General features: G+C 39.4%; 1 long non-coding RNA gene across 1 annotated transcript; it reads right to left on the bottom strand.

The window, feature by feature from the left end:
- Positions 1-911: 911 nt before the first annotated feature.
- On the bottom strand, positions 912-112,430 carry LOC129046428 (uncharacterized). The gene is made up of 3 exons (XR_008507690.1): positions 112,298-112,430; positions 1,633-1,798; positions 912-1,298 (listed from the first exon to the last, which is right to left on the bottom strand). It is a non-coding gene; the product is annotated as an uncharacterized LOC129046428 (long non-coding RNA).
- Positions 112,431-135,678: the final 23,248 nt, after the last annotated feature.

The raw sequence follows: 135,678 nt of genomic DNA on the forward strand, positions 1-135,678 counted from the left end.
TAGGAGGCTCCTCTCAATAATCAACCAAAAGCACAGTGCTGATAACTCTTCACCCTTCAATCCCAGAATCATCCATAGCTTAGGTATTTAACTCTAGAAATACACTTGCCTTTGTAAGATGCAAAATTGTTTAAATCTAGGGGCACCTGGGTGGCTCAGTCAGTTAAGCATCTGCCTTCAGCTCAGGGTCCTGGGATGTGGTCCCGCATTGGGCTCCCTGCTCAGTGGGGAGTCTGCTTCTCCCTCTCCTTCACCCTCTGCTCTGCTCGTGCTCTCTCTCTCAAACAATAAAATCTTTTTAAAAAATTGTTCAAATCTAGTTAATGTATCCACTGGGAAATGGTATATAATGAAAGTTAGGGGTAATAAAGAGAATGTGTATGGGTTTCCTAGGGCCGCCACCACAAATTACCACAAACTAAGTTGCTTAAAACAAGAGAAATTTATTCTCTCATAGCTCTGGAGACCAGAAGTATGAAATCAAGGCGTCGGCAAGACCATGCTCCCTCTGATGGCTTCTGGTGGCCCCAGGTGTTATTTAGCTTATGACCACATCCTTCCAGTCTCTGCCTCTATCCTTCTGTTCAGTTACATGGCTTTCTGTCCTTTTGTGTCTTCTCCTATTTTGTATCTTATAAGACACTTGTCATTGGAGGTAGGGCCCACCTGAGTGATCTATGGTACTATCATCTCAAGATACTTAATTAATTACATCTGCAAAGGCTATTTTCCTAAATAAGGTCACATTCACAGGTTTCAGGTGGAGAGATCTTTTGAGAGGCCACCACTCAACCCACGACAGTGTGTGTGTGTGTGTGTGTGTGTGTGTGTTCACAATCACTGTGGCAAGGCTTGGCTCAAAATAAGCAAAACAAAGTGTTAAATAAGATTTAGCATACTTTTTTCAAAATTTTATTTTATTATGTTAGTCACCATACAGTACATCATTAGTTTTTGATAGAGTGTTCCATGATTCTTTCTTTGCATATACTTTTACTTGGATCATTAGTCTCATGATAACTTCTGTCTTTTGAATTTATAAATCCATCATGTCTATCTATAAACTATATCTATTATTCACAACAAAGACCAGGTATCGGAAACCCTGATGGCTGGAAAGAACACAAGAAAGAAATTAGCAGGTTTACTTCCAGGTATGTAGCATGTATGATACAATGCAGGGGAGCTTCGGCATAATTTAGAAGGTACACACCTCCACAGTCTTTCCAAATAGCTCTCAAGGGTTTCATTATTTCATCAGGGGAAGGCAAAAAAGATCATGGAGCTCAAACAAGCCTCTAAGAGAAAAAAGAAAGATGTTGAAAGACATTTTGTTAAAATCTCTTTATTTTAGAAATTAGGAAACTGAGATCCCAAAGGCTTTCAACTTTAATTGCGTGCCCTCACATGTCTTGACTGAGGCAAGATTAGAAGCTCAATTGGAAGCTCATCATTCTTGACCAGTGTTCTTCCTCTACATGCTACATGATGTCTAATCTACTTTCCTCCTTCTAAAACATAAAACCATTCTCCTGATCTTCTTTTAGTTGAAAGAGAGAGAGCCTACCATCCATAGGATGCATTCTTCCCTCACATCCTGTATAGTCAGCTCAGGCTACTGTAACAAAATACCTTAGACTTTGTGTCTTAAACACCAGAAATCTGTTTTCTCCCAGTTCTGGAAGCTGGAGGTCTGAGATCAGGACATCAGCAGGGTTGGGTTTTGATGAGAGTACTCTTCCTGGCTTGCAGGTGACTGCCATCTCGCTGTGGCTTCACTTGCCTTCCCTCAGTGTTTCTGACAGAAAAAGAGATAAGGTCACCAAACCTATCAGATTATGACCCCACTTTATGACCTTATTTTGCCCTTAATTACTTCCTAAAAACCCTATCTCCAAATACAGTCACGTTGGGCGTGAGGGCTTCAACATATGAATTTTGAGAGGACATAAGTCAGCCCATAGCACACCCCCTATCACCTTATGTCAATAAAGAGTATTATACTTGCAGAATAATTTTTATGTTTTATGTAATCCCCATAACTTTGTGATTTGCTCCATTTAACAAATTGAGAAACTGAGGCTCAGAGAAGTCAATTGGTTGGCCAAGTTCATACAGTAAGATGCAGTCCAGAGCTCAGCACGTCTTCTATGTGGATTCTAGAGCTCTTTCCCAGTGTCCAAGATGACCTTCTGTATTGGTCACCTGTTAGTTGTCCTTGTAAAGCATCTACAAACACTGTGAAAACAAATGGCTTCTAACAAGGTCCTTAGAGAGACCTATGAAAGTCTAACATTGTAATTCTTACACTTGACCATCTAACACATTAGTGACTTAAACCTCACAGAATGGAAACAGTTTAATATGTCATCTGTTCTCATGTGCTTCGAGACTATAGCTTGAGAGAGGATTCAGCTGTTCCCAAAGTAAGCCATCAATTCCTACCAAAAAAAAAAAAAAATCATAAAGGAATAAATGATTATTCACGGTGCCAAAAGCACATGTATTTTGAACAAGAAAACATTATGTTAAAGAATGTGAGAGAAAAAAATCTGATTCAGATTCATTCAAAGAGCTTTTCAATGAAACTTCTAAGATGAAACACAAGAAATGTTTAGGCCATAATATAGTATCGAGGTCTTACCAAATATCAAAAGCAAAACTATTGTCTGATAGTGATACGCATTTCTAGATGATTCTGGGTATAAACATAAAAACTTAACATGTAAAATATTTTACTGTTACATAAAGTTAAACTTTTATCACTTAGGTTTGTTAGAATTGTTCATTTTTATAGGTGTGATGGCAATAGCGTTATTATGGAAGAAGAATTATTTTAGAGATTCAAATGGAAGTAAACATTGAGGGTTGGAATGTGATAGGTTATAGGTCTGTAATGAATTTTCAAATCAAAAAATGGATCAAATAATGTATTAAATCTCATTTCTGTATATGGTAGTTCATTACACTATTCTCTGTACTTTTATCTCTAATGATTTTATGTTTTTAGATATGTCTAAAAATTTACAATAAGAATAAAAAGACATGAAGTTACCAAAATCTTAGAACCAAAATATTAATATGCATTATTTAATAGAATGTGACTACTCAGTATTGCATGAATGGCCCATATAAGAGGAACGCAAGAGAAAAGATGCATTTATATCTGTTCAGAGAAACACACCACATTTTTCCAATTTCTGCTGCTAGGAGTACACGTTGATCAGCAGATCTGAAGCAACCATAACTATTTTTAGAATTAAAAAAATAAGAATTTCATTTTGAGTAGAATAGGCCTGTTTGATTTTTTTGACATACAAAAAACTATACATAATTAATGAATACAACTTGATGATTTGAGAAATAAGGATACATCCATGAAACCATGACCATCATCTATTCCATAAACCCTATCCACCATCTCCCAAACTTTCCTCCCACCCTCTTATTTATTATTGTTATTTTTTTCTGATAAGAGCCCAACCCTCTTAGTAAATGCTTAAGTACACAATACAATATTGTTAACACCAGGCACAATGCTATACAGTGGACAGTTTGATTTCAATAGCCACCATTATTCACTTTCTGACCCACAATAAATACAAAGATACACCTTCAGGAGACCTTAATCCACATGCAACTAACATTAAAAGCAGAGTTTGTGTGGAAAGCATACAAGAGCACATACACATTCTCTTTAAGCTTCAATTTGAAAGAGTTTCTGAAAGGTTAGAAGCCTTCCCCCCTGAGGGTATTCAAAAAGCCAGAAGTAGCTTTTTGTCACTTGCTCTGAATTTTTTTTTCCCAAGATGAAATACAGGAAGCCAATTCAGAGTAGCTAGTAAATTCAGTCATTTTAAGGGCCCCATGTTTCCCCCCCTCCTTCTCTCCTTCTCAAAATGCAATACTTGCTCCTCCCCAAATGTACAGCAGCCAGATAGCAGACAAAGAGGACCTTGGGTGTAAGTGGAGCCTCCAGTCTACCTGAGGGGCTTTCATTCAAATAAAAGCTTCCCAATTTACCTCCCCCATGAATGGTGTGAGTGTGTTTGAGAGCAGGAGGTAAATATGCCAAGAAAACAAATCTGGTCACACACTCAGATTCTCCTCACTCCTGTCTCTGGAGGACACCATCTTGCCTCTGGAAGCTATTAGTCCCCATCACCTCCCACTTTGCAGATACCACAATAAATTCATTATTTTATTTGACAAGTAATTCTGCAATTGACCCCACAAGATTAGAGAATTTGGAAACACGTCGGGTTAGAAGAGATGCGAAACCTCACCTCATAGGAGGAAGACAAATGAGGTGTGCATAAGTGCAAAAGCACATCTGTGAGTTCTCTCACAAATTATCCCTGGGAGTTTAGAGCAGCAAATGCTACACCTCAAATACCGAGTGGCTGGAGACAAAGAAGCAGTGTGATCAGTTGACTGTCTCACAATTTTAGGAAAAGCTGGAATTGTATATATAATATTTTCCTATTAACAAAGAAATAATTGTTTCTTTAAAAACATATTCACCCTGAACCCCCTCTTTGCGAAATGGTATACTATCAGCACCTTGATCCATAGACTTCCAGACGCTTAAAGAGGTCTTCCCTGACAAATCTAGCCTAAAAAATGGCCCAGTCCATCACTATCAACCCCACTGTGAAAACTTTGGGTGGCAAAGGTCAGAAAATCCAAATCAGACTGGGGTAAGCAGGAAGGGATATTAATCCAAAGGCCCAAATGATGTCTGTCTCAGCTCTGCCATCCTTCACGATGGCTTCATTTGCAGACGCCCCGTGATGGAAAGATGGCCACCAGCAGCAAGAGGCGATCTCTTCCCAGATCTAAATCGCTGAGGTAATAAGCTCTCCTTCCTATTGGTTGCTTTCACAAAAAGACCAAGTACTGGTTCCAGTTGGATTGTGCGGTCATCCATGAACTGACTACTTTGGTCAGGGGAACACAATGAACTCAGGAATGCTAAATGCCCAGGAAGTGGAGAAATGAGGAAGAATGCCCTCTTTGTCTCTATGTGTGACTAATCAAGCAGTGTTGTTTATGCTACAGTGTTGCAGACTATGCGGACTGTTCTTTAAATTTTTACTTACAGCCTTCTAAATATACCAGGCCATACTTAGAATGGTCATCTCATCTTCCCAACTGGTGACCAAAATTTGTTACTGACGAGCATCTTGCCTGGTTCCTTCTTCCCTCAGTCAATGGTTCTTCTGGGTGGCTTCTTGGTCCCTTGGGATATAGACACCCGGCATCTATATTCCAGCTGACTTTCAAAGTAGAATCCCCCACTCTGCCACCAATCTCTCTCTCTCTCTCTCTCACTCTCTCTCTCTATCCCTGGCTCTCTCTTTGTCTTGTTCTCTGCCTCTCTCTGCTTAAAACATCTAAACTTTCTTTCTTTAGCACTGTCTAATGTTGTGTCTATTCAGAGGGCCTTTTGAAAGACAGCATTTGGTTGACTTTCAGATCACTGTTTTACATATAGCAGAGGACAAGAAACTACAGAGAGATTTGGCTCCACTTGGAATATATGTAATTACATATGAGAACACAGAGATGACCGGTTGGATGGTACTGAGAATTGATGGGTAAGACTAGAACTCCACTCTGTCCTCTTGCTGCCTCCTGTGGGCGCTAACTGTGTCTTCATCGGGTAAAGGAGTTCTGTGGTAAATTATGAGTGGACCAGTTTCTAAAACACTGTCTGAAGGCCTACATGTCATAATGGCCACTGGGATGGCAGGGCTACCTCTGTCTCAGTGGAGATAAAGACAGAGTCATCAAGGAAGGCAAGGAAGAGCACAGACTCTAGAGTCAGTTGGCTTGGGTCTGAATCCACAACTCTGCAACTGGCTAGCTATGTAACCTAGAATACACCCTTAAATGAGATAACCTCGAATGAATGGAAACTTTGCCTCTCTGTGCTCCATTTTCCTTGCATATACAAAGGAGATATATTAAAACTACCTACCACATGGGATAATTCTGAGGATGAAATAGAATAACACACATGAAGGGATTGCCACAATGCCTGGTACATAAGCCCTCCATCAATATTCACTGCTATAATTAGCATCACTACCATTACCGCTACTAAAATTTACATGGTGATTTGGGAACACAGATTTTGGAGTGCGACCACGTAAGTTCAAACCCAATTCCAACTCTGACTGTGTTATCCAGGGCAAGTGATTTAGACTCCACAAGACTTAGTTTGCTTCCCATAAAATACGAACCTTAACATTACCCACCTAAGAGGCAGAAGTAAAGATTCAGTTAAATAAATACATCACTTGGCTCTCAGATGTTGTCTATCATTTTATTAAGACGGCATGACATTTGAAGATTTCTTCTGATAAGCCCTCTTCTCAATTCCTCCACAGAGAAAAAAAAATATCCACAACTGCCATTTCTATTCCAGGCATCTGGAATCTTGGAGTTGGAAAAGTACTCTCCCTTAGTTGAAAGGCAGTATTCGCTATTAAATGTAAATGCCCTGAGGTGGTCAGGGAGGAGGGTTATCCAGCCAATAGCTCAGCATTTCTGGTGGTTTGGCAAATGCTTCCCAAGGTGACAATTTGAGAAAGAATGAGTAAAGGTAAGAACACTGGACAGAGGGGCCACAGAGTGATGTCAACAACACCTGGGGGACCCTGGAAGTAGGAGAATGGCCTCCGAAGTGGAGGTGAGTGCTCTCAAAAATGTTATTGACCTTCTCAATTTGGTCAAGGATTCATGTCAGACAGTCCCATTAGGCTCAGGGCCCAGTACAGGCTACAGAGCCCAGATTATTCTCTAGGTTCTGGGCCACAGCACCTCCACAACAGAACAAGCCAACTTCAAGTTTCGCAAATGCTTTCTCTAGATTTTGGAAAAAGTGGAGCTTTCTGAAGAAATGTTGAAGCTACGTGGGGTGGGTGGTGTAAACACCCTCCACGGCCCCAGCCTTCTAGTCTTTCCAAACAGTATTTTGATGATGATACAATTCTCCTCCTCAGATGTGGAGAAAGTGGAGAACTGAATCATTTCATAAGACCACAAAGCACAGAGGAGGCAAGGATTGTCTCAAAATAATGGGATGAGCCTAACTCAAAGAAATCCTCAACGTATTAGCCAAGTTTTCCTCTGTGGCGAGAACTCCCAAAGGAAACTTGGGGCACTCTCTCCCTGAAGCATGTTTTAAAATTCAACCAGACTCAATGAGAGAGACCACAGGAAACAATTCTGTCCTTGCAAGGTGAAAGGGTAGAGGGCTGGATGGGTCTTGTCCGGCTCTCATTTCTGTGGTAAGTGATGCCAGTCACCTGAGTTGCTGTGCCAGGAGTGGAGGCAGAGAGAGCTGGTTGTTCCCATTGACTTTCACTTTTCATAGGAGCAAGTTTAATCGGTTCTTCAGCTCAGCCCTCCTTTCAAGTCTCTGGAAACATCTCAAGGGAGAAAATAACACTAAGAAACACAGAAATCTTTTCTCTTCTCTGCAGGCATTTGTCACAGCGCCAGTTCCTAAGTGCACAAACTTTTGGCAGAGCGGATCCCTTTGATATACTTTTCCCAGGGTTCAAAAAGAAAAGATAAACAAAGAACTTGTGACTTCATGGGGAGCAAAGGTAGCCAGGAGTTTATGAGGTAGCTCATCTTCTTTACATTTCTGGCCAAGGGGAAGGGAGTGTCAGTGAAAAGAAATCACCTTGTTAGTGGTTTCTGAGACTGCAGGTTTGGTGCCTGAGGGCATTTTCTGGACTGGCTCACAGCATTTGCTGCTATTTTCCACACGTAAAGCAGAGGGCAGCTTCTGTCAGCAAAGGTTGACACTCTAAGGTCGTGTTTTGATTGGTGCTTTTTTTTTTTTAAGGCAAGGAAAAGTATTACTCATTTAAAACTGGTTCTCAAAAGGCATATGGACTTCCTTTGACAATTATTTCTCAATGAATTAAGCCAAACAGGAAAGTCAAAAATAGTTGAAATTTTCTTTAGATTTTGAGAACAAACAGGATATGTCTAATTAAGACTCTTTATTATCTGGGCCCCAACAACTTTGGCAGTTGGTTTATTTCTTCTGGTATAAGAATTTTTATAACCACGTTAAGATTCGAAATGTTAAGTAACAAATGGCATGGAGATGGGGAGGAGTTGAAATTTTAGCCATATTTTTATTATAGGCTTTCACTTTCTACAGTTATCAGACTTATTTCCTTAGCAGTCGGTCTTGTATCACCCCACTGAATAAGACAGACTTTAAACAAACACAGTGACTATGTGTTGATAGTGTACGTCTCTGGATATCTGCCAAGAATTTGAGATGTGAGAAATCAAAATTCATCTTCAGCTTTTAATGGAATTGGATTAGAGCCAAGAAAATACAGCACAAATCAAGTGGCTTCTCCAATGACATTGTGCCAATGACATCATAATTAGAGCTGAGCTTAGCAAGCCTCACAGGATCTCAGTTGTTATACTAATTCTTCAGTCCCTAGAATTACTTTTTTTCCACTCTTTGCAAATATATGAAGAATCAGAACATTGCCTAGCCCAGTGGGAGTAGGGTAAATTATGTCTCTATAAATAGAGGGTGCAAGAAAGGAAGGCTTAATTTCCCTGATCTAGTCTCTAGTGGCAAGGGGAGAAATGTCGAAGAGGGATGCAGGTCCCAGCCTGACCCTGCTGCATCTTGAAAAGGTCCAGTGTAGCCCATGCTAGGTCCAGCTGTGCAACGTTATGTGGGGGGTGTGTGTGTGTGTGTGTGTGTGTTTTCCTATTGACTCAGAGTGATGGACTTCTAAAAATTGACATTAACCAAATACCTAGGAGACTGATTCAAAACACCAATGTATTCATTCACAGTGATAAATGTAACTCCCAAAGGCTCATAGTGGTTCTTGAGTGTGATCAGATCATTCTTGCCTCTAGAGGAAGAGTTGCATGGGAATGTAAATTACACTGAAAAGACAGTCTCCTGAGTGCAGTATTAATGTGATGCTAATGGGTACCATCAAGGTGCAATGACCTGTCCCACCCAACTTCATTTCCAGGAATACTTCTCAAAAACGACAGGAGGGACAGTCTTTTGGTCAGTCTGATAAATTAGCCTCCCAATCTTTTCTTCTTTAATTCAGGTAAATCATTATCATCCCTAGATGACAGAGCGATATTCAGATTACGGTAGCATCACCCGGCAACAACAATAATAAAACATCCTGATGACTTTGCCAGGACTCAGGAAGAAGGTCCAAGGCCTTTGACTGAGTTTGTGAGACATCCTGCATCTCCTGTATGGCAATTTGGAAACACACTAACTTCACGGGCAGCGCACAATTAGATTCCAGTCAGAGGACTCACTTTTGCAGATTAGCAGACAACGGGTTCACCCATGATTTTTCTCTTCTTATTTTTGCCTTGAGAAGTGACATTTTCTGAATTTGCTGCCAAATTTGGGGCTGCATTCTGCTGTGCCTGACTGCTGTATGTCATGCTTCCATGATCCCAGCCAAGTGGCAGAGGCAAGATACTCTATGGCCACAAATGCTTTCGGTGCTCATGGAACATCTTTCCCATAACAATAATTTTTGTTCAATAACAAAAGGAAAGGGATGTTAGGGAACCCTCCATGTCCAACAAAGTAAAAGAGGTGTTCTAGCCCAGTATGTATTCAAGGGATTGTATAAAAGGAGTTACACCATTAGCCAACATATTAAGGATTATAAGAGTCTCATTTCAGGAATAATTCATTAAAGTTACATGCATAATGATGGAAATTCTCCCAATCTCCTCAACCTCCTTTTTAGTGTCTAAAAGAGACTGGAAAATGTGAACAAAGGAGGAATTATTTTTATTTTTCTCCCTGAGTGCATAAATTTGTTCATGGGTACTTCTTTCTACTCAATAATAATGATAGCAACCACTAATATTTATTGAGCACTTACTATTTTGCCCAAGATACCAAGAAACCAAGAACTAAAATAAATCTTCACAACTATTTCATGAGTTAAGTATTATTATTAACCTAGTAGGCATTAGGGAGAGAAAATTGGACAAGTTGCTTCACTTCTGTATGTCTCAGGTTCACAAAGCTTGGAAGTGGCCGGGTATTGCTTAAGCCCAGGGAATCTGACCATAAAACCTGCCTCCTTAAATACTAAGCAATGTGCCTTCTTAAAATTTCAAACTATGAATACTTGTGTAATTTGGCCTAACCCATTTTATCCATTGGTATTGACTCTATAAACTTGATTACTATGCAGAAGCTGTTTCTTATTCCTTTTTCCTTCATGAGAAATAAGGCACATGTAAAATTAGAACAACCTCCTCTTCTGTTTCTCAGTGAATGACTTTATTATCATCTCAGCCAATACTGAAATCCACATTTCAAAAAAAAACTCCACCACCCACATTACCTTCATTGTTAATATTTATAACATGTGGGGAAAGGGTTTAGAACTCGACTTCATTGTTCCAACAAAAATTCAAAATCTTCCAAATTGGCTAAGGAGTCCTACATCTAAAAGGTCTATTCCTCAAGCATGGGCCTCTTGCCAATGTGTCTGACAAAGTGAGTCTCAAAATTCGAGACTTATCAGAGCATCTTTGGCAGGTTAAAGAGAGTTCCAAGTGTCAAATGGACTCCTAGAACAGTATCTCTAAAAAATATAATTCTTTCATATTTGTATATAAGAATTTAACCAGATGTTCATTATGAGGAACAATAGCCAACTAAGCAAGGACCTATTTATACTCTACTATGAAAATTACCAAGTTTAATATAACTCAGAGGAACTCAATTTACTTTCAGAAATATTTAGCAATTATTCTCCAACATTAGTGTTTAATTTTTTGAACATGGACACCAAAACTTTATTTTTGGTTTAAAAAAAAGTGTGGAAGTCAGTTCTTTCTTTTTAACTTTTCTAAGATGTTTCATGACACTGAAAATGCATCATTGGCACAAGGGATTAATCATTGTCCAATCATCACATTACTATAGGAAGTACCCAAATCAGTCAGTAGAATCCTTTTGTGATCTGGTTTCTTTTAGTATCTCAAAAGAGAACATCAAAAGAGGTTTCTATTTCAGGCATAAAAGTTCCCCTTTACTTCCCCATTAATCTCTCGATGCCTAGATGCCCAGGAAACATGGACTTTCTCCTTTCCTCCAATTTTCCAAAGCCACATGCAAGAGAATCAAGCTGTCCTACAACATAAACTCAGACACAACTCCGCCTTGATATCCTCTTGCTCAGTGTGTATTCATTCCTCCCTGTTCCTCCATTTTCCTATCTCATTAAATTTGTATTTATCCTCATATTTTCAATTAATCATATACTTCATATATCTTCCATCTGTTTCAACCTCAGTCCTAGAGGGAGACACAGTCCCTTTAGAACAGACAAAAAGAAAGTACATAAAACCATCTCCCAGAAATAATCCCAAAATATTGGTGTGGTAAGTGTGATATCAAACGTTTAACTAATTACTACATTAGAGATTCAAATCTATTCTCCTCTGGGTTTCCACTCATTGTGTCTTACATATTTCCTATTTGTGAGGCTGGGATGTTGTTATGGTTATCAGTAGAGTCCAAAGGGAAAACCTCTCTTCTCCTACTCATATTATTGAAAATAAAAAGCAACTCAAATACTTGAGCTCACCCAAATAAAGCATGCATTCCTGCTGAGGAAAACCTGACTGAGAAGCATCCTCATCCTATTACAGCAATTTGTCTAGTCAGTCTCTCTGAGGCCTAAATGTTACAACTTTAGCAACACTGATACAGGGCTCTTCACTTAGATTATTTGAATCCTCCCCACCAAAAAGTAATAAAAAATCTAAAGAGAATGACTCAACTCTTTATTTTAATTGGACAAACAATTATTAAATACAAGGATATAGCACTTACATCACCAATTACAATAACAAACTGTTTCCTGAAATCCCCATGGGACCTTATGAACCCAAAGTATCAGCCACAGTGGCACCAGTGGCCACATTACTGATGGAGATGGCACCTCGATATGGATCCCAGGGCCTTCACCTTTGGGCATCAACAGGCCCATGGTCATCTTCATTCATTGTGGCCATCAATAGCAATGCTGCTTTTAGGGACACTGGGGCCAGGCTGCTACTCTGTGTCATCAGAGAAAAGAGATGTCACCTGAGAGCAGACAGGTCATCAGAGTAAGAATAAAAAAATATACCCAATGCCACACCGTGGCCAAACGGGCTGGTTGACTGATCGTATGTTCTAGATATCCCTTAGAGAAATTATATGGGAAGAATATGAAGGGGATGGAGTTACCACATGGTAAGTGAAAGTACAGCCAGAAATACTATGTTGAAATTGTAATTTTGATCAAATCTCTTACCTTCAGACAGCTGTGGACTGGAGAATACACTGACCCTTCATTTAGTTATCTATGGCCACATAACAATCTGCCACAATACTTTACGGCATAAGACACCAACTCTCTTGTTAATTCTTGTGATTCTAGGGGTTGACTGGGTTCACCTGTGTGGTACTTCTGCTCTACTCGGTATTGACTGGGCTGCAGTTATCTGGGGCTGGAATTCCCAAGATGCTTGATCAATGCGCATGACTGACCATTGATACTGGTTCTTGGCCAGGAGCTTGGCTAAGACTGTTGAACAAAATGTGTGGATGCACCCTCTCCATGTGATTCAGGCTTCTTCTCAATGGCAGTTGGGTTTGAAGAGAGAGAAACCCAGAGTTAGTTTTGGAAGAGAGGAGAAGTGTAAGCAGCCAGTCTTTTCAAAGGTGTAGACTAAGAACTGAGACCACATTGCTTCTGACATATCCAGTCACACGTTCAGCCCGGCTCATGTCCAGTCACAGGTTCAGCCCTGCTCTAGGAAGTAGAGAAATAGGCTGTCCTTCTCAATGTGTGGCCATCTTACCTCTGTACAAGCTCTGTCCTTTGATTTCAAGAGAGGGTAAAGCAGCCGACAGAGAACTGTGTTGTCACCACCAACACCTGGGACGGTGGTGGAAGGAGGGAACCGATCAGAACCATCCTACTCATGGCTGCTCCCAGGCTCCCTTTACACGCCTGAAACTCCGCTTTTCCCACTGGGTCTAAACCGCTGAATTTATACTATCTTCTCCATTTCTTTACATCATACTTCTGAATGGAAAACACCTCTGTCTGGTCAGGAAACCGCAAATCTTTTTTATCTGTTTCACGTTGCGCTTGATGTTTTCTACTCTCAAGGGGCAAGGCCAGAGGAACTAGGGCATGTGCAAACCTCGGAAGAATCATTGACTTCACATCAGATTCACCTGGGGAAGGGGTTTTCTTGCTTTTTGTTTTTTAATCCCAGGCTATGCTCCAGATCCAGCGAATTAGTGTCTCTGAGGGTACAAACACACACACACACACACACACACACACACACACACACAGGCTCTCCAAGTGATTCAGATAGTGGTTTGGGAAGAACCACTCTTAAAATGGTCATTGTTTAAAAGTTAATTTAATGTTTTTAAATTCTTTGGTGGGGGTGGGGGTGGGGGTGGGGGTGGGGGGTGGGAGGCTCTTCTGTGGAAAATGAATACATAGGCAATTTTCCTTGTAAGAGATCCATTCACACATTGGTCCTACCTACGCCCTTGTGATTAAAACTATCACCCATTCCAAGTGCTTTATCTTTGCCACAGTCTACTGTAAGTACCATTGGACTAATGGTGGTGCAAAATCAAGACACAGACAAATCCACGTGTGCAACTGAGATTGGGCTGCAGATGTCCGTGTGTGTGGTGGCACCGTATGCTCTGCAGAGCCCCAGGCTTGTTAGAGCAGTGACCCAGGACATACTTGCCAGACATTGGGGTCTGTGGCCAAGCATGAAAACTCTGGTAATGGCATCCCGTTGTGCAAACTGTGGAGTCCCCACTCACATGGCTGCTGAGCAGCACCTTTGGAACGGTGAAGCAGCCACAAAGTGGGCATCTAGCCAGCACCGGGCATGACAGAAGAACGGAGACAGAGGCCCAGAAGAGAAGGACAAATCCTCTTTCCCATAAAGAGTGTCTGCCATGTCTGATCTACTGCCTGGCATCAAGAATGTTGAGTTGTCTCCAGAATCATGCCTCCTCTAAGAGCTACTGTGATCATAACCTTTCTGTGCCTCACTTTGCCCAGGAGTAAACTAATATCTGAGTCCTTGATTCCTCCTGGGGATGCTGCGAGGCAGTTAGTGGAACAATGTCTATAAAATCCTGTGAGGACGGTTGCTCAGAGAGCTCTATGAAAATAAGGTGTATCACTGAGACCCATGCAGAGCAGGCCAACTGATGAGTTTCAAAGCCGTGCTCCAACCCACTGGAAGGATGTGAAGAAACACACCTAAGACAGCCTCTCTAATTATACATGCCAAGTGTAAAAGCACGCTCACTCTAGGTGCAGACAAATTGGCTAAAACAAAACAAAACAAAACAAACTCAATCATTTCTGATCATCGGACCTTGCACTTACTGGGCAGACTACATTTTCTTGGATGGAAAGGCAGTAGCCAGCAAGGTTTCCTCCCCAGGCTGACAGCCGTTTCTATAAAGCCATGTGTTTTTTCAGAGCAGCCTATGGTGACATAGCAACCCAGACATATGGTGTCATTATTCAGCCGACACAAATTTGACACTTAAGTGAATTTATTATATTTTGCTTTGCTCCTGGTGCCTGAAAGGCTTTGCCACTGTCTCTTCATAGAGCTTGTCACAGATGTTGATGTATTTTCCTCCTCCATGGCCAGGTTTTACTGTGGAAACTGATACAACTTCATGATAGAATTTCTAGATGAATTATTCACGCATTGCATGCTTTCTGCACACAGGGCCTTGGAAGAAATCCATACTATTCAATAAATGGTCTTTCTAGTCCTCTTTAACAGATCATTCTCTTCTGGTTTAAACTGTTTCTATTATCGTCTTTGTAATCATAATGTTTTGGATAAAGTATTTCATAGATGATAGTTTGGTTAAAACATTCACAATATTTCACATTAATGTGCAAAAAAATTGCGCAGGCACTGAGATGAAACCCATCCATTCTAGCAACAATAAAACATAGGGGCCATGCAACTTTTACTCATTTTAAACACACACACACACACACACACACACCTGAAACTCTTTAGTCAACTCTATTTTCAATGATTTATAGAGCTATTCTTGAAATACCTCAATATTTGTTATTTTAGACAGAATAGGCCTCTTCTAATGCTAATACCATCTGTAGAGATGAGTTTTTAATTGAAAAGAATTTTCAACTTGATGGAAAAGAGTCAGATGAACTCATCACTGGCCTCTGAGAAAAGATTAATGAAACAAAAACATATCAAGCTTCTTTAATACCTGGAGAAGCCATAAGGATACCTCGAGTGACATTATGGGCCATGGTATATGGGAGTGAATAACCTTAATATGACACGGTAAGCCTGTGGAAGAATTAAGAGCTATAATTGCAGTTTTTAAAGTACAGTGACCTGTTGACCTTTAAGATTTAAGACTTTGCCTCAGGGTCATTTCTTGACCTAGTTTTTGTTTTGTTTTATTTTGTTTCATTTTTTTTTAATTCCCAACTAAAAATAATTTTTCAATAACAATTTTTCCAATTTTATTCTGTAAAATTCCAAGTGGTTGCAAAGTTAAATTCTTCCTTATCTTTGTTTTATTTTTAATTTAGTTAAATGCTTGGGAAATACAGATCATAAGAAATCTCTCCTTTCAGAATTTGTTTTCCATTCCAAGAGCAATGACATCCTGAATTTTTCCTAGAACAGATGGCAAAAGAATTGCACAAAAGCACAAAGGAAGATGAAATTCTAGCTAATGATTATTATTATTTGAGCAAATTTAAGCTAAGTGCAGTAGATTTCATTTACTAAGCTTTGAGGTCCATCCATGCAGAACTTCCCCCATTTGTTGTCTATGGCACAACGTTTTCCCAGTCTCTCAAAACCTCAACACTGGAGTCATCTTCGGCTACAACAATGCACATCCCCATGTCCCACCCCCATCCAAGTTCTAACAGCTCTTTCTTTCTTTGAAATATGTCCTCTGTTCAGATCTTAGTTTTTCTCTACCCTGCTCCAAGCCCCCATGGTCTTTATCCAGATATCCATGAAATCAGTCCCATCTCCTCTTCCAGCCTCCAGAAATTTCCCTAACTCTAGTCTATCCTGTATATCATTACCAGGATGAACTTCCTCATACATTATTTTATTATATCATCCCCTGCTTAAAAACCCATAATAGTTTATATTGCCTACTGAATATCTTTTTATTTAATATATGTACTAATGTGCCAGACTTTTCTTTAAGCACTTAAAAATATCAACCCTCTTAATCCTCATAACAACCCTACAAGGTAGAAACTATCACTTAGCCCTTTTTTATAGATGAGGACACTAAGGCAGAGAGAGGACTAATAGTTTTCCCAAGGTCACACAGCCAGGGAGGAACAGTCATGATTCGAACCCAGTCCATGCATTTAACCAATATACTATGCTGCCCCATCTAGAATAACTAGCACACACGTAATGTTCTGTATCTTTTACACAGCTTGCACTTCTCATTTGACCCAACCCTGCAGTCAGATGCTGTTTATTCTTAAATCCATCTAATTTGATCTCTTTCTAGTAAAAGGACCTGCATTTAAGTGGACCACTCTCCTTCTGTGTACATATTTCCACCTCTTACAACTTTGCTGCTGAGAATTTTCTTGCCTGGGCTTCCTTGCCATTTTTCTCTCTTGGTCATGCATATATCCAATAATAGAAATTATAAATATCATTGTAATATATAAACTTCTTGCAAGATGTAGCTCAGTTCTCAAAGGAGTCCTTCTGACCCCACAGGAACCTCTTTTCTTCTTTGCCCTCTCTCAGCGTGTATGCGTACACACCCAACTTGGCTATAGTTTTTTCGAGAACCTCCTCAAACTCCCATTCTTCTCTGAAGCCCCCTCTCAGTTCTCACAGGCAGACTGAGTAGCTGTGTCCACAGCATTCTCATGACAACTCAGATGGTTGGCTCATCCCTCGATTATCACCCTTCCTGCTTACCTGCCCCACACATATACCATCAGATTGTGAGCTCCTCCAAGACATGTGTTACAAAACCTCTGCCTATATCACAACATAGTAGGGAATTGATGGGAATTTTTTAATACATGAACATTCAGTACCATTTTGTACACATACACACACACACACACACACACATAAGCATGTATCAGTTTTATTTTGCAACAGTACTGTAAATCCAATGAAGACAGATCCTGCTTCTACCCTCCTTGCATTTCTCATCAAATCAAGTCAGGGCATTACCATCAATCCCTACTAAATGCTTGCTGTATGACTGGGTAAGTTATTAAAATTACCCCAGGAAATGAAGATCTTTGGCTTGAATTGCCAAGTGTTAAAAATGGCACCACTCAAAAATAGTCAACCACACATTAAAAAGTACTAAGAATAACTCAATATTTCTTGTACAGAACAGTTGCATTTTCTTCTGAGAATCCATATGTTAAAATCTCTCCCTGTATTTCCCATAAGAGCACTTAAATCCAGAACTCACAGTGTACCTGGCTTCAAACCAAGTACATTAGTTATTTTGGAATTGCAGAATTAATAGTCATTCTCCCACTTGCAGATCTGCCTCCAATAAAATTGTATTTCATTTGGATTAAGAGTTATAACTCATAAACTTAGCTACAGCAAGCTGCACCAACACAACTCTTTAGCACTTATCCTATTGCTAAGCTTCCAGAAAATACTAGCAATTATAATGATTAGCTATTATAAATGAAGAAGAAGGGTGCCTGGGTGGCTCAGTTGGTTGAGCGACTGCCTTCGGCTCAGGTCATGATCCTGGAGTCCCTGGATCGAGTCCTGCATCGGGCTCCCTGCTCGGCGGGGAGTCTGCTTCTCCCTCTGACCCTCCCCCTCTCATGCTCTCTCTCTCTCTCATTCTTGCTCTCTCAAATAAATAAATAAATCTTTAAAAAATAATAAATAAATAAATGAAGAAGAAAAATCTCTCCTCTCGATACATAGAATGTGGATATGGAAGCACATATTTGACTCATACTAAGAACCAAAATCATATGGTTATATTGTGTTTTATAGGCCAAAGGTCGGAACCACATACAGATCCAGGAAACCATTCTGGCAATTCAAAGGTAACACCCAGATACTTGAGAATACAGCCATGATAATGTAGTTATCAAATGTCTCATAACTGTTAAAAACAGAATCAAACAATAGATCCATTTGAGGTTACTTCTATAAATCAGTAAATATGCTGTATAGGAAATATTATCTAAATATTTTTGTTTAAAATATTCTATTATTAATATATATTATTAATAGATTTCTATTATCTCAGAAATGAAAAAGGAGAGAATCAATATTTCAAGGACTCAAGGAAGCTCAACCTTAAGCAATGTGTCATGACAATGAATGGAAAACCATAGATGCCGAGGATGCTGGACAGGAGGGAGAAGGAGAAGAAATACATCCTCAAGCAATCTTATCACTTAAGTTAGGTATAAAAATAAAAGCCAAACAGCAGCAGTTCCTTTACATAACAGCTCTAGATGAGATTCAAATAAATAATGTCACATTTATATATCACAGAACTGTTGACTTCTCATTTTTTTCAGTCACTCCCATGCACACAGAATGTGAGGGCCCCCCAATGCCATCTAGAATGGAAGAAGCCAATGGAGATAGGAATATATAATATCCCAGCAGTATGGTCATACTGAGGACTTGGGTTTAATTCCTATGGTTCCCTCTTTAAGAGTTGTCTCACATTGTATTTAAATCAGAGCTAATGGATTTTAGTGACTCCATATTAGTGCAGAGCTGGTTTGGCCATTTAAAAATAAATGTTTCCACGGGGAAATGAGTATATTTCTAGATATAAATGAATTGTCATTTATAAAAGGACTGTGAGGACCAGTCATTCACACTTAAGTTTACTGAGCACCCATTACGTAGCGAGTAGTAGGACTTGGGGAAAGCACTGTGGGTGCAGAGAAAATTGTGATTCTTGCCCTTAAGCTCTCAAGCCCATAGAGAAAACAGGCAAATCAAATCAATTTTAAAATGATGAGATAAATGCCTCAAATTCAGTATGTACAGAACACAAAGAGAATGCATCCAGCCCAAAGTGAGGAGGCTGGAAAGGATTCCTGGAAAAGCTGACATTTGGTCCAAACCTTGCAGGACAAGGGGATAACTTCATTTCCTGCATATGCTCACTTTTGAGGTCAAATAAATGGATGTAGGGGGGTGGTTTTAGAACATATGCCTTATCAGGAATTAAGAATCGGATTCGTTTTAAGTATTTATTTCAATACAAAAACAATTTCACGGTTGTCCACTCTGTTTGCCCTGTACCAAGGCACTATAAAGAGTACAAACAAAGAATAAGTGACAATGTTTACCTTCAGGGAGTCTATAATTTAATTAGACAATAAAATCACACATGTGACAGCTAAATAGCAAGATAGAGCAGTATTTGGTTATGTGCTAGGATCTCTAGCTTTTCCGAAGCCAAGTATGAATCACTTTGTATTCTTACCCAATCTTCTTTCCCATAATTTTTCCTGTTATTGATGTGTTTGCATAAGAGATAATATCCATGTATAATTCTTATAAAATTTTTCCATTTGTTTGTATATAGACAAATATAACAACAACAAGAACAAAGTAATTATCCTAATAGATGGACATAGCAAGAAACCAACTCGGGTTCACATTTCTCCGTTTGTGGTAAATCCCATGTCGTCTTGCTTCATAAAGAAACAGACCTCAATTAGAGGCCATGTTCTTTCTCAGGACTGAAAAGTCATCTTCATAACATTTATACAAAGCTAGATATGAGGATGAGTCAAGAGAATCAACCACAGCTTGAAGATTTGCCAAATCATAGAACTAGATGGATGGTTCAGTCATGTCGCTGTTCCTCCACTGAATCACAGTTGCAGTTTGTTTGACTCCGATGAACCTCAACTTTGCCATCTATCAGATGGGTAAAAGGGCACCTACTGAATCATTCCAAGCAGTTACAGATTAGAGGGAAGAGACAACACATATCCATTCTGAGAATGGGTTAAGTCCCTGATTTGAAAAGTAATTGTAGTAGAAATGAGGTGGCCACACAGAGCGGACATGTATGCACAGAAGGAACACAGCTGCCTGAAATACTATCCATATAGCAGCCTTGATAATCTCAACGATCCCTGCACCACCACCCTTTCAAATTTGGACTCATATCAGCCCTCAGGAAGAAACTATACTAGCAGTCTATGTACTAGCATGGAAGGAAATGTTGATATTCCCTGACACTTACTGGCCATTCAATAAATAGTGATCATTATATTCTTTATTACCAAATAATAAGTTCTTGGTTTTTATTTCTGAAATATAAAATGATTATAATGCAAACATCCACTTCTCCAAAAGCCACAAGAGCTGAAAGTGTACATGTAGGGGTAGAAGTCACAAAACACTTTCTTCTTTAGTTTCATACTCTCTCCCTCAGTTCAGTTTTCCAGCTACGAGTCTGGAGTCCCTGCTGGCTATCTTCAGGGGATGCACACCCAACCCCTCCTCACTCCCACACGGCACCCTACCCGCTACTGCTTCTCCTACTACTGGCATAAGTGACAGCCTCAGACTGTGAGTGAGGCAATTAAGTCTCCAACCACTCCAACGTCTCAAGTTCTCCACACCCCAAGACACGTACTACATCAAAGTTGCATCCTGCCGAAGTTGTGGCATTCTCAAGAGCTCATGACGTCCCCTCCGACACCAGGGGTCTTCCTACCGAAGTGGAGAGAATACTTCCTCTGAGGGCCCTTGCCTCTGAGTCAACACATGATCGGCCCCCATGCCCGAGCTGTGCACTGCACACAACCTGCTCAGGTGCATACAGAGGCCTCACTTCCTCACACACTCTGCTACTGAATCACAAAATGGTGCCACATTACACTCACTAGTATCTCAGACATTTGAGTGAAAAATCTCTCTTGCTGGCTTCACTTTGAATCTTATACATGGGATCTGGCACAATCCCCAGGAAAAATAAGGACACGTGGAAGACAAAGATGAGCAACACACACACAAAACTACCCCCTCATTCATATAGGTCTTTGTTCCTCAACCTTTTCACTGCTTTAGGATGACTTTTCCTTAGGATGACTCATTTCTTCTCAGGAGGCTTCTTGGACTTTTTTCAAAGAGTCCCCAGACAAGCAAATGACAAGCCTATTAGATATGCTGGAATCTCAGAGAGTATATAGTTGGGGTTTTAGCTGAGGCCCTTGCTGTAGCCATAAGCTAAAGATTTATAACTTAGAGTTTCTTGAAATATTACTTTCATATGAAACACAGTGTTTGGAAGTGCAAGAGTATCTATTTTCCTAAAACTCTATTTATTCCTTCTCCTCACATCTAGAAAGAATACACACACCAACTTATACACTTAAATTTAGCCACCTTCTGTTCTCTTTGCCCACACCTAAATTTCATCTCAGAAATTCCAATAGTCTATAAATGTGCTCAAGTTAAATATTTCTAGCCTACAGAATTTTTGCTTACATTTTCTTACGAACGAAGCTTTCTGTTGATCAGTTGATAAAAAATACTGGTTGTATTTGTGAGAATATAGCCCATGAAGAAAAGTTAATTAATACACGCCAGTGTATGTTAATTATTAACTTCGAGAATAATTCTTGACAATACACTAAATTATTCTTCAGATTACTATGTAACTTTCACAGTTCAGAAACCTGTTGGCAAGACATAAGGAATGAAGTCAGAATCTTGCAACAGTGAGTGAATTCCAATTTTTTTAAGTCTAATAAAAAATGTATTTCTAAGTTAAATTTAAAGTAGAAGTAATATTACAATATAATTTCCCTGCATACACAAATTTTAAAAAGAAGTACTCCTAAAAGTACTTAAGAATAATCTTTAACAACCTTAGCTGGTTTCTAGGAGTGGCTTCATTAATCATTACTTCACTCAGGCAATTTATTTTTCATGCTCTTCCAGCAAATTTCCAGTTGTCTTTAATCTTTCCCAGCATCTTCCATGATTGCTCCACCCAGTCCTTATCTCTGAGGCTGTTTTGTTACTCCTCCTGTCAGACACAAAGCAGCACACCAACTGAGTGATCTCAACAGCTGAAAGAACTACCTGTCGAGAGCACATGTGAGACCAAAGTAGAAATAACCCTCAAGAACAATGAAGAAAGTCTCTTTTGAGGGGATTTCACACACTTTCTATGAGCTCAAATATACTTGGAACAGATAAAAATCTATGTATATGGCATGTGTGTGTGTGAAAGATTTCAAATGAATGACCCCTAGAGGCATAACGCACATTTCTGCTATGGCTTCAACAATATTTTCCAATTTGACTACTCCCAGTGAGTTTTGCCATGAATTTTAATTGAATCTTCTCAACTCACATTTTGCAGATTTTCTTTTCACACATAGCTAAGAGCACTGGAATCAGATAGTTAAGTTTTTGCTCAATCTCCAGTCATTTTGAAAGTAATTACATCTTTCAGGTCTACTAGAGTCTATTTTACTGTCAAAAAATAATTTAAGTGAAAACCAACATTGTTTATAAATTTGGTTTTTTTTAATATATCAGTATATATTAAAGAAAAACAACATGACAATGATACTTTTGGCATCACATAATTAGATGCTTTATTGTGAGACAGTGATCCTGAAAAACAAGGAAAAATGATTATCCAAGAGGGGAGGAAGCTATGGAAAGAGCTTACATAATGGTTAAATGGAATTGTCAAGGGAAGTAAAGGGGCTTAAGTTTACTACAGTTACATACAAGTGACCTAAAGTCAACAGCAATTCTTTGTTACAACTCTAGGTGCTCATGTTTCAGAGATGAAATAACACACCCCTCCTTGATATCTGGTCACTGGAATATCAAAAATGCCCAGGATTTCTTGGGCCCTGTTTCAGGCACCTCTCTTCTCAATTCACAAGGATTTTTGCACATCTGACCAAAAGTTCTGTGAAGACCTTATAAACAGGTATGAAGTTTTATAATATTCTTTCGAATGTCTAATTCCAAAGTAGGACGTGTAGTATCTCCTACTTTTAACCCAGAAGCGGAAATTTTCAAGCACAGCTACTCCAGATTGCCTTCCAAAGTATGGGGTACCTGGTATTAAGTCTTGGATTCTTCAATTTCCTCTGACCAGAATAGAAACAAAAGAAACCCTTTGTCTTCTTGTTCTGCATTATTTCCTATAGCCAGTGTCTGGTCTTCCATTCAACCACACAGTGTCAGGGCACCCAAAGAACCCTGAATTGTCCATGAATGAACCCAATTTGGCTGCTTTTCTCCCCAGTTCTAAACTCAATGCTCCACACCACTTAGTCATCCAGATCTCAAGAGTGCTAATGCACAGAGCCTCAACAATATACTTTCTGCTCTAACTGGCTACTCTGAAATAGCTGGAAAAGTTGGGGAGGTAGAGACACTTTATCAAAGTTGCTACCTACTCCAACAAATGGTGCAGTTGAGTGGAGCACTCTCGGAAGAAAGCAATGGCACAAATGCCAGGGCTTTGTACCCAGAGGCCCATTTGTCATATCTCACATCACAGAGGACCTTGGGTTTAGACTCTGACTTGATCCCCAAGTGAAGATATCCATACAGACATTGTACTGTATGTGTAAAATGTGCATTTGTTAAATGTACACATTTAAAACATACTAGAAGCTTCCTGTAACCCTATTTGGATGTTCAGGGTTGAAAAAGTAAAGGGAAGGCCTACTACATGCCAAGCACCATTGTACGCACTTGGTGGGTATTAAATCACTTCATCTTCACAGACATCCAGAGGCAAGGACTATTATTATCCCCATCTTACAGATGAGTAAACTAAAGCATAGACTCGTCCAAGGTCACACAGTTAGTAAGGGGTGGCCCCCAGTTTCTAATCTAAACTATCTAGATCTGGAGTCCATGCTTCAAACCACTATACTTCTTTCTACAGAAGTGGCTCTGAGAGGTCTTGACAACCACCTGTCTTCTGATGCTTTACCCTGGCCCCAAGGCAGGGTATTCTCATGGCTCAGGCATTTCCCCTCGTTGGATGTGGCTGTGAGCCATGTGATGTTAATGATGTGAGCCACATGATGTTAATGACCCTTGATTATTGCTGGCCCTATTTCCGGATTTTAGGGTAAGCTGTCTCAAAGCATCATCTGGACAAGCAGTGGCCAACACACACAGCAGCCACTCCTTGATTCTGTGGCTCCCTTGTCTCTTCCCAAGTTCCCCACTGCCCTTCTCACCCTATGCTATGACATCTGATGTAAGCACTTTTTCCCACTGGCTTATTTTCTCTCAGACCCAAAGAAGTTAGAGCCTAATTAGCATTAGTTCCATTGTTTTATCTTATTTAGGGAGATACATTATAGTAAATGCATGAGAATTTTAAAATGTGCTTGATAGATATTATTGACCGGTACTAAATTTTCTCTGATTTACCATATATTTTAGGCCAAAACACACTATCTAAACCTAACCAGATTCTGTCTTTTACTTCTTCTTTCCCAAGGTGTGAAAGTTATAACTTATTCTTTAGAAAATTACCTAAACATACGCTGACACTTGGTCTCCTTTTTCCTCTTTCCTCAAGGCAAAATAATTACAAACAGAACTTTAAGCAATCTTGTACGCATTGGGAACTTGGTCTTTCTTTTTGGTATCAGCTTATTCAGAGGTTATTCCCTTTGAGAAAAACTAGTGATTCTCTTGATACCAGCAACTCCAAACCTTTTCCTTTATCCAGACTATGACATTGTCATTGAATACAGTTTTGGACCACCATGTCTGCAGGTCATTTTAAACTGTTTTTAACATATCCTGTGACTGATGAGGAGTCAAACTTCATATATCAAGCAGTATTAAAAATACAACTATTTCCAGTTGACACGTATCAAGAGATTTTTCTATGTTCATGCCCTTTGACCGAGTAATTCCACTATGGGGACTCTATCCTAGGGAAATAACCTGAAATAACAGAAAAAAACTTTATGCACAAAGACAGTAACCCAACTACCTAAACATCCTCCAAATATGGGAATGGCTAATAAACTACCCACTTAAAGGAATATTTTATAGCCTTTGAAATGTAGTTATGAAAATTTTATGACATGGAATATTTTTCTCAGGTTAAATGGAAAAGTAAGACAAAAATTATACGTATGAGTTAATCACCCTTATGTAAAAATCAGGAACCCTACAGAGCAAAAAAATAAGGAAACAAAATACTAACTCCCAGAGAAAGTGATTTGGAGCCCAACCTTAAAGACTAGCAGGACTGCATCAAAAAGGCAAGAAATAAATGTGCTAGTCCCAGGCCCAGGGGCTGTGGAAGAGCCTTTGGTCCTTCACTCTCTTATATAAGGTGGGATTCAATAAACAGTTGTTAAATCAAAAAAGAATGAGAGCATATGTGTTCACTATTACCGAATACAATGCACTATATGAACCTGCTGATATCTAAGCATTGTGGCCAAGAAAAACAGCAGTTTCTTATGGTTCAATCAAATACAGCCAATGAGCCTCTACCACCACCTATTGCTTGAGATCAGGATGAAATAATCTATACCTCCCAACAATCTCTCCCTCCCTCTCTCTCTCACCTCACTCTCACTTTCCCTCCCTTCCAGCCCTTAGTAGTCAAATACTCAGCCTGAAGAAAATCCAACTGGATATTTGACACAATATTGCCAAAAAATAAAAATACCCATAGCCAACTTTTTCCTATGTTGTTGTCATCACATAAACATATTTTAGGGCTTCAACCAGAGAAGCTCATGATTCTTAGGCTTTGTTTGTATATCATTATTTGAGATCTAGCAATAATAGTCACTAGATAATAAGTTGCTTCCAACACTCGGCCACCTAAAGAGAAACCTACCAGATGACTTAAAAGCTATAGTGGCTTTTCTATTATAAACAACCTTCCTTTTCAATATCCTGAGATCATTTATTGTGGTCTTCCAATTTATTTGCTTTCATCTACATAATGTGGGAAATATTGAATGGAAGCTCACTATTTTGCAAATAAAACATTTTTATTTCTATCCCCCTTTCTCATCACAATCTCCTTCCCTACTCCCAGGCAATTAACAAACACACACCATGGGTCACCTGGACAGGGATGGGGGGGGGTCGACATCAGGAAGCTTGGAACAAAGCAATTGAGCAGTATTTTCGATATTATAGGCAGCTCTTTGGCAACAATCTACTGACAAACATTTTTTGGCAAATAATCTTTTTCTTTTTTCTTTTTCCTTTTTTAGTCCCTTTACCTCAAAGAATAAATTATAACTGTGTTTAATCACCTTCGTAAAATTCTCACTTCCACCTTGGCCCTCTGCACTATTAGAGTTGTTTAAAATTAGTATCCAGAAAGGGGGTCCTTGCCTCACTCTCTTTTTTTAAATAAGAAGCACGCTAGGAAAATAATTCATGAGAACTATGGGAGTAAAACAATGTAAGTTTCCCTCTGCTTTATGATAAGGTTCTATAACCAAAAAAGAATAATAAATAGAAAAAAATGATTAAAGAAATCAGTTGATTTTAACCCAGGGTGAGGTCTCAGCCCTAAGGTCACAGTATATTCCGTCCTGCTTGCTATAGAGTTGACAAAGGTAACTGGTAAGTTGTTCTGATCTGCTAGCATTTTGTTGAGGGAGCTCAGAAAAAGAAAAAAAAAAAAATCTTTAAAAATAATTCACTTCCAGGGGCACCTTGGTGGCTCAGTCAGTTAAAATCCAACTCTTGATTTTGGCTCAGGTCATGATCTCAGGGTCCTGGACTCAAGCCCTGAGGCAGGCTCCATGCTCAGCGGGGAATCTGCTTGTCTCCCTCTCTCTCTCTGCCCCTCCCCCTGAATGTGGTCATTCTTCTCTCTCTCTCTCGCTCCCAAATAAATAATCTTTAAAAAAACATAATAATTCACTTCCAGAAAAAGGAGTAAATGTATAAACCCTTCACATATAAATACATACTTGCTTTCAGTGCCTATGTAAGCAAGACAGTATCAAATCTTTTTTGTGAAAATAAACAAATCTAATTTTTATTGACTTTAATGTACATCTTTATGCTCCTGTTGTCCAAAGACAGATGTGAGCATTACTATGCTTTGTCCATATAAGGAGTCAAATTGAGCTTCACATCTATCCAGGAACTGACTTCATTCTGTTGTTATTCCAGTGACTTTGTTGGGATTTAGGACTCAAGACAAAATGAAAAAGTATACAAAGGACACTAAGATTATTGCAATCACCTGAAGATCTGTCACTGTAAAGTCACCTTATGTTCCAACACAAAATGTCTTACTTCATAATTCATTTTATAGCAAGAGGACTCACTAAATCTTGCCCAATATTTTCATAGAGACCTTATTCAAACCTAGTGAGAGGCATTTTCTCCATTAGCAGTTAGGTATCTACATTTATCATTAATGTGATGATATCAAATTTATGGTTTTACCACAGTGAATCTCTAGTCCTCCAAATACATAAAATGAAAGCATCTTGTTACATGATTACTAAGTTTGCTTCTGCTTCATCCTGTAGGCATTTGACCTATTTGGACAGTAAAATGAAAATTATAACAAAACTAATGAATTCTAAGTTGACTTCCAGTAATATCTTTGTAACTACATTTTCATTCAGGGGTATTATTGATGCATAGCAATCTACCAGTTCCGAAAGATATGATATAATGTCAGAGGTTAAGAACAGAATCAGAGGATGCCTGGGTGGCTCAGCCAGTTAAGTCACCAACTCCTGATTTCAGCTCATATCATGATCTCAAGGTCATGAGATCGAGCCCCCAGTCAGGCTCCACAGTGGGCATGGAGCCTGCTTAAGATTCTCTCTCCCTCTCCCCTTGTCCCTCCCTGCCACAGTCCCTTAAAAAAAAAAAAAATAAGAATAGAATAGAAAAAGTCACCTTCTGGAACTGACACTAAAAAAAAGACAAAATAGACACAATTCATCATCTATCTAGTATCTCATGTTATCAGGTAGTTTTCGAATGTGGTGTTTCCTGGGTTGTCAGTAACACAACTAATGTAAAGAGAGATGTAATCTCACCTGACAGTTTGACAAAATTGCAGATCACCATAAGGTTGAACTATCTGGTAGCTAGAAAAAATTCAGAATTATTATGTTTACACTACTCTCCAAGGAAGAGGATGCCCCAGTTATGAAAGCCAGTGACAGATATATAGAAAGATAAATTTGGATTCCACTAACATTCATTGAACACCAGTGTGCCATCCATTATGACTGGATCTTTCATATGTTAACTCATTTAGTCCTCACAGAACTCTATGAGATAATATTATCCCAATATTACAGATGAGGTACATAGAAGTCCAGGGACTGTCCCAGATCACCTACCTAGAGTCTGACCCCTCTGACCTCAAAACCCAGTGTTTTTTAATCTATTATGTTTACTCTTCAGTGAACAGAAAAAAGCAAGATTTTTCCAACTATGTTAGATATGAAAAAAAGTGATCAATTTCCCTTTGTTATAAGTTCATGCTTATAAACAACTTAACATGTTCCTCAGTGTTGGGAGCAATTGCAAATGGTAATCCCCAGATACATATCTGTATTTTTCAACTATCTGTCTCTATGGTTTTATATTGTTTTGTCCATATAGGTTACATGATTTGAAAGGTTTTTGATGACCAAACAAGTTACATTAAGTAATGTGTGCTCTGCTTTGAAATCTGGGTTTTACCAAAAGATCAAAAAACGGCAAGTTCTCACAGTAATATTATGAAATCATATAAATTACTAATGTAGCTGTGATGCTAATAAGCAATTTATTTAAATGAGGAGTTAGACACTCAAGCTACTGGGCCCTTAATTTTGGCTACCATACTGTATCTTCTCGAAGTTGGTCAGATAATGGATGGGGTACGTTCAAATCAGAAAGTGATCTGTGGCTCTGCTAATAGTATATGCTATGGCAACTATGCCTCCAAATCCCTAGGACTTCGATATCAGAATGCTTCAGCAACACAGAGTCACTTACAGGCTTGACCAAAAGAAATGAAACTCATTATGCTTGTTAGCACCTGGCCTTAATTCTAGAACACATAAGATAAGTTAGATTTGCAGAAATACTTGACACGGCATATGGGCCCTTTTTAAGTACTTTTTGGATATCTAGACATCAAGTATAAAACCATAAGGCTAGCTGTTTTAAAGTTAAGACATTGGTATTCTGTTCAAAAGTCACTATTCTGGTTTATAAGCCAGTCATGTGTATTTCATTAGCACCTGTTAGTTTTTGTTTTTTTTTAATTTTATTTATTTATTTGACAGAGAGAGATACAGCAAGAGAGGGAACACAAGCAGGGGGAGTGGGAGAGGGAGAAGCAGGCTTCCTGTTGAACAGGGAGCCCGATGCGGGGCTCGATCCCAGGACGCTGGAATGCTGAAGGCAGATGTTTAACGACGGAGCCACCCAGACGCCCCAGGACCTGTTAGTTCTTTAAGGTGCATATTGATGGTTTAACTTTGGCAGGCTCTCTCTAGACAATTCTTTGAGGGTAATAATAGCAGTTGAATATTTTAATATCTCCATATAGAAACCATTTGCAAGATTCTATGACTCAGCAATTCCACTTCCAGGTATTTATTCTGAAAAGTAGAATCACTGAGAATAGTGGAAAACTATCCAGTTGCCCAATAACAAGGAACTGTTTAAAATACAGTATATCGTTCAACAAATAGTTGAGGGCTATTATGTGCTAGATGAAGAAGACTGAGTAGTGAACAAAACATATGGTCATTACATTTATGAAGTTGGAAAGATGTATGTCCCAGCCACTATTGCTACATAACAAACTACTCCAATATTTTGTAGCTTAAAATAGCAACATGTACAGACTCAACCTTCAAAGTAGCCCTAGGAGGTAATATTATCGTTGCTTTCTTACAAATAAAGAATCACCACACAAAGAAATTATATAACTTGCCCAACTTTGCCCTTGTCGTGGGGGAGTCTGGATTTGAACCCAGACAGTCTGGTTCCCTCATTCATAATGGTTACTAACAGCCACAATAATCTTAAGAAATAATATTATAGGTTATTTTTTCTTGCTGTTTCTCTTTGCTTACTGATATTTCTAAATAGCAATTATGCTTACAGATTCAGTGGCTGAGAAATTTGGACAGGGCAGGAAGAAATGCTGTATCTCTTCTCCACAATGTCTGGGACCCCAGCTGGGAAGACTTGAAAGCTAAAGATGACTCCACAACAGAAGGTTGAAACTACCTAGAGCCTCTTTCATTCCCATGCCGGGGCTGGGATGAATCGAAGACTAGGATGGTCAGCCAGAGTGCCTCCATGTAACTTCTCCAAGTGATTTGGTTCCCCCCACTCACCCACCCCCAGCATGGCGGCCTCAGAGTAATCAGAGCCCTCACATGTCATCCCAGGACTCCAAGCATGAATATTCCAGCAAGTGGCCTCACTTCTTATGACCATGCCTTGAAGTCCCACTATAATCTATGAGCCAAAGCAGGTGGCTAACCCATATTCAAGGAAAGAGGAATTAGACTCTCCTCTTGATGTGAGGAGTAGCAAGATCACACTGTGGAAGAATGTGTGAGATGGGAAGTATTGTTATCTTTGGAAAATACAATGTACTACAATGTAGGAGTATGCTACTATTATTAGTTCTGAAATTATTTTTAATGGTGGCTAAGGTTTGCTGAGTACTTCCTATGAGTTCCAGGAACTATTCTAAGACTTTTACCTGTACAGACTCAATCTTCAAAGTAGCCCTAGGAGGTAATATTATCATTGCTTTCTTACAAATAAAGAATCACCACACAAAGAAATTATATAACTTGCCCAAGTTTGCCCTTGTCATGGGGGAGTCTGGATTTGAACCCAGACAGTCTGGTTTCCTCATTCATAATGGTTATTAACAGCCACAATAATCCTAAGAAATAATATTATAGGTTATTTTTTCTTGCTGTTTCTCATTGCTTACTGATATTTCTAAAATGGCAGGGGCGGGGGGGGAATAAAGGAGAGTTTCCTTGAGGCTTTTCTTGTACTCTCATAGGTTTCTATATGCAGTGTTTTCCAAAGTGGCCAGATCAGAAGCACTGTCTGACCCACTTGTTAAAAAGACAGATTTGGATCCCCACCCCAGACCCGCTGACTTAGAATCTCCAGGGAAGGGGCCTAGGTCATTGCATTTTTAGTAAACACTTATAAAAGCCAAGTTAGGAATCACTACTCTATGGTATATTAATAGTTTGAGTTCTCTCAAATCTGTTTGGCTTTTCTTCTTCCTTCTCTTTGCTGCAGCTGTCAGGAATTACTCAAAAGAAACCACTCAACCATATAACTAGTGATTTTATATAATAAGGAAGTACTTGCCTCTTAAAGGCTGGTAAACATTGATAGCGAAAGGATTCCTGGCAGCCCTACAACATAATTTACCATCTTAGAGTTGTAGTAACTTTGGCAGTGTTTTCAGATAAGGCAGGACACATGTGGGATGGGAGGCATTGTCATCTTTGGAAAAGACAACCTAGCAGTGAGAACAAGCTGCAAGAGGCAAACATTAGTGAACTATACAGGTCAAAGGAACCAAATACTTACTATGTATTTACTATTTAAAAAATAACTTTAAACAGGACCTCATAACCAGAGTTGGGATGAAAAAAATCAATTAGAAATGTGAATGGTTGTGTGATTTCTCTTTCCAAACATATACATAAAATCTGTAACATTTTTATTCAGATTGGAAAGAATTGTGAAAGCAATTCAACTGCCACTCATGGATATCATTTATCTTAAAATTGTCTTATTTGGAACAAGCATTTGTCTATCCATCACTAAATATATTCAATTCAATATAATCTAAATAATATACAGGACAATTTTCTCTATGCCAAGTACTGGGCATCGCTTCATTCAGTTCTTATGACACTCATCTGAGCTCTCTTCATCATCTTACAGATGAGGGCACTGAGGCTTAGAACACTACAGTCATTTGCCCAGAGTTTCACAGCCAAGGCATTTCAGAGCTCGAATGTGAACCAAGTACAGTATTAAAAAAACTAAATGAGGGCGCCTGGGTGGCTCAGATGGCTAAGCGTCTGCCTTCGGCTCAGGTCATGATCCCAGGGTCCTGGGATCGAGTCCCACATCGGGCTCCCGGCTCAGCGGGGAGCCTGCTTCTCCCTCTCATGCTGTTTCTCTCTCGCTCGCTCTCTAAAAAATAAATAAAATCTTTAAAAAAAAAAAACTAAACTAAATGATACTACAGTGATCTTCATACTAGTAAAGGCCATGTACTCATTACATTCTGCATATTCATATACATAATATTTAATAGCCATGGAATTTGAGGTCAAAATCTATCTTATTTAAGTAGGTAGATATTTTATATATGCACAAGGGACTTAGAGCCATTAAAAAAAATTACTAAAAATTGCACAACATCATCAAAAAGACAAGAGATAAATGCTAGTGAGAATGTAGAGGAAAGGGAACCCTTGTGCACAGTTGGTGGGGTTGTAAGTTGGTGCAGCCACTATGGAAAACAGTATGGAATTTCCTCAAAAATTGGAAATAGAAATACCATATGTTCCAGCAATTCCACTTCTGGGAATATATCCAAAGGAAATGAAAACATTAACTCAAAAAGATTATCTGTACCACCATGTTCATAGCAGCCTTATTTATAATAGCCAAGACATGGAAACAACCTGTGTCCATCGATGGATGAATGGATAAAGAAGTTGTGATATATATATCATATACATATGATATATATATATACACACAATGGAGTATTATTCAGCCATAAAAAAACACAAGGAAACCCTACCATTTATGACAACATGGATGAACTCTGAAGGTATTATGCTAAGTGAAATAAGTAAAACCAAGAAAGACAAATACTGCATGATCTCACTTATTTTTTTAAAGATTTATTTATTTATTATTTATTTATTTATTTCAGAGAGAGAAAGAGCATGAGCAGGTAGGGGGGCAGAGGGAGAGGGGAAGCAGAATCCCTGCTGATCAGAGAGCTCAGCACAGGGCTCCATCCCATGATCCTGAGTCATGACCTGAGCTGAAGTTGGATGCTTAACTGACTGAGTCACCCAGGCACCCCCTGTATGATCTCACTTATTTGTGAAATCTTAAAAAAAAAAAAAAAAAATCATAGAAAAAGAAATCAGATTTCTGATTACCAGAGCCACAAGGTGGGGGGAGAGGGAATTGGAGGAAGGTGGTCAAAAAAACACAAACTTCCAGATACAAGATAAATAAGCCCTAGAGGTGTAATGTACATGATGACTATAGGCAATACTGCTGTACCATATATAGGCAAGTTGTTAAGAGAGTAAATCCTAAAAGTTATCATCACAAGGAAAAATTTCTTTCCTTTTTCCTCTTTTCTTTTTATTGTATTTATATAAGAAGATCGTTAGCTAAACCTACTGTGGTAATTTCACAATATATGTAAACCAAACCATGTTCTATGCTTTAAACTGATACAGTGATGTATGTCAATTATTTCTCAATAAAAATGGTGAAAAAATTACATGAAAGATCATTTGCCTAGAGACATGGAGTATATAATAAGTATTTATCTGTAAGGCACCCAGCAAATTTTATACAAGTAATTTAATTCAGTGAATATTTATTGTACAACTAATATATAGAGTATTTGGCCCCCATTTTTTAGAATTTATGATTTAGTTTGGAAAGGCAAGATACAAATAACAGGAAGAGAAAGGAAAAAATTTATTCCTCTTTATTTGGCTAACATGATCAAAGAGAAGAAATTGCTATTTTATCAAGAAAGTAGGCAGAGCCTTAATAGCAGGCTATGATTATACCATTTTTCATTAAATTAGGGAACTTAGGACTTCATCCAAAGAGGGTCAAGATTTCACCTATAAGGTCATTCTAAAGCATAAACTTCAAAAACAATGTTATAACAAGGCTTCAATGTATTTAGAATCCAAACTCTTTAAAAAGTTACTTGGGGATCATTAAAATATTTGCTTGAGTTCTCTTTCCTCTACATCTCCACCTATTTACACAAGGGTCAGATGCCTAAATTGCCTCTTTGCCTTTACTGTGCATTCCCATGCTATACTTAAACTACATTTTCAAGTAGACTGGTAATTCTATCATTGAAGTCCCAATTTTGGAAAAATGAACCACCAGCTTAGTCTAAAACCTGAGCAGCCAAATGCTGCAGGTTAAAGATTTCCAAAGCTTCATCTGTTCAGACTTCCTGGAACCACACCATAAGGCTACTATGGTGAAAGTACCAAAATGGACGTTGAACATGAAGACCACTTTCACTACATTTTCAAGCAAATTCTCTTGGGTGCTGGTTTCCTCAACTTTGAATTGAGGGTATTATCCACCCTGCTCAGCAGTCAGGGTAGCTGTGAGGATCGTGAAACACAATGGATATGAGATAATACACACTGTGACCTGGAGAGCACTCTACGGAGGTAAGAGATTATTGCTGTATTCTGGAAACAAAATCCTCTCCTTCCCCAGAAAAGTCTAGGAAATCCAAGCTGGTTTACCCATTTTTCTTCATCAGTCTATCAAGAATGCATCACTACTCAAGATGACACGCATGCAGCCTGTCCTGCCAACATTTTTAAGTCTGCAGAACAAATATAAATGGATACATGGAGGGATTCCTGGCCTCCATCCTATATAAATACAAATGCAATTCTATTCATGATGATTTATATATAACCAAAACATCCCACACATTTCCTTATAAGAAGGGTTAATTGTAGACTATTACAGATACACAAATGATCAAGTCGTCTGCATCAGTCTACTACTATGGGGTTGAAGAGAGCTCCACAAAGTCACATTTGGCAATGTTGATTTAACACCTCGTAAAAAATCCAGCTCTTTAGAAGAGCACTCTGGTCCTCAGGCTCGGGACAGAGTGAGAAGAGTTTAAAAGAGGTCATTTAGCCAACTTTTTTAAAATCTAAAAGCTTGTCTAGAGCATGATACAACAGACTTTTAAATGTTCAAAGAGAACTATGAGTACTTTGTCAGCGCACCAAGATGACTAGTGACTTTTTTCAGCAAAATACATTTTAGTTCCAAATCTTTCATGTATTTTACAGAAGAATAGGGTCATGTTTTCAATTGCTGGGTTTCTTTAACTAAAACTTTTAAAATATGCCTACCCTGAAAGTAGAACAGTAATTTTAGAATGTCTTTGCTCTATTGACAATCTTATGCTTTCAAAATAGTTTTTTATTATTAATTAAGACAACTCAAATATCTATGTCTGGAGAGACTCTAGAACACGGTATTACATTAAAAATTATGCCCTCCACTTTAGATTACACACTTTGACAAGCCAGAAAACTGAGAGTTTCATTATATTAATAAGTACATAAAACTCACATTGAGTGCAATTGGTAATCTGCAAATTTCTTCAAAATTAATTTCCTTGAGTACACTTCCAAAGTTCACGTGAACCAGAAAGTAGCTGAAATGTTTGTTCCATTAAATCTTCTATCTGGCTCATTAGGAATAAGACCAATAGTACATATGTCAAGGCAACTGAATACTTTACATTAGAAACCTGATTTTCTTTAAAGAAGTGTTTTTGTATTTCCCTATCATTGGAACCAAAGAGCAAATTTTATCCTAGCCCCTGGAACGATAAGAACCTGTTCCTCCTGCCACCAAATAGTTCATCTGGTGATCTGGAGACCAGTGGGAAAGCAACAGATCTGGTGGGGAGAATCATGTAAGGAGGTACCCTACAGGATTATGGATTAATGGAAATCTTGAAAGTCACGGTTGCCTGGAGACAAGGTTGATGCTTTAATACTGTCTTAAATCGGGCGCCTGGGTGGCTCAGTTGGTTAAGCGACTGCCTCCGGCTCAGGTCATGATCCTGGAGTCCCAGGATCGAGTCCCGCATCAGGCTCCCTGCTCAGCGGGGAGCCTGCTTCTCCCCCTGACCCTCCCCCCTTTCATGTGCTCTCTGTCTCTCTCATTCTCTCTGGCTCAGATAAATAAATAAAATCTTTTAAAAAAGAAAAAATACTGTCTTAAATCTAATTCTTCGCTCTCTTTCTCTCCCAGCTCTTGAATATATCATTAGTCTCTGCAAACAGAAAGAGCTCTACTCACAGTTCTATCAATCCTTAGTTGCATAGGGTTAGTTATATTAACATCCCTGATTCTTAGATACTTTGTTTTTAAATAGAGAGATCTAGTTCTTCACACCTCTAACCTCCATAGCTATTTCAGGGTGCTCCAAATCCAAGAACTACCTACGCAAGATCTTCTAAACGGCGCTTGGTTTGAGACCATCCCCCCCCCCCGAATATATTCATGTCATAGAGAGTAAAGTACTAAATATTCAAGAATATCTACTGGAATAAGAAAATCAGAGGATCAAATAAGAATAAAGAATGTTGATAATAGAGCCCTAAAGATGACCTCCCCTTGATTACATTAAGAACCATAATACACACGCTCAATTCTACTGATCCCGATAACTAAAAAAAAAAGTTATAGATTTCTTAGGTTAAACCATATAAAATTGCCATTATTTAACTTCTTGATGTATAATATTAATAATTTTAATAATGTAAAACCCCAAACACAAGAATATTCAGATTAAATATGAAATTTTGAGCTAATAAACTATACTTGTACTACTAAGTAAATTAAGTTTCTAAACATTTTTAAATGAAAAATAGTATTAAAAAGACATTTTCAATGTTGTTATACATTTCTTTCATTTCTGGTTCTAGTAAGAGCAAGAGTGACAATTTTGAATGGTTCTTTTTCAATAGAATTTCCTGTATTTTACTGTCAGTGACACGAAATCACAGGGCAACTCTTAAATTTCACATAGGTCACATACCACAGAACAGACAGGCTTTCATAACACTCAAACTTTCACTACCAGAAGGGAGAGGCAGATCCCACTTAGAACAATAAATATCATAGAGAGAAAAAGAAAAACCCTCTCAGCTAGTGTGGTAAGACAGGTTAAGGAAGCATTGCTTATGTAATTGTGTTTATCTGGTGCTTGGGGAGAGGTCGTTTGCTGTGTACAGACAAACCCCGCCAACATGCTTGGCCAATTCCATTCCCTGTCCCAGTAGCACATTGTTCTCCCACTTCAGCATTCCCAGACCACGTTGTACGTCTTTCCTTCCATGATAACACCTGTCACACTAGTGACTTGTTTCCTTCTGTCCCCTCTCTCACGTTGGAGGGCAGCCTTATCTACTTTGCATCCTTTGCCCAATGCCTGACACCTAGTAGGTGCTCAGTAATTTTGGATGACAAGTCTCAATTATTAGCATAGAAGTAGACTTAGAAAACACTGATTTCAAAAAGCATTTAGAAACATAATCAAGAAGATTTGGCAAACCCTTAGAAGCAGGGAATAAGGGACAGGGAAAAGCCAAAGATAACTCAGATTTCCAGTTTGGTAAGGCATAAATTAGAATAGTTTGGAGACAGGGACACAGTTTAGACAAATGAAGTCTGAAATATTGGTAGGCCAACCAGAAGAAAAATAACTAGCAAGGAGATGGAAAAATAGGTCTGGTGCTTGGAAGAGAAGTCAAGACTACACAGATTAGATTTTTGGCATCAGCCATATAGAAGGACTGTTGAGGGCATGGATGGAAATGAGATCACTCAGGGTGAGAACAGAGGGTGAGAAGAGGAGAGGCCTAAGGACAAGAATTTGAGGCAGTGCGTGTGTTTGAGCCAGGCTGAGTCAGCACCCAAACAGGAGAGTTAGGAGAAACTCGGAAGGCATGGAATGACATAGCATAACGAATAGGAAGGCAGGCTTGGCAAGCGAGATCAAACATGGTGAAGAAGGCAGGACACATAAAAGGACCAAGTGAAGATAGAGGTAACTTACAAGAGAGGACTGCTAATGTTTGAAGGTCTTACTGCAATAGAATAGAGCAAGAAGGCACACTGCAGTACATTAAGGAATGAGAATGATTTTCAGAAGTCCAGCTTAAAAGTAAGGCCATTCCGATGTGAGCAGTCTGCTGGAAAGCTAGGGCCAACAGGAGGCTTTCTTCCATGAAGGAGACTTGCATTTGGTTGTGAGGCTGATGAGAAGAAGACAACGGAGGAAGTCCAAGTCTTTCATTTTTATTTTGAATGTCTAGTTCGATTTTCCGCAGTAACTTACATGGTGCTTCACTGAATGGATATTAAAGACAGCTGTTAATTCAGAAGACTTTCTAAAAAACACTCAAGAACATTTGCAAAGGAACCTTCAAGTGCATGTTTTCTTAGTTTTAAGGTGTTAGCAGTGTCAAAAGGATGAAAATTTCCTAATTTTAGCTAATTGATGAAGTTGTTGGTCCGGCAATAGAGTCAAAATAATCAAACAATTCTGTAGGTACCATTCACGAGTGAAATGGGAGTTAGCCCTTTGAGAACTCTTGTCTATTTTAGAGCTGCCTGGCAAGCTAGTGCATTTCCTCTCTAGACAGTGCCTGCATTGAGTGTAGTGGTTAATACAGGAACTCTGGAATCAGCCTGCCTGCGTGACCTTGGGGAAAATTGATTAAGGTCTTTTTGCCTCAATTTCCTTACGAATAAAATAGGGCTACTGAAAGTACCTACTTCATAGGACTCTTATGAAGATTAAATAAGTTAATACATAGCAAAAAGCTTAGAACACTAGCGGATAGGTAGGAAATGCTCAAAAAAATAGCTATTGTTTTCCAGACATTTCATTACACACGCAGAAATTTGATTTTTATGATAATAATCTTGGGTTCCACTCCCTCCCATTTGTCAAGGCCACGTTAACTAAAATGATGTTTGTTGACAGAGGTGATACTACTGAATTAATTCATCACAGTTCATGAACCTTAAATTATTTTTCCAGGAGCAATAAAAAATTTTCCCTGAGCCCCATCCTCTCTCGAGTGGTCTTCCTTTTGAACATGGCTATTGTTGGGAAATCAAGAAGCTAGGCAGTGTTAGCCTTCAAAACAACCTGGGCCATATGGGAATTGAACCTTGGCCTCATTAGTACCATGTTTCCAAGCAGCTCAGCTAACTAAGCCAGGCATGCAGCACCTTGCAGATTTTGAACTCTCTGAAAAATGTCAACTTGTCAAATCACAGTGAAAGGGTGTTAAGAACTACTGAACATAACCATTATTTCCATTAGTCCAGGAATTAGACCAGGGCAGGTACTGTGAAACCTACTCCCGACTTAAAACGTTATCTTAGGTTTACACTGGCACATGGTTGGTATTCAATAAATGCCCTCTGGGTTGACTGATCGCTGAAGCTAAATTCCTAAGCATGTATAATAAAAATAGTAACCTGCCTAAAGATCAAAATAACAGTAAGTAGAAGATATGTTAGTATTTTATATGACTTTGCCTGGCCAGTTAAGAACCAGGTGCTCAAAGGTTTAACTATTACTCTATATACGGTTCAGGACAGATTTTTATGTATGCTTCCCTGAAGGTAAAGCACTTAGCCTTCTGAGTCAACTTTATAGCCCCTTTCTGCTTTCACCTTAATGGATCACATCCGTCCACAGATTTGTAACGTCAGTGAGCTCTAACAATGACTAGTGAGAATTCCACTCCTATAAGAAGGTTAAGACATTTTAAACTTCATTTCAGAGTGTGGCTTAATTTAAAAGTTAATCAACCTCAACCTTAGAGATTTAATGAAAACATAAAAAAAAGCTCTGAGACCAGCTTGTGTTCTTTTAAAGACTCTAAGGGAAAGTGAAGAGGTTGATCTCTTTACTGGATCCAGCACCAAGAGGAAACTCCTCAGCCGATCTGCAGGTGTGAGCCACACCAGGGAGGAAAAGTTTCGCAGGCAGCCTCCTGTATGGCTTGTGAAGGAATAAAGACCAAAATCCTGAATGTTCTGGTCTTCCTAACACCTCTAGATCAGTCCTTTCAGTAAATGCTAGATTTCCTTAGTATTCCCCGTTCAGGCTCTTTTTCCTGCCTTGACTCCTGAACAAAGACGATGGTGAATTATTTCCAAGTATTTCACTAAAATTCTGCAGACCTCAGGTCTCTTAACCAATCAGATTCTTCCTTGTTTGTGCCATGCATTAAATTCTTTATTGACAGCACCTGGAGGTATAGACGAGTAATTAAAAAAAGAAGAAAGAAAAAATGCATTTCTCACTTGGATCTCATGTAGAAAAAAATCATATATATGTGTATGTACACATATATATATTCTCATTTTTACATATATATTCTCATTCTCATTATATATATGTATATGTATATATATATATATCTCAGATCATATATATCTTTTTCTCATTTTTGGAAAGTAGGTGCAGAAAGAAAGCATTGGGTAGCTTTACCAAAATAATTTAGGTATACAACAAATTCGAAATCAACCAGCTACTACTGAGCAGTGAGACAGCCGGTGTGCTGGGTCCCTCCACTCTAGCGGTAGCAGCACTAAGTGGAATGTGGCTGTCAATCACAGATCTGAATGACATTCCACTTTTTCTCTGCCTTTTTGTTCCTGAAGTATTTGGCAGGGCCATTTAACTTTATCTTGGGTTTATGTGGGTATGTTTTGTTTGGAAAACATGATCTGAAACTTAGAAAGATATTTTTCCAAGAAAGTTTTTTAGGACTGACATCTCCTACCTAAATTTCATTCATAAAATGGCTAATTTGTGTCTTTTGCAGGTTTTTTTTTTAACTCAGAAAATCATCTCTTGTCTCCTGTTATTATTGCCTAACAAACACTTTCTCATCCTTGTTCATTTTGGCTGACTTTTATACCTTTTCAGCTCTGCTCAAACACTGATTACCTACTCTGTGCCAAGCCTTGTGCCAAGCCTTGTGTCAAGGCTGGGAAATCAGATATTTCCTGCCATGATCTCTGCCTCCATAAAACTCATTTCCTACTACTCAGACAATGCAGTGTCCCCATTATTTATAACCTGAGTTACTCCACTTACTTTCTTTACACTTCTGGAGGCTCGATAGATTCTCCATTAGGTATCCGTTTTGGATTTTGTTCCTCCCTGCCAAAAATTCTTTGACCCTCATACAATTTTAGGACAGGTATCTAATGTCCATAATACATCACATCTTCCTCTTGGAGAGCCATTTCTCCCCCAAAATGGGCATCATTTGGGCATCAGCTTCTTTTTCCAATCCTTTACATTTCTTGGGAATTTTATAAAGGCCATCTTTATCCCAATATTCTAGAACACTTCAGCTTTCATTTTTGAGTACTCATGCTCTGTCTGGTTTTTTTTCTTTATAAAAACCTTTGCTCTTCTCCCCCACTTCCCATGCTGTCTGTAATTCTTTCTGTTCCTAATTGTCCTTCATTTCTAGATACAAGACACTGACACAAGAAAACTTAAACTTTGATACAGGTACTTTCCATTCCCAACACAAAATATGAGGATCAGAGGGGGAACAAAAAACTATTACAATTCCAATTACTTTGAAAGCAAAGTAAGTTTTTATGAACACTACCAACTTGAGGTTTCTCAAAACTGCGTATTTATTTATTTTTTTATTTTTTTAAGATTTTATTTATTTATTTGAGATAGAGAGAATGAGATACAGAGAGCATGAGAGGGAGGAGGGTTAGAGGGAGAAGCAGACTCCCTGCCGAGCAGGGAGCCCGATGCGGGACTCGATCCCAGGACTCCAGGATCATGACCTGAGCTGAAGGCAGTCACCCAACCAACTGAGCCACCAGGCGCCCCTGAATGCGTATTTAGTTCACACATTTAGTACCATAACCTTGCATCCACCCAACTCAAAACAAACCATGCTGCAGAGAACTTTTGGAAAACTAAATCAAAATCATCCATCATTTGAATGACCAGGCCACATTACCAAGAGGAACTAAAGTTCAGTTCATTGTCAAGTCAAATCACTACCAACTCAAGGCAGATGTACCTGCTCATCCAGGAGGCCTCCCCCTACCCCTTCCTTGGGAGCATCTGGACCAGACCCAAGTTACCCTGAAATCCAAGAGATACACTGGGCAGTCTCTCAATTCCATTAAATAATAGGCACCATTAAAACAAATGGCTTTGAAAATCTGCTCTTACACTTTAAAGATGACCTCTGTGAGTTAAAAGGATAAAAGGTATCACTTGGTGTTTCAGAGCTATCTGCTAAACTAGCAATACCCCCTTAGAGTTGAGATTGCTTTCTGAACGTTCCAGAGCCTGCATTCTGGTTTATTACCTGTTGGTATGAGTGAGAAGTGCTCTTTGTGCTCCTCTTTCTCCATCACTCACTCCATCCCAACTTGCTCTCAATTCCCAAGTTCTCTCAGAGATGGTGAGCTTGACTGATACCAAGTGAATTCAAAGAATTCAAACAAAAACCAGAACAGCTTTGTAAGTGTGATAAATTTTCTATTGTGAGCTGGTTAGCAATTCAAAATGTTAACACCGGAAGACATATTTAGATGTGTTTACCTAAAACGTACACATATATTAATGATCTGCATCACATAATCCCCATTGTTCCTGCATATTTTATGGGAGCCATAAAAGGCATACCTACTCCATACCATTCATTCTTCATGCTCACCATTCCTATTCCCTGGCATCCACCTAAACTGACATGCCAAAATTCCACATAAAACACTTACTAAAAGGCCATATGTAAGGCCACACAAATTACATTGATAGTGAGTTCATTGGATCACTTGCAAGTTCAGTTATTCCAACATAATGCTAAGCCCGGTACATACCTATAACACATAGTTATTAATTAGTTACAAAGCTCTCCCAAAATTGTATATCTAAAAATTAAGAGGCTTCATTAAGTAAAAGTTAGACATTTAGGAGCTTAACAGATATGTGTTTTTTGTTTTGTTTTTCCCTAAGGAAACTGAGACCCGCCAGCATTCCATTAATTATATCCACACCCATCTTTATTTTTCAGGACTTTCCCAGCCAATGGTTGTATGACTAGAAAACAAAGAGCAGGGCGCCTGGGTGGCTCAGGCGTTAAGCGTCTGCTTTCGGCTCAGGTCATGATCCCAGGGTCCTGGGATCGAGCCCTGCATCGGGCTCCCTGCTCAGCGGGGAGTCTGCTTCTCCCTCTCCCTCTCCCCCTGCTTGTGTTCCCTCTTTTGCTGTGTCTCTCTCTGTCAAATAAATAAATAAAAATCTTAAAAAAAAAAAAAAGAAAACAAAGAGCATATGAATGCTAGAGCATTTAATAGATGTTGGATTTCAACCTTCCCCCAAATTCCCTGTTTAATTGTTAATGCCATTATGAAATTTATTACTACTGGTGGAAATGACCTCCATAAATTACTTGAGGCTTGACTAATTGAAATATATGACTGGGGTATCATATCTGTAATGTATTTGATTCAAGAAGGGTAGCTATGTTTTGTATCAAACTGGATTTGGCAGTGCACATAGGGCTTACAAATCTCTGGTGTCAGACTTGTGCTAAAGTGCCATTTGTTTAGGGAAGATTTGAAGAACATGAGTGAGTCGGAAAGAGGAGGTCCAGATGTTCTGCTTAAACCCAGGTGTGGCTCAGTTGGCCTGTTTTGTGATGAGGGATTTTCCAGAGCACAGGAAGCAGCACCTGTATGAGATTACGCACAGATTTAAACTCTTTACCAGGTTGACTGCCTTCCGTCTGATCTCTTCCTAATTGTAGTGACTTAGACAGATCTCAGGTGGGATTGGCCAATCATACAGACTTTGTTTGCATACGTTGAAAAATACATACGTTGAAAAATATAAAAAGAGCTCGGTTGCAGTTTGCTCTCCTTAAATAAAAAGGATCTACTGCCAATGTAATGGAGTCAAAGTTGAGAGCACTGAGAAGATTAAGCTCACCAAGTCAATAATTAACCCAGGCCTTTTTATTATTATTATATCCTTTCCCTCAAAAAAATATAAAATATAAACTATTTCCTATACAAATCCAATCCCAAACCAGGGAAATACTGGGGTAGGTTGGGGGGGAGTGGGGTAGAAATAGATTACTAAGCATCCATGATGCTGTGTCTGTATTCAACAGGTTTTGGCTGTAAATTGGTTTGGTATGTGTAGATGACTTTTGGCTGCCTTATTAAAGGAAAATTCTTCTAGTAAAAATACACAGCACTCTTTTTTATATAGTAAACAGATGTCAGCCTTTCATTGTAAAGTATGTTTGATTCACTAGATGTCAAATATTACTTTAACAGACAGTTCCTGTCTACAACGAATACTTAACATTTGTAAGATAAAATAGTGACTCAAAAGGGTTTTTTAACAGCTGATGAGGCACCATTAAAACAAATGGCTTTGAAAATCTGCTCTTACACTTTAAAGATGACCTCTGTGAGTTAAAATTTCTCTCGTGTATGATTTTGCTGTGATGAAAACCTTGCAGTTAAAGATATTTACCCAATAAAGCTGCCCTCCCTTAAGTCTGTTATGCCTTCATTACCTGCTGATTCCTCTTTTGTTACTACAGTTTTCTCGACGTAGAGTGATTTTCTGAGGTCAAAAGGATGTGCCAAGGACTGCAAAAGAAACTCTTCATTATCTAACCTCTTACCATTAGATGTTCTTTGATAGAGCACATGTCTATATACATTATGAAGAAATCCTCCTAATTCAAAGTTATTTGCTTCATACCAGAAGTGTTTAATTCAAGTGGTATAATACAAACCTGATGGTTTTATGGACTTAGAAGCATCTTGGGGGGCATCCAGGTGGCTCAGTCTGCTAAGTGTCTGCCATTGGCTCAGGTCATGATCCAGGGTCCTGGGGTCGAGCCCCAGGTCAGGCTCCCTATTTGGCAGGCAGTCTGCTTCTCCTTCTCCCTCTGCCCCTCTCCCTGCTCGTGCTCTCTGTCAAATAAATAAATAAGATCTTTAAAAAGAAAAAAAAAGAAGCATCTTGATAGTATGCCCCCCAAAAGTGAACTACTTTGCAAGTCCTCACATCCGTTTAACAGCATCAAACTCCTCTACCTATGTTTGCGAACTACTCTTCAGTCTGCACAGTGAGTCACATGGCATTTTATCCCCTTACCATCCAAAGTGATCAGCTCCTATGACAGAGGAAGGAGCTGAGGCTGGGCCAGAGGACGGACCAGCCTGCAACTGGTAAATAGTGGACCAGGTCTCAAACCAGGGTTTTTTAATGTAGGGAAATGCCAACATTCTTCCTAGCCTCTGACCAGGAATATTCTTAAACCATTCTACATCTTCAAAATTACTAGTGTATTTAAACATTTGCTATATCTTACAGTTGCTAGCATAGTACTTCTTCAAGGTAGCCTATTTAGGGAGAATGATTGTAATGGATTGAATGGTGGCCCCCAAAAAGATAAGTTCATGTCATAACCCCTGAAAACTGTGAATGTGACCTTATTTGGAAAAAGGGTCTTTGCAGACATAATTAAGGACCTTGAGATGAGATCATCCTGGATTATCCAAGTGGGCCTTAAATCCAATGACAAGGGTCCTTATGAGAGATAGAAATACACAGAGAGAGAGAGAGAGAAGCCTATGTGAAGACAAGGCAGAGATCAGAGTCATGCAGCCACAAGCCAGGAATGCCTGGAGCCACCAGAAACTGGAAGAGACAAGGAAGGATTCTTCCTGGAGCTTTTGGAGGGAGAATGGCCCTGGTAATATTTTGATTTCAGACTTCTGGCCTCCAGAACTGTGAGAGAATAAATTTCTGCTGTTACCCAGTTTGTGGCAATTTGATATTACAGTGTGTTAACATTTTAAAAATGTGAACTAAATTAAATGCTTTGTGAGTTACTTCGCCCGAGAAGATATTTAGGCTTCCTTTTGGAAAAGGTCCTAGATGAACCTTGAGGTGAAAAGATGTGTTTCTCATTATGCCTGGAAGATTCACATGGGTTGTGTAGCTAATGGACTCGTGAAAACTCCAGAGTCACAGAATCACCCAGAGCCTAAATTCACAGCAAAGCTCGATGGGCATGAGGGAGAATGGACACATGGGGGTGGGCTGGGGAGAGGAAGAACAGATCTTCAGCCCTAGAAAACAATGCAAAACTCAGTCTGACTCATGGCGGGGTAATCACCTCATATTGACCACACACACGGGCAGCACACTAATAAAGTATGAAACACCAGGAAATTAAAGTCTTTCTCTTAATCATGAGGTAGCTGAGTTTGGAGAGCACATCAGAGTCACTGCATACATGTAGTTGGCTCTGGGGAGTCTTGATCTAGTCCTTCCGAATACACAAGGGGCTCTGACCCTCCTACAACAGGGACATTTAGTGACCTTTCCTGTCACTGCACCAGGAGGAGCGAGTGATGAAACACAAAAGCATTTCTTAGGAAATAAAAGTGGCTGGTATTTTTTAACACGTTGATGCAGCCTGTGGTGATCCAGACATTCTGCTAGCACCTGCCAACTATTTTTGCTGGTTGTCTTTTTTTAGGGCTTGCTTATGATCTACTTCTGCCCAGCAGCGATCCTGAAGGCTTCTTGGGACATGAGGACAAGCTTGGGAACAACTTGTAGAAATTCTGAAGATTCCCTTCTGTCCCCATGGCAATCCTGGTATCTGTCCCACTGTGGGGTTATCTGAGAGCCCCATGCCACACCGTTACGATACCCAGGCTGTCCCAAATACTATCATATCAGCTCACAAGATGGGGAGAGGGGACATGCAACCTGGAAAGTTAAAGGAACCTGATACAGGATCCTCAACAATGTCCTTGAACCTCACTTACACAAGCCATCCACCTCTGCTGCAATGCACTTGCTGTAGCTATGTGGAGACCCCACGCTGGCCCTGACCCCTCCGTTTCATTCATGCTGCTCCCTCCACTCTTCTAGATGCCTGCCTCCACAAATTGAGTGTGTCCTCCTTTTCCTGACTGCATATTCAGTTTCTCCTCATTCTTCAAAGACCAGCTTAAGATCTGCTCCAGACTGCCAAACTTCAACCTTTTATCCTGCCCTAACAGTACACACTTTGCAACAAAGGGCATCTCATACCCTCCCACTTCTATCCTTCTCCCAAAGAAGAGAGTGAGATTGGGTGCAAGCAGAGACTAGAATAAAACTGGTTCGTTGTCATTTTTTTTTTTTAAGTAAGCACAACACCCAATGTGGGGCTTGAACTCATGATCCCAAGATCAAGAATCTCATGCTTCACTGACTGAGCCAGCCAGGCACCCTGGTTCACTGGAGTAAGGCATGGAGCTTCAGTGGCAGGACTATGGTAAGATTGTATTGGGTAAACGTTATCTTTTTCTCCGGTGAAGTTTTTCCATCTCTGTAGGTTTATCTTCTCATCATCAGTCTACACTTAGATAATTCAGTATAGCAGTTAAACACTCAGGTTCTAAATGCTGACTACTTGAGCCCTAACCATGGGTAAGCCACTTAGTTTCTCTGTGTCTCACTTGCTTCACCTGAACCATTTTGGGGGGCGGGGGGACGGGGAATGGTATTTACCTCAAAGCAGAGTTTTGTCAGGACTAAATGAAGGAAACCCATTAAGGGCTTCCTACAATGCATTGCACACCACAAGAACTCAATAACAGTTAGTTGTTGGTATAGGATCTAAAGGGCTGCACTAAGGTAAGAGTTCAATAGGTGATTCAGCCTGTTTTTAGGGTAAACCTTAGGTCACAGATCCAAAAGCAGTGTTTGTGATTCACCCAGGGAGCATCTCAGCCAATGATAGCTGGGATTTCCACAAAACCATTTGGAGCCAAGGCCTTATGACAGAAAACAATGTGCTCTTCCATGGAATGTCCCTCCCCTTCCCTTCCTTGGGAACCTGTTAGTAGGACATAGCTGATAAAGGATTAGAGGATTCTAGCGATTTCATTTTCTCTGCTCAAGCCTTTTCCTCCCTCTGTCTCCAACTTCCAATGTCTCTATCTGTTTTTCCGTCCATCCCTTTATCTTTGCTGCTTAGATCTGACTCCTGTAGAACTTGCACTAAGCTATCAAGTCCTTGAGGGCAGGATTCAAGCCTTAACACGTCAGCTGGAGCCCCCACACAGGCCCCAGCGTAGTGCTAAGCGCCGGGCAGCAGCACAATAAATAAATACTTAATTCAATTTCTTATTGCTAGTAAAGAACATTTTTGTTTTCTTTATACAACAATAACCAAGGTAAAAGAACAAGGTAGGCAGGACACCTCCAAAAGAGAGAAATGTATGTGAAACCACAACCCGAATTTGTACGAAGTCCTCACCAAAAGGTTTTGAGATGTGAAAAATATACTGCGACCCAGCTGTGAAATGTGTACAAGAATTTTATCTGATAAAATTGAGCCCAAATTAGATTTTTTTCATCCAGGTGTTAACAAACTTAGTTCTCCCCATAATGCTGGTTACGTGTTTAAAATACCCATAATGAGGCATGCCGACCAAATTAGTCTTAGCTCTTTCTCTGCCTTCCAGAGTTTCAGCTAAAGGACAAAACAACAAAAGCAAAACAATATACATCCGTTCTTAGAAGGGACACAACGGCAGCTTTCTCTACTGATGCCACTTCCACAAATTTACATAATGAAACTCAGTCTTTATCTCAACCAAGTAGTAAAACTTCTTATCATCTTGTGAAAAAAAAACACTTTTAGTTTTATCTAAACCAACTTTGGGTGACAAAAGACAAACTGGATATATGAATAGACTGAAATAATCAAGACTTTCTCCTCTCCAAGCTTTTAAGATTGATTTTTGTTTTTTGGTCTTTTTCTGATTATACCAATAATACAATTCAACAGTGAATTAAAGCCGAAGCCTGAGAGAGGCCCTGTAGACAACCATGGAGTAGGGTCTGTTGCTGTGCATTTATAAGCAATTGTCAAGCTCCTATCGTTTCTAGGGGAAATGGTGGTGCAAAAATTATGCCCCTGCTCTCGGGGAATGAAAATCACATAAACTGTCTCCTATAAATCATATTTTGCTCGTCTAAGTGGATCAGACGAGGCAGAAGGAGAGGGGCTTTCCATGGCAAGGAGCTTTGATCATTTTGATCAAACACAGACCACCTCTCAGCCTTCCGAGCGCCACCATGCGTCATACACATTTTCAATATTGTGTCATAATAGCTACCAGTCATTGTAGTTGAGATAAAAAAGGGATTGTAATTAAACATATGATTGGATCCAGACATTTTAATCATGCCCTCTCTCTATTTTTGCAAAGCAGGCCTGCTGTCTTTTCAGCAGTCCCCTGGAACCACCCTAGGATGACAATTTGCATGCTAACTGAAGTCATGTACCGTGCAGATTACACGAAGACATCTGTTGCTGATTGTTTGGGTCCTCTGCTTTTCAAACTCCAATATGAAAATGCAGAAAGTAAAAGGCAAATTATGGAGCCTGGGGCAAGTGAGCAGACTGAGTGTTTGATTTTTCTTTCTCTCTCATGATGCCTCTAGAGGAGACTATTACAGAAACTAAAAATGTCCCCCATTTGCAGCCCCCACCCCTCCGCCCTGGCATTACAATAAAATCAGTGCCTATGAAATGATGCTGCTTCTTGTCTTAGTCCTGTTCACATTGGCCAGAAAGAAACCCCATTCCCAGCTTGAAGGTCTCCAAACACAAGAGAGTAGAAAAGGGCAGGCCTGCCCTGACTCCAGAACGGACAGGAGAAAGAGACAGTGCCCCAAATATCTTATGTTGTGCAGAGAAGGTGATCAATCAGCTTGGCAAATATCCTTCCTGACCCCAGTGAAGACTGGGGAATATGAAGTATCAAGGCAAAGGAATTGTGTCACATAAACACATAAGGGGTCATTACAGACATGGCTTTCTCAAAAGGGCCCACGTTAGCAAACCCTGCAGAGGTGGGATTGCTCAGGTGCAGCCCGTTAGCTTCCCGGGCTTTGTTCAGGGCAAAGGCGAGGTATAGAATTGAGATTCAGAAAACATTTCTTACTGGCTGGCATGTGCCTGGCACCATCAGGGATGTTTTCTCCAATCCTCACAATACCCAGAGGTGGAGAATTATCCGACTCTGGAAATGAAGAACCTACAATTTGGAAAGATTCAATCACTTGCTGAGGTTGCCTGGCTGGGTTACAGACCAGGGCTGATTCCACTCTGGTCTTTTCCCTCTGAGTGCCTGACGCTTTTCATCATGCCACACTGTTCCCCGGCCTGCTTGGGCTACTTTTCTATGTGCCGCCCTGCAAAAAATTTCCAACTTGGAGAAAACTTATCCCTTTTGTCTTTTGAGGGACATACTTAGCTTTTGCTTCCACAGAAGACAGACAAATATTGGCTTCACTGTTCAAATAAGTTAAGTTGAGAACTTACCTTTCCAGGTAACTTCAGGCTAGTCTGGAAGCCAGAGGGGAACGTTTCGACCACAAGAGTTGCCTGAGTCAGGGTCACCACAAGAGTGAAAGGAACTGCTACCCCCCTCACTCTTTCTCCATCCACTCAGTGTCCCATTTAAATCCAAATTCAAGTACTATTTTTTGAGCACTGACTATATGTCAGGCATACACACTTATATTAATTTGCTTTGCAACCTTCCAGCTACCCCGTGGGATGGGTTGCAGCAGCCCTACCATCACCTGAGCCTGAAGTGAGGCTCAGGGTCCGGACAGGGATTCCTCCTGGTGACTAAGATGAGGTCAGACTTGGTCTTGACCATAGGCCATTCCCCACCCTCACACCTGTCCCCATCACCCCCGCACCTGTTTCTTATTCTGCTCACCAGAACCCCGTCTCTCATTCCGTTGACGAGCTCAGAGTCTCATCTACCTTCCTCTCTCCCCGATGTTGAAGATCCCTTACTCTGCCCCCAAATCCGCCATCCAGCTCCTTGGTCCCACTACTTGCAAGGGTTCACAAACTTTATTGTGCTTGAAAATCACCTGAAGAGCTTGTCCAGTCTCTTCTGCCCATCCCCAGAGACTCCCATTCAGTAGGTCAGGCTGGGACATGAGACTGCTTTTCTGAGAGGCTCACAGGTGATGCCAATGCTGCCGGTCTGGAGACCACCCTTTGAGGACCACTGCCAACCTGACTTCTAGGCTCTCTGCTACTCTCCCACTACTGGAGGCCCCCCTCCTCACTGGCAGGCAAAGAGCTGGGTCACGGGGGCCCTGTCAGCCCAGCCCTCATGCTCACTGGGACTGCCAGGCAGATGTGTTCTGACCCCCTATGCCCTGGCTTGGTTTCAGGGAAAAGCCTCCATTCTCCCAGGCTTCCTCTCTACTCTAGAAGGGAGCATGCAGCAGTTCAGCTTAAGAGCATTTTCTCAGCGTGGCATGGTAGAAGTTCCAAGGATCTTAGGAGTTAGACTTCCACCACTGGATGTAGCCTTGAGCAGATTATATACGTCTGATGCCTCAGTCTCAAAACTGGCATTAAAATATTTACCTTATAAGACACGGTCAAGACCGAAAGAAAGAGCACAGTGATATGCTTCCTGCGGAATAGATGATTCCTGACCCAGAATAGATGCCCACGACAAATTCATCCTCTTCTTTCTTCTCTTGGACTGCATAGAGTTCAGGGTCTGACTCCACATGCTGAGGCAGCAGTTGAGCACAGACACAAAAGCTGCCGAGACAATGAAGAAAGACAGCAATCTCCTAACGGCCACGTTCAAGGCCTGTTTCAGAACTGTGTGTGTGCCTTCCCTCCTGATCACTTTATCACTTGGGTATGGAGTGAGAGGAATTTGCTTCTGCCACACCATTTGCTGGACATTTTTAGAGGGACACAGGAGGCAGGACCCTGAATGGGCGGTGAGCTGGAGAGGCCAGAGATTTGTTCTTTGTCCTTGGATCTCCTCCCTGAGGACGTGCGGGGACAAGCTGAGGGGGGTGAGCCAGCTTAGCCCCTAAATAGAGCATTCTTTAGGTCTTTTAATTTAAAAGTCCCCTAGTCTCTGAAATTTTGTAAATATTTATATGTGTTAGTACATTTTTTAATCTTTTAATTTCTGGTTTGTACTGTTTTGTGGAATATTTATTTTCTCTGCATTCTTTGTCTTCGTTTTTGCCATATAGACTCATCTAACCACTTTTTTGCTTCTTTATTGTCTGCTTATTTTATTTTATTTTTTTTTTTTAAAGATTTTATTTATTTATTTGACAGAGAGAGACACAGTGAGAGCAGGATTACGAGCAGGGGGAGAGGGAGAAACAGGCTTCCCGCGGAGCAGGGAGCCTGATGCGGGGCTCGATCCCAGGACCCCGGGATCATGACCTGAGCCGAAGGCAGACGCTTAACGACTGAGCCACCCAGGCGCCCCTATTGTCTGCTTATTTTAATTTCATGTATCTCATGGGCAGTTTTTCTTATAATTTTTATTACATATATAAGATAATATCAGAGAAATCACATATTACAAACAAGCAAAATGAATAATTTTAAAAAATCATACTCCCATTCACCCAAAGATGATCACACACGACACCTATGTATACATTTCCAGACTATTTTCCTGGCAAAATATTCTAAATTTCCTCTTAGCTTGTCTACTTTTATCCTTTTTAACTATGTATATTTTTATTTTGTCATTTTTCTAATTCTCTGGCTTAGCTTTCTCACCTTTGACCTCCTGGTTTCATTGTCTACACCATTATTTTAGTTTCTCTTAACCTGACATGCGGTTAGCTTTCCAAAAGCTTTCTCGTACTATTTATGTTCATTCTAGCTTTTAAGTAGAGTCCTTGTTATTATTTTAATTAAGTTTTTCATTTACTTTGCTTATCTTTATCTAGGTGGTTTTATTTTCAATTTTTTTCATTCTGCATCTATGAATGACCCACAGAAAGATTCCCCACACAGGAGTTATTGAGGACTCACACTGCAACAACCCCTCAAGCTCCTCATAATACAGATCATATCCCCCTTCAATGATGAATCACTATAAATCATTAAAATTTGTTTGAAGCAAGTAAGGAAACCCAGGATAAAAATAATTTTACCCAGGCAGGCAGTATGGTTGGACCACTGGAACAGTATGACTTCCATCCACATCTCTCCAATCCCACAGAATGGGACTGATATGATGCAACATATATATAATATATATGGCATATACAATCACAGACATTTTGAAAGAATTGGTTGCTTCACAACACAATGCAGAGGAGAGAAGGAAGCTCCATTAAGGGAGGACTCTCAGGGTAAAGCCTCCCTGATTTGAACAAGGGCCCTGATGATATTGAACTTCCCACTAGTACTCCATGAACAGAGCCATTATGACTGGCTCCTCAACCAAGATTTTGGAATCCTACAACCACTTGTCTCCAAACTACTACCAACAATATGACCCATCATTTATTTAAGCAAAGTTCCCAGAGAACCCTCTTAGTATCTGAGTCTCCCTAACTCTACCCCTTTATTAAAAAAAAAACAAAGATAGGGGTGCCTGGGTGGCTTAGTCGTTAAGCATCTGCCTTCGGCTCAGGTCATGATCCTGAGGTTCTGGGATTGAGCCCCACATCGGGCTCCCTGCTTGGCAGGAAGCCTGCTTCTCCATCTCCCACTCTCCCTGCTTGTGTTCCCTCTCTTGCTGTATCTCTCTCTGTCAAATAAATAAATAAAATCTTAAAAAAAAAAAAAAAGAAAAGAAAAAGAAAACCAAAGATAAATTAATGTGGGCATGAATGTCCCTTGCAGGGTTTAGAGCCCACAACAATTAATGCTTCAGGGTTTATTATTTTAGAAATGGCCACCTACATCCTATTAAAGGGAGGAGACAACACAGAGATCAGATTCTCCCTTACTGCTGTACTTATTTCTCCCCCAGTGTCTGGTAAGGAGCTGCTTACAAGTCCATCTCCCAACTAAACCATAAGCCTCTCAAAGGCAGCCCCTTTGTCTTCATTCATAATTATGTCTTTCCATTTTTGTCATCTTTATATCCCCAACACCCAACATTGTCTCACTCATTATTAAAATAATGTCCTTTACGTCACATACTTTCTCTCTACGGAGGCAAAGGAGCCACTCATAAGTTCCCTGTGTGTGGCCACGTGATTGGTTCTCGTTAACTGGGATACGGAAGTCCACTGGCCGTCTGCCTCTCAGGGATTACACAGAAATCACTCAGTATCTGATTCTATCCCCTTGCCACCAACAACTCTTCTACAACTTCCTTCCTAGTACCTTAAGGAAGCTCACATGTGATAGCATGGTCCTTCCCAGGCTGACACCACTGGCCTGATTTCCTCCCCAGCCTTTCCTGCCCCTCTCCCTCCCCCCAGGGCCAAGTTCACTGATGCTGTGTTTCCTTTGCTGTGCATTGTTTTCTCTACCCATGATGCCCTTCCTCATCTTCATCCAGTAAACTCATCAGACATCAATATCATGTTATATAACTTCTCCTCCATACATACTTCATGCTCCCTTCTCGGAGTTCCCATAAGGTTTGGTAATATTACTATTTGTTTACAAGTCTTGTCTCTGAATAACAACCTCTGAGGGTATTAATTCTTTTTTTTTTTTTTTAATGAGGGTATTCATTCCTAGGAAGGTCAGAGGCTTAATAAGCTAGTTATATTGTACCAATTCGGTGGGTCCCCAGAAATGCAAATCACCAACTTTAGGTAAAGTTGATACCTTTATACTCCCTGGCTGTATCTTCAATTGAGACAGAGGGAACATACGTATTCATTTATTCAACTGGTAGGTATCAAGTTCCTAACACGTACCAGCCACGGCTCCAGGTACTGGGGTATAGCCAAAAGCCAGGGGCCCATGGCCTGATAGAGACAATAACAAAGAGCCTTTACAGGGGAGTTCCCTCAGCAAAACATTGGCAAGGGTTAGTTAGGTCTTAGCCCCTTTATCAGAGAACTTGCAGAAAAGTTGACCCACAAATAAGCTTTGGGTTGAAAAAAAGAAGCAAAACCAATTTTAACCAGGAAAACACTGCACTCTCATTCTCTAGCTCTGCCCCAATGGTTAAATGACATGTGTCATGGTTACAGTTAAAGGAGGAACTGTTGAAGAATTGTTTACTATTTCACAAGATTGTTTTTTCCTACTTTTTCTTTGTGAGCCTTTGCCTTTGAAGCTTCCTGCTGGGAGACGTTTACATTATACAGGAGAGGATCAGGCCAATGACTTCTAAAGCCGGGATGAAAACACCCAGCATTTTATGGAGTTTCTGAGCATTGATTCCCTTAATGACCCGAAAATCAGCCTTCTGTGGAAGAGATCGCATGCAAAACACAGCAATGCTTTTCAAAGCACCAGACAGGACTTGAGTGTGATGTGCTCACTAACTCGGAAATTGATGAAAAGGTTTGCTTTGAAGTATGTAGCTGAGCACAGCCCTTGGATGCCAAACGCCATCCCCTCACAGCTGACAGAACTGGTGCCAAAGGGGGACCCTTGCCCCCACAAGAGCCTCCGCTTTGGACAGCCTAACACAGTCCTAAATGGAGAATTCATCTCCTGCTGCCCAGGCAGGAGGAGCTTCACTGGACCCAACACAAAGCCGTTTCCATGGGAAAAGGCATCTGATGTGGCAGTCCAATCAGACTGCTCAGCCGGGGCTCTCTAGTTTCTACTTCCGTGCCTGCATGATTCCCAGCCTAGGCACTCAGGACCTGGAGCTGCGCATCATCATTCATCTCTCAGAGTGTGAGTCTTCTCACTTACCTGTGCTTTCAGGGGTGATGAAGCTCCACCCAGTTGCTCATGTAAAGGTGAGTACTTTTTTTACTGCAGTTACAATCATATCAAGAAGAAAAATAGGAGGGGAGACTATATAGAACATAAATTGCCTATTCATTGCCAATGCTTTGCCTTTTATTTTAGTCCATTTCACATAAATTCACTCAAAGATACAACAAACAGAATTAGAGAGCTAATTTTGTACCCGGTCAGTATAGGGACGGAACATACTGAAAACAGAAATAAATAAATACAATGCAAAATATTTTTTTTAAATGCCACAAACTTACCAGAATGTTAGCCCTTATCCTAGACATTGAATTAAATTAAACTCATTTAAAACAAACTCTTACCAAGTCCAATCAGCCCATTCCTCATGACCTGCAAACTATGGTCAACCACGACCTCCATGGCATCAGCAGGGCAGTATGACCACTGACACAGAGCCCTATAAGGACATGACAGAACTTACTGAAATGACAGGGAATTCCGCAGGTGGTATCCCAACAACCTGAAAAGAGGTAGTGGAATTCTTTGGTCCTCATGATATCCAGTATTCAATTAAAGACTCTCATTTGGTGTCATCATATCCGTGTTTTCTTAAACATTTGAAATGCTCTGCTAAGTATTTTTACATTTGATAGTTGAACATGGAACCCCAAACCAACCCAACCTTTTAAAAACTGAGCTCATATATCTCTGGACACCAGATCAAAAACTGCTGAGCGTTTGCTTCTATTTGGAACATTCAGAACCACAGAACAAGATATGTGGTTACTTCTTTAAGTTTATCTAGTTTGCCCTTCTTTTGTGACATTAACAATAACCATACTACCACACATTTGCTTGCCACTTTACAATTCACAAAGTAGTTTTACATACATCCTATCTTCCACGAGGCTGTAAGTTCCAACAAGGCAGGACCAAGTTGTCCTATTTGGACCTGTGTCCTTCATGCCTAGTGCAGTTAAACACTATTTTTATATAATGAGTAATTTCATTCAAGTAGGCATAGCAGGTATAAATATCCTTATTCTAGAGATCCAAGGAGTTAAATGAGATGTACACAGAAGTAAAATAAGTGGTCAAGCTGGTATCAGGGCCAGGCCTTCTGGTCCCAGACCCATTTCCTGTGCCATTGACAACACGATGTCATCAGGCATAATATATTTTTTCAGTAGTTGTTAATCCACAAACTGTTAGGTTTTTTTATGGTGTCACTGGATCCATGTGAAAAGAGCATGGGGTATATAGCGTTACCATTTTGTTGATGTGAAAAGTGAGACTCAGTAGGGTCCCAATCACCCCACTAGTAAACAGCAGAGGCGGAACTGCAGCTGAGATCTTCTAAATCTATGTCCAGGGCCTAGTCTTCCTAACCCTCCAAGAGGCAGCTCTCTCATTTCTGCATTTAATGGCACTGCCTCTAGCTTCCAAGGGCTCATCTTCCTGTGACAGGCTCAGACATGTGCACTGCTGACCGTATGATAAACCCGATCTTGATAAACACAGAAATGGGACACAAAGAAGGCAGAGAGTTCTGTCAGTCCAACAAGAAACTAAGGCATGTAGGGACACACAAAGTACAACCCTGATTCTGACTCCAATTTACTTTTTAACCATGAATGAAACACTACTTTTGATTTCTAAGCCTATAAAAAAGCGAAAAAATATACAGGAGGGTGAATTTTATTTAATCCAGCCTTTTTTTTTTTTTAGAATCTATCCTTTCCAGCTTAAATTTAAATAAATTAAAAGCTATTTAATTTCTGAACAGATGCTACTTAGACTTTTTGTGATGATCATTTTGCCATATTTATAAACACATATAAACATTATGCGGTATACCTGAAACTAATATAATGTTATATGTCAATTAAACCTCAATTAAAAAAATTATTTTCTGACTTTTAGTCAGACCTGTGTCCTTGTAACACAGGCCACTTCATCTAACCCCCACTAACAGAACCCTCATCTTGTTCAGAGGCAATGTGACCATTTACTGTATGCCTCCTATTTGTCTAAGTGGTGGGTCTCTGCACAGTTGTGCATTAGAATCACCTTGGTGCTTTTAAAAAATACTTAATGCCTTGTCCCTGCCCAGATAAGTTAGATTAAAAACCCTGCCCATTTTTTTCTCAACAGAATGAGACATCTGGGTTTATTTCATGTACTAATGATAAATAATTTTATCTCTATAACTTTCTTATAGTGAATTAAGGCATTTCAGTTTTCCCTATTTAGAGTCAATTAACAACTGTCTGTAGAGAATTTCTAATTTAATGTGAAATAACCTGAAATTTCCTCACAACTTTTGAGGTGAATAAACCGTGCACAAAATTCAGTGGACACTAAAGCACTGAGCACCTGGGTGGCTCAGTCGTTAAGCATCTGCCTTCGGCTCAGGTCATGGTCCCAGGGTCCTGGGATCGAGTCCCACATCTGGCTCCCTGCTCAGTGGGAAGCCTGCTTCTCCCTCTCCCACTCCCCCAGCTTGTGTTCCCTCTCTAGCTGTCCTTCTCTCTCTGTCAAATAAATAAAATCTTTAAAAAATAAAATAAAAATAAAATTAACATCACTTTTTTTCCTTGGAAGAGTTAGTGAAAAAGAATGAGAGAGAAATTGATTCACTTTAATAGATGATTATTTTTAATTGGAGAAAAGATGCCATGTTCTAGGGGAAACTAAAATGCTTCTTAGCAGCTACCAATATAAGCTACTGCTGTGACATGTATATTTTGTAAAGTATATAATAGGAAATGAATGCAGCGGCTATTTTTAAAAACATGGTTTTTTAGGGGGTTATGGTGCCACTTCCTAAAAAGAAGGAGAACGGGAGTTTGAAACTGACCACTTTGTCACTAAATTACTTTGACAGTTTCAATGGACTGAATTTGTAAATGACATGAAACAGCTACTACAAGAACAAAATTGTCTGATTCCTGTTACTTTGCGGTTGCTCCGTCTTTCAGTGACAAAGGCATTTTTAAGAAGTCACTGAGAATCATGTATGAACACATTAAGTTGTTTTCCACCATGAAAAACAGATCAAAAGGACTCCCTGAAGCCATGTCTGTCCTTTATTTCTGCTAGTATAATTACTAATCTACTTGGTGGAATACTGGTATTTTACTTTTTTCTAGGTTCATGATTATATTACTTTTTTTATCTTCCTGTCTAAAATGCCAGCAGTAGGCCAGAAGAGTTCAGTGACTTTGGTCATAATAAAAATTTTAAATTAAGAGTGACATACAGATCTCATGGCATGGCAGAAACAAGAAAAGGACTAGGAGCTGGCTCATTTACGTATGAGCTACAGCAAGTTGCAGACGACTGGGCTGTGGTATCTGTGAATAAAGAAATAAAAGAAAAAGTGATCTTTGGGGGAAATCCTTAAAATTAAAAAAAAAAAGTTTCTCACTCTGACGCCATTGAATGTAGTCTATTTTATCAGAATGATATTGTTGATTCAATATTCATCATTTTCATGTGTGCTCACTAACCATCAGGCACTCCCAATACAGAAAAAGAGAGCAGTGGGGGGAAAGTTGTACCAACAGCTACATTCATGGTATTACACATGGGAATGGTCATGGACCTTTGCAAATGCCACCCAAGTGAAGCTTGTCCCACAAGTAAGCTGTCCTGTTGCTCAAAACATCTGCATGTGAATCCCTTGGGTGCTTGGTAAACACACAAATTCCTGAGCTCCTCTCCACCCTGAAGGAATCATAATCTCTGCAGGTGGAGTCCAGAAATCTATACTTAACACACTCTTCAGGCAATTCTTATCACAGGAAAATCTGAGAGGGAATGGACTCAAAATGGACCCCAAGTTATTCATATTGTATCTAGTCCTTTAAAGAAAAATAAGGGGCTTGCATCTGACCCCGACCCCAGGGACTAAAGATTGATGTACATCTTAAGCTCCATAGGAAAGAATTCATTTTCCGTTTCAGACAGAAAGCATTATGAGGTGGGGGCAGGGTGGCAAACCATCAGTACAATTGGAGGACTTAAAAGCAGAGTTCCTGTGCTCCTCAAGCCAGTTGAAGTCATTACTGCTAATCACTGCGAGAAGAAGCACATGCACCAAAGAGCACGCGAAATGCCTGCAGGTCTGTAGGAGTCTCTCAGTTGAGACATGCTTCATGTAGAAATGGATAATTAGAGAGTGCATGTTCAATTAAATTTGAGAATCTATGAGGTACTAAGAAATATACAGAGTGCTAAAAGGCTGGGTACAGAAACATTTGTTATTGCTAAGTATGAACAAAAGAACTCTTTTGAAGTCTGAAATCTAGAGTACATTTTTAATGCTACTTCAATGGAGGTGGCATCTTGGGTTTGGTAACTATTGTTTAATCTAGCATTTTTTTTAAATAAAAATAACTAAGTTACAAATAACATAGGCTCTTAACATGGATTTAATGGTGGTGTGAGAGGTGGGATTATTGCTCACCAAATGAATTAAGATATATTTCCTAAATTCCATTTTTTTTTTTTTAAAGATTTTATTTATTTATTTGAGAGAGAATGAGATAGAGAGAGAGCATGAGAGGGGGGAAGGTCAGAGGGAGAAGCAGACTCCCTGCCGAGCAGGGAGCCCGACGTGGGACTCGATCCCGGGACTCCAGGATCATGACCTGAGCCGAAGGCAGTCGCCCAACCAACTGAGCCACCCAGGCGCCCCCCTAAATTCCATTTTGAGCAACAATTCCAAAGGTACCAACTCTGGAATGCTCTGACACTCTATTGTATTTGTTTCTGATGCGGGGGGGGACAACTCTATTTTGTCTTCTCATTTAAATCATTGTATATAGAAGCAGTGCATAATACTGAGTGATAAAAACTCTCAGGCAATTAAAATTTGCTCAACTAATCAAAAAATAAGTATCAGGGGTGCCTGGGTGGTTCAGTTGTTAAGTGTCTGCCTTTGGCTCAGGTCATGATCCCAGGGTACTGGGATCGAGCCCTGCATCGGGCTCCCTGCTCTGCGGGAAGCCTGCTTCTCCCTCTCCCACTCCCCCTGCTTATGTTCCCTCTCTTGCTGTGTCTCTCTCTGTCAAATAAATGAAATCTTTAAAAAAAAAATAAGTATCAAACTTTCAGGTCCTAATCATTTTTCTTGAACTTGCAACAAGGAATACCTGAGTAACAGATAGCCCATATACTTCATATCTTAATTTCACATCTGAAAGGAAGGAATCCAGCCTATTGCTACAACTTGTACGAATATTCTTTAATGTCTTCCCAGGAGAATACATAAAGAGACATTCTAGCTATGACATGACTTTTATAACACTCACACTAGTTTTAGGATGAACTATAGAATATACAAAAGCAAAAAAAATAATTCATTCAATGATTTTTTTACATGACTACTATCATTCTAGATGGTGTTTTCTACATTGACATACTTCAGTGAACAGCAAAGAGAGACAAAAATTGTGCCTCCATGCTACTTGGAAAAAAACAATAAATATAATTTTAAAAGTAAATTATGCAGTGTATAAGATTGTGATTAGTGCTGTGGAAAAAAAATAGAGCAGAGTAAGAGGGTTTGGGAGTGAGAGGGTGGGGAAGCAGGTTACTATGTAAATAGGATTATCAGGATAGTCCCAAATAAGAAGGGAAGATTTGAGCACAAACTTGAAGGAGGTGAGGTCATTACAAAACAGGTATTTATGGGAAAGAGTGCTCTACACAACAGGAAAGTCTAGTTGGTACAGGGAAAACAAAGAGGCCAATGCAGAAGTGGCAGGAGCTAAGGGGGAATGGTAGGATATTAGATCAAAGAGTCATAGGGAAGGAGTGGCAACCATGTAGATCCTTACAGTCCATTTCAAAGACTTGGTTTATACTTTGAGAAAGATGGGAAGCCACTGAAGAGGTTTTGTTTGTTTTTGAGAGAGAGGGAGAACACACATGCATCTGCTCACACACCACACATACACACATATGCGTGCATGAGCAAGAGGAGAGCAGAGGGAGAGAGAGAATCCCAACCAGACTCCCCACTCAGGGGAAGCCTCAAGCAGGGCTTAATCTCACAACCCTGAGATCATGACCTGAGCTGAATTCAAGAGTCGGTCGCTTAACCAACTGAGCCACCCAGGTGCCCTGCCACTGAAGAGGTTTGAACAGAAATGATAGAACTATGTATATAGCTAGTCCTATCACCCTAAAGCAGTGCAGCCTAGAATTTAGGGACATGAGCTTTAGAGTCAAATAGAGTTGAGTTTGGATTGTTGCTCCACCTCTTACCAGATGCCTAACTCTTGTTCAATTTTCTCATCTACAGAAAGGGGTAATCTTTGCTTCAGAGGGTGGTTGTAAATATTTACTGAGGTAATATTTAAACTGCCTATTTCAGAGACTATGTTTTTCAAGGTGGTACCAAAAGGTTTTTCTGTCCTTTCTTCTTATAAAAATTTATAGTCACATGACATAATAAGAGAAATTTCTTCCATAATATAAAGATCAAAAGTAGATGGAGGAAAAAAAGTAGATGGAGATATCATAAATAACTAATAGAGAGGATGCAATTCAGGCATAAGCATCTATAAAGGGAGATTGTTCCCATTTTCATGCTAGCCCACACCACTCCGTTGTACCCATGCCCATGTCCACTCCTAGATATTAAGAAAGAAATATTCAGACAAAACCCCCTGACCATTCTTACTACAACCATCACTGTAGTTAACAGTGGATTTCCCCTATATTTATTTTTTATTTTTTTTATTAAGTTATGTTAATCACCATACATTACATCATTAGTTTTTGATGTAGTGTTCCATGATTCATTGTCTGCATGTAACATCCAGTGCTCCATGTAGAATGTGCCCTCTTTAATACCCATCACCAGGCTAACCCATCCCCCCACCCCCTCCCCTCTAGAACCTTCAGTTTGTTTCTCAGAGTCCATAGTCTCTCATGGTTCATCTATATTTATTTTTTAATTGACAATTATTTATAGCCCCAAATATAACTGAACTAACTCTAGCTTTCACTTATTCTTTTGGGGCAACCTGCCAAATATACCACCCTCATCTTCATCTTCCAAAACCCAGCCTTGAACATACATCTCTTGGTCAAACATCTTAAAGGACTTTTTTTTTTGCCCATGGAAGAAACCTGCACTCCTTAAAGAGGCCCACTGGTGTCCCTCCAGGGATATGTCCTTAATGAGAGTTTTGTGCCAGCCAAACTATTTGTTCTTCGAACACACTTATTCCTATGCCTAAATCTGTATTAGTCCTTCTGTCCAGAATTCCATTACTGACCATTTCCACTTATCAAAGCCCTACTATTCCTTCAAGAACCAAGTCACATTTTATATCCTCAACCAACACTTTCTCACCGAACCAGCCCTGCACAGTCGCTCCATCTTCAGAACTATAGAGAACTCTTATCTGTGTCATTCATTTATGCTCAGTACCAGCTACCTTCTACTTTTACTTATCTTTGTATACAATTCTCCTCACTCCCCAGTTTCACTATAAATCCCTGACAGGTTTAAAAAACCTGGGAATGTCCAAAATGTCCAGAACTACTCCTGTAGTGACCAGTTTTGCCAAGAGCCCAGGAAATCAAGCAGAGTTCAAAAACACAGAAGATTCAAAAGCCTCAGAGCAGAGCAATCATGGGGCACCTGGGTGGCTCTGTTGGTTAAATGTCTGCCTTCGGCTCAGGTCATGGTCTCAAGGTCCTGGGATCAAGCCCCACATCAGGCTCCCTGCTCAGCGAGGAGGCTGCTTCTCACTCTGCCTCTTGCCCTGCGTGCTCTCTATTGCTCTCTCTCATGTGCTCTCTCTCCCAAATAAATAGAAAAAAATCTTTAAAAAAAAAGAGAAATCAAAAAAATTAAGTATTCACAAAGTAGTGCCATTAAGAAGTTTAGAACACTTGTCATTATTTAGCTTCGAGAAGAGAAAGCTGGGAGAGACCTAAAAGTCTCTTTCAAGTGTGAAAGGGTAATTAGGTTTATGGCTATTCTCAGTGTTAATTAAGAAAAAGACAGTCTGAAGCAATGTGATTTGAAGACTTAGCAAGATATTAAGAAGAACTTTCTATAAGGATTCTGAGAAACTGAAATGTATATTATCGAGGTAATACATTTTTCTTGAATTTCTTATGTTTTTAAAAATAATGATTCAACTTCAGATCTGATATGTAAGGAGTTTGGAAGTTGTCACCCCTGTCCTTACTACAAGAAAAAGCTAAACAAACTGAAAATCAACAATTTTTTTGACCCACCAAAGAACTGAGGTCACAGGGTAAAGGACCACCTAAAAATCTGGAGGGACAGGTAAATCCAGAACACCACAGCCCAGATCTGTTTGCCTGAAGCAAAAGCTGCTGGAGCTATAAACTGGTAGGAAAACTTAAATAGTAATTTTGACAAACTGAGGAGAGGAGAGGGTAGACTAACATAAAAATGAGAAACTCCTGAGGAGCAGCAGTCTTGTCCCCTACCAAATTTTGTGGGGTTTACCTCCAGAATGCCACCAGGTTCTCAGTTAGAAGTTAATAAAGATTACCTGTGGCCCTGGAAGGGGGAGGGAAAGTGTAATCACTGAAATACTCACAGAAGGTTCTCCATGACAAAGGGCTACTCTCCAGGGGAAAGACTTTATTAGAGCTTTATTCCACCTAGCGAAAAAGCCTTTCTCCTACCCCAGCCCCCTCCAGCCTTCTCATCTTACCTAAGAGAGTAGGGGAAGGCTAAGAAACACTTGTGAAGGTCACAGATTCACTAAAGACTAACATTTAATCATAAGATTATAGAATGCTTTTCCTCCCCCACACCTTACCACTACACCAACAGGGCTCCCATATAATAACAGTGGATTACAGCTGAAAGAGATTCAAGATGCAGATTTTCTCTGACGAGGAGCACCTAGGGAAGCCCAGAGTCAATGAGGACATAAAAATAAGAGGATTAGAAGAATGTGAAGCCTCTGCCATCTACAGCTATAACAAAAATTAAATATAGCCCAGCTCCTAACTAGACTAACATACAGCCTTACCCCACAGGTCTATCTACCTCAGTTCCTATTACAAAATCAAATGTTATAAATTACAAACACTGTAAATGAAGAACGACTTTGATGGGTTCATTGGTAAAATAAATACAGAAGAAGAAAGAATAAAGGAGATTCTTTAAAAAAAAATAGTGAAAATAGCTCACTGGAAGCACTATTCACAATAGCCAAAAGGTGGAAACAACCCCAATGTCTATCAGCAAAAAAATGGGTAAATAAGATGTGGTCTATACTTATAATGAAATATTATGTAGCCACAAAAAGGAGTGGAGTACTGATACGTGCTATAACTGAAATGAATCTCAAAAGTACACTAAGTGAAAGAAGCCAGACACAAAAGGTCACATATTTTGATTCCACTTGTATGAAATACACAGAATAGATAAGTCCAAATAGAATGTAAAGTAGTAGTTACCAACAGCTTATAGCAGAGGGAAATATGGAGTAACTGCTTACTGAACAAGTAGTTTTCTTTTGAGATGACAAAAATATTTTGGAACTAGCTGTAAATGGTGGTTGCACAATACTGTGAATGTACTAAATGCCCCGAATTGTGCACTTTAAAATGGTTAATTTTGGGGCGCTTGGGTGGCTCAGTTGGTTAAGCGACTGCCTTCGGCTCAGGTCATGATCCTGGAGTTCTGGGATCGAGTCCCATGTTGGGCTCCCTGCTCAGCAGAGAGTCTGCTTCTCCCTCTGACCTTCCCCTCTCTCATGCTCTCTCTCTCTCATTCTCTCTCAAATTAATAAATAAATAAAACCTTTAAAAAAATGGTTAATTTTATGTTTGTGAATTTCACCTAAATAAAAAAAAAAGCTACATCACTAGAATTCCCAAAGTAAAATACAGAGAAAAACAAAATGAAAAAGGAAAGTACAAAACATCTAAGAACTGTGAAATAATTTCAAAAGGTATTGATATAATTGAAAAATAATTGGAATACCAGAAGAAGAGAGAGAACATAACAGAATATTTAAAATAATAATGGCTAAGAATTTTCCAAAATTAATGACAGACACCAAACAACAGATACAGAAAACTCATATAACACCTAGCAAGTTAAATGCTGAAAACATACCCTTGATATATCTTACTCAAACTGCATCCAACCAAAGACAAAGATAAAATCTTAAAAGAAGCCAAAGGTTAGGAAACAACAACAAATACCTTATTTATAGAGGAACAAAGATAAGAATTACAGCAGAAACCGTGGAAGCAAAAAGAGAATGAAAAAGGGGCGCCTGGGTGGCTCAGTCGTTAAGCGTCTGCCTTCGGCTCAGGTCATGATCCCAGGGTCCTGGGATCGAGCCCCGCATCAGGCTCCCTACTCAGCGGGAAGCCTGCTTCTCCCTCTCCCACTCGCCCTGCTTGTGTTCCCTCTCTTGCTGTGTCTCTGTCAAATAAATAAATAAAATCTTTAAAAAAAAAAGAGAGAGAGAATGAAATGAAATATTTAAAGTGTTTTTTTAATAAGTCACCAACCTAGAATTCTATACCCAGCAAAAGTATCTACCAACAGTGAAGGAGAAATAAAGACTTTCTCAGATAAGAAAAACTTAAAGGACCTCATCAGCAGCAGAACTGACCTATAGGAAATGTTTAAAGAATTTCTCAAGGAAAAGAAAACTTGGATCTATTTCTCAAGGTCAGAAACTTGGATTGATGTAAAGAAAGGAAAGGTACTGGGGAAAGATAAATGAAGTTAAAATAAAATCTTTAATTTTCTTATTCTTATTTTTCTAAAATGTAACTGTTTAAAGTAATAATGGTAACAATGTGTTGGGTGATTATACCATATGGATAAGTGAAATGAATGACAGCACTGTCATAGGGATAGGAAGGAAAAATTGAGACTACTCTTTTATAAGGTACCTGTACTACATGTGAAGTGGTAAAGTATTACTTGGACTTAGATCAATTAAAAATAATAATTAAAATTATAGGCAATTATTTGCCTAAAGTTGCTGAAATATAATTCAATACAAGAAGGGAAAGACATAAGTAAACTATATAATCCAGAAAAGAGAAGGCTTATGTATACATATGTGTGTGATTAGGGGCTGAGGAGCAGGGAAGGGTGCCATGGTGGAGAATACAAAAATATTTGAAGATGTCTTGTCAAAGAAGAATCAGGCATAGGGGTGCCTGGGTGGCTCAGTTGGTTAAGCATCCAATTCTTGGTTTCAACTCAGGTCATGATCTCAGAGTCCCATGTCGGGCTCCTCATTCAGTGAGGAGTCTGCTTCCCCGTTCCCCCTGCCCACCCCACCCTCATGCTCATGCACTCTTTCTCTCAAATAAATAAATAAAAATCTTTAAAAAGAAAGAAGAATTAGGCATATTCTTCATTGTCCCTGAAGGCAGAAATGGTACAAATAATTAAGAACTACAGAAAATTCAGATTAATAAAAAGATAAATTTTCTAGGCATTAAAGCTGTCCAAACACAGGGTACACTGCTTGAAAGGTAGTGATCCCTTCAACAGTAGAATTTTTCAAGCACAGGCTGAAAGATGACTGGAAATGATATTGTAGAGTGCATCCTTCATTGGACCAGTAAAAGAGAGAGGTAGGGAAAAAATGGCCTTGAAAATCACTTGGAACTTTACAATTCTATGATCCTACCTTTTGAGTTAGAAAAAAAAAAAAATCCTATCCTGGATAAATCCTATGAAACTTGGAGTTTTTCATCATTAGCACAATAAAGATGGCAGTGAAGCATCTGAATTTTAAGGACATTTTAACATGTTTAGGGTCTGGATTACTTGGCTGCAGGCATCTAAATATAACTCTGGCTAATGTGGGACATTTTGGGAAAAACATCAGAGAAATCACAGGCTTGAATGAAGGCTAGAGAACCAACTTTGGCATCAGGATTCCTCAAGGGAGCTCCAGACAGCTAGGAAATAGGAACTGCCTCAGAACAAAAATAATAAAGTCAATTTTCCCCTGCTGTGATGAATATACTCCAACTTTTATTTATTTTCAGCCTTCTCAAGATCCAAAACCTCCAATAAAAAGTGTTTGATTGCCTGTGCTTAGTTCATGGACACACATTGGCTGTGAGGGGGAAGAGAAGGACAGCCTAGACTCTAGGGTTTCTGACCTTTATTGGGGGAGGGGGGCAGGCACTGGCTCTATCTCTCTATCTCAGTCAGAGTCATTCAGGAAAATGGAAGCCACATTGGTTATTTTTTTTTAAGATTTTATTTATATATTTGACAGAGCGCAAGAGAGAGCACAAGCAGGAGGATTAGGAGAGGGAGAAGCAGGCTAACTGCTAAGCAGGGAGCCCAATGAGGGATTCAACCCCAAGGACCCTGGGATCATGACCTGAGCCAATGGCAAATGCTCAACCGACTGAGCCACACAGATGCCCCACAGTAGTTACTTTAACAGAGAGTTTTAATATAGGCTATTGAAGGACTGGAAAGTCAAACAAGAATGCTGAAGAAACACAGAGGTAATAAGTGCAGGAAGCGTTTACCATCCCAGGGCTGCCAGAGCAAAGGGAAGAGGTTGGGTTATCAGAATCCAAAAGCTTGGAGAAACTCTGCATTGCTGAAGTCCAACCTCTAAGAAAGAGAGCAGAGTCCAGCTGCTGCTGGTCTCTTCAGAGCTCAAAGGAAGGGCTTGCAAATCTAGACTCAGACCTCTGAGGAGGGAGATCTCTGCCAGGCTCCTGCTGGTAGGCCTAAGCCCAGCTCAAGAAGTGCTGCAAGAAGGTGCACATCAGAACAAACAGCAGCTACAGGGATGAAATACCATTCCTGGGGCATTGAAAACAGGAAGAGCAAGTAAGCCTCCTAGTCTCCACCTAGTGCCCTCTATAAACAGGAAGTCAGCTATCAAGGGAGACATGGGAATTTGCATAATCCCAGCCCCAATATCACAAGCCAGGTATAGCCGCATGAATGAGAGCTGACAGACAATTACTTAATCACTGGTACGTCATTGCACCAAGACCAACACATTGATTGAAGGAATCGTCCAGAGGAAAATGGGTTGCTTGGAAAAAAGCAAAGTGTTTTGGTTGCCCGGTGACCAAACATGGGAACATGGGAACTCCAGATGACTAGGAATAGCCACCTCCTAAGTATGTAATAAAAGATAGCTACCTCTCACAGTTTCTAAAAAGGTGGCAAAAATATTCTGATCTTTGAATTTAAGGGAGTAATGATTTTTGGGGGAAAGTCTAAAAATGATATAATGCTTCACCCACTCAATGTATGACTCCAGGTATATGGAACACAGAGATCAAAGAGCAAGCATAAATTTGCATAATTAAATGCTGATAGAGTTCATTCCTAAGTAACTGGTGATGGGCCTTTTGCAGAGCATATGAGAAGAAAGGAAAATCTCCTTAGAAATAGTCACTGGAGGGGCACTTGGAGGGTTCAGTCTGTGAAGCGTCCGACTTTTGATTTCAGCTCAGTTCATGATCTCAGGGTCCTGAGATCGAGCCTTGCATCAGGCTCCACACTGGGCATGGAGCCTGCTTAAGATTCTCTCTCTCTCAGGGCTCCTGGGTGGCTCAGTTGTTAAGCATCTGCCTTTAGCTCTGTTCATGATCCCAGAGTCCTGGGATCGAGCCCCACATTGGGCTCCCTGCTCAGCAGAGAGTCTGCTTCTCCCTCTGCCTGCTGCTCTCACTGCTTGTGTGCTCTCTCTCTATCAAATAAATAAATAAAATCTTAAAAAAAAAATTCTCTCTCTGCCCCTCTGCCCCTCCCTGCCCCATGCTCGCTCTCTCTCTCTCTCTCTAAAAGAAAAAGAAAGAAAGAAAGGAAAGAAAGGAAAAGTAAAGGAAATAGTCATTGGAATTCTGTACTAAAAAAATTGGCTTTGGATCAATTACAGACTGAAGTACCAAGAATCCTCTGCAATTAATGTTAAAGGCTCTGAAAAAGGGCACAGCAAATGCAAGGCAGACAGGGACATGAGAACTGGGGACACATGGAAAAGTCAACAAGTGACAGAGACAACCCAATCTAACAAGGACGGAAGCAGCTCCTCTGCATCAGGCTAAGCATTCTACTGATAACCACAGAAGAATCCAAAGTTAATACCAAACTCAAAAAAATAAAATTAAAAAATTAAGTGCACATACTAAACTAAAAAAAAAAAAAATATCAAAATCCCATAGTATATGACTGGCAGTTGTTAATATTTGTTTAAATTAAGTGTATTGCCGTGGCTCCCAAGCTAGTGCTGGACAGATGTGGTTTAAAGAGGGGCATATGGCTATAAGATGTACTCCATGAAAGGAAAAGTATTCTGTGGTCTGCTGGGGGTTTCAGGATTCACATTAGCATATTAAAGGGCCTGAGAGCCTTGCTGTAAAGAGAAATGCTTACCTTCCACTCAGTGTATCCTCCATTTATTTCAATCAAGAAGCCTGGTTTCAATAAGCATCTCCCTGAATGGGTTGTTGTTTCTTTTTTTTTTTTTTCAGAACACGGTTTGCAATACATTGAATATATTACTATACATTGTTTGTAAAAAGCATGTAATTCCCCATCTCATAGAATAAACTCATTTCTTTTCATCCTTTGTTGTCTTAATAAAATTAAAATGTTAAACCCCTCTAGATGTCATTTTTAAAAAATGTCCAGATCTGATGGTTTCAAACTGTTACTTGCAGGCAAGATTCTGGTGCCAAAGACAGGCCAGTTAAGCAACACTCCCCTCAGCATGCTGCCTTACTGGGCCCTCAGCATTTCTGGATGGGACCCATACAACTCATGTGGAGTATTTCCCTCTGGTGAGACACAATACAATTGCTCATAGGCAGCTTAACAGCTCTTATGGATAGACTGGACTCTTCCTTATTTTCCAAAAATTCCAAAATTGGTGACCATTTGGGGAAAAAAATAGGGAAAAATAAGGATTTACTAAATCAGAATTTCTGGTCTCCCAACCTAAATATAATTTGGCTAAAATAAAAAATGGACCTCTTTAAGAAGATGAAATACCTATTGGTGTATTCTGAAATTAGATAAACAACATTTCTCACCAATGGCAATTTTAACATATTCCAAGGTAATTTTACTCCACCTGATTGAGGAAAGAGGGGTCTCTCTCTACACCTATTTTGAAAGCAAACTATAAAATGAGACGGGGGCGGAGAAAGATGGCGGAGGAGTAGGAGACCTGGATTTCATCTGGTCTCAGGAATTCAGCTGCATAGGGATCAAACCATTCTGAACACCTATGAACTCAACAGGAGATCGAAGAAAAGAATAGCAACAACTCTCTGAACAGAAAAGCGACCACTTACTGGAAGGTAGGACCTGCGGAGAAGTGAATCTGGGAGGATAGATGGCGGGGGAGGGTGCCTCCGTCGGCCGTGTCTGGCAAGTGATAGAGCAGCAGAGCACAAAATCAGAACTTTTAGAAGTCGACTCCACTGAGGGACGTCGCTCCAGTGGCTAAGCGGGGGGTGGAACCCTCGTGGGACAGTGTGGTGTCAGGACCCTCGGGGTCACAGAAAGACCAGGGGTGCCTAAGTGTGGCAGAGCTCCCAGGTATGGGAGCAGGGAAGCTGGCTGCAGAGACAAGCCGAGGCGCGGGCTCTCAGCTCGGGGTTGCCTTAAACTGTGATCCGTGGCACAGTCGGGCCACTGCTCCTCCAGCAGAGACCCAACAAGCAGCAGATCTGGGGAGACTCCCCTTCCTCCTCCAGGAGGAGCAGCACAGGAGCAGATCCCAGGGATCTGCTGGGTTTAGAGACTCCACACAGGGTCAGGTGCCAGAGATAGAAACGCTCCGTCACAGGCCGGGTGAGCATGGAGTGCAGCCGGAGACTGGGGAGTCAGGAGTGACTGACTGCTTTTCTCTGGGGGCTCACTGAGGAGCGGGGCCCGAATTCTCAGCTCCTCCGGGGCAGAGATTGGGAGGCCGCCATTTTCACTCTCATCCTCCAAAGCTGTACAGAAAGCTTGCAGGGAACAAAAGCTCCCAAGAGCAAACCTGAGCAGATTACTTAGCCCAGACCTGGCAACGGTGGGGCAGTTCCGCCTCCAGCAGCAACAGGCCCCTCCCCCAGAACATCAGCAAAAACAACCCGCCAAGACCAACTTTACCGATCAATGAGAACGGCAGAATGCCAGCACCAGAGGAATACAGCACATAGAATTCATGGCATCCCTCCCTCCCCGATTCTTTAGTCTTTCAAAGTTAATTTTTTTAATTTTCTTTTTTTTTTTTTTGAATTTTTCTTTTTCCCTTTTTCAACCAACATCTTATCAAACCTTTTTTAAAAAATCTTTTTTATTTTTCATTTTTAGAGTCATATTCTATCCCTTCATAGTAGTTAACCTTATTTTTGGTATATATATATAAGTTGTTCTCTCTTTAAAATTTTGGGATACAGTTTCTTCTAACAGACCAAAATATACCCTAAATCTCTAGTGTATGGCTTTGTTCTAGTCTCCTGCCTGATCACATTCTCTCCCTTTTTATTTCTCTTCTTTCTTTTTCAACCAACTTCTTATCAATTCCTTTTATAAAATCTTTTATAATTTTCATCTTTACAATCATATTCCATCCCTTCATTGTATTTACCCTTACTTTTCTACATATATGTTTTTCTTTCTTTAAAATTTTGGGAGCCCCACTTTCTTCTAACAGACCAAAATACACCCAAAATCTAGTGTGTGGCACTGATCTATGCACCAGCCTGATCATATTTGATCATACTGATTTTTTTTGTTTTGTTCTGTTTTTGTTTGTTTTTATCTTTTTCTTTTTTTTTTTTTTTATTTTCCTTTTTTCTCTTTCCCTTTCTTTTCCCCCGGTTTCAGGTCTTTTCTGATTTGTTTGGAGTATATTTTCTGGGGACATTGTTACCCTGTTAGCATTTTGTTCTCTCATTCATCTATTCTCCTCTGGATAAAATGACAAGACGGAAAAAAATCACCTCAACAAAAAGAACAAGAGACAGTACCGACTGCCAGGGACCTGCTCAATACAGACATTAGTATGATGTTAGACCTAGAGTTCAGAATGATGATTTTAAAGATACTAGCTGGGCTTGAAAAAAGCATGGAAGTTATTAGAGAAACCCTTTTGGAGAAATAAAAGAACTAAAATCTAACCAAGTCAAAATCAAAAAGGCTATTAATGAGATGCAATCAAAAATGGTGGCTCTAACTGCTAGGATAAATGAGGTAGAAGAGAGAATCAGTGATATAGAAGACCAAATGATGGAAAATAAAGAAGCTGAGAAAAAGAGAAATAAACAACTACTGGATCATGAGGGCAGAATTCGAGAGATAAGTAATACCATAAGACGAAACAATTAGAATAATTGGGATCCCAGAAGAAGAAGAAAGAGAGAGAGGAGCAGAAGGTATATTGGAGCAAATTATAGCAGAGAACTTCCCTAATTTGGGGAAGGAAACAGGCATCAAAATCCAGGAAGCACAGAGAACCCCTCCCAAAATCAATAAAAATAGGTCAACACCCCAACATCTAATAGTAAAACTTATGAGTCTCAGAGACAAAGAGAAAATCCTGAAAGCAGCTCAGAAAAAGAGATATGTAACCTACAATGATAGAAACATTAGATTGGCAACAGACCTATCCACAGAGACCTGGCAGGCCAGAAAGGACTGGCATGATATACTCAGAGCACTAAATGAGAAAAATATGTAGCCAAGAATACTATATCCAGCTAGGCTGTCATTGAAAATAGAAGAAGAGATAAAAAGCTTCCAGGACAAACAAAAACTAAAGGAATTTGCAATCATGAAACCAGCCCTACAAGAAATATTGAAAGGGGTCTTCTAAGCAAAGAGAGAGCCCAAAAGCAACATAGACCAGAAAGGAACACGGACAATATACAGTAACAGTCACCTTACAGGCAATACAATGGCACTAAATTCCTATCTTTCCATAGTTACCCTGAATGTAAATGGGCTAAATGCCCCAATCAAAAGACACAGGCTATCAGATTGGATAAAAAAACAAGACCCATCAATATGCTGTCTGCAAGAGACTCATTTTAGACCCAAAGACACCCCCAGATTGAAAGTGAGGGGGTGGAAAACCATTTACCATGCTAATGGACACCAAAAGAAAGCTGGGGTGGCAATCCTTATATCAGACAAATTAGATTTTAAACCAAAGACTGTAATAAGAGATGAGGAAGGACACTATATCCTACTTAAAGGGTCTATCTAACAAGAAGATCTAACAATTGTAAATATCTATGCCCCTAACATGGGAGCAGCCAATTACATAAACCAATTAATAACAAAAGTAAAGAAACACATCAACTACAATACAATAATAGTGGCGGCTTTAACACCCCCCTCACTGAAATGGACAGATCATCTAAGCAAAAGATCAACAAGGAAATAAAGACTTTAAATGACACACTGGACCAAATGGACTTCACAGATATATTCAGAACTTTCCATCCTAAAGCAACAGAATACACATTCTTCTCTAGTGCCCATGGAACATTCTCCAGAATAGGTCACATCCTAGGTCACAAATCAGGTCTCAACTGGTACCAAAAGATTGGGATCATTCCCTGCCTATTTTCAGACCACAATGCTTTGAAACTAGAACTCAATCACAAGAGGAAAGTCGGAAAGAACTCAAATACATGGAGGCTAAAGAGCATCCTACTGAAGAATGAATGGGTCAACCAGGAAATTAAAGAAGAATTTAAAAAATTCATGGAAACAAATGAAAATGAAAACACAACTGTTCAAAATCTTCGGAATACAGCAAAGGCAGTCCTAAGATGAAAGTATATAGCAATACAAGCCTTTCTCAAGAAGCAAGAAAGGTCTCAAATACACAACCTAACCCTACACCTAAAGGAGCTGGAGAAAGAACAGCAAATAAAGCCTAAACCCAGCAGGAGAAGAGAAATAAAAAGATCAGAGCAGAAATCAATGAAACAGAAACCAAAAGAACAGTAGAACAGATCAACGAAACTAGGAGCTGGTTCTTTGAAAGAATTAACAAGATTGATAAACCCCTGGCCAGACTTATCAAAAAGAAAAATGACCCAAATCAACAAAATCATGAATGAAAGAGGAGAGATCACAACCAACACCAAAGAAATACAATTATAAGAACATATTATGAGCAACTCTATGCCAGCAAATTAGATAACCTGGAAGAAATGGATGCATTCCTAGAGATGTATCAACTACCAAAACTGAACCAGGAAGAAATAGAAAACCTGAACAGACCTATAACCACGAATGAAATTGAAGCAGTAATCAAAAATCTCCCAACAAATAAAAGCCCAGGGCCAGATGGCTTCCCAGGGGAATTCTACCAAACATTTAAAGAAGAATTAATACCTATTCTTCTGAAACTATTCCAAAAAATAGAAATGGAAGGAAAACTTCCAAACTCGTTTTGTGAGGCCACCATTACCTTGATCCCAAAACCAGACAAAGACCCCATCAAAAATTACAGACCAATATCCTTGATGAACATGGATGCAAAAATTCTCACCAAAATACTAGCCAATAGGATCCAACAGTACATTAAAAGGATTATTCACCACGACCAAGTGGGATTTATCCCTGGGCTGCAAGGTTGGCTCAACATCCACAAATCAATCAATGTGATATAATACATTAATAAAAGAAAGAACAAGAACCATATGATCCTCTCAATAGATGCAGAAAAAGCATTTGACAAAGTACAGCATCCTTTCTTGATCAAAACTCTTCAGAGTATAGGGATAGAGGGTACATACCTCAATATCATAAAAGCCATCTATGAAAAACCCACAGCAAATATCATTCTCAGTGGGGAAAAACTGAGAGATTTCCCCCTAAGGTCAGGAACGCAGCAGGGATGTCCACTATCACCACTGCTATTCAACATAGTATTAGAAGTCCTAGCCACAGCAATCAGACTACAAAAAGAAATAAAAGGCATCCAAATTGACAAAGAAGAAGTCAAATTCTCACTCTTTGCAGATGATATGATACTTTATGTGGAAAACCCAAAAGACTCCACCCCAAAACTGCTAGAACTCATATAGGAATTCAGTAAAGTGGCAGGATATAAAATCAATGCACAGAAATCAGTGGCATTCCTATACACCAATAACAAGACAGAAGAAAGAGAAATTCAGGAGTTGATCCCATTTACAATTGCACCCAAAACCATAAGATACCTAGGAATAAATCTAACCAAAGAGGCAAAGAATCTGTACTCAGAAAACTATAAAATACTCATGAAAGAAATTGAGGAAGACACAAATGGAAAAACGTTCCATACTCATGGATTGGAAGAACAAATATTGTGAAGATGTCAATGCTACCTAGAGCAATCTACACATTTATGCAATCCCTATCAAAATACCATCAACTTTTTTTCAAAGAAATGGAACAAATAATCCTAAAATTTGTATGGAACCAGAAGTGACCCCGAGTAGCAAGAGGAATGTTGAAAAAGAAAAGCAAAGCTGGTGGCATCACAATGCCAGACTTCAAGCTCTATTACAAAGCTGTGATCATCAAGACAGTATGGTACTGGCACAAAACCAGACACATAGATCAATGGAACCGAATAGAGAGGCCAGAAATGGACCCTCAACTCTATGGTCAACTAATCTTCAACAAAGCAGGAAAGAATGTCCAATGGAAAAAAGACAGTCTCTTCAACAAATGATGTTGGGAAAATTGGACAGCCACATGCAACTGGAATGAAACTGGACCATTTCCTTACACCACACACAAAAATAGACTCAAAATGGTTGAAAGACCTCAATGTGAGACAGGAGTCCATCAAAATCCTAAAGGAGAACACGGGCAGCATCCTCTTCGACCTCAGCCACAGCAACTTCTTCCTAGAAACATCGTCAAAGGCAAGGGAAGCAAGAGCAAAAATGAACTATTGGGACTTCATCAAGATAAAAAGTTTTGCACAGCAAAGGAAACAGTCAACAAAACCAAAAGACAACCGAGACAGAATGGGAGAAGATATTTGCAAATGACATATCAGATAAAGGGCTAGTATCCAAAACCTATAAAAAACTTACCAAACTCAACACCCAAAGAACAAAGGATCCAATCAAGAAATGGGCAGAAGACATGAACAGACATTTTTCCAAAGAAGACATCTAAACGGCCAACAGACACATGAAAAAGTGCTCAATATCGCTCGGCATCCAGGAAATCCAAATCAAAACCTCAATGAGATACCACCTCACACCAGTCAGAATGGCTAAAAGTAACAAGTCAGGAAATGATAGATGTTGGCGGGGATGTGGAGAAAGGGGAACCGTCCTATACTGTTGGTGGGAATGCAAGCTGGTGTAGCCACTCTGGAAAACAGAATGGAAGTTCCTCAAAAAGTTGAAAATAGAGCTACCATACAACCCAGCAATTGCACTACTGTGTATTTACCCCAAAGATACAAATGTAGGGATCCAAAGGGATACATGCACCCCGATGTTTATAGCAGCAATGTCCACAATAGCCAAACTGTGGAAAGAGCCAAGATGTCCATCGACAGATGAATGGATAAAGAAGATGTGGTATATATATACATTGGAATATTATGCAGCCATCAAAAGGAATGAACTCTTGCCATTTGCAATGACGTGGGTGGAACTGGAGAGTGTTATGCTGAGCGAAATAAGTCAATCAGAGAAAGACATATATCATATGAGCTCACTGATATGAGGAATTCTTAATCTCAGGAAACAAACTGAGGGTTGTTGGAGTGGTGGGGGATCGGAGGGATGGGGTGGCTGGGTGATAGACACTGGGGAGGGTATGTGCTGTGAAGTGTGCAAGACTGTTGAATCACAGATCTGTACTTCTGAAGCAAATAATACATTATATGTTAAAAAAAAAGAAGAAGAAGAAGATAGCAGGAGGGAAAAAAAGGGGGGGAATCGGAGGGGGAGATGAACCATGAGAGACTGTGGGCTCTGAAAAACAAACTGAGGGTTCTAGAGGGGAGGGGGGTGGGAGGATGGGTTAGCCTGGTGATGGGTATTAAAGAGGGCACATTCTGCATGGAACACTGGGTGTTATATGCAAACAATGAATCATGGAACACTACATCAAAAACTAATGATGTAATATATGGTGATTAACATAACATAATAAAAAAAATGTGAGTGGGCGCCTGGGTGGCTCAGATGGTTAAGCATCTGCCTTCGGCTCAGGTCATGATCTCAGGGTCCTGGGATCGAGTCCCGCATCGGGCTCCCTGCTCCTTGGGAGCCTGCTTCTCCCTCTGCCTTTCTCTCTCGCTCTGTCTCTCATGAATTAAAAAAAAAAAAAAAAAAAAAAAAATCTTAAAAAAAAAATGAGTAAATAAAAGAAATAATAAATGATTTTAGCAAAGTTTCAGAGCACAAAAATCAACACAGAAAAATCAGTTGTGTTTCTATACACTAAAAATGATCAAAAATGCAAATTAAGAAAACAGCCACATTTACTGTAGCATCAAAAAAATAGAGCTTAAGGGCGCCTGGGTGGCTCAGTTGGTTGGGCGACTGCCTTCGGCTCAGGTCATGATCCCAGGGTTCTGGGATCGAGCCCCGCATCGGGCTCTCTGCTCAGCAGGAAGCCTGCTTCTCCCTCTCCCACTCCCCCTGCTTGTGTTCCTTCTCTTGCTGTCTCTCTCTCTTTCTGTCAATTAAATAAATAAGTAAAATCTTTAAAAAATATATAGAACTTAAGAATAAACTTAACCAATGGGGTGAAAGATTTGTACACGTAAGACTACAAAACATTTGTAGTATTTCTTGCTTCTTCAAATAAAAGAAGATACAAATTAAATGCAAGACATCCTGCACTCATGGATTAGAAGACTTAATATTGTTAAAACATTCTTACCCAAAGTGATCTACAGATTCAGTGCAATCCCTACCAAATTCCAATAACATTTTCTTTTCAGAAATAAAAATAAAATCCTAAAATTCACATGGAACATCAAGAGATCTCACATAGCCAGAACAATCTTGAAAAACAAAGCTGAAGGCCTCACATTTCTTGATTCCAAAACAAGAGTCAGACATGAAGGGAACCAGTGTTTACTTCCACCAAAGCATCTTTCTTGTCTCATCACATACTATCGGCTATGTGTCCATGCAATGACTCCAGGACCAATATGTAAAGATACTGTTCAATATTGAGCAACCCAAGGGCAATTAATATGCTTGCTTTGAAAGGATGTTATTGTTTCTTGTTGTTTATTTTTTTGTTTCTTGCCATACATGGTGGAATTTTAGAATTTTCCAAGCTGTTCTAATCAGGGTTAATTTTCTTAAAGAACAGAGATCTTCTCCAGAAAATGGAAGTTTATTGAAAGAGTATAGTAAGTACTGCAGAAATCCATGATTGGGGCTTATTGCCCAACAGGGTCTCACAGGAGGTGGATGAAAATTAAGGCTCCTCTCTATGCATCATTTTTATGCTATAGGCTGATGATTTAGATGTAAACTCCAGCTGAGACTGGCTGAAGTTAGATCTCTTACTCAGTTTCTTCAATTTCATTACTGATAAGAGGGGCTAATGAAGTGCAGTGTTTAAAACAATATCCAGAATGGAGTAATCTCAGTATTTTTGCAGAGTTCCTTTATCTATAGTCTATTTTTCTCTACTTATTAATTAGCTTCCACTTGACCCAACAGGATGGCTGCCCTCTCCGCCCATTTTCTGTTCAAAAGCCTGCTGTCTGCAAACTTACGTCTCCCAGTTTGAATTCTTGAGCGAGAGAGAAGTCAGTTCACTGCCAGCTAGGTTCTACAACATGCAAAAATGCCCCTTGTTCTGGACAGGTCAAGGAACAAGGCATGTCTAATACACAGAAATTGTGTTTCTTCTCCCCTTATATATATGAGACCTTTACCATTCCACTAGACAGTGAGGAAGTTTCCACCAGAACATATCTCCAATACCAAAATACACAGTGGGGAAACAGTATTTATAATTTATTTTTTAGTGCTCTGCAAAGTTGGTGTTTTTGTGCTATTTTATGGATGAAGAAACTAAGACAAAGAAAGATTGAGTTGTCCATGCTACAGTGAGAGTAAATGGCAGAACAAGCACTTCATTTTAATCGTTAGCTCCAAAATCACTATTTTCTCCATATTAATTACTTAACTACTTAAGTTCACTTTTCCATAAACTTTGCAAAACATAAAAATCCTATTGGGTTTTGTTTTTTTTTAAGATTTTATTTATTTATTTATTTGAGAGCTGTGTGGAGAGAGGGAAAAGGAGACTCCACACTGAGCACAGAGCCCGATGCAGGGCTCGATCCCACAACCCTCAGATCATGACCTGAGCTGAAATCAAGAGTCGGAGGCTTAACTGACAGCCACCCAGGTGTCCCCATAAGAATTCTATTGTGACCTGAATTATAACTTGGTCTGTAATGAATTTGTTTGCTACTTGATATAAGGAACTTCTCCCATATTAACTACTTTCCCTCTCTAATCTTTTGATTGCCTATTAATATGACTTTAAAATTAGCATCAACCTAACAAAAGAGTATTTAGCTGCAAATAAAAAAAAATAAATAAAAATACATTTTCTCTCAAAAAATGTATATTTGGGAAGAAGAATTATAGATTATTTTCATTATTTTATTTCCTTTTTTACATGATATTTGTGCATGCTGTCTACAGTGTTCTCAGCAAAGGCATAAAATGACTGCCTTTAAAAAAAAACAGGCACTCTCCCCAGATTCCTCCCTGGTGTTATATTTTTCAATTTTCTACAGAAAAGCAATTTAGAAAGAAAAAATGGGGGGAGAGGTGTGGAAAGAAAGGAAAAGAGACACATATTTCCCTTACACAGCTCATTCTTAGAGATTATGAGCACTCCTTGAAAATAGAGTCGTTCTCAGAAATGCTAGAATTATTGTTCAAATACAATGTACAAGGATTGTCCACTTCAGCCTTGTTTGTGATAATAGAAAATTAGATGCAATCAATCTAAAGCCCATTGTCGGGACACCACTCAAGTATTACCTGCTTAATCAGATCCCTGTGAAAGCTATCCAGTCTGAACACTATGAAAGCAATTTCAGCTCCCTCTCAGATCAATCCTAGAATTTTAAACTGACAGGGACCTTCAAGAGCATCTAAATAACACTCTTCACTTTATACCTAAGGAAACGTAGTCCCAGTAATATTATGCGACCTGTTCAACATCATACCTTCAGTTGGCACCTAGTTAATAATCAAATAAAATAGAAGTCCTCTTATTCACGGAAAACAGAACCAATAGCTGGTTGGTAAATAGAAAAAGCTAATTAAAATGTACAATCATAAAAAATTATTGCAATTATATTTTTCTCTTAATATATCTAAATCTATGCAAATTCACATTTTTTGGTCATTGTTGGACCAAGGGTTTCTCTGAGAATGGGCACACTGATTGGAGTTCCAAATCTTTCTTCTTATATAGCCACATCTATAATGCATTTATGCATTGCCTATGACTTCCCACTGCAATTTCTTTAAGTGAATACTTAAGGAATTTTGCACAGCAATCTAAGGGAAGAATCCTTTTAGAATTTTATCACCCATTTTCCTTGTTTTATAATCGTCTCATGCCTACTTCGACAGCAATTTCTTTTAGCAAACACCTTTATTGAGCCTTTTGAAAGCATTCAACTTGGTCTTAGCCCTTCCATTTCATTGGTCTACATAATATTTAATTAAATAACATAAGAACAATAACAATTGGACTGGCATGCAGAGATTTCAGATAAACTAAACTGGCTTCAGGTAAATATGGAAGTAGATGTACCCAGGCACACTAGGAAGAAGCATGCTACCTACAGTTAGCTTTCAGTGTATCAGAAGCAACAGTGAGCGTTATTTATTCATGGAGGGAATGGCAAGCTTCCATTAATCCAGAGATTCAAGTAAGTAGAGATTGGCCAAGAGAGCGTCTACTGTAGTTGAACTTAAAAGTAAGTTTTCTCAACTCAAGATTCTCTCCACCATATTCAAATTAATCTCTAGCCAACTATGTGATAATAAATTCAGTGATATCTTAAAAACAGACTACATGTCTTAAAGGCAGATACCTATGTTTTCTTATCCCATTACATTTGCAGAAAGAGGTTGAAGGGAAAGAGATAGCAACACTGAAACATGCCACTGACAGCTCTGCTTATTCAGCAATTACTGTTTCCTTTTTAACTTTTCTATATGAGAATTGAATGCTAATGAAAGCGAATCAAAATGTTACATTTTTATCAGTCAGGGTTCTCCAGGGTAGACAGAGAGATGATAGGTAGGTGATGGTAAATTTTAAGGAAGTGGCTCATGTGATCGTGGGGGCTCGTAAATCCTACACTTGTAGAGCAGGCTACCAGGCTGGAAACTTCAGGCAGGATTTCTGTTATAGTCTTGAGCAGAAATGCAGAATTCTTTCTCTTTTTTGACTTCTAAAGCCTTCAACTGATTAGATGAAACCCACTCACATTATTAAGGATAATGTCTTTTACTTAAAGTCAAAAGTGTAAATGTTAATCACATCTACAAAATACATTTACAGTAACATCTAGTATTTGGCCAAACAACTGGGCACCATAACCTAGCTAAGTTGACACATAAGATTAAATATCATTATATCCTATATGGCAGAGTACATTGGGTGATTTTAAAGCAAAATTGGAATCATTAAGATTTTCAGGCATTTCCATTTTCTGTATCACCAAAAACAAACCAAAAAAAAACAAAACAAAACAGGTTTTCAGTCAAATTAGAGCAAACATTTTCTAAATAATCTCTTTCATTGTATTCTAGGCCCCTGTGCTTTTTATCCAGTTGGCTTATAGATGGAGGCAATTCATACTTTAATAATGCAAATGCTATACCTTCATTAAAACAAAAAGATGCACTTGGAAATATGTGTCTCATTTGTTATATCAGAGGAAAGTGGGATGCTTTCTCTACAATCTCAGAAACTCTAGCAAACTAGAGAAGGTCCACCAAGAATCCAGTTTTCAAGATCCCCAACAGAAATGGGGGAGAAAATTTAGAAGCTTGGTAACTAGAGGAAACAGCTGTCTCTAAGGAGGAAGGGAAACCGATGTTTGGCACAGAAAATTCTCCAACCAAATTTGAAAGAAATTAGCTCAAGTTTCTTAAGAGAGAGGATTTTAATAAAATTTTAAAAGTTAGCTTACTCTTTGGGGAATCTAAGAAAACAATTGTGACACAAGTGGGAATGAAGCCCTCACTCATTTCAATGAGTGTGACATCCATAGCTCTCTGTAGTGTAATAAAGAATGTGGCTGGTCTTTGGCTTCCTGGCTCCTAGGAGGTAACCCTCAAATCCTTGGAATTTCCCAAGTGACAGGAGTGTCTTTGTTATTTATGGTTAGCCCCAAGGACCATATCTGAGTTGGCGGGGGGATGCTGGCCATGCCAGAAACACCAACCATGTATAAACAATGAAACCCCAGTGGAAATTCTAGACACTGGAAGCTCAGGTGAGCTTCCTGCTAGTTGACACATACTGATGCGCTAGGAGAAATCATAATTATCGCACTTACCTGAATTCTAGGAGTCATTCTAGCAAATTATCAAACCTGAGATGGGCAGTGGGAACTCCCATATTTGTAGCCAGTTGGTCAGAAGTACAGGTGATCTGGAAATCCCCAAGTTGTGGCTGGTGTCAGAAGTGAGGGCGATCTTGCTGGAGAGTGCCCTTAACCTGTGAAGACTGAGCTAATCCTGAGTAGTTAGCATCACAATTGTATTACACTCTCAAAACAGAGATCACTAAGACACTAGGAGGGAGGTGAGGGAGCTGGAGGCACAGGCAACTTTTAGGAATTTTAGAATTCAGAGACTTCACCTTACACCATATTAAATATATTAAAATATTCTCACATCCCCAGATTAAATATCATTTTTCTTTGAGAAATCGAAAGGCTTTTCATAATTTTGTTTTTGAAACAATTATCTGATTTTTGAAAAATTATCTATAAATACTCATTTATTATTAATAATACCTTCTCAGCAATCATTGTGATACTTGGGAAATCTTGAGAAGTGAGAAAAATCCAACCTACAAATTATTTTCACATGTAATAAAGTTGTTATGGATTCTAAACTTAGCATTTAATGAAGTTGGCATGATGCCTCGAGTGCATAATGTACAGATGCATCCGAGCGATTCTGCAGGATGGGGACAGGGAGTCAACACTAAGTACATGTCTTAGTCAGCTCAGGCTGCAAAATGAAGTACCACAGACTGACTGACTCAGACAAAAGAAATTTATTTGCTCACAGTTCTGGAGGCTGGAAAACCAAGATCAAGGTTTCACAGATTCTGTTCCTGATGAGAGTCTACTTCCTGTAGAAGAAGGTACCTTCTCACTGTATCCTTTGGCGGAGAGAGAGAGAGAGAAAGAGTTCTGATCTCTCTTCCTCTTTTTATAAGGACATTACTCTATTGGATTAGGGCCCCACCTTTATGGCTTTAATTACTTCCTAAACACCCTATCTCCACATGTGATTATGTTGAAGGTTAAGGCTTCAGCATATGAATTTTGGTGAGATGCAATTCAGTCCATCATAGTACAGGGTGATTTTTTTTGTTATTAATTTATATTTTGTTCTTTCTCACTTCACACTCTAAGCAAACAGCTAGGCCTTTGGGCACCTTCTCTGGGGCATTTGTGTTGTGGCGTGGATAACAGAAACTGCTGAGAGCTCACCGTCTTTCCTGGCTTGTGTTTTACAGTCTTTGCGTACAAGAACTAGTTAAGGTGATAGGGCCAGGAGAGAAGGGGGAAAGCAAGTGCCTTCAAAGGGTTAAGAGATAGAGGGCCCTCCCATTTCTCCAGGCACCAACCATACAAGCCTTCCAGATTCTTGGCACAACAAGGAAAGACAAGGGTGCCCCCAGAATAACCGAGTTTTAACATCCTACAACTAGCAGGGCAGAACAAGCAACTTAGAAAATAGAGCTATTTTTCTGGAGATAAAGGTATTACCATTTTGTTCCCAATGTGATTATTATTCAGGCCCCGGATGGCCTTCACCCTAGCTGTGTGACTGGTAAGGCAGGGATTATGCTCACTTCAACTTAAGAACCAAGTTTTCAGACCCCTGGGTGGCTCAGTCGGTTAAGCGTCTGCCTTCTGCTCAGGTCATGATCCCAGGATCCTGGGATCGAGTCACACATCAGGCTCCTTGCTCAGCGAGGAGTCTGCTTCTCTCTCTGCCTGCCGCTCCCCGGGCTTGCACTCTCTCTCTCTCTCTAACAAATAAATAAATCAAATCTTTAAAAAAAAAAAAAAAGAACCAAGTATTCAATTCATTCATTAAAATATATATATTTATAAAGCACCTACTATGTGCAGAGAACTATGTGCTTGTGCTAGGGAAAATTTAATGGGCATAATGCCAGCCTGTATGGCATCTGCCAAGAAACACAACCATTAAATAAAAAATTACAATAAAATGTGAAACATTAAGTGATGATTCAGGTTGTCAGTGTCATGAGTGCACAAGGAGAGCTTGAAGAGCAGTCATAGGAAGTGGTCAAAATCAAAGAATGGACAAGACGTAGCCAAGCAACAAGGAAGAAGGAAGACCAGTCCAGAAATGAGGAAACAATTCTCCTTACCAAATCTTGAAGAACTAGCCACCGAAGCCCTGGAGGGTCATCAATTTCAACCAGACACTCAGCATAAGAATCCTCTCCATAGGATACCGACACATTGTGGTCCAAACTTTGCTGAAAAAATACGGCCCCTGCCTGACTCACCAGTAGGATATTCACCACTTCATATTTGAGGACTTAAACTAGACGAGCTGATGGTGGTTGGCAGATGCAGCAACAACGGATGACAAATAAGTGACAGCTGGTAGCCTGACATGACAGCTGTCATGCAAAGAGTTGTACTGGCACAAAGAACGGTAAGTCCTAATAATGATACCAAGGATGTAGAAATACCCCTTAGAAAATGTTCTCTTAAAATTAATTAAAACAGGGGCACCTGGATGGCTCAGTTGGTTAAGCCACCGACTCTTGATTTCAGCTCAGGTTGTGATCTCAGGGTCATGAGATGGAGCCCTGCAACATGCTCAGCATGGAGTCTGCCTAGACATTCTCTCTCCCTCTGCCCCTCCCCCCACTCTCACCCTCTCTCAGAAATGAGAGAAATTTAAAATTTATTTTAAAGTTTATTTTTAAAAAATAATTTAAAATTTATTTCATTTAAAATAAATTTAAGATTTAAAAAAATAATTAAGACATAAAAGTTTGGATGCCACAATTGCCAGAAAATTCACATATTTAGGGGCACCTGGGTGACTCTGTGGGTTAAATGTCTGCTTTTGGCTCAGGTCATGATCCCCAGGTCCTGGGATCAAGCTCTGCATGGGGCTCTCTGCTCAGTGGGGAGCCTGCTTCTCCCTCTCCCTCTGCCACACCCCCTGCTTGTGTTCTCCTGCACACACACTCTCTCTCTCTCTTTCTCAAGTAAATAAATAAATTCTTTAAAAGAAAAAAAGAGGGTGCCTGGGTGGCTCAGATGGTTAAGCATCTGCCTTCGGCTCAGGTCATGATCTCAGGGTCCTGGGATCAAGTCCCTCATCGGGCTCCCTGCTCCTTGGGAGCCTGCTTCTCCCTCTGCCTTTCTCTCTCGCTCTGTCTCTCATGAATAAAAAAAAAAAAAAGAGAAAATCACATATTTAAAATCTCTCACTCCTAATAATGCTAGATTATAATATAGCCATATTACACATAACTATTAAAAAATACGGAAAGGGAGAAAGGAGAATTTGGAAAATAGCTTTCATCACAATAAATGAACTTACAAAAGCCAGTGGATATGTGGCCCTCTTGGTTCCCAGCCTCACATCTCCCAGTCAAATCGCAAAGATGCCAAAGGGAGAGAAGGCCCTGCAGCTCTCCCTGTCTCAATTCAGTCCGTGGCTCATTGGTTGAAATGTAGCCTATGTGGTTCCGGTCTGACTTTTCTAATGAGTTCACCCTGAAGAGAGAAAATCATTTCAATATACATTTAGTAAGCTATGTCATCAGTATGGCTGGTTTTGTTACATGGTTTGAATTTTGCCGATCTGTCATTCCTGCTCCTATCACACTATAAAAAAATAAAAACATTTTTAAGTGGACATAAATTACTAGCTTTACTCACTATGAGTGGAGCTGAGTTTACACTTTTTTCACTTAGCTAATTCTTATTTTAGAAGCTTAACTTTATGAGTTTATCTTACGCATTTTCACCACTTAACTCTTCTTATTGGAAGTTAAACTCTGGCTCGCCAAAAGGAATATGGTCATGAACTGGTACTCAATGCCAAAAGTAAGCAGCATTATGAAAATGTATTCCTAAGTCCTAGCTTTCCATGTTTTTAAACTTGAACTCTGGCTCTTAAAATATGTGAGATGTAGTAGTACCTCACCCTCTGACATATGGGGAAGCACAAATCCCCGATTCCCAATTAATACAGAAAAGGAGGGAAAGAAAGAATGAGAGAAAAAAAACAAGAGACATCCTTCATTTCATACGCTTCTGTAGCTATCAATGTGTGCGATTTTACCAAAACGAGACTCGAGCACATTAAATCACACATACGCGAAGTTCGTCCCTCAGGCTGCAGGCTATAGCCTGGCTCCTATTTATTAAACCAGTCTCTTGTGAAGACTTGGCCATTTCACAATGTAGAGGTCATAGCGCAATGACTCCAAAGGAGCCTCGATTTCCCCTTCTTGAATAAACTGTTGCCTGGTATTCATGGCCCTGCTGGGAGTATTTTGAATTTCAAGTCATCCTAAAAGCATTTCTCCCACCTGCTCTTGCATATATTCAGGGCATCCTTTCATATCAAATTTCCAAACCAAGCCAACTTCATCCATAAGGCCCATGGTAGTAGAGAAGCCAATTTTTTTTTTTTTTTTTTTGACAGAGAGAGACATAGCGAGAGAGGGAACACAAGCAGGGGGTGTGGGAGAGGGAGAAGCAGGCTCCCCGCTGAGCAGGGAGCCCCACGCGGGGCTTGATCCCAGGACCCCGGGATCATGACCTGAGCTGAAGGCAGACGCTTAATACCTGAGCCACCCAGGTGCCCCGAGAAGCCAATTATTGATTCGATGTTTGCCTACTCCTACTTCAATTTTACCATATTTTCCACAGCATTCTATCTGTCCTCAGCTACTGCAGCCAAATGAAAGCACAAATGCAGCAGAGTCATAGGAAAGGCCCCTATGGGTCCGGTGTGGGTCTGTCTCTATACTGTGCCCAGAGGGCTACAGGACTCTGGTGGGCGAGATCTAGGTCATGTGTCTATACCTACAGAAAGCCAAAATGCATGGAGCAAAAATGCACTGTTTTCCAAAAGGAAAATCTGGATAGTATTTGCGGAAGGAGAAATAGATACTGGATCAACAATCACAAATTTTGTCTACTATAGCTCCCAAATTTTTTTTATCCCAAGATATACACAAAATTACATATGATTTAACATATCTCTTGAAACCACATATTTATTTCTCAATAAATGAGAAAAAACATAAATAACCTAACAGAAAAATGGGCAAAGTATACAAACATGGAGTTTATGGTGAAAAAGACAAACACAGGTAAAGCTGATCAACTGCACTTATAAGAAAAATCACAGTAAGAGATAATGTTCTTCACTGATCAACAATATAAATCACAAGATGCCATTTTTTAATCTTGAAAATGCTCATGGTTGGAAAATACCTAGTACATGCAAGGGTATAGAAAACAGCCTTTAGTAGAAGTGTTACGTTGGTATAAATTGGTAGAGAAGGATCTATCAAATAACTGTCAAAACTAAAATGCATGACTCAGTGACCCTAAGCTAGGAATTTACCTTACTGGTGTATCTGCAGAAATTCCAAGACATAAGTACAGAGATCTTCACTAGAGCATAATTAAATTGCAAACAAACCAACTAAAATTGAAAATAACCCAGTGTTCATCAGCAAATAACAGGACAAATGAACTATGATGCATCTACCTAATGGAACACTAGGAGAACATTAAAGAGATTTAAGAAGATCTGTATGTAGAAAAGCTTTCAGATATAGAAGCAGAGAAAAACAAGTACAGAACAGTATATTTTGTATGAAATCTTATGTGTGAACAGGAAAAAGGTCGATGCATATATGTGGAAATATACAAACTTTCCTGAAAATAATTGAACAGTTAATAGGGATTACCTTGCAAAAAGAAAAAAGAGGTTCCTCATTTTTCCAAGGTATACACTTCTCTACAAGTTGATGTTTCTAACCTTATAAATGTGTTATTTTGTTCTTTAAAATGTCAACAGGAATTAAGTGGGAAGAACACAAATCATTTTTATATTTTCTTCTTTATACGGTTCCGATTTATAAAAAGACTAATGTGTGTTAAACATTTTAAAGTGTATTCTTAAAAGAAGAATAACTTGATGGCATATTGGTATAACTTGATGGTACATAAGAAAATAAAAATAAGCACAACTTAGTAATTGGGAGTTTACTATATAATAGGCAACTCACTAAGCATTTTATATGTATCAATGTATATTATTACATGTAACCCTTATTATGAAGATTGATATTATGAAATGAGTACTTTATAATCCCTATTTTATTTTTAAAGATTTATTATTTATTTATTTAAGAGAGAGTGCATGCAAGCGGGGCCAGGGAGAGGGTCAACGGGAGAGGGAGAGAATCTCAAGCCAACTCCCTGCTGGGTGCAGAGCCCAACGCAGGGCTCCATCCAATCCTGAGATCATGACCTGAGCCAAAATCAAGAGTCAGAGGCTTAACCGACTGAGCCACCCAGGCCCCCCTTATCCCTGGTTTATAATGAGAAGAATAAAGCCAAGAGAAGCTAAGTAAATTGCCTAGGGCTCCTCACTGATAGAGACAGATTTAAACACAGATCACTCTGATTGTGATCAGTGTACTACCAAGGAATAATTTACACTACAAATGTAAATATTGCCATAGAAACTGTCTTTCCGTGGGGCTAGATTGTGGAAGAATATGCATTGCCCTGTATGTTACTAAGTCTTTAAATTAACTTGTAACATCCCTTTTAAGTTCCTGCCTAACTGAAGTTACAGAATTCAGGTGATCATAAATCCTGCCTTCCCCAGGATGGAGAAAATCAAATTAGAAGACTAAATACATAATATTCTTTTAAAAATCGGGAGACCCTCCTCAAATATAATGTATTGTTAGTATTTAACAAGCCTTCCAAAGGACTGCAGGCTGACCGAGTTACTAATTGTGCTTCTGACCGAGGGAGGGCCTTTGCACTGAAGCACCAGGCTAGTGTTAGCAGTCTTCACCTACGGAGCTCACTGGGCTTCAGCTCCTTATTGAGTCTTGAGCCCAGACTATGAGGTAATAGTCTGATTCTCATTTTGAAACACATGAAACCCAAGGAGGTTAACTAATTTCCCTAAGGTCACACAGAAGTCACTGGTGCAGTTGGAATTGAAACAGAAGTTTCTTAATTCCCAGCCACTGCAATGCTCCCAGGGCAAAGCTCTTGTTGAATAATTACACAATGGCACAAGGGCACTTTACAATTCCATGGAGAGTCCCCAGAAGCAAAATATTTCATTTTAAAATTGAAAAATCTCAGACTTACTGAAGACTGATGTCGTCTCCAGCCTCCAAGTTATGCATCTTAAAGAATCTCTTGGGAAAGTCTCCCAGATATTCTACATAGTACATCTTGGCTCTAGGAACTTATCTGAAGGGCTGGTAAAGAACAGTACTGCTTTCTGGCCTGCAAATGTGTAAGGTTTTGTGTATAAGCTTTCCCCCTGAAAGCATCCATGTGGCATGTGAACGTAAATGACCAATATACCTTTGCATAGAACTGCAGGAGGAGTCGCATGACTCTCCCTGAAATGAAATGAAATTGAGGTTAAAGCCTACAAAAGTCCACTCAAGGTTAGCAGTTCTTCCTAACGGGTCACTAACCTCAGATCCCCAAATAATAAGACAACTTCAAAAATCCTTAAAATAAGTGTTTTGATGGAATACAATGTGAAGGAGTTTAGCACAAATCCACCATAGAAAATCTGCATCAAGCCAAGATGATGCTGGCTAAAAAACAGATATCCGCAGGGTAACCTTTGGCCAATATGCAGATGGAGCAAGGAAGGAAGGAACAGTTACACACCTGCATGGCTACTTGGTGGGCAGACTGATCCTCTCCATCACTAACCCCTGCTCTTCTAAAAGACCAGAGAGAACTACAAGTCTTCTTTCCCTTTGGTATAAATACATGACCCAGGCTACATCAGCTGGGAACAGGAGTTAAGGGCTCTGAGTTCCCCAAATGTAATCCAAATGTGGCCAGGCAGCCTGCCCGGCTCTCCCTCAGAATGCAGTTTGCAAAGGGAAAATACCCACCTCACTCCAAAGGCACAGAAAGTTCTGTGGATTTTTCCCAAGGTTGTGGATAAACAGAGGAAGTGAATACCTCACACTTAGTTCTCTATACCCCTATTTCTTGCCCCCAGATTTCCACTTTTCACGGCAGTTGCTATAACTCTTCCCCCAGAGAGAGGCCGGTCAAGCTCTCCTTCACTCCTCTGGGCTCTTTCTCAGCTTCTTTTCCTGATTTGATTCTTCCTATTTACATTCCCACCCCATTGCCTCAGAGAATTTCCCCACATACTGCGATCCAGTAACTCAGCCAGCAAAGGAGACCAGGCAGAGCCAGGGCCTGGAGTGGGGAGAGGGGCCAGGATCCAAATCAGTGAGAAGAGCAGACCCTCAGAAACTGGAAGAGCTTGAAGCTGAGGCAGGACTCACCCCGCTCACCTATCAGGGTGTAAAACTACCCACAGAGCTAGTACTTATGCCTCCTGTCCCCAGCTTACAGACAAGTGATACACCTCTACCCATGTCTTCAAGGAACCAGAGGTGTGCTTCCTGGGATCAAGTCCCATGTCGGGCTCCCTGTTCAGTGGGGAGCCTGCTTCTCCCTCTACCCCTCCCCGCTCCCTCTCTCTTAGATAAATAAAATCTTTTTAAAAAATAAATAAATAAATTGTTGATGTGAATAAAGTGCTTAACATTTACTGAGGGCTCAGTATCTGTTATCATCATTATTCTCCTACACCGTGAACCTCCTCCACTCCTGCATCAAAGTTAAATGTAGGGGCGCCTGGGTGGCTCAGTCAGTAAGTGTCTGGCTTCGAGTCAGGTCGTGATCCCAGGGTCCTGAGATAGGGCTTCCTGATCAGTGGGGAGTCTGCTTCTCCCTCTCCCTCTGCCCCCCTTCCCAGCTCATACTCATTCTCTCTCTCTCTCAAATAAATAAATAAAATCTTTAAAAATAAAAGTCAAATGTAGTTGAAGAAAGGAAAATGTTGAAAAGCATGAGTTGGCTGCAGTGATTCTCACGCTGTGGCCAAGGACTAAACTTATTTTCGATTTCCAATCTGTCCTGGTCTCACTGCATACGTCTAGAATGCAGCTCCTGCCACATGCAACTTGCTCTGTGAATTTGACGAGTGAACAAGTTAAACCGCATTTAATGAGTTCACTGATCATGAGTTCATCACACTGGGATGTCACAGCATTGTCATATTGTCAAAAATGTTTCTAAACACTTGTTCTCGATTGCTGTCATGGACCAGTAACAAGAGTTCTCAAGCCCACACTCTGAATAATGGGTAGTGACCAGCCAGAGCTTGTGAACAAGGCTTCACCAGGCTGGACTGCTGTGAGTTCCAACAATCTGAGAGTGTACTTAGCTTACAGACAAGTGATACACCTCTACCCGTGTCTTCAAGGAACCAGAGGTGTGATTCCAACCTGTGACCCTGTCTCCAACCCAAGCCTACGGCCGAACAATCCCTGAGCCCCATGATCCTTCTGGTGCCTATTCCCTCTAGCTCCTCACATTTTCTCTCCAGCCCAACCTGGCACAGAGGGGCACTAAAGAAAAACCTACTTTCACAAGAAAACCATTTAATAAACTAATTCATGCTACCATGTTAGGGACTTGATAGGGGAAGGGAAGGGGAGGGGATAAAGACAAGATTTGAACTGCAAAATAGTAAATGACAAATAATGCTTCATATAAAGAAATGTTAAGACAGTTGCAAGTTTGGGTGAGAATGGGAAGGAACTGGAACCCTGATGCACTGCTATGGGAACATAAAATGGTGTAGCCCTTTGGAAAACAGTCTGGCATTTCTTCAAAATGTTAGGCATAGAGTTCCCATAGGACTTAGAAACTCTATTTTGAGGTATCTACCCAGGAGAAATAAAAACATCTGTACACACACACATACACACATGAATGTTTAAAGCAGCATTATTCATAACAGCCACAAACTAGAAACAACCCAAAGGTCCATTCACTGGTGAATGGAAAAATAAAATGTGGTGTCATCATAAAATGGAATACTCTTCAGCAATAAAAAGAAATGAAGTGCTGATACATGCTACAACATGAAAGAAACTTGAAAACACACTAAATGACAAAAGACAGGGAGAAAAGGCCATGTATGGTATGATCCCATTTATATAAAATGTCCAGCATTGGCAAGTCTCCAGAGATTGATAGTAGATTAGGGGTTGCCTGCAGCTGGGGGTGAAGTGGGCTGAGGGAAATGAGGAGTGACTGCTAATGGGCATGGGCTTTTTGTTTTGGGAGAGACAAAAATGATCAAAAGTTAAATTGTGATAGAAAAAATTAAATTGTGACGATGATTACATAACCCTGTGAATCCAGTGGAAAACACTGAACTGTATACTTTAAATGGATAAATTATGCTTGTTAATTATATCTCAAGAAAGCTTTTCAAACAAGTAAGATTATCATTTAATTATATATATATATAATTATAAATGATAAGATGCTTCAGCTAGGCAATAGTTTGGGGAGAGTGGTGGAGATACTTCCAGAAGCATCACACCATGTAGGGATAATCCTTATGTAGAATATACATAAATAAAAAATTTAAACTGCATAGACAAAAAGACTGGAATAATTTCCCTCACAATATGAAGAGCACTGCCTTTGTTTTGTGGAAGCAATTTTTTTTCCTCTCAAACCAACTCTTCTTTATTTAAAATGTGTTCCTGTGTTTTGGGGTTTTCATCTTATAGTACAAAAGCATGATCCCAAAACATATAGGAAAGTGTTCTTTATATATGACCCACAGCTATCCACATGTGTTGACCTGTGTGGACATGAAAAGCTAGTCCTTGGAAGTGTTGAAGACACGTTGCCTTTAGCAGATGGGGATTGTGTCATCTTCTCTTCCCAAGGTGCTCATGACTTGTAGGCCACAGGCGCTGGGCATTGGGAAGTCCTAAAGGGAGAAAAAAACCCCGTGATGCTCCAGAGTCCCCTGTTCCAGAGCCAGGGTATGGCTGCCATCTCCTCTTCTCAGACAGGTTGTACTGACAGTTGGGTTTATAATTCTAGGTCTACGTAACCTGCCAAGGGAGAGACTTGGAGGGAGCGTTCACGTGGGATTCATTTTGGGGAGGCCCTGTTAAATATCCACCCTGGCAAAGAGTTTCTGCTGAAGGTTTGGGTTTGTTTGCTTTTTCATGGCACTCCTCTCTCTTCCAAACTTAATTTTTCCGCATCTTCTATGAATATAGTGTCCTCAAACAAATAACACATTTCAGGTACACATAACTGCTTTGCTATTTACAGAGCATTTGCAATGTAAATACAATGAGCTCAAGAGTATTCTTGTGTAAAGTGCTAACAAATATTTGTTCTGCTGGGGAGAGGCCCAGCCCTCCCAGGCTGGGATGGTGCTGGGGCCGGCCAAGAACAGCCTCCGTGAGGGCCCCAGGTCGCTAGCTCTGAGCTCCCCTCACACTTTGGCAGCCAAGGCAGCTGACCTCCTAACTCAGTGAAATTAAAAAAAACACTTAGTCACCAATGGAGATTCAAACAGTTTCATTCCTTGGCTTATCTCAGAGTCTGTGTTTCTAAAACAGAACTTAGTTTAGGAATAAAATGGTACTTTCCTTCATGTGTTTGCCGGGTCAGAGCGGCCCATACCTGAAGCTGTCCTAGAGTAGCGGTGAGCACTGTTTGCTGAGCCCTCCAGACCCTCTTCTGAACTCATGATGCTGAAGGCATCTGGAGGGGGCGGTAAGGGTGCCACGAAAGCCACAGTGAAATCTCATGATGCAAAGAAATGACAAAGTTACTTTCCTGAATGACCTCAGTCTCGGCAGAGAGAAGAGAAAGGGAGGCCAAGGTGGAGGAAAGGTAAGGAAGAGAAGGGAAGAGCTTTTCCACAAGCTTTCCACTTTCCACAAAGTATCACAACCCTTCAACGGCCTCCCGTTGTTCTAAAGATAGAGCTCATGTTTGTCCTCTAAGCTGTGGAACCAGCCACCCCCCCATTGCTACATCTGGCTCACTTTCCCCTTGCTCTCTCTAATCCAGCCACACTCACCATACCCCTTTCCAGAACCAGGTCTTCACTGTCTTCCGCCTGCACCTCGCTTTCCTTCCCCTCTCCACTACATAATGCTTTATCATCCCTCAGCGCTCAGCCCACGAGTCAGTTCCTCAGGAAGCTTCCCTGATTTCCTGTCCAGTTCAAATCCCTGAGTAAAGACTGTCAGGGTATCTGGCGCCTCTCCTATCTACATTTGTCATGGTTACGGCTTGTGCAGCTGTGTTGGTATTTGATTGCTTCTCTCCCTGGACAAAACAGTAAGCTTGCGAGGACGAGAGTCAGAAATATTTTAGCTCTTGTGCCTTCAACAGGACCTGGGGCTTAACAGGCATTTAATAAGTATCCAATGAATGAGTGAATGAATGAATGAACCTAGGTCTTCACTCAGGTCTGTCCCCTCCAAGGCACATTTTCTTAGAACATTTACTGGAAAGGGGAAAGCCCAGTCATACAAAAACACAGGGAAAGAGCACTCAAGGTAAAGACTATCAAGCACAAAGACTCCGTGTTCCAGGAAGAAAAAGGCAGATAGCAGGGGAAACTGAGCAAGGGAGGGGGGATCAGAGGCCATTGTGATCTCTCCCTCTCTACCTGACTCTGATCACCTCCCAACCTACTGAAATGTATTTACAGATACACTGGTGTGACCCTGACATGGCCCCCATCTCACCTCCACCACATCCCCCAACACCCGCATCCACATACACACAGAGATATGCTCTGTGGCAATGTAATTCCCATAAATTCTAGGTTCCTGTGCTGTTTAGCTGGCCACTGCCTTAAAATAAATCTAAAAGAGAGAAAAACATCCTCATTTAACTTTGCAGAGGTGTTTTTAACTTTTATCCTCAAACATCTAGAACTTCAAAGTTTCTCTGTACATGCAGTGAAGGGGGGGAAGTAGACTAAGAGAGAAAGCATCAATAAGAAAAACAATTTATTTGGCAACGATGCAAACATATGCTGCTTGAGGTTACTACTCATGAAAATACACTAGAAAGAGATCCCAGAAAAGCCTTCAACTACCAGGCAAAATGGTAAAAATTCTGTTTTTTCAAATTTGTTAATATTCAAGGGAAAAAAATTTTTTTTTATTTTAATGTGATGGAGACATCCCAGCCTATGCATGTTTATGGGGCATGCTAGCAGCATGCTCATCAATTCTGAGGATAGACTGTCAATACTCCATATCCTTTTTCTTAATTTAAATAGCCAGTGGCAGCAAAAAACTTGAGTTTAAAGCTCATGGATTTTCCCATTTGCAGCTCTAAGAGCCCATAAACATATGTATCTTCAGAAAACTATCATGTGTTTTCAACTTCCTGAAGAATTCTTGTAAAATATAACTGAACCACATTACCCTTTGTCCTAAGCTTTTATTCCACTAATGGACAAATTGGGAGGAGGCTGAGAACAAATGTGCTATTAATTACCCAGATGGCTTTTTAATAGAACCTTGGATTATTCTTCAGCCACTAAACATTGTCCAGAAATTTCTTAATAACACTGGTGTGCAAGGCATTCCTTCCAGAAGAATAAAGATCTCATTGACTGGCAGGCTCAGTTATGTCAGGTTAGCTTAGGAAATGGTAGACAAAGGGTGGGTATTGTATAGACCAGAGAGGATGACATGCCATATCTGAGCTGCCCAGTCTCCTCAGCAATGACAGATTTTCTAATTCACTGCAGATTCTCACAAAACTGGGTGGTCAGCTTTGGAGAGAACCAACAGTGGGCCTATTGATTCTGGGTGGGAGCAACATAATTCTGAATTAACCTGAATTGATTCAGTACAACAGAGAGTCTTGGTATCGGATTAAAATTAGGATTAATACATTAAATGTTAGGTCAGAATGTTAAGTCCCAGTGCTGAAAGACCTACATGAGTAAGTCAAAGTGAATGCAGGTAGGTATTTTAGCCAGAAGATAATTTGTGCTTTTAAACTCTAGAAATATATCATTCAAAATTCACTGGCCCAGATGAAGCCTTTTATGAAACTTTGTGCTGTGTTATGATTTTTGCTGCTTAGATCATAAACAGTCATTTTGAATGTGTGTCTCTAAATTCATCGTGTGTGTGTGTGTGTGTGTGTGTGTGTGTGTGTGTGTGTGTAGAGAGAGAGAGAGAGAAGCTTTCATCTGACACAGTAATGGCTGAGAGACAGCCTGGCTCATTATTTGTTCCTGCTTTTGTAAAATCATCTTGCCAGGGGCAAACTCTGCTGCTTCGAGCTTTCCAAGTAGATGGCAATTAACTTTCACTGTGCTCTTTAGCAGACACATGCTCCTATTAAATCATGAAGGATGCAAACTATCATTTTGAATATGTTTTCCCAACTACTAGATGAATGTATTTATATTTAGGAAAATAAGATGAGAACTAAATACCTTACAGTTTCCTGGAGAAATTATTTTAATACAAAAATTTTAAACGCTCTGATTTTCAAACCATATTAAAAAAATATACAAATAGCTATGTCTAAAGAAAAGAATATGAGGGGGCCCCTGGCTGGCCCAGTCAGAAGAGCCTGTGACTCTTGATCTTGGGGGTCATGAGTTTGAGCCTCCCATTGGGAGCAGAGATTACTTAAATGAACAAATAAATTAAAACTTTAAAAAAAAAATAAGAATATGAACAACTGTTGCAAAATAGTTCACAAAGGGGCTGAGGTAAAAATAAAATATTGGGAAGCAATGAAACTGAATATGACATTTTGTTGGGGAATGTATTTTCTTAAATATTTAATATCACTTGGATATTTTATCGCATATTTTGTTGTGCCTAAAAGAATGAAGTGATAAAAGATTGAAGTGGCCTTTAACAATTATCTAACACATTACAGAGTAATTTTAAAAAATGAGATGCTTGTACTTACACCTGGATAATTTACAAAATACACCTTTGGGCTTTCCTTGTTCTTTCTCTATCCTCCTTGTCATGTGATCACCCTAACGTGCAATCAATACAGGAATTTTTAATAAATTTGAAAAGACTGCTGTCAGTAGCTCTCTCTGTACTATAACCTGGTCACATTATCATTTAAGAGCATCACTTATTAGCAACCATAACAGTAGGTACATTTTGCCTTCACCTAGCCAGGATATACTTTCAGGTCTTCAGACAGACTCAATCATAAGTAACTTCTTATTTATAGTTTCAGTTTGGAGTTTAACCTCACAAGGGCTCTTTGCCAAGTCTTACTAACCAAAATACGGTTTTCATTTCCATTTCCCATTTTGATGCAAGTTTGTTTTCCCAAAGCTGCCTCGTGCCTAGATTTCTAGCTCCTGCACACTGACCCCTGGTGGCGGCAACTAGACTCTGCAAAGCCTCTTGTGCGTCAATTAAGCCCCTCGGAGCTAAAAAGTTCCCTTCCTGAACCACTCTAGATTAAAACCCATCGTCCTGTATTCCGTTCTCAGAGTTCTGCTAGGTAATGCAGTTAACTAATTCAAAATAAGCTGTGAACGGGAATTTCCATCCCTCCCCCAGTGCTGCAGTGTTTCACATCAAAGGAGTTTCTCATGCCTACCTGGACAAAGGAGAAACTTGGAAGCAAGGGACATTCACAGGCAAATAAATCATATCACAGAGGTCTTCCACTCAACATACTCCCAAGGTTGGCCTGAATCAGTGACACTTCCTAGAGTCATGTAATAAGAACATGAGCTGTTATAATCAGGCCTCAGTTTAATCCTGATATCTTGGTTTACTAGCCATGTGGTCTTGGACAAGCTACTTAACCTTCCTGAGTTCTCAGTTTGTCTCTCTGGAAAACAAGGGTAGTGATATTTTCCTCCGAAGGATTGTTGTAAGGAATATGGATGCAGGGTAACTGGAATATAAGTTCTTAAATAAATGTTTGGCTATTATCTCCAAGGAAAAGATGGAGGCACTCATATTTATGAGGATATTTTTTTGTCCCAAAAGCTGTGTATTTGGGACATGAAAAGTGTAAATGATATGGGGAGAGAAAAGGACAAAAATATTTGAGGTCAGAATTGTCTCCAAGAAATCCATATAGGCAACACATCTATCGTACAAAACACTATGTCAGTTCTTTGGTTGGAGTAATTCCGTGGGCCGCTGGGTGTAGCCTTCCAAAAGAATGCTAGTTAGCACGAAATCAGATTTCTAAATAAGCCCAGAGAACAGGCAATTCTGACAAATGGACAAGTGTTCAGGAGATGTTTGTTTACACAGACATCCCCCAATACTGTAACTAAGATAATAAGAATGCACACTCCTTTGCTGCAATCATAAAAGCTAGGATGGAGTTAGGTCGTGTCTAGACGCCTTTGATCAAAAAACAGGGATTAGTGGTTACTGAATTTACTAACACAATTTTCTTTCCTTTTCTCCAATTATTTCTATTTTCAGCCTTTACTTTTAGGATTTAGTTACAGCATCTTGCACTGCTTAGTCAGCAGACATGTGCCATTTGGGGGATGCCATGATCCCCTTTTTCAAAATTAAATTTTGAAGCCAGAAGTGTCACATTTCATTTCTCATTTAGTGTAATTCTATGAGACTTTACTCAGCATTAAAAGACAAAGTCAGTACCCACTGATCATCATATGTTTTCAGGCTTTAAGCATACTGACTCATGCCCAAGGTCTTGCCATTAATTATTTTCCCATGCACTACCTACTGCAAACCTTTATCAATTAAGTAAATCCTCATAATAAAACACGGAGAGATGCATGCTCATACCCATAATGAACATATAGTGTAGCTAGAGAGATCCAATCCATGCAAATTAGCAATGGTAAAGTATCATAGTATGAATTATACCAAAACCACCAGAACACTGTTTAATCATTAAGTATTCCTTAGGAAAATAATCTGTATCCAATGCCATGCTGACAGGTATTTTTTTCTTTACTGCATTGTTTGGTTTATCCAATGTTGTGTTCCCTACAGGTCAGGATTTAATAACAGATTATCCATCGTAGGTGGCCCTGCATTTGGTATTTCCTGCAGTATCAGAGAACCTCTTTCATTACAAGACAGGCTCAACTATAAGACGGCCTGAAAACATGGACCCAGGGGGCAAATTTACAGAGAGATTTCTGTGTATGTGCTTGTATGCCAGGGTAATGGAATATAAAGGGAGAACCTAATCCCTTTCTTGAGAAGCTCGTGGTAAGTGAACATTCCAACTGTGTCTTCTCTCCTCAAACCCTTCCTTGCTTGTTGTAGCTAACTGGTCACCCCTTCACAGAGAGGGGGCTCCTAGGCAGAGGCTTACCTGCTGCTGAGAGAAAGCAAATTCTTCATTCAACCCCAGCTGCTATAGGATGTAAACTGAGATTCATGGGGAACAGAAACCAGAGAGAAGATGAGGAACGGTCTTCATAGAGATGATCCATAGCTGTGGTGAATTTTCCATACCTAGAGTACAAACTGGAAACTCAGATAAGACCCCACACCCACATCCACTCTCCTTTCTGGGTAGTTTTCCTCTCATAACTTCATATCCTTAACATTCTAAAGAAGATTATATTTAGGTTTGTTTTTGTTTTTGTTTTTTATTTACTCACAGAGTTCCCCCATGTTTGGCAAAATTCTTTGTTCTCTAGAAAAACCCAGTTGTTTTTCTCTTAGGCTAGACAATTATATATATATTTTCCACTGGGAACTGGGATATCATTTGCTTCTAAAGATGGATTTATTCTCTTTTTAACACTCTGAAGCAGCTCCTTCCTCAGATGAAAATCTGGTCTGGGTGCAGGTCTCTGAGATGCAATACAATTCTTTGGGGGGAAATGATTCTCTCAGTATAAGTCTGTCTGATGTATGCATGGAAGATAGACTTGAATATTCTGCCCAAAACAAAGACTCATAGAAACATGTTAGTTTTATGAATTATTGGAAGTTAAGACAATTATGAAACATTTTGATTTATTCTTTTCAGAAAATACTCAGATGTACAAGCCTGAATTCTTAAAATTACTAATGTGCACTACTTAATAAGAAATTTAAGCAGAATATAACTTCACTAAAAATATTTTTCCTATTATGAGAAAAGATAAAATCAGAAGATGGCATTCACTATAGTGACCAAATTATCAAGTTTTAAAATTAGATTTCAGTTTAAAATTCCATTTTTTCTGATCTCTGGAAATTTTCATGTTTTCATCTAGAAATGTGGTGCCCAAATCTCCAAATTCCCAGTCAAGTATGTGAACAATGGAGATTTACTTGGAATTTCTTTCCCCAGGGTCTGTTAACATATGGGAAAGAAAAGAAGAAACCAGATTTTGGTAAAGAGAGAGACCTATTACCTTTCATTGTCACTTAAAAAAAATATTTTGGCAGTTGGTAATGGTGCCTAAAACTTAAATATTTGAGTTTGGTATTACTTAGTATTTAGCCAAATATTTACCTTTTTTAAAAATGGCTTCAAAAAAAAATTGTCCCAGTTTTCCCTTAATTTTTTAATCAAAATGTATTTCAAGAAAAATGAAATCCATATGTTCCTAGTTTATCTCTCCCAATTCTTCAACATTTTATTTTGGAAAATCATCTGACAGCTAAAAAGCCTTAATTAATTTCCAGGTTTTGTCCAAAGATACAAATGTAGGGATCCGAAGGGGTACATGCACCCCGATGTTTATAGCAGCAATGTCCACAATAGCCAAACTATGGAAAGAGCCAAGATGTCCATCGACAGATGAATGGATAAAGAAGATGTGGTATATATATACAATGGAATATTATGCAGCCATCAAAAGGAATGAAATCTTGACATTTGCAACGACGTGGATGGAACTGGAGGATATTATGCTGAGTGAAATAAGTCAATCAGAGAAAGACATGTATCATATGACCTCACTGATATGAGGAATTCTTAATCTCAGGAAACAAACTGAGGGTTGCTGGAGTGGAGGGTGGGGTGGGAGGGATGGGATGGCTGGGTGATAGACATTGGGGAGGGTATGTGCTAAGGTGAGCGCTGTGAATTGTGTAAGACTGTTGAATCACAGACCTGTACCTCTGAAACAAATAAAAAATTATATGTTTTAAAAAGAAGAAGAAAAGAAGATAGCAGGAAGGGAAAAACGAAGGGGGGCAATCAAAGGGGGAGACAAACCATGAGAGACTATAGACTCTGAGAAACAAACTGAGGGTTCTAGAGGGGAGGGGGGTGGGGGGATGGGTTAGCCTGGTGATAGGTATTAAAGAGGGCACGTATTGAATGGAGCACTGGGTATTATATGCAAACAATGAACCATGGAACACTACATCAAAAACTAATGATGTAATGTATGGTGATTAACATAATAAAAAAAAATTTCCAGGTTTTATCATTTAATTATTAAATTGTGTTTGACTAACAACTGTGAAATCATGAATTTGGAAAACTGAGTATTTATTACAACCCTGAACCCTTTAGATCTTAAAGAAATACTTTAATAAATAAATGAATAAGTGAATGACAAGTAGGGAACAACTCAAAAACAACCAAATGTTACTTAAATAGGTTTTTAAACTCTATTAGTAAGTAATAACTGAAAATTTTACCCATGCTGTACACCTTAAATTTATAGTGTTTTATGTCAGTTATATCTCAATAAAATTGGGGGGGGGATAAAAAGAAAACTGTATCCCAGTGCCAGAGAAAGACTTTCTTTCCTCCAAGTATTAATTTGGTCAATATAAATACAATCGTCGTACATTTTCTAGGCTCTTTTATAAATTCTCGTGTGCTCTATATAAACCATTTTTGAAATGTAAATCTCTCCAGACTTTGAAATAATGCACATGCTTACTAAAAGTATGGAAAAGATTAGCAAAATGAAATTTCCCATTTAAAATGGGAATATACTTGGGGCGCTTGGGTGGCTCAGTCGTTAAGCAACTGCCTTCAGCTCAGGTCATGATCCCAGGGTCCTGGGATCAAGCCCCGCATCGGGCTCCCTGCTCCACGGGAAGCCTGCTTCTCCCTCTCCCGCTCCCCCGCTTGTGTTCCCTCTCTCGCTGTGTTTCTCTCTGTAAAATAAATAAATAAAATCTTTAAAAAATAAAAAAAATAAATAAAATGGGAATATACCAGTAAAAAGTAGGTAAGACTTACAAGCTGGCCACAGCATGTAGAACTGACAACAGCTACTAAGACTTATGTGCTGGGCATTGTGCTCTGTGTACCATATACATTATTTCATTTAATCCTCACAAAAACCCAGGAGGTAATACTTGTATCCCCATTTTACAGAGTTGCAAACTGAAGTTTGGAAAGGTTGAATAAGTGACCCCAGGTTACACAGTTGGTAAGGTCAGCCCTGGTTTAAACCTCAGGACTATGTGTGTCCAAATGTGGTACTCTTAAGCACTCCTAAATGAAACTGCAGTGGAGAAGGCCTTTGATATTATTAATATAAACAAGCAGTCACTTCTCCCTAATAGGATTTTCTCAGCCCACCCTGCTCCATGGACAATTGCTCCCACCTTTGTTTGTGAGCTCTTTTTGGTTACCAAGGAGGATAAGTAAGAGATTAAAGTCAAGGCTCCCATAAAACATGATGTTATAAAGGTACCCCTAATTTGAATCTACATATTATCCAGAGAGATCATAGAAAAGCTCCTGGGGAACCACAAAAGTCAAATATAGTTGTCAACTATGATCACTTTTTAACTAGCTGCAAGGTGAAGTACTTCTAGGATTCAAGGAAGCATCTCATGTCTCTATTACCCTAGGACTAGACTGATCCCATTGTTACAGCGAGAGCTTGCTTACAACACTTTCTTGCTTTACACAGAGACTAGGCAGAATCATAAATGAAAATATAACGGCTCAATAAACACATTACCCAAGTGGAAAAGACAAAAACCCTCTTCAGTGACAAAAATCATGATCTGAGAGCAGCAGGTGTATGGTTCCTTATCTAGGGGGGCAGTTAGAGGCTTTGGAAGAGAATATCATTTCTTTCTCAGCAAGTACATTGTTATTTCCAGTCCACAACCTGTACAGTTTTATTTCTCCAAGTTACCCTTCCAAGAAAAACAAAGTAAATATCTAATAATCATGAGCTGAAGTAGTTCATGAAACAGAAGTGTCTACTCTTTTGGCAGTTAAGCAACTTATCAAAAGCAGATTCATACTGCTAAGTCCACAGAGATGGAGAATGCTAATTTTCATCAGGGTAGCCTTATAACTACTCTTACGATGTACATAAGAAGGATATAGAAGTTTTCAGATCCTTATCAGAGCCACTGCCACATCTGGTTGTTTGTTTTTTAAAGATTTTATTTATTTATTTATTTATTTATTTATTTATTTATTTATTTATTTGACAGAGAGAGAGAGGCAGCACAAGCAGGGGGAGCTGCAGAGAGAGAGGGAGAAGCAGGCTCCCCACTGAGCAGGGAGCCTGATACAAGGCTCCATCCCAGGATCCCAGGATCATGACCTGAACTGAAGGCAGACACTTAACCAACTGAGCCACCCAGGTGCCCCTCCACATCTGGTTTTAAGATCTGAAACAATTTCTGAAGAAACTCTGTTCCTTCACCTCGGGTTCCTTAGCGCTAAACTGCCCCTCAGCAGATTGAATTAGCCGCAATTTCCAAACCAGATTGTACTTCTTTGTTTCCTTAAGGAAATTCATCCCCCTTGTCAGATGTACTGTCTCCATGGGCTTGCTCTGGAGTAACTGTAACCAGCTATGTGTTTTCTTTTAAGTTTTGTTGAAATGATAAGCCTCCTCAGAACCAAACTCACTAGCCTAAGTCAGGCCATGTCTTACCTGGAAATGAACCCTCATCCTCTCCTCTTTAGATACAAAGCCTGCATATCTTTAAATACAGCTCAAGTCTCCCTTTTATAGTTGAAGCTTCCTCTGACAATCCTCATGGAAAGGGCTTCTTCCTCTGTAGCACTCACGTGGCACAATCACACATTTCCTGAAATAGTTAATAATCTTTTTATGTTTAAATCATAATTTCACTGAAATTATCCATCTTTACAGTGGAGGAACTAATATAGGACCAAATCCACCGAAATCCTCCCCAAAGTGCACCTGCGTCAGCACCCAGCATGGTGCCTTCCACACAGTAACTGCTCAGTAAGTCAGAATCTGGGTTCTCTACACTCTGTGGACAGCTCATGGTGCTAGAGTTTCTAGGCTTATGTGGCTACTCTTTAAAATGCAACCTGAAGAGTGTAAATAAACAGTGAAATCCTAGGGAGTCCAGCTACTGAAAGTTAACCCAGAGGATTTGGGAGGACTCTGGGGAGCTAGGTTAAAATTACTCTTCTCCACCCCAATAGAATGTCTCATAGATTGTTGTACGTGGTTTTTCTTTCACACAAACAAAATTATCTTTACAAATGAGGTTTATATGTACAACCTTTGGTGCCTTTCTTCCCCAAACCAAAGTTTTCAAGACTTGCTGGAATTGGGCTTTTTCTAAGTATAGTGAACTCCCAGATGTGGGTGGGAAAGAAAAGGGAAGAGAAAAATATCCCAGGAAGATGTGTGTATGATGATTTCATAATATACACTGACATAAATTATTTCTCCTTGCCCATAAAATCAAATTAATAAACATGTATTAATTATCTATTATTTGTGGGAACCATGCTAGGTGCAGGGAGAAACACGGTCAAAAAAAAAAAGACATGGTCTTACAAGAGAAGTAAAATTAGCATTTCTTGAGCACCTTTTAAATGATGGATATTTTACATATATTATCTCAATTAATTCTTTAAACATACCAAAGAGATGAGTATAATGAATCCTTTTGAGTTAAGTAACTTGCTCAATATTGCACAGCTTACAAATGGAAGAGATGAGGTTCAAATATAAGTGTGTCTGATTCCACAGCCTACATTTTTGCCACGACAGCAGGCTGTCAGTCATAAAGGATATCATTATAGCTGCTGGAAGTTGAATAACTTATTGAGACATCAGTGATGTCATAAAGTAGAGCACAATGCTCCCTATTGGTGACAAAGGCCATGGAAAAAACTGGGACAAGACCTGGAGAGGAACAGAAGCCCAAATCCCAGATCCCAAATCCCAGGGCCAGAAACAGAGGTGAGGAGAAAAAGGCTCAGCCATCACCTGCTCCTGAAACCCTTCCCCAATCCCTATTATACTAAGATGAGAGAGCCTCCTCTCTGTGCCCTGCACTTACCCCATTAGAGCAGTCCACAAATTCAATGTTTGGTTTTGGATCTTTATTCATATCCCAGTTCCATCATTTACTAGATTTGGGTAAAATACAGAAAGGTGTGTGACTCTCTGTGTCTTGGTTGACACATCTGAAAAACTAGAATAATATGAATAATAATTCTGGATCAAATGAAGTAATACCTACAAAGTACTTAAGGGTCTACAATATAGCAAGTGCTCAAGAAATGTTGGCGTGTTACTATTTCTCTTATCAGGAATTCTCAGTTTCTTAAAAGCAAGGACCATTTTTTTTTTTTTTTAATCTCCAGCCTCTAGCACAAAGCCTAGAACACAGCTGGTAAATAGAAAGGTTTGAGTCAGGGTGGTAGTGGACCCAGCACTCCATTGATTAGCGGAATTTTCAGGACTGAGGCTATGTCATCCTCTAAATTCTCACTCTTGTTGTAAACCCCTTGACAACTATACAACAGAGATTGTCAGTCATCAGATATTTATTGAACACCTACTATCTGGCAGGCCCGGCACTGGGGATACAGGGTCCTCTAAACTGCCAGGAATAAATTTAGTCCAAATGGTTGATTTATTATTCAGTTTAGACAGGGAAAAAATAAGAATGCACACACTTGTACAGCCCCCCGAGAAATACCTGTGCAGTGTTTGGTTATCATTACAAAAAAAACATTGCTGCTCATGTACAAAACAAACTATGATCCATTAACTCAGCACAGAAGTCCTTTTTGGCTGCAAAAAACCTGGCACCCAAACAAGGTTTGTAGTCACACTGCCAAAAAATACCTGGCTGATACATTTTAACATCCTTCCTTGTTTTCTTTCAGACATATTTCAGTAATAGCCTGTCTGCAGGTACAAGATGCTTACAGGAAGTGATTAATCTTTCATGAGACTATTCTACTATTCCTCAATGCAGTACGTACGATAAGAGCTTGAAGGGACAGGCACCCTCATGTCAGTGCATGCTTCAAGGAAAGGAAGTTTTCATGGGAGATAAATCTGATCACATGATAGCAGCCGATGATAAAAATCTCTTTTTTAAAAGAAAGCAACCTAACAAGACAAAACCACTCCCCCGGGAAAAAGGGAAAAAAGCCCACCTCTAAACCTAAAACTTCTTTTTTCTGGTAGGAGACCAGATGGGATCCTTGGACATCATGAAACACTACAGCTGGAAGCTGAACAGTTCATCTATACCCCCAACCCCCCGCATGTAGATACTGGAGATGAGAAAGCCTCTTGTTTGCTGTCTGAAGCAGGTGTGGTTGGACTAAATGGGGAGAAGATGTCCAGCTGGAAGAACCCATCAACCAGCTGCCCAGGGCAGTCTGCTTAGATAAATACCACCTGTTACTAAACAGCCAGAGAAAAATTAGTCATATCCCAGGAACCTGCTGATTCCCTCTATTATGCTGAGGCTTTTGTGTCTTTTGACATCCCAAATCCCATGTGTCTCAGTAGGATGGTCATTTTCACTACACTTAATTTGATTCTCTACAATGGCAGAGGCTTTTGAAGCATTAGGTTAAAGTATTTCCTGGGGGCTGGGAGCACACACATGAGAGAATAATAAACACATAGAAGCAGGGAAATGATTCCAAAAGGTACCTTTTAACTCAACAATCTAAGTGCCCGATGGAGTCTGTCCACTTGGAAGGACGGGGCATGGCCCCGTATTTTTCACCCTGTTCCCTCTCATTGCTCCTGGCTGGACCATCCCTCTCTTGAGCACTGACTGACTAAATACACACTCACACCTGTGTTCATGCTGTTCCCACACCTGAAAGGTCTTCTCCTGAACTTTCCAAATCCCTCTCTTCAAGACCCAAATGGAATCCTGCTTCTCCTGGAGTGTTCCTTAAAAATTGTAGCCCAAAACAATTGTCTCTTTGCTGCAGACAGTCCTCATGGTACATTTTGTCACTATAATCTGTTGCTTTCTCCTCTTGTCCCAAGTAAACCTCACCCCCCAACAAGATTCTGTGAGCTTAAAGCCCGCCCCTCTGAGGCCTAGCCCCCTCATGCAACACAAAGTTCAGCCTAGAGCAACCCCATAAATGCATTCTCAACCGAAATAACACTGACCTCAAAGTTATTTTAGGATGACAGACAAAATGCTAGGTCTAAACTCGAGATCCCACGGGAGAAAGGCCTTTACTGATTTTCACCTTAAAGCTACGCGAAGTCAATGGACATGTAACCAGAAGGCTAGGGACTGAATCTCGGTTTTCCTAGTTATTAACTTTAAGATATTAACTATTAATATTAATGATATCAGTTTCCTCACCTGTAAAATGGAACTCATAATGTCTAAGTCAGGGTTTCTATTGGAACGCTCCCATAAGGCAGCCTACAATTATCGCAGTTTTGTGCATTACCAAAACCATGCATTAGTGGCTCTTTAGTAAACTGCACAATGCCTTCAACATCAAACTGATGTGAACAAAATGACTTATTATCCAAGACTGACTTTTTAGGCTTCACAAACTTGGCTGATTATCAGAATCAGCCGAAGACCTTGTTAAACCAGATCTCTGCATCTCCGTTTTGGAGATTCTCATTGTGGAGGCCTGGGTGCGCTCAAGTGAATTTAACAATTAGCCAGGTGTAGGGACTACTGCATAAAATCATTTTGTCCACGTTTGCTTTTCCCAGTATGTGACTAATGAAAACTTATTGGGATTATGAGCTTTTACAAATATATTTTAAACGGTAAGAAACCAATTGATAATGACCTTTGGTGCCATTCAACTTAAAAATCTCCTAAGTTTTTCTTATAATTAAAATCTATATAGCCACACACACATGCAGGAGGTTAATGTGTGTGTGTGTGTATTTCCTGGAGGTATGTGCTGTAATTACCCAGTATTCCGGAACCTCTCATATATCAATTTATCTCTGTAATCTGATCATTTGCTGCAGTCAGGGTATGTCCCATTTCTATTCCTCCACAAAGTTCACTCGTGTTTGTAAAATAACTACTCAAACTAAGAAATAAGACCGTACATTTCAAAAAGGGAAAGAAAAGTAACATACCAAGGAAAAAGACAAAATTCTAAGCATGTGAAATTTAGTTTTCAAAGAAGCAATTCTGGGCACTTTCCTACCCAAAAATCTGCCGGCATCCAGCAGCCTTGAGCAAAGAATACAGGCACTCCTAAGAAAGCCCTCAGTCAGAGGCATTTAGTTCCTCAGCTAGACAGAGGTCAAGGCAATCAACAGTAGTTTAGACTCAAGGAAGAAAACCAGCTCAATTAATGTGACAGACACAGGAAGAGTCATCCCATTTAGGAACAACAAAAGTTTGAGAAGAATCTGCTTGCTGAGAGTTGGCCCATACACGCAGATAAATAACTGCCTCGTCCATCCCTTTCAAATGTATCCTGTAAATTCACCAGATGTACAAGCATTGTATTGCACACAAGTTCCCTGCAGAGAGTTCCTGAAAATTGACTCAATCTCTCTCTAAAAATCATGCCAGACATGGCTTCTGGTGCAGAGGAAACCGAGCATCCCTTTGCCTGGGCCCCCCAGTGTAAGGGAAGCCACTAACTCTAACAGGAGCAGATTGTTTCAACTTAATTGAATGAAGTAAACTTGGGGAAATACCTGACATGGCCAACTTGACCTCTGCTAAGCCTTTTGAACTTCAATCACTGTCCTCCAACACAAAGCCTTCTATTGGACTTCCAGCTATTTCCCCCGCTTACACAGGTAGCTTATCTTAAGGCATCCATGGTCTCAGTTATCATTTCTGACCTGATTGTGAGACAAGTATTATTTCCATGCTGGGTTTTATGACTAAGCCTGCAGAGGTATTTGCTGGTTTGATTGAGGACAGAGCATCTCATTTCAGTTTCTTATCCACCAAGATCCAATAACTTATTTTAAAGAAAAAAAAAGTTTTAATTTATGAGAACACACAGGGAAAAGACTCCAATAAATTAACACTAGTCAAAAACTGTCCAAGATCATAATCTTTGGTGTTTTGTATAGATTTCAAAGTGAAAAATACAATTTCTAACGTGGGGCGATAAACATGAAGATTGTTCCCAATAACAAAGTACAGATGGGAAAAACACAAAAACTGTCTGAATCTCTCGAACAAGCAGAATTATTTATTCCTCATCTAGTTTCCTTACAGAAGTAGCAAAAATGGAGGCTAATGTCAGAAACATTTTGAATTCATTACCCATCCTGGCAAATAAAAGGTGTTTTAAATCTGAGACTAAAGATGTGAATAGTAGTTATTTTAAGTGGTATTTAGTCCTAACTAAGCATCTATTTTTCTTATTCTTGACTCTAGAGTACATCTATCTTTTAGAATTATACCAGAAAAAATTTAAGCATATGAAACATTCAGAATCAACCAGTTCTTTATTGCAACGTAAAACAAAATACAATTTGCCCTCAGCAAATTGTCAGTGATTTAAGAGACTGCTAAGAGCCAGCTCCAGCAAACATGGGGAAAGTATACAAATACAAATACACAAATACAAATCATGGGGAAAATATACAAATTTTGTGGAAGGTAATTTGGTTGACAATATCTATTGAAATTCGAAACGTGCATACCTGGCAAGGCTATTTATTGAAAAATTGTTTAAATAGCAAAAAGAAGAAAAAAAACTAAACCGAGGGAAAAATTAAAATTAAAAAATTAAATAGGGGAATAGTTCAATAGCAACAATACAGACATTAAAATGTTAAAAAAAATCCTGCATGAAGTGACCTAGAAAAATGTTTATAGTGTAGTTAATAAAACTGATTCCAGATAAGCATATTTAATAATATTCTAATTTAGGGTATCCAATGTACAAATGCATATAAAGTATAAACCTAGGAAAAAGGAAGACTATATATCAAATAGCTAGCTGATAATTTTTAAACCTGAGAGGAGAAAATGCATGGATGGAAGGAGTCTTTAGCTCCTTATTTAATAAAAGCCAACATAGACAAAAGGTGAATTCTATTTATTTTGATTTTGCAGTGTATTCCAAAATATGTTTAAACTCTAAAACTGTTTAGAAACCAGAAACTTATATTTAAATAAATATTAAAAGAAGTCAATATTCAGTCTCATCATCTGCAGAAATAAAACATCTGTGAAATAACCTCTTAATTTCAGAAGAACTACGTTTGTTAAAATGAGTTACATCAACTTGGACTCTTTTCCATTATCATCTCTTATAGCTGATAGCCAGTCAGTCTAAATATAATAGACATGGATATTTTATTTCTTTCTGTATATTTGAAAAGTAAATTTGTTGATGGAATACACATATTGCTTGTGTTATAAATTCACATGGCAATTGCAAGGGTTGCCTCAAGAAGCTTTATTATGTTGTTGGGTCCAATGAATGGGAATTATCTTCTAAATGAAACTGTGGAGGACTAAGTGATGGAATATTATCATGTCCCCAATAAGTATTTTGATTATGAGTTGTTTCATTTTGCTTCACACACAAAAAAAAAACAACCTACTCACCGATTCAGAGCCTACTGAAAGAAAAGAGATTATCGCACAGTAAGTTTTTGTTCCTATTTTCCAAAGCCACACACCTTATTTCTAAAGTTGCCCAAATTTCTTATCAAACCAAAAATGAACATTAGCCAAGCATACAAGTCTCCACAGCCTCGTAAGTGTCATAGAGGGATGTTAGTATTGGCAAGAAAAGTGCATGAAATCTGTTTCTTCTGCCACAAGTGCCTGGAATTTCCTGGCATTCCATTTCATCAGAGTATCAGCTGAACAGTATAGCTCAGCAATGGCCCAGCAGGCAAGAGTCTGAGGAGTTCATGTTTATTACACCATCCACACAATTAAGGGACTCTATAACGCTAATGTCGTTTTTTACATAACAGAAAAATGTGCAAATTAATATGCTTACCAAATCTTCCTTCTCCTTTTTCCCCTTCACTCTTTTGGACACCGCTGCTTTCCACGGCCTTGGAAAATCTGTTTAACTTTTCCGAGCCTTGGTTTCTCATCTGCATGATGGGGGTAATAGTATGACCATAAAGGTTTACTGTGAAAACCAAGTGACTATGTTGCTTAGAACAGTGCATAGCTTAAAATAGCTGCTCCAAAAATAGTAGTTTCTTGTTGTAATCCATAGATATTAATGGTAGCAACAGCCAAGAGCAGTACTCTGCTAGGGCAGTAAATCTTAATCTCTGGAGAGTAAAAAAATCAAATATAAACCTTCAGAATGAAGATTTAGGGGCCTCACCCCCAAAGATTCTGACTCATTCCATCTGGGAGTAGGCATGGTCATTGGGAATCTTCGTTTTTCACAAGCACCCCAAGTGATTGTGACAAGAAGCTGGAGACAGGAGGAACAGCAGAGGGCCTTGGGAAGCAGCAGAGGTAAGAAGAATAGAATCCATGACCCTTTCCTGAAAGGTCTTCACTCTTTACTAACATTAACTGTTTTCTCCTGACTCTGAGACCATGAAATCTTTTCCTAAATCTAATTTATATTTATGTCATGCCAGAAAAAAAAAAAAAGAATCAGAATGGGTCTCCCACTTCATCTCCACTGACTCTGACTACATTTCCTCCCAAATGTAACAGCACATTCCTCTATGCCCTAAATGCCCTTCATGCTCCATTAGGTTTTGTTCCTTTGGATTCCTGTTAGTGTTGGTTCCTGCCGACACTAGTGGTATAGGATTGCAAGATTAAGATGACTGCTGTAGACCTGCATATTTAATTCCTATGTATTGATCCCCCAGTCTAAAAGTTTTCACAGCTCCATCGGAACCTGGGATTTTCACATCAGCCCCTATGTCCTCCATGTCAACTTCCCCCACGCAGCATCCTATCTCAGGTCTACCTCTCCTGCTGAACAGTGGACCTAATGAATATCTTGCTCTTGGGCAGAAGGTGGACACACGTTTCATGGGGCCTAAAGCCTCTCCTATTGGGGGGCACTCTTAAAGACAAAGAATACAAAAAAAAAATTTCACTTTTCACAAAAAAAAACATATCATCATGTGAGTTCAAGGCCAGGTCCCCTCTAAGATCCTTAGAATTGTTATAAATTGTGTCCTATAGCCCCAATTCATATGTTAAAGCCCTAATCCCCAATGTGACTATATTTGAAGATGGGGCCTTTTAAGGGATAATTAAGGTTTGATGAGGTCATAAGGGTAGTGCCCTGATCCAATAGAACTAGTGTCCTTCTAAGAATAGACAGAGAAACTAGGGATGTATATGTACAGAAAAAAAGGCCATGTGAGGATACAGAGGAAAGGTGGCCATTTACAAGCCAGGGACAGGGGCCTCAGGAGAAACCAGCCCCGCAGACACCTGGATCTTGGATTTCCACCCTCCCAAACTGTGAGAAAATAAATTTCTGTTAAGCCACCTGTATGAGGAATTTTGTTATGGTGACCCTAGTAGACTTCTACAGAAGTAGTCCATGCAATTGAGAGGCCCTGAAGCTCTTCCTGTATCCTTGTCTCCTACCAGGCAAACAATTTCACATTACCATTACAGCAGTTCATTGTGCTGAACACACCCATGCTTAAAAATTCAGTTCAAATATTATGCTCTTCTCTAATCTCTATACATTAAATATATCCTACCCCATATCCTATCCACAGGTGTCTGCACCTCTTTTGTTGGTTTTATTTAATTCTCTTATATTGTCATCAGTCATTATTCATATTATACTATCATATTCATGCTATTATTCATATTCATTAATATTTACATTAATTTGTAAGATAACATTCATATTTTAATCATTTAAATTCCCCGTGGGAAGAAACCATGTCTAATTCTATGCCTAATACAATATTTGCATATAGGAAGCCATCAACAAATGTTTATTTATTTGTTTTTTATTTATTTAAGATTTTATTTATGTATTTGAGAGGGAGAGCACAAGCAGGGGGGAGGGGCAGAGGGAGAGAGAGAAGCAGACTCCCAGCTAAGCAGAGAGCCCAATGCCAGTCTCGATCCCAGGACCTTGAGGTCATGACCTGAGCTGAAGGCAGACACTTAACCGACTGAGCCACCCAGCTGCCCCTATTTGCTTTTTAGAGAGGGAGAGAGAAAGAGGGGGAGGGGAGGAGCTGAGGGAGAGAGAGAGAGAGAAAATATTAAGCATGCTCCACACCCAGCACAGAGCCCAACACTGGGCTTGATCTCACAACCCTGATGAGATCATGACCTGAGCTAAAATCAAGAGTCAGACCCTTAACCGACTGAACCACTCAGGTGCCCCAACAAATGTTTATTAAATTGACTGATAGTTGTAAAGAGCCTTGAGGTCTTTAGCAAATGGAATATGACAGTTAATTATCTATCTACCTAGCTGCCTATAGAGAATATACATAAAATCAAAGAATTTTACAATTAAAAAGATCTTTGAGGCCATCTATTACCAGTTTCTTATTTTACCAATTTACCAAGCATCACTCAGTGAGTTAATATCAGATCCATGACTAAAACAGAAGTCTTGTGAATTCTAGAGTTCATCCCACCTAGCAATCTGGACAGTCATGCAGACTTGATCAAAAGCCATAGATGGACAGACACATCCGGGTATTTTAGAATCATCTAAAGAACACTGTGCTGATACAGAGCCACCTTCAGATTATGATTTGGCTTCCACTGGAGATCTTCCTAGAAGTATAGAATACACAGATCTTATCAACATGAGCACTAAACTGTAGTTTATTGTTTTATTTCTCATTGTAGTTAAATATACTTAAACTTGAAGCAGATTGCGAACTTCTTGGAAATAGTTCAACTACTGTGGATATTTATTTAAACTCAAGAAAAAGAATTTCTCTCACTCCTAATTCAAACACAGTGAAGTCTTCTGCCCAGACTAATTAGCGTACATCCAGTCAAACTCGGAACCAACTGGCTCAGGTCAGAGTGAATACTTGATTTAGCTTCTGGGTTTAAACTCTTCACTTCTTCACCAGAAAGGTGAAAAAGGCTCTAACAGTGATGCTACTTGGAACATGAACTACAACATTCTGAACCATATACCACCCGTCAGTTCCTCGCATGCTGGTCTCTGAATATAAGCAGTGACGTGACGACAGCCATTAGATAGACATTCCTAAAAATGAAGTGCTGACGAGAGAGGATTTACATCCCATTACCAATCCCCTGAGCCAGGCCATGGACCTTTAACTAGACATTTTATCATGTTGCTTGCCGCTCTCTGAATTTTCTCTAATTTGTCTCTTTTTCAACATGTGGTATCCCAAACTAAAAGCAGTTGAAATATGTTCAGGCAAGACTAGTGCCAAGTCACTGGAAAAAAAATTTTTTTTTTCTGGTTTAGAACATAATGCTTCCATTAATGCAGACTGATATCACTTTGAAAGGATTTGAGGGATCTTTTCTTTTTTAACAAATCATGCTGTTTTGTTGACCTTAATAGCTCTCAAATTCTACTAAGTGTTGGAGAGGCAACCTATAGCTCAAATGCCAAAGTGGTAGATAATTTGGAGAGAGATGAAGTTGGCCTTCAGTAGTCATTAAGTCCTTCCATTTGTCCCCTCCTCCAAGCGCTCCTCAGTTGGTTCACCATCCTCCTTCCCCACAATTCAGCCAGCCCATCTCAATGGTACATCACCTCATCTTAACTAGTGTTAAAAGTTAAAGTCTTAGGGACTCCTGGGAGGCTCAGTCAGTTAAGTGTCTGCCTTCGGCTCGGGTCATGATCCCAGGGTCCTGGGATCGAGTCCCACATCAGGCTCCCTGCTTAGCGGAGAGTCTGCCTCTCCCTCTGCCTGCTGCTCCCCCTGCTTGTTCTCTCTCTCCTCTCTGTCAAATAAATAAGTAAAATCTTAAAAAAAAAAAAATTAAAGTCTTAGTAGATCCAGGCTCACATTCTCCAGCTCCATCCCCCCACACAACTTTCAGTGACTAACTTCTAGGTTTCTACATTTTTAAAGTGATTCTCAAGAATAGAAAAGAATTTAAAACCCCAAGCAATGAAGTCACTCTATCTACTGTGAGATCACATTTTACTTGGGAGTTGGGTTCTAAAGTTAATGTGATATACAAAAGTCAAGCCCGGTGAAAATTACCATTGGAAATCTTAAGAAGAAGGGGATTGTGGTAGGCAGAATTCTAAAGGTGGCTTCCTGGGATTCCCATCCTGGTTATTCAATCAGACTCTAATCTAAGTACTACTGTGAAGGGATTTTGCAGATGCAAATTCCCTAGTCAGTTGGCCTTAAAATAAAATACATGGCAGATCAACCGGTGGGCCTGACCCAATCGAGTGAGCCCTTTAAAAGCAGAGTGTTTTCCCAGGCTGGTAGCAGAAGGAGCGATCAGAGCGATTCAATGCACTGAAAGAAATCAATAAGCCATTTGCTGGCTTGCAGATGAAAGGCGCCATGTGGAAAGACCAGAGATTGGCCACTAGCTGCTGAGAGTGACCCCTGGCCAATAGCCAGCCCCAGCAAACAAGAGCCTTAGACCTATAGCCATGAAAAACTAAATGGGCCTATAAGCAGATTTGTCCCAAGTCTCCAGGTAAGAGCCTAGCCCTGCCAACACCTTCATTTCAGTCTTTTGAGATTCTAACCAGAAACTCAAAGTATCCCAGACTTTTGACCCAAAGAACTGTGAGGTGATAAAAGGGCAAGTAAACTGCTAAGTTTGTGGTAATCTGGCATACAGAAATAGAAAACTAATACCACTCAATATAGTAGCATGAGGCTATTTCATTGAAATGAATTTTTAGTTTAAATTTCTCTGTCACACAAGCCACATGTCAAGTACTCCATAGCCACATGTTCCTACTTGCTACCATACTGGACTCTACAAACGAAAGAACTTTTCCTTCATCACCAAAAGGTCTATTGGACAGTACTGCTCTGGAAGATCCAAAAGAACCAGTTTTCTTACAGCTTTGGCCCAGATGACTATTTCTTTTGTTGAGCAGCAAATGATATAATAGGGTTGAACTAAAGGACCGTGTGGTTAAGTAAAATATATATCTTTAATACTATAATCATACCCAGCCCAGTGAGATGTTCACACCATGGAGAAACAAGAGAGAACTAAGACTGATCAAGGGAAATTGATTTCTGCCTGCCGTTTCCTGCTCGCGCCCAGATGCACAATCAATTTGTGAGATGAGGGGGGTGGAACCTATGCTGATCTCTGAACTCCTGAACTCTGACCACCTGATCTCTCTGAACTCCTATATATAGCTGGACATGTTTTAGTTAAATGTGCACATGATGTCATTCCACAACCCTTCCTACTCCCTCTTTGCACCAAGCCAGCAATCACATGTCTGGGCCATCTGGGAACAAGAACAAGCTGGGACTGACTTTGGAGTCTGACCAGCTTGGCAGGAAGCGTACTGTGGCAATTTAAGACCAAGTCCAGGGAGGTATGACCTAGGCTAATGGTGTGGGGATAATATTGAGACACAGACAAAGAAAGAGCACCCAGCCTTTGAGGCAGCAGTGATTCTAGATATCCCTCAAAGTGTAAATGGTAGGCCACAAAATTGCTTTCCTAAAAGGTGATAAGATTTTGGTCAGTGTTATATCAGGCATTTTTGTCATTTGCATACAGTTCATGAACAACAACAACAAAGTTCACATTTTAAGCCTTTTTAAAAAATTTTGCAACAGGTGACTCCACCCCATGGGGTGTGCTTAGGAATTTCCCCAAGGTTATGGGAAGACTACACAGTGAAATGCCAAAATGTCCTAATAGGAACCTGGAAATCAGATTTTGGTTTAAGCCCTGGCAGAAAAGGAAAATACAGGAACTGGACAAAAGGCCAAATCTAGACTCAAGTCCTTCCAGGGAGATAAAAGGAAAAACCACATACCAGAGCCCAGGGAAGATGGGGAAGTAGGCAAACTAGGTACAACAGATGCAGTCAGAGGGCTCTACACCTATGCATAGCACCCAGCAGGCAACAAACACGTATTAATGGTCAGGAAGTCTACAGCTCCAGGTTCAAATGGGCCCTGCCACTCAGTGCAGTCTAACTGAGATAAGTAAGGGATAGCATACCATTTCCAGACCATTCTTATAAAAGAGTAGAGAGGGTTTCCTATGTACCACCACATCCAGCACCCATTGGCCTATGGCCTAAGTCAGAAGGTAGAGATATCACAGACAGCCAAGATAGGCTCAAGCTGACATGGGAATGGTAAGTATGTGGATAGGGCCAGGAAAGGAGGTGTGAGCCAATGGCCCTCCACTCCTGGTTTTGTTGCCAAGCACCCAGACAGGTTCTTCACCCAGCAAAAGTGGGTCCATCCTTCCTTTCCCCTTGGTTAACTCCCATGTCTATCTTGTAGCACTCCCAGCTGTTAGTACTTCTCAACCTGGACTGGGCACTTACCCTGTGTCCCATCTTGTTCTCAGCTTACTGTCAAACAATCTCAGCTCAGGACCTTTTAGCTTTTAGACCCAGTCTTTTGCATGCACGTATGCAATATATATATATGAAAGTGAAATCCTGGCAGTTCATATAACTTTTGTAAACCCACACACTTAATGGAAGATTAACTGTCAAAGCCAGGCATGCCAGGTCTCCTGACTCCTAGTCCAGTGATCTGGTCATGTTGCCTTCCAGCAGCTGTTCTAAACCTTTCCAAAGCATTTTCAGAGATGCTGTTCCCATCATCTTCACATATTGGTGGGGCAGAGAAGAAAATTGAGGGCAAAGAAGAAAATACCACAGAGAAGAAAACTGAGTTTCAAATAGTAAGTCACTTGTGCCTATTTTTTCTCTGTGGTTATTAAAAATTAAGATTGGTTGAAATAAAGTATCCCTGTCCATGTCACACTCTGGGGCCTCCTTGATGTGAATTAGATGAAACACATATATTTATTAACTATGTTCTGAGGAAAACTCTCATCCTTTGCTGTCTCAGTAGATGTTTTATGAAAGAAGTGTTTAGTGGTTAGAAATATTTGGGAAAAGTTGGGTTAAAAAAGGGGATAAATTAAAACAAAAAAGGGGGGCTGACATGTGTTTTCAAATTCCCAGAGCCTTTAATATCTAAGAGAGCAAAGGTTGGTTATAAGGTATGTGGAATATTTTTCCAATGAAACAACCATTACCATCTTGAAAACATTAGTGTTCCACAAAACATATTTTGGGAAACACTGTCATAAAGTTTAGAAACATCAATTATATGATGTGTATTTATAATGTATAAGAAAGTCCTCTGCAAATCAGTCTATTGAAATTGGTGCCTGCAACCATCTACTCACCCACTTTTTTCATTTAGTTTAGTAGATACCTTTCTGTCTAAGGTATTTGTTCCTTCCTATATTCCTCTGCCCCACCCCAGTTTTTTCCTACAAAGCCAATAGCAAGTTTCTTTATTATCACAATAGCCTCCTCTGCATTTCTTTTCCACACTGCTTTTTGGTCTCTCCTCTCTTAGCTTACCACCTCTTCCCCCCAGTTAGCCCTGTGTATCCCCTTTTCTTATACAACGCTTAGTATTCATTAAGTGCTCATCATGTACTCACTACAGGCATGAGCTGGACTTTAATTCTAGTAGTTTTTCCTATTATCCCAACTATATCTCTTTTAAAAAAAATTTTTTTTGAAGATTTTATTTATTTATTTATTTTAGAGAGAGAGAGAGAGAGAGCACATGAGCAGGGGGGGAGCAGAGGTAGAGGAGGAGAAAGAATCTCAAGCAGACTCTGTGCTGAACATGGAACCCAACCTTATGACCCTGAGATGACCAAGCTGAAATCAAGAGTTGAATACTCAATTGACTGAGCCACCCAGGGCCCCCCCCAACTAAATTTCTTTTTTTAATGCTTAAAATTTATCATATCAAGGGATGCTTGGGTGGCTCAGTCCATTAAACATCTACCTTCAGCTTAGGTCATGATCTCAGGGTCCTGGGATCGAGCACCCAGTTGGCCGCCCTGCTCAGCAGGGAGCCTGCTTGTCCCTCTCCCTCTGCCCTTCACCCCCACTCTTGTTCACTCTCTTGTGCACTCTCGCTCTCTCTCAAATAAATAAATAAATCTTTTTTAAAATTTATTATATCAATAAGGATTAATTTCATAAAGACATTATACTTGTAAACATTAATAGCAACAAAACCAAGAGCTTCCACTATTTATTTCCAGAGTTGTCATTTGATTGTATCATGCTGGGTGTATTCCAACTGCCACTTGTATGAATATGGAAAAATTTATCTCTCCTACCTTGACCACTGCCTTGCCTACTTCATCATTTCATTCATATATCCATCCCTCCATTCTTGATTCAGCACATACTTATTGAGGATTTCTACATGCTACTGAGGATCCATTTTGTTAGGCATTGAGAATATCAGGTTTAACAAGATCTGGTTCCTATTCTTGAGGAGTGTATAGTCTAGCCATAGGAGATAGGCATATAAACAGATGGTTATGTACATCTTCATGAGTTCTATAAAAAGTATGGAAAGAATCCTGTTGGAAGACCCAAGAACCTTATGAAGTTGAGTAACCTTCACAGGGAATGCAACTGAAAGTAGAAGAGATACAGAATGGTTTTGGATGTGACAGTATGACACAGGTTATCAGTTCAACAAGATAGAGGACATTATTTTAATGACTATCTCTGGAAGCTGACTTGGGCAGAAAACCTGACGTTAACTTTTCACACTCCTGGCCTGGGATCCCAAATCCAAATTCAGTTTCTTTGATCCTGCAATAGTGAATGATATGTTTTAGAGCCAGCAATGAAAGAGTGGTCTCAATTAGTGGGACAATGCTATGTTTGGTATTGTTTGGTGAGATACATAGAGAATTTGGGGAAATGTAACTTCTGATATGGAGATATTCCGTTCTTTGTCCCTCCTTTTGTCCTGGGTCTTCAAGTGAACTTTTGTAAATTTAATGAGTCTCTGCAGAGGACATCCTTGAGGTAGCCGTCATGCAGAGAAACTTTTCCACAGTCTGTAAAACAGACCAGTGTATAGATGTGTGCATGCATAGGAGTTTGCCAAGCAGAGAAAGAAAAGAAGCAGAATCCAAGCAGAGGCACAGCATGAACAAAAGCCCAGAAAAGTGATGGCTTCATCATGTTTGGGAATTGTTGAGTTCACTCAGGAAGCTCCAGTACTATGGAGGGAGATGAGGCCAGATGATGTGTAAGAGTCAGAACATGAAGGAACTTGTAAACAAGCTTGGGAATTTCAATTTTTCCCCTGTGGATAACGGGGAAGCCAGAGGAGGATTAAAGTGAGAGGCTCCCATGGTCAAATTTGCATTTTAAGAAGTAAATCTAGTGGTATTCTAGAAGGTAGACTGCGCTCACAACAGCCAGGTAACTGAAAACAGGATAAGAAGCTGTTAAGAATGGTCTTGGGGGCGCCTGGGTGGCTCAGTTGGTTAAGCGACTGCCTTCGGCTCAGGTCATGATCCTGGAGTCCCGGGATTGAGTCCCGCATCGGGCTCCCTGCTCAGCGGGGAGTCCGCTTCTCCCTCTGACCCTCCCCCCTCTCATGTGCGCTCTCTCTCCCCTCATCCTCTCTCTCAAATAAATAATAAAATCTTAAAAAAAAAAAAAAAAAGAATGGTCTTGGGATGATGGGGTTGAGGAAAGATGAAAGTCTTAACTAAGGTAATTAGAAATGAAGAAGAGAGGCCAGTTCATAAAATTATTTCTGAGGGAGCATTAGTGGTATATTGGAGCCATGTTGTACCAGCTTGCAATGGTCAATTGTTACATATTCAGAAATACCATGAGGTGCCTGGGTGGCTCAGTGGGTAAATGTCCGGCTCTTGAATTCGGCTCAGGTCATGATCTCAGGGTCCTAGGATGGAGTCCCACATCAGGCTCTGTGCTCAGCAGGTAATCTGCTTGAGGATTCTCCTTCCCTCTGCCTCTGCCCCCGCCTCTGCTCACTTGTATGCTCTCTCTCTCTTTCTAAAATAAATAAATAAATCTTTAAAAAAAGAAAAGAAAAGAAATAATATGAGCTGCTTATTAAACCATTGGTAGCTTGGTAGCTGTGATGGAAATTGGCCACAGAAATTAGCACACACTATAAATCTGGGCTTTTTATTTTTTGAGAACCAGTTGACCAGCATACCGCTAGATGGAATGGACAGGATTTGGTGACTAGATATAAGGAGCAAGTGGGAGATAGCAGGTTTTGGGGGACCAGCAACTTTTATAATTTAGGGGATCCTCCTTAAGAATATAGAATTATGGGGGCACCTGGGTGGCTCAGTTGGTTAAGCGACTGCCTTCGGCTCAGGTCATGATCCTGGAGTCCCGGGATCGAGTCCCGCATCGGGCTCCCTGCTCAGCAGGGAGTCTGCTTCTCCCTCTGACCCTCCCCCCTCTCATGTGCTCTCTCTCTCTCTCTCACTCTATCTCAAATAAATAAATAAAATTTTTTAAAAAAAGAATATAGAATTATGAATTCCAAATTAGGCATAAATAATGGACAGTAGGGAGTATTCCTGGAAGCCAGCAATAACTTAAATATACATGGAAGTGACTGCAAACCGCATAAAAAAATCCCACTAAACCCAAACTAAATGTGTCCCCAACTCAGCTTCCCCTTAACCAGACACTAAAAGTGCCCACAACCACCCCAACACCACATCACATGATGGGAAGTATGTCAGAGGAGAAGTCAAAGTGGAAAGAAACAGCAGTCTTAACCCACTGTGGTTAAAATGTCTTACTTTTGCACATTTTACAAAAATATGTAACCATGTGAACCCCTTGAGAGGGCAACTCTCAGAACCTGGGAAAGAGCCCATGCAACTGCAAGAATCTGAAGCTTGAGTTTCCTCAGCTTCACGGTAAATTTGGCTCTGAGAGTGAGAGAGATATCCTGGGCAACAGGAAGACCAGGGGACCCAGGGAATGGCTCGTTGATTTACTTATACTCCTATCTAGTTCTACCACCAGATTCAAGATGGCTGGATGGATGGTGATACTATTATCTGAAGAAGAGATGAAGGTTGAATATCCCTGTGGGATCACAGAGCTCTCTCCCTTATTCCTGTTAGAAGCAAACATTGTTCGTATTATCACTGTTAACTGTTAACAAGAACTAACCTTAACTGATAACCTTGTCAGGCCCAACATCCCAGAGCCATTTTCAAAAGCACACAGGTTTCCTCCCTCTGTGGACCCTCGTAGAGAGCCACCTGGTCTTCGGGAGTGATGGTCCTGGAGGACGTCACAGTGAGGAAAGGTGAAATGTTTCTAGTGCAAGGCAGAATAATCCGTTCCAGACACATGTGTAATGCAGGGGAAACAGGTGCAAACAATTGAACCAGCTGTCAGCAAGCTACAGAGATCGCTTTTGATATCTTAATCGTTAGTTGATCCATGAGCCACGTTGGCAGCATCACTGTCATAGCTGACTGCACATCTGTAAACCTTTTCAAGTCTCTTCAGATGTCCATGTGAGTCTATGAAAAGCCTGACATCACTGGAGACTTAAATTGAGCATGATTGCTGCTGTTTCCATTTTCCTGCCACAGAACCAGACTTGACAAATGCCAATAATTGCTAATTTTTCACTACTGTTTGTCATGTGCCACGCAAGGCAAGAGCAGAGAGAGAGATCCTGCTGTCCCTGAGAGCATCCTGTCATTGTTGGTTTGAGGGACTGTATATCCTTTCTCTGTCAGATAAGCTATTTGCCTAGTACCCAGTGTAGGGGGGGTTATGATGTGTTTATCTCAGCCTCTTTATTGCATCAACAAAGAATACCCCATAATCCACTGGGAAAAGATTTTAAACGGTTGAATTTTCACATTGATAACTGTCTTCATTCTCCTTTCTATTCAAGAAAAAATGTCATCATTATGATTAACTCAGTAGGTAATTATCCCCTCTAAGGGGATTAGAAATCAGTGACATTATCTGTAGTGACCCATTATCTGAGGTTGATATAAAAAGATATGCCATTATTACTAATTGAACACCTTAGAAAAGAAGTTGCTTGGTTTTATTGGATTCTTTGATTTCTGTTTAGTACTTAAAATTATATTTTTCATGTTAACATTTTTAGAATTTTTAGTATTTTAGAATCTTAATTTGGAGAATATAACATATTTTAATGGAAACTTAGATCTGAGTGAAAATTCAGGCTGTTCCTACTCAATTGGTGACCTTGGGCAAGCATCATTTTTTTGCACCTATAAAAATAGGAATAATAGTATCTGGAACTGTTGTGAAGAACATATTTAAAGGACTTGGCCAATGCCTGATCCACAGTAGAGGGTAGAGGAGGGTCAAGAAATGGTAGCTAAGGAAAGCATGTAGAAAATGCTTATTTCACTTACTCTGGTAAGATAAGTTAAAGTATTTTTTTCTTACTTCACTTCAAAATAATGGAAACAATTACTCAAAAATGTAAACAGGCTACTAGGAAAACATCACAATCATATCCCAACGATTTGGGATAGGTAAGTGCAAAAATTTTCCTTAAGCGACGACCTCTCATGCATTCTTTTCCCTGAATCATTTTCATTTGAAAACTAGTGAACTCATTTAATTCCACATCATTATTTTTGGTGTTCTACCAAAAAAGAAGGTGTCATATTTCATATCCACTCTCCAAGAAAAACCTTTAGCTCTTCAAGTTTAACAACCTTCATTTTTGTGCAAATGCCAAAAAAAAAAAAGTTCTGGTAAGTAAAGTGTTGTTTAATTTTCAGATTATCTTTCATGACCAAATAAAAAAATCTTAATAAAAGTTAATATGGGAACATAATTTATTGTCAGTATACGTTTTAATGTGGGAATTTATATTTTCATTCTTCAATAAGTCTCATACTTAATATATTTACACAAAATTTTGTTTATCATTAATGTAATATCCACCATTAATGTAATGTTTAACATTAATGTAATTTCACAATGAAATTCCACTCTTAGTTACTGTAATGAATATTATTTCATTGATGGGGAAAAAACTCACATGTATCCCTAAAAGTAGGTGGGAAAAATAATTATTATTAATATATATTTTCCTAAAATTTATAAATATATAATAAATAAATATATATATATAATAAATAAATAATCTTAATAATTCATTCTCTTCTTCAAAACACCTACAACAGCCATAATGAATAGTTGTTGCCTCATAGGTATTACATGCACTGCTGCTGATACCAGCAGACATTTTATAAGTAACTATATCAAGATCTTCCAGAAAGAAAGTGGTACCCATGGATGTGGATAATAATAAGAGTTTGTAAATCTCCAACATCTCTCAAGTGAATCATAATATCCATACAGCATTTTAACAATTCTGAAAGCCCTAGGCAAAACTATAAAGAAAGAAAAGTTAAATTATCTCAACACTCTCAATATTTGAATGTTCCTCTTCCCAATCCTGGTGCCCCCTGCCTATTTGCTAGGTGCTATTATGGTCATTTTGCATACTGTGGGCACACTGCATACAAATGCGTTGCCTGCCTGCATGGAGCAAGCAGCCCAGTGAGGAAGAGAGCTGGTAAGGAAATAATCATAAGAATAAAGGTACACTCTGTAATCACTGTAATACAGCAAGGATATAAGAAAAGAGAATACTTCCTTGTGGAAGTAAAGGATAAAATGAGCAGAATTAACTGGATCATAAGCAAGCCACTCTTCCCAAGTTGCTACAGGACTACCTGAAATACTCTAAAGCATATCAGTGATACCCCACTGGATACTCCATCCAGACCTGACATTCAATATTATTTCTTCTTCCTTTTTTTCCCCACCTTCCCCTAATCAAACCATTCACTGCTATAAATGTTTTGCCCTTGGCAGACAGAAAGAACTATTATTAATAGAGCAAATGTAAAAACATTCATCCCACCATATAAATGACCAATAAAAGGGAGAGAAACTATCATTTATTGAACTTCTATGCTGTACCTGGAACTCTGCAGAATGTTAATCACATGTTAGCTCACTTAATCTACCACAAAAACTTCTATCAGAAACATATTATAATGTTCTTTTTCATCAGGTAGAGAACCTGAGGCTCAGAGGAGTTAAGTAACCCACTCAAATTAAGACAGATGGTAAATAGCAGAGCTGAAATATAAGTGTCTGACTCTAGCTCAAGCCCTTGTTACTGTACCAACCATGCTTTCACCGTAAAGATCCCATGATCTGTTTGGATGCTAGCTCTTAAATACTTCTAGTTTTATTATAACCAAATGACTAAATCTGAGACCAGTTTTGCTCCTTTTACAGGAGCTCTGTAAGACCTCTTGGCTGGGACTGAGTTGTTCCCTAGTTGCATTAACTATCTTATACTCCAGTCCAGGAACAAGAGATTATCCATGCCTTAATCTCTGACTTGGATCCTAGATCCAGTTCCTTTGTATCCGAGGGCTTCATTTCCTCCAAACCTTCCCAAGGACAGGAGCCCTTCTTCTCATGTACAGTCCCTCACCTATGTTTTCACCCTCTCTGGATCTCTCTAATACAGTTTATCTGCTACCTGCACCCATCTTTGTTGGTTTCATTCTACATTGGTCTCTCCCATCTGTCTTCTCTCTCCCAATCCTTTCTTGTCCAACCTGCATAACTGCTTTGTAGGGGCAAACAATGACTAAATCCAAGGAAAAAATTCCCAAAGATAAAATGTCAAGCAATTTAGCAGACATGTAGAAGCTTCTGAAGCAAGAAAATTTTCCCACTGCCCCTCAAAGGTTACCCTACAGATGACTGCTAGTTCTACCTACATTTAAGGCAAGATCTCCATGTAACTCCCTATACTACAATTAATAAGTAATGTTTTTGGAGCACTTACTACATACCTGGCTTTGCTCTAAGTATGTTGCATGGGTTATCTCATATAATCTTTGTCGTAACCCTTAAGGTAGATAGTAGTTACTATTATCCCCATGGGGGGAGGAGGGTAAGGAAAGAGGCTTACAGAGAGATATGTAACTTGCTCAATATCACACCATTTAGGAATCCATAAAGCTAGTATTTGAATCCAAGCAATTCAGCTTAAAAGCCCACATGTTTAACTGCTATATTTTTAAAGATTATGATAATCCATGTTTACAAGATGCTAACATTTGGAAAAAGTTGACAGGTTCAACCGTGCCATTTATTCATTCTTTGAATAAATATGTATAAAACCAGGAACTATAGGGGCAGCTGGATGGCTCAGTTAAGTGTCTGCCTTTGGCTCAGGTCATGATCTCAGAGTCCTGGGATCAAGCCCCACGTGGGGCTCCCTGCTCAGCAGGGAGTCTGCTTCTCCCTCTCCTTCTGCCCCCACACCCTCCCCACTTGTGCTCTCTCTCTCAAATAAATAAAATCTTTAAAAATAATAATAATAATAAATAAAAATAAAAAATAGGAACTATAATATTCTAGGAACTAGACACAGAAGTGAACAAGATAGATAAGGGATCTGACCTCCTACAGCTGATATTCTACTGGAGTGAGATAGAACATAAGCAAATAACAATTCAAGAAATTTCAAGTAATAAAAAAATGATATAAGGGAAATATGATTAAAAGAGGAATACTACTTTTGGTAGAATGATCAGGGAAAGTCTTTCAGAAAAGGTGTTATTTGAACTGAAAGGTAACACTGACCCAGCCAATGGTCTGGTGAAGCATTCTAGTTAAAGGACTGTAAGAATAAAGTCCTGAGACAGAACAGGTGGGGTTAAGGAACAGGCAGACATGAAGGGAAGGGAAGAAGAATAGAAGGTAATACCAAAGAAGTGGGCCTAGCTAGTTCATGCAAAGCTTGGCTGGCCACATTAAAGTCTGGACTTTATTCTAAGATCAATGAAAAACCACCAAAGAGTTTTATGTAAGGGATCTTAAAGGATCTCTCTGGTTTCTTTGTAAAAAGTGGATTGACTGGAAAAATATTTTAAAGGATTCAATTATATCTCAATAAAAAAATTTAATAAAGGATTGGTTGATGATAAGAAAGAATGGTAGTAGGGAGAACAGTAGGGAGTCTCCTGCAGTTGTCCAAGCAAATGATAACAATGGCTTGGACTAGGGTATTGAACACAATATGTAAAGAAATAGCTAGAGAGATATATGAAGGTAGGACTTCAAATACAGCTGGATGGATTGGATATGGGGAATAAGGGAAAGGGAGTATCAAGGATGGAATCAAAGATAAAAAATATATAGAGCACTGCATCCTACAATAAACTAAGTTTGTGACATCTATCCCATTTTTTATTGATCCTAATCAACCAAATCAGTCAACAACAAAGAACACATTTTTGAGCATTACAGCATGATAACCTCTATGAATGATATAAAGATATAAAACTGCAAAGGAAAAAATTAAAGTACATTGCTATTTCAGGTTGGATTCTCTGGAAGCAGATACTGATGAGGAATTTGGAGGGCTAGATATTTATTCAGGATCCACACCATGAAAGAAAAGAGGAGGAAGCAGGATTGGGCAAATGGAGAATTTAAACCACAATTTAAAGATGACTAATTCTTGGCCAACCTGGTAGGGAGCCCTGGAGTGAGTAATGCCCATCAGAAATAACCTCCACCTCTCAGTCATAGGACACGAGGTGCCTGGGGAGGGTGTGATTTCTAGCAAAGCAGCCCTCAGTAGTTGAAGCAGACTCTTTAAAAGCTGATGCCCAAATGCAATCTACTGATGACACTCTCCACAGTTGAGTGGCAAGTCCTTCCTTAAAGGGGGACTTAACTGGAGTATCCACCACAATTCTACTTTATGTCTTGTATACTTAACAAATTTTCCAAGACAGCCCCTTTACAAATATTTGGTGACATTATATACCATGTATCAGATAATAGATTCCCATTATTAGTTCAGAAAAATGTGTTTGTAGAGGGTACCTGGGTGGCTCAGTCAGTTAAGTGGCTGACTCTTGATTTCGGCTCAGGGCATGATCTCAGGATCCTGAGATGGAGCCCCATGTGAGGCTCCATGCTGGGTGTGGAGCCTGCTTAAGATTCTCTGTCTCCCTCTCCCTCTTTCTCTCCCCTCCCACTCATGCACTCTCTCTTTCTCTCTCTCTAAAAAAAAAAGAAAAGAAAAGAAAGAACATGTTGTTTGTGGTACATATATTTGAAGAGGGGAGAGAAGACCAATTCAGTCTCCATTTATCTTCCTTTATCTTCCTGTTATGGGTTGCCCTATAGCAGATCTCTTGTGCAGAATGCTACCATTTGAGTACTGTATCTGAAATAAATTTCTATTGTAGACTGTTGCTGAAGTGGGTTAGGGCAACATGGCCAGGAGGTCGTTAATTAACTTTAATGGTTCAGCTCAGAGAGTAAGAAGCTTGAAAGAGCATCACTCCTAAACCTAAAACAAGAAAAAAGATGGACAAGTTGAAAATTAATTCTTTTTCTTGAAGCTGTCACAGAACTGAGGTCACAGAGCAACTAATTCCAAAGTAAGAGAGACTGGCACCTTCAGGGAGAAACTGGAGCTGAGCATTTGCTTATCTGGAGCAGATGCAAATATGAACCACTATATTAGTCATCTTGGATTTCAATAACAAAATGCCATAGACTGAGTGGTTTGAACAACAGAAATTACTTTTATTTTCTCACAGTTCTGGAAGCTAGAAATCCAACATCAAGGTGCCAGCATGGCTGGGTTCTTGCAAAAAGCTGCCTTCTCACTTTATCCTTACATGGGAGGGAGAGACAGAGACAAAGAGAGAGAAAGAGATCTTTCATTCTTCATGGTCCTTTCTGGAGAAGGAATAATAGCCATTGCCAAAACATCCAGACCTAACTCCCTGATCTCCCTTATGGAACAAAATCTTTAAACATCAGGGGAAAAAGCATAAAAACTGGCCAGAGAGCATTGGTAGAAACACACTGCATCTAAGAGACAGAAACAAGAGGGATGCGGGCCAAGAAGCTCTACCCCTGGGAGCAAGGAAAGGATTCAGTCCAATACCACATCTACAGAAGGTACGGAACACCGGTGAAGACCATACCCCTAAAACCTAAGTTCTCAGTGCCTGCCTAAAACTGAGGCTTAATCAGAACATCAGATATTGCTCTACTATCTCTCCTCCCATGCATCCAAGTAAAAATGACAGTGAAATATAGGTGAGAGAGCTTCAAAAAGAGAGACTCTCTGGGGAATAGTGCAATAGATAAGACAGAAAGCCAAGCAAAGAGACCACTATAACCTTTATATTAAAACTGAATTTTTCAAGGAAATAAAATTTATGGTCTAATCTCTTTCATGAACAAACTTAAATATATAAATGATAAAGTATATATGTATGTATATGCAAACTGAAGCCAGTATTGTGTAAATAGACTATTATATCATAACAAAATTGGTTACATTTCAGGAATTCAAAGATAGCCTATCATTTGAAAAATCAATGTAATTTCTCACATTAAAAGAATAAAAGAAAAAAAAAACCATATAATTCTCGTAATAGATGAAGAAGAGAAAATCTAGTAAAATTCCAAACCTCTTAGCAAACTAAAATTAGAATAAAATTACCTTAATCTGATAAAGTATATCTAAAAAAAATTTTGTAACAAACATCATCTTTAATGGTGAAATGTTGGAAATCTCCCTTTGAGATCTACATCAAAATAAGAAGGCCCTCTAGCACCATTTTTATTTAACAGTATATTTAAATCTTAACCAAAGCAAATAGGACAAGATAAAGAAATAAAAGTTATAATATGGGAAAGAAGAAGTAAAACTCTCATTATTTACAGATGACATTATTGTATTAATAAAAAATCCCAAAGAAGTTACAGATTAATGGTTAGAATTAAGTGGATTTAGCAAGACTCCTGGATATTAGGGTAACACACACACAAAAATGAAAAACGCATCAATATATCAGTAGTAAACAACTAGAAAATAAAAAATGTTTAGTAATACCAATAGCATCAGTATCAAAAATATCAAAAACCTAGGAACAAGTCTCATGAAAGATGCACAAATTCCTGCACAGGAAACTGCAAACAATTACTGAAGGAAATTAAGAAAGACCTAAATAGGCCTGGATTTCTGGGAAGATGCTGGAATAGAAGGATCCTAAGCTCCCCCCATCCCACAGACACACCTAGATAACAGCCACATTAGTGAAACCAACCCAGAAAATACCCAAAGACTAGCAGAACAGATTTCCACAGTTAATTGTAGAGAGGAAGCCACACAGCAAAGGGTAGCAGGGGTGGAGATGTGGTCGGAACCAAACTCTTGGAGAGACTAACCACAAACAGGAGGGATACCACAAGTACAGAGAAGGGAGAGGAGTAGACCCTATGCCAGGCACCCCAGACATGGGGGACCTACACTGGGAAGATGAGTGTCTTAGCATTTGGCTTTTAAAACAAGTGGGTCTTTACTTCAGGAGGTTTTACAATCAGTAGGGCTTAACTCTGGGTACTTTAAAAATCAGCAGGCTTCACTCTAGGAGAACCAGGGGGTGACAGGAAACTGCGTCCATGCCCTTAACAAGGCAGCATAACAAATAACCCTGCCAGAGATATTGTATAGAAACAGAAGTTTAAAAAGTGCCTGGATATACGAGAAATTTATTTATTAATTTCAGAACATGTCCTGCAGGGGCAGGAACCTTTAGGAAACTTCTCTAAAAAAAATAGAGTTATTAGCATATCTCTCCCCTACCCCCAGCCTAGATAGTGGGACACTTGCAGGAACTAGTATGAATACCCTCCACCTACCTTGCTAACACTGCATTCTCTGTACTCACATTCTCCTGCAGATCCAACCACTCATCTGGAGTGAGTCCCTCCAAAGGGGTTCCTGCCATGTCACATTCTGCAAGCAGTCCCAGTAGGGGCCAGTACTACTCCAAAGAAACCCTTGCCAGTATGAAGGTTAAAGCATAAAAGCAGTAAAATCCATTATATCTATAAAAATCAGTCAAGGAATTCACAAAATTAAAAGATGTAAAGTGTAATATCATATACATAAAACATGGTGGGGGAAAATACAATGCTTTTAGAATGGGTATGAAACTGGAAATATTCACAAGAAAAAATCTGGAAAGAACACAAATACATGGTTAAATAACATGCTACTAAACAATGAATAGGCCAACCAAAGAATCAGAGAGGAAATGAAAAATATATAGAGACAAATGAAAATGAAAACACAATGATCCAAAAATTTTGGGATGCAGCAAAAGCTATTCTAAGAAGGAAGATTATAACAATACAGGCTTACATCAAGAAGAAAAATCTCAAAAGAACAACCTAACTTTACACCTAAAGGAGCTAGAAAAGGAAGAACAAACAAGCCAAAAGCCAGTAGAAGAAAGGAAATAATAGAGGTTAGAGCAGTAACAAATGAAATAGAGACTAAAAAAAAAAAAACCAATAGAATTGATCAATGAAATCAGAAGTTGGTTCTTTGAAAAGATCAACAAAATTGATAAACCTTTAGCCAGATTCATTACAAAAAAAGAAAGGACTAAAATAAATAAAATCAGAAATGAAGGAAGAGAGATAACAAATGACACCACAGAAATACAAAGCATTATGAGAATATTATGAAAAATTATATGCAAACAAACTGGACAACCTAGAAGAATGGATAAGTTCCTAGAAACATATAACCTTCCAAAACTGAAACAAGAAGAAATAGAAAATTGAACAGACTGATTACTAGAAATGAAATTTAATTAGCAGTCAAAAAAATTCCCAACAAACAAAACTCCAGGACCAGATAGCTTGACAGATGAGTACTATCAAACATTTAAAGAAGAGGTAATACTTATTATTGTCAAACTATTCCAAAAAAATATAAGAGGAAGGAAAACATCCAAATTCATTCTATGAGGCCAGCATTACCCTGATACCAAAACCAGATAAAGACACTACAAAAAAAAAAGAAAGAAAGACAGAAAGAAAACTATAGGCCAATATCTCTGATGAATATAAATGCAAAAATCCTCAACAAAATATTAGCAAACTGAGTCCAACAATACATTGTAAGAAATAATTCACCACAATCAAGTGGTATTTATTCCAGGGATGCAAGAGTGGTTCAATATTCACAAATAAGTCAATGTGATACCTTCCTTTAACAAGAGGAAGGATAAAAGCCATAGGATCATTTCAATAGATGCAGAAAAAGCATTTGACAAAGTACAACATCCATTCATGAAAAAAACCCTCAACAAAGTAGGTTTAGATGGAACATACATCAATATAATAAAGACCATATGTGAAAATCTCATAGCTAACATCATACTTAATGGTGAAAAACTGAGAGCATTTCTTCTAAGATCAGGAACAAGGATTTCAACTCTCACCACTTTTATTCAACACTGTACTGGAAGTCCTAGCCACAGGAATCAGACAACAAAAAGAAATGAAAGACATCCAAATTAGTAAGGAAGAAGTAAAATTGTCCACTATTTGCTGATGACATGATACTATATAGCAAAAACTCTAAAGACTAGACCAAAAAAATTACTAAAACTGAAAAATGAATTCAGTAAAGTCATAGGATACAAAATTAATATACAGAAATTTGTTACATTTCTATACACTAATAATGAAGTAGCAGAAAGTGAAATTAAGAAAACAATCCCACTTACAATTGCACCAAAAATAATAAAATACCTAGTAATAAACTTAAGCAAAAGGTGAAAGATCTGTACTCTGAGAACTATAAAACACTGATGAAAGAAACTGAAGATGATACAAATAAATGGAAAGATATTCCATTCTCATGGATTGGAAGAATAAATATTGTTAAAAAGGTCCATACTACCTAAAACAATCTACAGATTTAATGCAATCCCTATCAAAATACCAACAACATTTTTTACAAAACTAGAATAATACTAAAATTTGTATGCAACCACAAAAGACCCCAAATAACAAAAGCAATCTTAAGAAACACAAAGCTGGAGGTATCAAATCCTAGATTTCAAGATGTACTACAAAGCTGTAGTAATCAAAACAGTATGGTACTGGCACAAAAAAATAGACACTTAGATCAATGGAACAGAATAGAGAGTCCAGAAATAACCTCACACTTTTATGGTTAATGCATCTATGACAAAGGAAGCATAATATACAATGGGAAAATGGCAATCTCTTCAATAAGTGGTGCTGGGGAAACTGGACAGCTACAGGCAAAAAAGTGAAAGTGGACCACTTTCTTACATATACATGCAAAAATAAACTTAAAATGGATTAAAGACCTACATGTGAGACCTGAAACCATAATAGTCCTAGAAGAAAACATAGGCAGTAACTTCTTTGACATCAGCCACAGAAACATTTTTCTAGATGTCTCCTCTGGCAAGGAAAAAAAAAAGCGAAATTAAACTCTTCAGACTGCACAAAAATAAAGCTTTTGCACAGCAAAGGAAAACACCAACAAAACAAAAAGGCTATCTACTGAATGGGAGAAGATGTGGGCAAATGATATATACAATAGAAGTTAATATCCAAAATATATAAATAACTTACACAACTCAACATGGTAAAGATAAAAATAAATAATCTGGTTAAAAATGGGCAGAAGACCTGAATAGCCATTTCTCTAAAAAAGACATACAGATGGCCGACAGACATATGAAAAGATGCTCAACATCACTAATCATCAGGGAAATGTAAACTGAAAGCACGATGAGATATTAATTTATGCCTGTTGGAATGGCTAAAATTAAAACACACACACACACACACATAAGAAAAACAAGTGTTGGTAAGGATGTGGAGAAAAAGGAACCTTCATACATGATCGGTGTGAATGCAAATTGGTGCCATCACTGTAGCAAACAGTATAAAAATTTCTCAAAACCTTAAACATAGAATTACCATATGATCCAGTAAATCCTACCACTTGGTATTTACCCAAAGAAAACAATAACACTAATGAAAAAAGATATGGACCCTTATATTTATTGCAACATTATTTACATTAGCCAAGGCATGGAAGCAACCCAAGTGCCTATTCATAGATCAGTGGATAAAGAAGATGTGATGATAGATGATAGATAGATAGATAGATAGATAGATAGATAGATAGATAGATAGATAGATAATAGAAAGATAGATAGATTATAGATAGATGATAGATAAAATGATTGATAGATAGATAGATGATAGATGATAGATAGAAAGAGAGATAGATGATAGATGATAGATAGATAGATGATAGAAAGATAGATAGATAGAGATAGATAGATAGATAATGGAATATTACTCAGCCATAAAAAAGAATAAAATATTCCCATTTGCAACAACATGGATCAACCTAGAGGGTATAATGCTAAGTAAAATAAGATAGAGAAAGACAAATACCA

Source organism: Mirounga angustirostris, unplaced genomic scaffold (genome assembly GCF_029215605.1).
Source record: "Mirounga angustirostris isolate CCGP_5_RB_7025 unplaced genomic scaffold, mMirAng1.0.hap1 SCAF_4, whole genome shotgun sequence".
NCBI lineage: Eukaryota > Metazoa > Chordata > Mammalia > Carnivora > Phocidae > Mirounga > Mirounga angustirostris.